Raw genomic sequence first — 107,892 nt, 5'->3', positions numbered from 1 at the left:
CACACACACAACATGCACACAAGCACAAAAACACACACACATCATGTACACACTACACACACAGATATACACACCACATACACAAACACAACAGACCCCACATATACTCCACACACATGCACACACACAATAGATACAACACACATAACACACACAGACACAAGACATACACACCATACACACACCACACACACATACCACATACAACAGACTCCACACACACCCCCAACCCACAAACACATACACACAGGTATACACACCATGTACACACCACACACACAGATACACCACATACACATACAGCAGACCCCACACACCCCACACAAACACGCAGACACACAACACACACACACACCATATACACACCATATACACATATACAAACATACACACACAGCACATACCACATACACACAGCAGACCCCATACACACACCCCACACATGCACACATGCCACACAGACATACACACCATATACACACTACACAGACTCACACACATGCATATACACCACATACACAACAAATCCCACACACACCCCACATACACACAGGCACACAGACAAAACACACAGGCATATATGCCAATAACACACCATATACACAGACAGACACACACACACCACAGACACACAATAGGACACACACCACACAGACACACCACACACACAAACACACACTGACATACATGCCATATACACACCACACACACACATACACCACATACACATAACAGACCCCACACACAGCCACAGACACACAACACACAGACATATACACCATATACATACCACACACATACACAAACGCATACATACACACAACAGACCCCACACACACTCCACACACACACAGACACACAACACACAGACACACAGAGACATACCATATACCACACACTCATACACACATACACAAACACACAACAGACCCACACACCCTTCACACACACATACACATAGACACACAACACACACATACACACCATATACACACCACATACAAACACAGACACACACATAAACACACACCACATACATCAGACCCCACAGAAACACACACACACGCACAGACATACATACCATATACACACGACACATACCACACACATACACATCACACACGTACCACAGACACACAACAGATCCTACACATACACACCCCACACACACATAACACACAGATGAAAACACCATATACACACACCACATACACACATAGATGCCACATAAACACACACCATGTACATCAAACAGCTCCCACAGACCCACACACATACACAACACACACAGACATACACACCATATACACTATATACACACCAGACACACACACCACATGCATATACACACCACACATACACACCATATACACTCCACACACAAATACACACACACCTCATAAACACACCACACACATACATACACACCATATACACATCACACACATAAACACAGACACACATACATACTACATAAACACACACTGCACATACACACATGCAGAATGTGTGCAGTGGATGTGCAGAGACCTGCCAGGATGACCCCTCCTCTGCCAGCCCCCACAGGCCATCAGTTCCTTCTTACACAAGGTCCCAAGCCCCGAAGAGCCCCTGTTAGGACCAGAAACTAAGGCTCAGACGGTCACTAAACTGAGCAAAGCTCCAGGGAAAGCTAATGGCAGAGCCAGGACGCCCAGGAGGCCCCAAACACCACAGCCCACCTCCTACAGCAAACACAGGAGCAAGGTGTGAGCCCCGAGGAGGTGGACGGGGAGCGAAGCCACGTTCTGAGTGGCCACTGTCCACCACCTGTGCCAGGAGCCACTGGCGCCCCGAGGTATGGGCTTGCCAGCCCCGGCAAACACTTCAGCTGGATGGGCACCTGTATGCAAATCCCACCAAGGGCGCGGGGGAGGGGGCGAGGGTCTGCCAGGCCAGAGCACGCAGGGTGCTGGAGACAGCTGTGTGCTTGGTGGGGGACAACAGCCCTCCCACCCCAAGGGATAAGCAAGATCATGAGAGGAGGGGTGTGAGCCCCACCCCAAGCCTGGGAGCCCGAGGCGCCCGCTCTAAAGAAGGGGCTGTCCAAGCTGAGGAACAGGGTGCTTGGAGCACGGCCTGCCTAGGCCCGGGCACCTATGAAGCAGGTGTGCTGACCCCGCCTCTCATCCAGCTGCAAAGTCTCCTTGGAAACCCTACCCTGGTCCCTCTGAGTCTACAGGAAGCCATCCCACCCAGCAAGCACCCCTCACGCACGTTCCAGTGAATCACCACGCTTAGGAAGACTGAATTCACCTGTTTTATGGACTCCAAGAAGTGACAGAGCTTTTCTGAGGTCCATGGCAGCATGGCTGCATCAGGAACAGGGCCTCGGCGGAGGTACAGAGTCCCAGGCCCCAACCCGCATCAGCCAACACAGACTTTAAGACAGACCACTAGATGTCTCACAGCCCCACATGAAGTACTGAAGGGCGAGAGCTTCCAGCAGACCCACGGGACAGGTAGTGTATGCACACCAGGTACATGGGGCACCAGACACACACGCACAGGCCCTGAGACCATGCAAAGCCCATGGGTCAGATTCGAGGCAGCTGAGACCCGGTGGATGCTGAGATGCACACCTACTCTGCACCCTCACTGCAGCCACAAGCCTGTCTTGGGTTCCCCTCAACCTCCCTGACTGGTGAGGACCAGAAACATGGGGACGCTCCGCCACTGGTTTCCAAATCACAGAAGATCCCAGACATCCCACTGGCTCCAAGTTAATGAAGCAGCTTGCAAACTCCTGCTTCTCCACCATCTCCCTTTGTGCAAATGTGTTAATCAGCCCATGCTCGCAGAAAGCTGGCCTCTTCCAGTGCCACACAGAAGGCAGATGCAAATGGAACCCTGCAGGAGGGAGACGTGTCTGCAGTGTGTGCTTTTAGGTTGCAATTGCCAGCTCTGTTTCTGACTTCAGTGCCTCCAATCTGGGCCTGGAAGATGAGGAGTGGGAACTTCCTGGCAGCCAAGACCATCCTGAGGACAAAGGAGCCGGGCAGGGGAACGCAGGAGCAGAACGCCGGAGCAGAACGCCGGAGCAGAAAGCCAGAGCCAAACGCATACCCACACTTTGTCCTGGGCTTGGAGGGTGGCTGGGCTGGGCTGCGTGCCTCTGGAAGGTACAAAGGATACACGGCTGATGTTCTCTTCTGAACCCATCCTCTGCCCAGGACAACTTCACCTGGGCACGGCTGATGCAACCACGAGAACCTCAAGGACCTCGTGCTCCTCTGAGCCCCACTCCCCGACGGGAGCCACCCAGGCCTCCCCCACACAGGTACTCCTGTGTTTCGACACCCACAACAAGGCTGGTCCTGACTGACCTCCTCCCAGTCCCACTCACCTCGGGACCTTCGGACGGCCCTGACACAGTATGTAGCTCCTTTGACCATGCAAGAAAGCTCAATGGGTGAGGTCTCTTCCCCTGGGATGTGAGCTCCACAAGAACTCCTGGCACACTGACACTGCTTCTTATATACCTGAATGGCCCAACCAGTCTCCCGAGTTCTCCATGGGGCAGACCAAGTCACATCCTGCTCAGAGCCCTCCACCACCCCCATGAAGGCCTGATCCCCACTCCTCTTGGGGCCTAGGCCCAGACGTCCACACTGAGCTTTGCTCATCAAGCACCAGCCTCACAACCCTGTCCTTGCCTCTGTGCAACCAGCCTGGCCTAGTCCCTGTGGCTCCTGCCTGATACTCTTCCCTTCCCATAGCCAGACCCGTAGGTGGGCACCTCTTCTGAGAGGTCACACTGATAATCCAGGCACTCCAGCCCTAGGACTTCAGGACAAGTCTGACCATCAGCTCCTTCCCCTGGGTGCCCATGGGGTGGAGAGGAAACCAAACCATTCTCCATAGCAGTAGCCCCTCACCTAGGGAAGCCCTGTTCATTCTCCAGAGTCCTCCAATCCCACAACTTGCCATGCACCAGTTCCCAGCTTTAGAGCCCTCATCCCTCCAGTAACTTGTGAGTAAACCTCCAATATCCCTGTCTACAGACCAAAAAGATGGCACCCAGTCAAGAGCCGAGATTTGAACCCAGATCTTCTGCCACCAGAGAGCCGCTTGTGTCCTCTGGGCTTCACAGGCTAAAGGCAGGAACTCGCAGACAGGGAGAAATGGCAGTTTCGCTCAGCCTGGCCCCAGGCTGAGGCAGACAGAAGAGCTGCACAGAGGGGCTGTGTCTGCGTGCACGTGTCTGCGCATGAACATCCACGTGTGCACATCTGTGTCTGCATGCACGTGTCTGTGCATGAACATCCATGTGTACACGTCTCTGCTTGCACGTGTCTGTGCGTGGACATCCACGTGTGCAAGTCTGCATGCCCATCTGCATGTGAACGTCCACGTGTGCACGTGTCTGTGTGCATGTGTCTGCGTGTGAACATCCACATGTGCACGTGTCTGCGTGCACGTGTCTGTGCGTGGACATCCACATGTGCACATCTGTGCCTGCATGTACGTGTCTGCACATGAACGTCCACGTGTGCATGTCCATGTCTGCATGCACGTGTCTGCGTGTGAATGTCCATGTGTGCACATCTGTGTCTGCGTGCACATGTCCGTGAGTGAATGTCCATGTGTGCAAGTCTGTCTGCGTGCACGTGTCTGTGAGTGTCCACATGTGCATGTCTGTTTGCATGTGAATGCCCATTTCTGTCCATGTGTGCATGCACATCTGTGCGTACCTGTGTGCGTGCATCTCTGCGCACACACCTATGTACACGTGTGCATATGCCTGTCTGTTGTGCTTGTCTGTGTACAAATGTAAATGCCTGTGTGTGCATGCACATCTGTGAATGCACCATCACACGCCATTCCTGCCCCCACAAAGGGAACTCAGGCTGAGGAAGGTCTAGGCCGTCACCCATGAGAGAGTCCTGTAGACAAGCCCCCATCAGCTGCCATCTAGAGAGCTGAGCCAAGGTAGGGCCCCACACCCCGCTATCCTCCACCTCCTTCTCAACCTAGGGTCCATCATGCTGCCCTACAACCCCCTCCTTAAGCCAAGAAGTCTTCCTCAAAGCAGGCTGTCTGCATCCCCTAGACTCCAAGGTCCCAGCTCCTTTGGGCTTTTGAAGGTGCTGGCCCCAGCAGGGAAAACCTCACTTTGACCGTGACTAAGCAGAAAGTCTCAGGTCAAGCGTCCTTCCTCAGAGGCCTGCCTGGGCCCCCTGGCTGGCTGGAGCTCTGCCTGCCCCCCTGGGGTGTGGTCTCCACGCTGCACCCGTGAGCCGTGTCTGTGGATGCTTTCTGTGCCTCTCCCAGCATGGCTTGGCCAGTCCCATCACCATCTCAACCACAAGCTGCCTGCAGCTATTTTGTCTTCTGCAAATGATTATCCAAAGTGTCTTTACATCTCTGCCTCTATGTGGTGGTTTTTCATTTAGCCTGCCACATGGGACCATTATACAGAAAACTGCTTCATCAGGAAGTGAGTACCTGCAATAGGAACAGCACACATCAGGGAGAGAATGTCCCGGCCATTAGGCACGGTTTCAGCTGCCACCTTCCCCTCATCTCATCCTGTTTGTCTAGAAGCCCTCAGCGGAGCTGGGGTGATTGGGGGCAAAAGGTAGCCCCTTCTTTGGGGAGCCCCACCCCCCACTGAGGAAGCCTGGCAGGAAGGGTCAGAGGAGAGGGTTGGATGAAGTGGAGTGTCTTCAAGGTGAAGAGTTACCCAAGATCTGAAGCACAGGGTCCCCAGTTGGGGTGTGCCTGACATTTTCTACTTTGAGGCAGGAGCTTGTAGTCCACAGCAACTGTGTAGGTGGTCCCATGGTTTCTCATGGAATGTTACTTGGGTTTTTGAGATCTCCAAGCCTGAAACCTGCTACTTCAGAAAGTACTTGTGAGCCGGGCACGGTGGCTCAAGCCTGTAATCCCAGCACTTTGGGAGGCCGAGGCGGGTGGATCACGAGGTCAAGAGATCGAGACCATCCTGGTCAACATGGTGAAACCCCGTCTCTACTAAAAACACAAAAAATTAGCTGGGCATAGTGGCCTGTGCCTGTAATCCCAGCTACTCAGGAGGCTGAGGCAGGAGAATTGCCTGAACCCGGGAGGTCGGAGGTTGCGGTGAGCCGAGATCGCACCATTGCACTCCAGCCTGGGTAACAAGAGCGAAACGCCGTCTCAAAAAAAAAAAAAAAAAAAAAAAAAAAAAAAAAAAAAAAAAACTAAAAAAAAAAAAAGTACTTGTGAACGGAAAATAATCTTGGGACCCCACAATCACGAAGCCAAAGCATGTCAGGCCAACCTGTCTCCCATTTTATTCATACATAAGATAGCTACAAAGATGTTTTAAAAGGCTACATAACTCCTCACAATTTTCCCACAGAGAAATGCTTTATGGGCATCAAGATCTCTGTCCTAAAACAGTTCTGTTGAACTTCACTCTGGCAACATAAATTGATAGTTTATCTTCACAGGTGCAGGACAAAGGACAGGTAATGTTCATCAAAGTCATCCCTCTGCTCTCCTGAGAGTGCGTATCTATTGCTTCCTCCGCCCTATTGGTTATGTAAAAATACAGACTCACTGAGCCAGACGAAGGCATAAGTGACTATTTCCCTGCCCCCCTCACATGTAAATTGTGTGTACAGTGAAAGGCTGATCAAAGACCCAAAAGAATGCAACTGTTGTCTCTTATCCACCTCTGACTCGGAAGAGCACACTTGGAGCTGTCCTGCCTCTCCAGACCACAGTGTACACGTTGTACATATTGACTGACGTCTAATGTCTCCCTTCAATGTGTAAGACCAGGCTGTGTCTCAACAACCTGCGCACATCTTCTCAGGGTCTCCTGAGAGCTGTGTCACAGCCCACTGGTCACTCATATTTGACTCAGAATAAATCTCTTCAAATACTTGACAGAGTTTGACTCTTTCAATGGACACCTTGGCATCCGCTCCTTGGGGGAGCCCCTGGGCACAGACATGCACTGCTCAGTGAGGGCACAGGGTGCAGATGCCTTCATGTGCTTGGGCCACCATGATGGGCCCACTGAAGGCTACCTATGCAGGTGAGGGTTGGGGTCACAGATGGAGCTGCCACTCCGTGCCCACACTGACAGTAGCCATCCCTCCCCTGCCCCAAGAGCCCCATCACTTCTGTATTAAGGCTCAGCCTCTAACCAGCCTCTCTGCTCCACCCGCTATCTCCTTCCCCAGGGTCATCTACTAAGCCACTCTCTGGGAAGCCTCCAGATGAGGCCACAGCCCTTCTTGGAGCTATTCAGGTGACCCTTGTTGAAGCTTGAATTGCACACGTGCATGCCATCATCTGTTTGGTGCTAGGCCAAGGTGAGGGATGCATGGGTCTGCCCTACCCTGGGCTGAACCCAGGGCCTGCTTGGAGAAAGATACATGTGGACACATGCAGAAAAGACACTGGTTAGGACTGCAGACACCCCCCACACATCTGAGGGAGGCTGCGGCAGGTGGGGGCGTCAGAGAGGAGGCTCATAAAACAGGCCTCCTTTGAGAAGCTGGGGGAGTAGGGAGGGGCAAGGCCGGAAGGCGGAGTCCCTGCACAAAGGGCTCCATCTGCAAAGTCAGCCCTGCACCTGCCCTGGTGCCCCATCCATGCAAGCAAGCGCCTGGGGCTCTCCCCACAGAGCAGCCCAGGAGCACTCAGGGAGGGCTCAGGGTCTGCAGCACCTGCAGGGCCACCTCCTTCACGGCCAGGCAGAGACGGTGGTGTGGTTCCAGCCTGGCCCAGAAGCAGGGCCTCACTGCCACCCCACACCTACCGGGAGAGGCCCAGCCTCTCAGAGGCCTCCCCCTGAAGAACAGCTCCCAGATCCACTTAAGGGTGCCAGGCCCTCACTGGAGCTGGGGGCTCCTGCGGGCCACAGGGCCAGAGGCTGGGCCACTACACTGGTCAGTCCTCTACTTCCGCGCTTGGTACCCTCACCCTCACTCAGGGCTGAGTCTCCAACCAGCACCCATCCCTTCTCTCCTTGGAGCAGGCCCAGGCTGGGGTCTTGCGGGGAGGTTTGCCCATTTTCCTGGGCCTGCCCCGCCCTCCCAGTCCCAGGGCCCCTGTCTCTGGGTCTCTCCCCTGAACAGCCCACCCTTCCCTCTTCTGACCTTTGAGGGAAGGAGAGGTGTGGGCTGGATCTATGGGAGAAAGGACAGAGCCAGCAGAGAAAGGCAGGGCCTAGGCACTCCCCACAGCAGCTGTCAGGTTCAGGGAGGGAGCTGGGGGAGGGGGCAGGAGTATTTAGCATCTGCCTGCAGCAGCCTGGCCACTAATTCTCCCTAATTGCTTTAAAGTTGTACTAATTGAACTGACTGAAAACAGAGTCTTGAGGGGCTGGGAAGGGTGTTATTCAAGAAAACAACATCCCATCTCCCAACCCAAGCAGATACCCAAAGCGAGCTGACGTTCCTCAGCTGCCCAGGGCCTCAGCCAGGGTGGGTGTTTGTCTCCTGACCCCAGGCCCAGCCAAGCCCCCTCCCAGACTGAGTCAGGACTGGTGACCCAGCAAGAAGGGACCAGGCTGAAACAAGGGCAGCCGGGGCACAGGAGGGGCTGCTACGGGACAGGAAGGGCTGTCAGTCTCCCTTACGCATATGGGGTCCACGGGCCTGCTGGTCCACGGACACACTCCACAAACACCAGCCCCGCCAGGCCCGGCCAGTGCTGACACTGGGGGTCCTGGGGGTAACGGCAGCTCCCAGAGTGCTTGGTGCACCTGCTGCACCTCAAAGAGATTACATCTCAGGAGACCCAAAGCGCAGGTCTGGGCAGGACGTGGAAGGAAACATTTGGGAAGGAGGAACGGGAATGAATGACCCCTTCCTCAGTTCCAGCTAGAAACATGGTCATGAGGTTTCTGTGGCCCCAGTTAGTGTGCAAGCCTCCAGACCCTCTATTAGCACCAAATCTATAATTTCCTTCTCAAGTACTCTCCTCCAACATGCATGCCAATTGTCCAAAAATGCTGGAGGCTTAGTCCAAAGGAGGGCCAGGCCTGCTCCCAAAGTCTGGCAGGGAGGAGCCGCAGGACAGCCTCTCCACTCCACAGGCCGTGCTGCTGCCAGCGCAACCACAAGGTGTTGCTGAGGAACACGGGTCGTGTACAGCCCTGCTGGTCTCGCGGGTGCCACAGCACCTTTGCTGCCCTGACCTCTGCATGCTGTAGGGCCTTGGGGACCATGACTGACCAGCTTGAGCATGGCAGAGGTCAAGCCCTGAGAGCTTCTAGCATTCGTTCCACAGTGGGCAGAACGCAGTCTCCCTACCCACAGGCCCACGTCGCACCTCAGTCTTCCCTTTCTCTAGAAATAAGTCCCCTGTACAGGAGGTGCCCAGATATCATCCCAGCTGACGTCCGTCACGACAGTCGCCATCCACTGGCAGAGATCCAGTAATGCCTGACCCCGAAGTGAAGGGGCTGGTGGGACAGGCATGGTCTCTCTCCCACTGCAAGTATGTCCAAGCTTATCACTGTACATTGCTGGATTCCCAACATGGAGGGAGGCTTCAAAGGAACGTTAGGAGAGGCTCTGCCCAGAGGACTTGCTCAGCTAATTTCTCTGTACTGAAGAAGCCAAGACAGGACCCCAGAAGATCACTCAGTCCCTCTCAAGTAGATTAAAATCCAAGGGCTGGGCCCTCTAACCCTGAGCTCCTAGGGACCTAAGGAACAGAGAAGGGCCCCCAAATATTCCTCTCCCTCTCACCTCACTTCCATATAGAAAATCTAGGCTGACCCAGGCAGAAAGTGGAGTCTGAGCTCAGATTCCTGGACACCTGCTTTGTCACTGCACTTTCAATGCACCCAGTGAGTACCCTGACACCCAAAAATACCCCAAAATGGCTGCCTATGATCACATCCAGACATAGTGCATACCACACAGGCGCAACACATGTGCAAATGTATTCACACACAAAAGCACATGCAGCCACTGCAACTCAATACCTCCACAAGCCAGATGTCCAGGTCTCTGACTGACCTCAGAAGAGAAGCAGCAGAGCAGGAGAGCACCGAGTGCACCCCAGGTAGACTCATTCAGCTGAAGACAAGGGCCTCACCTCGGCCCTGCTACCACATTCTCTCCAGAGCCAGCAGGAACGCCCAGCAGACTAGTCTGAGGCCTCTGTGCACATACACTCACACCTCTCACACACGTGTTCATGAAAGCACACATTTGCAGCATATGCACACACAGACCTATCACTTGAACACATTCATGCACACATATGCATTACTTACATGTACACAATACTCACATTCACCTTTACACACATGCACATGTGCAATGTGCATGTACACGGATGAACACAGCTATATGCACACATGCATGGGCACATATATACACGTACCGCTCACCTGTGCACACATATGCATATGCATGCACATGTGCATGTGTGAGCACACCAACACGCATATACACATGATACATATATACCACTCACACACATCACACACCATTTATGTGCAGATACACTTGCATATGCACAAAAACCTACATGTACATGCATGCATATACCACCTACACATACACATGTGCACACATTTACACATACATTAGTGTGCACGCATGAGCATATACATGTCACTCACCTGTGCACACGTTTATACATACAGACCTTGGTGCACATGTGTACACACATATGCCATTCACACATAGATGTACATGTACACTCACCTAAACATGCATGCACTCACATGCACATCTCACTCACATATGCCTACTGATGCTGATGTCCCCAAACTGGGTGTTGCAGAGCACACAGAGCCTAAGACTCTGGTCCCCACCCCCGGGCACCTGTTAGCTCATAGGGGGCAGGATTCACGGTACTGGATACAGGGTGGAACTTCCTTCCAACCAGAAGATCTCCCAGCTCAGGGTCACCCCAGAGCAGGCCCTGCAGAGGGAACGTAGGGAGAGCAGACTCACATCATGGCCCCCACACGGGAGGCGGCCATGGCTATGTGAACCAATGAACCAAGGTATGAATCAGGGCAAGCCCTGTCTCAGTGCTCTTCGAGGTAGGTGAGCGAGGCGCTGACACAAACCAGCAAACACACAGCAGGAGTTGAGTATTCCGACATGCTCCCTCTTAAGGAAAGGAAGGGCCCTCAGGAGCACTGGCTTCAGTTTCATGTAATCCATGGCCTACTAGAGAGATGGGTGGGGAGACCTCTGGGCAAGCTGAGGGGGGCTGGGATAAAGGCAGGGAAAGAGGGAGGTGTGAGGTTTCGTAGCCAGAGAAGAGAGTGGTCAGGAGGGCCCAGCAGGACCCTGTTCAGGGCCTCAGCCACCAGGACGCTGGACAGTCAGGGCTGGCGATGGGCTGCTGCAGAACAGAGCTTCGCCTGGGCAGGCACATCTGCCAAAGCCCAGGTGGGCTGGAGAGGGGGCCAGTCTCCCAGGAGGCAGGCCAGGCAGCCGGGTGGGAGGACCGTTGCAGGGGGATGCCCTAGAAACAGCAGGATTTGGGAAGCTGTAGTGCAGGAGCAAGGAGAGGTAGCTGGATAATGAGCTGATTGGCAAATGAGTAAACAGCACTTGCTTGATGAAAAGTGTTTATGGTGCAATTAGCAGCTGTGCCATAAATAAAAGTTTAACTGTGTTATTATAAACTTGTTGAGCCACGGGAAACTGCTCTCCGCAAGTGAGCCAGCCTTTAGTGCTCTGTTTGCTCCATCTTTGGTGACTCATGACTGACAGTGCTCTCAGCATCCATTCACTTCAGATGTCCGTCCCTCTCTGACGCTGGAGGGTCACTCGTGTATGTGTAAATGTGTCCTGACCCTGTGAGCCCCTCCCAGCTGGCGTGGAGACACGAATTGTAGAAACAAAAGGCACAAGACATGGAGATCGAGAAAAGAGAGTTTGGGCCCAGGGGTCCACCGCCAACCAAATCACGGAGACCAGCAGTGGCCCAGAGTGCCAGAACGCTCTCACTTTATCAAGCTGCAAATCTGGGGCAGGGCAAGTAGGGTGTGGCAGTGACAGGGTCAAGTACATCACGCATCATTCAGGTGGCGGCTCAGGAATTTCTGGCACCCGAAGTGAGGTAAGGAGCATAACACATCAGCACTTTTTCCATACTTATCAAGAAAGAACTAAAACATGAAGATTTATGTTACTGATTATCTTTTCTAAGACAAAAGGAATCAGGTGCAGATGCAGAACCCGAGAGTGGTCCTGGAACGTGACCGCTGAACCACAACATCACACAGAGACAGTTAAGCCCCCGGGTGTCTGCGGGCTTCCTGACAGCCACCAGGCCTTACCAAAAGAGCTTGGAGCAGCGGAGTTTTCTCCAAACTTCCCCAGTAAGGAGACGTCTCGGCCATCTTGGACATCTCCTCCCCTAGCTGGCTAAACAGCAGGGCTTTCCCAGCACGGGCACTGCCGCACAGCCCAGGCGCCCTCCAGCAGCCCTTACGCAGGTGTGACAGAGGGCTTAGAGCATCTTGCCTTACTGACATTCATTTCACAATGTCACCCCAGGTTCACACTTCCGAACTGAGAGGCCTTAGTAAAAGATTTAAGATTGCCCGGTGCAGTGGCTCAGGCCTGTAATCCCAGCACTTTGGGAAGCCGAGGCAGGCAGATCACGAGGTCAAGAGATCAAGACCATCCTGGCCAACATAGTGAAACCCCATCCCATCTCTACTAAAATATAAAAATTAGCTGGGTGTGGTGGATGTCTGTAGTCCCAGCTACTCAGGAGGCTGAGACAGGAGAATTCCTTGAACCCAGGAGGCGGAGGTTGCAGTGAGCCGAGATCACGAGACAGAGCAAGAGTCTGTCTCAAAAGAAAAAGAACTAAGATCACCTATGAATAACTAATAACTACTAGGGTCATATTTCTAATTACTTCCTTCATTATTTATATAGAAATAGGCTGAGGCCTTTGGCTGCTGCCTCGGCACTTACGGGGTCTTCCGCCTACATGACCCCTCCGTTGGCACACAGCCTCTCCCGCCCAGACCCTCATCCCCACTGAGGTGTGGTGCAGGCACCTGTCGTCACCTGGGTTTCGGGTTCCCGGAAGTACCACGGAACCTGGAGCCACGAGCCCGATTCCCGCCCCTGCAGCCCTCCCACCCTCCTCCCTAGCTTCTTCCTACAGAACTCTTCCTGGAGTCCTCGAAGCCCTCCCTCTGCCCAGCCCGCTGCCCCAGCTCACTCTCTTCACCACCTGGAAATGGACTCCCTTCTCAGCATGCCGCCCCCACCCCTCCGACCTCCCATCATCTTTGTGGTTTAATCTTTAAGCATGAAAATGTTCAAACACACATTCTAAACACACCGTGGGACAGACAGTGATGAACACTTTTCCTGTGCCATCCTCCCCAGAGGGGGCATTCCCCGAAATTGGTTTGTATCATCGCTCTGCATATTTTCATAGTTTTTGTATCTACATATACATCTGAGAACAATACATACCTTTTTTTTAAGTTTACATTGATGCCATCATACAGAACAAAACCCTTTACAACTTGCTTTTATAGCTCAACTTTTTTTAAAAGAGTTGGCATCTCGCTCTGTCACCCAGGCTGGAGTGCACTGACACAGTCATAGCTCACTGCAGCCTCGACCTCCTAGATTCAAGCAGTCCTCCCGCCTCAGCCTCCCAAATGGCTGGGACTAAATACAGGCACACGTCCTGTGCCCTGTGCTAAAAGGCACACACCCTCTGTCCTGCCAGCTTCAGCCTTATTCTCAAGGTTTATTCCAGTTGACCTGACTGGTTTTAATCCCTGTGTAGCATTAACATCAAGGAATAATCAGCTCTGGCTCCTCTCCTTCCTTCAGCTACAACCCTTCGCACCTGCTCCCAGAGCCCCGAGTCCTGGTCTCTCCACCTGCAAACCCTTTCCCGCCCTCCCCGAGGGCTGCTGGCCTCCTCCCGGGACTCTGCAGCGGCTTCCAGCACTTGAAGAGGAGCTCCAGCTGATTATTCACTGGAGGTAATCTATGCTGGGACGAAAACACTTCTTACACACATGCACGCATTTAAAGTGTTTTGAATGCTTTTAGAGTTCCTTCCATCACGGAAGAAACAGGGTAGCGCTGCCGACTTGGAAAACAGAGGGGAAGAAAGCATCTCAGGCCTGGGGCCGGCCCCACGCAGCTGTGTCTCGCCCCCACTGAAGGCAGCTACGTGGCCTGCAAGCCGCTCATGTTTGTGCTGCTCTCCCACCAGCCAGGGGTGCCTGGGGGTCTCTGTCTCTCTGGGACACGCAGAGGTGGAGGAAGAGGAGATGGAGCAGAGAGCTCTCTCCAGAACTTGGCTGTGACGGGGCGGAGGCTGAGAAAGCCTTTGGTTTGTTTTTTAACAACAGACTCCTGAGTGTGTCTTGAGTCCAAACAGCAGGGCTCCGTGAGGGAAAGAAGGAAGAGCTGCCGTGGGCGGGGGAGGGGGAGGGCCTCCCCAGGCAGGAGCGGGCTGGCACTGCCCCAGCCAGGCCGCAGGCCTCCAGCCTCATGCCTCTCGCCTGGGCCTTCCACCTGCTTCTCCGTTCATCTGGGAAGATGTTCCCTGCCTCCTTTCCACCTGGCAGCAACCTAGTCACACCCCCCAGAGCCCGTTAATCACTCTCACCTTCCTCCTTCCTCGTCCAGGGCCCAGGGTGCTGTCTGCCCGAACCCCTCCTGTGAGCCTGCGAGCTCAGAGACTACCTCCGCTCCTGAGTACACACAGCCTCCAGTCCCAAGCAGCTACCTGGTCCACAGGCGCCGCCTTCCCCAGGTGTGGATTTTCTGTGAGGCCTGCAGTGGGGACAGTCTCAGGTGTGGGGACAGCCGCTGCCTTGAAATCCAGCCGGCACCTTGGCCCAGCACCTGAGTCACAGGTGGGCCCCCGCCCTGGGTCAGGGGGTGGTGAGTCATGGCGCCCACCCGGCCTGAGAATGGGCGCAGAAAGGTGAGCTGCCCCTTTAATTTCTTCCCATGCAAAGCCTTCAGACAACAAAAGCAACCTTTTAATTTAAATTCTGATTCCACATTCATTCACAGAGCAGCTCTGGGCAGGGGTTTCATAAAGGCTCTAACAGATTTTATAAGACTTGTCACATCAGGAAGGTGACGGAGCAAATGCATTTTCTCTGCTTCCAGAATTTCAACAACGGCTGAAAAAACAGACTTTCCATGAAAATGCAGGGCAGTCCAGCCTTGTGCAGACAAAGGAGAAATAAGCCTCACTCAGGCAAACAGTGCCGGTGGCCCTCACTCCCTCCCTCCACCACGGGAAACAAAGGAAGGGCAGGACCCAGAGTGGACAGAGGCTTCTTCCCTGGGTCAGGAAAACCTGAGGTCTCAGGGCCCAAATCCCAGAGCTGCCTGGAGGAAGGGGCCCAGCACTTCACAGTGGGTGGGCTCTGTCCACAGCTCCCTCAGTCTAGGGCAGGGCAAGCTGTCTGCACCCTGATTTGGCTTTTTTTCCCCGGCCCTAGGACACAGGGTGCAACTGCCTATCTGCTTTCCCCTCTCAGAAACACGGACACATCAGCAGGGTGACCTGTGCGTCCCAGTTGGCCCAGATTGTGCCGATTTTAAAACTGAGAGTCCTGGAAACCCCTTCGTCTGGGCAATCCAGGATGGTGGACCACACCTGCTGGGGATTTCCTGGTCACTGTCTGTTCCCAAGTGCCTCAACTGAACCCTAATCCTACCCCTAGCCCAAATTCAACTCACCACTGGCAGAACCGTTCTCTGTCCGGGACTACCTCTGCCTGGCCAGGGTGTTCCAGGCCTTGGTGGTTGAGGGTTCCTGTGGATCCCCAGCCCTGACCCGCCTGAAGGGCGAACAGTGCTTGCTCTCGTCAGTGCCCACCTGGCCTCTGTCCACCGTCTCTCTCTGCTCTGCTGTCAAGGACTCCCCCCACCCCCACTTCTGCAAGGTGCCTCAAGAGAAACATCCATGGCTCCCCTGGGCTCCCTACCCCAGTCACAGGACTGTGAAGGCCACTCCCTCTGAAAGCCACACCCCACACTGCCCATGCCCTGCCTGTTCCCCCAACACCAGAGATTCCGCAGGACGATGGCCAAGCCGCTCTCACCAGGTGAGCTGCATTGGCTCAAACACCTGTTCCCTCTCCACGGGGGCCCTGCCCACCCGGGTACAGACTTTTCTAACAGAGCAAGTGTTCAGGGAACCATCAAAGCAGGACACCAAAAATGACAGTTTGAAGAACTTAGCATATTTCTAAGTGTCTAAGTAGTCAACCTCAGGAAAACCTGCAATGATTTAGACCTTCTTACACTGATTTTATGATTTAATGTTGTTAACAATGCTTAAAAAAATTTTATTGAGAGCCTCACTCTGTCGCCCAGGCTGGAGTCCAGTGGCATGATCTCAGCTCACTGCAACCTCCACCTCCCAGGTTCAAGCAATATTCTCACCTGAGCCTCCCAGCTCGGTGGGACTACAGGCACCCGCCACCAAGTGCGGCTAATTTTTGTGTTTTTAGTAGAGACGGGGTTTCACCATTCTGGCCAGGCTGGTCTTGAACTCCTGGCCTCAGGTGATCTGTCCACCTCAGCCTCCCAAAGTGCTGGGATTACAGGCATGAGCCACTGCACCCGGCCAATGCTTAAAAATTTTATGTCAGGGGCTGGGTGCGGTGGCTCACGCCTGTAATCCCAGCACTTTCGGAGGCCGAGGCAGGTGGATCACAAGGTCAAGAGATCGAGACCATCCTGGTCAACATGGTGAAACCCCGTCTCTACTAAAAATACAAAAATCAGCTGGGCATGATGGCACGTGCCTGTAATCCCAGCTGCTCAGGAGGCTGAGGCAGGAGAATTGCCTGAACCCAGGAGGCGGAGGTTGCGGTGAGCCGAGATCGCGCCATTGCACCCCAGCCTGGGTAACAAGAGCGAAACGCCACCTCAAAAAAAAAAAAAAAAAATTTATGTCAGGCTGGGCTCAGTGGCTCACACCTGAAATCCCAGCACCTTGGGAGGCCGAGGCATATGGATTGCCTGAGGTCAGGAGTTGGAGACCAGCCTGGCTAACATAGTGAAACCCTGTCTCTACTAAAAATACAAAAACTAGCCAGGTATGGTGGTGGGCACCTGTAATCCCAGCTACTCAGGAGGCTGAGGCACGAGAAGCGTTTGAACCCACGAAGCGGAGGTTGCAGTGAGCCAAGATCGCACCACTACTCTCCAGCCTGGGTGACAGAGTAAGACTCTCTCAAAAAAAAAAAAATTTATGTCAAGAAGCATCATCACTTTTTGGCAGGGGCTGAACATATGTGCTCAGTTCCTGCACCGCGTGGATAGCTGAATGCAGGGCAGCCCATCTGGCTCAGCACAAATCTCTCTGCTGTCCTTATGAGATGATGAGGCTCTGCCTACCCAGTGGAGGGTGAATTCCCCAAAACTGGAGACAGGCTCATCTTCATCTCCATGAGACTTCCCAGAGGGAGCAGCACCACTTAGCAGAAAGGATCCTGAGGCCTAGAGACAGCCAGCCCCATGTTCGAACCCCAGCTCAGTGCAGCTGTGGGCAGATGACCTAACCTTTCTGAAACCCAGTCTCCTAATCTAGAGGGCAGGGTTGTTGTGAGCATTAAATGAGCTCTTGAAGGTAAACACAGGGACCTGCACACAGTAGGTGCTTGTTAAGAATAACCACTTGTGTCTGAATCCTCGTGGCCTTGTTCCAGGATGTGGCAAGAGCAGGGTTTCACCCGAGTGCACCAAATGAATGAATGAATGAATGAATGGCAGCACAGTGCCCATGCACACCAACAGCCTCCCCGGCCCTCCCCACCCTGCAGACCATGCCCCATCTATCTCAGTATCCCAGCATCACCTGACCCCCGACCCTCACCCCCAAACACTGACATCGAGAGGTCTGTAGGGCTTCTCATGGACAGCCCTAGGTCACAAAGGCAGATCACAGCCTGTCCAGACCAGCTTGTTGTCGGCTCACTCCACACTGGCCCTGCTCTGAGGCCTCCAACACCCCCCACACACACACTGCACCCCGGGGGTGCCCAGGTGCCCTGGGGAGCTCTGCAAGTGCCCGTTCCCCAGGTCGGCGGTTGTTGGTTCCGTAGCAGAGTCACATCTTCCCACCGTCATGTGCTGCCCTGGCCAGCATCTAGCCCACCCACTTTCCACTTCTGTGACCTGTAGGGCCACCTGTGGGCTGTCTGAGTCCGGCTGCTAGGGGGGTTTGGCCTGCAGGGAGCCAGCTGGGAGTGGGTGTTTGTTCCCACAGCCCTCCCTGCAGGCCCCGCACTCAGGTCTCCCCACACACAGGTCTCAGCTCCTGCAGGAGCACCTCCCTCACAGCCTCCCTGTGTCCTCTGAGGCCTGAGGGGTCACACCCGGCATTCACCTGAGTGGTTTCTCTGTGCTCCGACCGCAGCTGAGTCCCTCTATTCATCTCCCCTCAGATCTCCCGTCTGAGGGTGACATCTCTCTCCTACCTGGATGCTACAGACACCAATCCCGACCTTGGCTCTTGCACCACAATAAAGCCTAGGTAGGTCAAAGATTTAACAGTGTTTTCTGTAATTAACCATGGAAGTCCTAGAAGAAAGCATGGGGGAGAGGAACGTTATGAGCTCTCAAAGCCCAAATTATAAAAGATTAATTACATCATGTAATAAAAAGAAAATTCGATATGACAAAACTACCTTAAGCAAAGACAAAAGTCAAAGTGACAAACCAGGGGAGGTGATGCCACACACCTGAGGTCCCAGCTGCTCAAGGGGCTGAGATGGGAGGATCCCGTGAGCTCAGGAGTTTGAGACCAGCCTGGGCAGCATAGTGAGACTCCCGTCTCCCAAAAGAAATTTTTTTAAGGAAAAAATATTTGCAAGTATGTGGGTATAAAGCCCTTAATATGTAAATACCCTGTACAGATCAATAAGACAAACTCCAACAACCAAATAAGAAACTGGGTAAAGGGCTTGTAGTCCCAGCCCTATGAGAGGCTGGCCAAGGCGGGCAGATCACTTGAGTTCAGGAGTTCAAGACCACCCTGGCCAATATGTCGAAACCCCATCTCTAATAAAAATATAAAAATTATCCGGGAGGGGTGGCGGGCACCTGTAATCCCAGCTACTCAGGAGGCTGAGGCAAGAGAATGACTTGAACCCAGGAGGCGGAGGTTGCAGTGAGCCGAGATGGCACCACTGCACTCCAGCCTGGGCAACAGAATGTAAGACTCCATCTCAAAAACAAAAAGAAAGAAAAGAAAGAAAAGTGGGTCAAGAACGTAAGCAGTTTACAGGGAAAGTGACCTTAAACAAATAAAAGTTTGTTCAACCTGACTCATGGTAGGACAAATGCAAATTTAAACTGCAGAGATTTTCTCTTTTTAACTCTTAGATTGGAAAGTCCAGAACAGCGGCTCCCACCTATAATCCCAGCATTTTGGGAGACTGAGGCCGGAGGATCACTTGAGCCCAAGAGTTTGAGACCAGCCTTGACAACATAGTGAGGTCCTGTGTCTATATTTTTAAAAATTAAAAATAAATTTTTAAAAAGAAAGAACCAGAGACTTTGCAATGCACACATTAGGAAGGCATGGGCAGCAAGATGCTGCCTCCACCTCTGTGGTACCAGGTCTGTGGAGGGCAATGTGACAATAGCTCCTCAAATTAAAACTGCAGACACCCTCCCGCCTGGCACATCTACTTTCAGAAATCTTCCTAAGCTGTACCCACCCACCAGCAAATGACTCCTGTCCATGGAAGCCTTCAGCACCACTGTCTGCAAGAAAACATTGAAAACAGCCCAGAAGTCCCTCAGCAATGGCTACATCAGTCAGGGACAGCCCCATCACGGACGAGGGGCCCTAACAAGGTGAGACCTCCCCAGGCCTTGGCGTTTCACGGAAGGGCACAGCACACAGTCCCCAGACAACTGAGGGGCCGTGTGTGCTTGTGACGCAGAAATCACTTTAAGGGCCTGAAAGAGATGGCAGAGAAGCAGCAGAAACACTTCCTTTTCACTGTATGCAGTTTTTTCATTTTGTGCATTTTGAAAACTAGTATTTATTGTTAAACCTTTGCTTTTTGAATCATTTGGATATATAACCAATTCCCCTCCCCCAAAAAAAGGAAAATAAATTGTTTTAAATATTTCTAAATTCCTAATCCTAAGATGGCTCCAGAGTGACCCTGAAGTACTGTGGGGTGGGGGACCCTTTAAGACTCAGTGGGCTATAACTTCCCATTCCAGGCCAACCCCTTCAGGTGCTCTCCCTACTCCCCAGAAAAGGTGGGGTCCCCTGGCAAAAACATCTGAATGGGGTCCAGTTGGGCAAACATGAGCAGAAGCTGCCACCCTCTGGCACACGAGGCGGGTGGGAGGAGGAAGATGCAGTCTGAAGACCCCGGGGGCTGATCTTGAAACTTCAGGAAGCACCAGGGTCCCCCAAGACCCTGTTAAAACCTCATGGGGTGCACCACGGCCGAGTTCTGCATGGCCCAGGGCTCACTGTGAGGGTCCACGGGGCCATAACCACACGGTTAGTGTGTTTGCTGCGCTTTGATTTAAAAATAAGCAGATATAAACACATAAATAACCAAGTATCCAGCCCCTCCCTGAGCTGCCTGGGGGTCAGGTCGGGTCTGCTGAAGCACACAGCCAAGGGCCCGTCCCAAAGTGGCTGTGGACCGAGACCCAAGCTCAAGTCCCAGGAACCCAAGAAGCAAACACAGCCCAGAGGGCCATGAGGGTGGACAGTGATGGGGGGGTTCTCTACAGGATATGAGAGGGGCCAGGACAAGCCTGGGACAGGGCAGATGTGACCTCCACCAGGACCCCTAAACCTGGGCTCAGCATGCAGTTTCAGCCCCCCATCAAGGGCTGCCCAGCCCCTCCTGGCCCACCTGCAAGAAGCTGCAGCCTTGTAAACAACTGTCCACAGCCGGGCAGCTGTCCTCATCTTACCTCCTGCCAAGCCCAGAGCACATGCCCAGCTAAACAGAGCAGCACAGTGCCAGTGTGGCCACCATGGCCCGTATCTGCTTCCCAGGGCAATACTGCAGGGCAGCCACACTGGGCGCGCCCACCCCTAGAGGGAACCCACACTGGGCGCGCCCACCCCTAGAGGGAACCCACATTGGGCGCGCCCACCCCTAGAGGGCACCCACAGTGGGCGTGTACACCCCTACAGGGCACCCACAGTGGGCGTGTACACCCCTACAGGGCACCCAAACTGGCGCGTCCACCCCTACAGGGCACCCACACTGGGCACATCCACCCCTAGAGGGCACCCACACACTGGGCACGCCCACCCCTAGAGGGCACCCACACTGGGCACAACCACCCCTAGAAGGCACCCACACTGGGCACATCCACCCCTAGAGGGCACCCACACACTGGGCACGCCCACCCCTAGAGGGCACCCACACTGGGCACGCCCACCCCTAGAGGGCACCCACACTGGGCGTGAACACCCCTACAGGGCACCCACACACTGGGCGCGTCCACCCCTAGAGGGCACCCACACTGCGCACGTCCACCCCCGAGCGGCCAGTGCTCCAGGTCCCCCCGCTACACAGGCACATGCCTGGAGCCAGGACTGACAGTGACCTTTTCCATCGCCCTTGTGGCCGAACAATGGTCAGGACAAAACCACCAAATTCCACTTCAACATCCGGCACAGCCTTTGACACAACCTCTTGTTCTTCCCACGTGACCCCAGCCAGGAGGCCCAGAGGCCCCACTGGTATCACCAGAAGAGGGCATGCCTCTGTCATGCTCACGCTGTTCTCTGTTCTCAGACCCAGGGCTTAAAACCAACATAAGTTAAATAAAACCTCTGGCATGAGGGTCACAATTCTGTCTTCAAAAAAGTGTGCTTTAACCTTTTCCAGGATTAGGGCTTTTAAAAAAAAAAAAAAAAAGCCTCCCCCTTCCTTTAGGAAAACCATTCAAAGGCTCTCGGCGCCCCAGCGCCTCCTCCCCACTCCCGGGACGTGCACGCCTGTGGTCTCCTGTGGTTTCCTCTGTTTGGAGCCGCTCCTTCCATGCACACTGCATGGGTCTCCTGGAGCTGCCACACTAAAGGACGACAGACTGGCTGGTCTGAACAACAGAAATTCACTCTCTCTAGTTCTGGAGGCCGGAAGTCTGGAGGCAGATGTTGACAGGACTGCTCTCTGTCCGAAGACTCCAGGGATGACCCTCCCTCGCCTCCTTCAGCTCTGGCAGCTGCTGGCAACCCTGATGCTCCCTGGCTCACAGACGCATCCCTCCAGCCTCCACCACTCTGTCTTCACACAGCACTCTCCCTGCTTCTTCTGTGTCTCTGTTCAAATGTCTCTTTTCTTATAAGGCCACGCTGGTCCACCATGCCCCCAAATTGACTAATTAAATCTGCAAAGACCCTATTTTCAAACACAGTCACACTCACAGGTGCTGGAGGTTGAGACTCCGACATCTCTTTTAGGTGACACAACTCAATCCCCAACACTAATGAGTGACGCAGCTTGTTGAGAGTCAGAGCCCAGTTCCAAGGAGGATCTAAACCACCACCGACAGTCCAGGGTGCTGAGATCACACAGAATAGGCCCACATCCACAGAACAGTCACCTACTTCACTCCTCTGGACAAAACTCCTTTGCAGTTCGACGAGCAAGCACGGTTTGCATTACTCTCCGTTTTCTGCAATGGTCCCACCCAAGGGGCTGCTCTGGCTCTGGCCTCTCAGCTCTGGCTGAGCAGCCTCCACCCTCTCCAACCTTTGGCCTCCAAGTGTCCCCAACTCCCTGGGATGCTCCCTATCCCCAGCTTGGCTGGGCCCCACTGGCCTGGATCTTCCCACATGTGTGGTGATGGAGGAGGTTCAGAGGGGTCTGTGGGATGGAACTTAACAGGCCTCAAGTGTCTCAAACTAATCTGGGCCCCAAGGAGGCCACCTGAGGCCTCAGCTGCTTCCCAGTGGAGCAGAGCATGGAGCTCTGATCGCAGCACCCATGGTCATGTCGTGTGTCTCAAACGGGAGAGAAGCCGGTGAAGAGGTGTCTGGGCAGGTGCCTGGAGCCAGAAGGGACAGTAGATGAGGGAGGTGTGACACACCAGGCAGAAGCCCAGGGGTGGCCAGACGGGCCAGGACCATGCAGGGGCCAACAGAGCACAAAGGGCTCCAGGAGTGGATTTTGGGGACAGCCAGAGGGGCTTGAGAGACCTGACATTTCCATGTGATCTGAGTGGGGGTGTCATCCCTGGAGTGTGGGGACTTCAAGACCAGCCTGGGCAACATGGTCAGACCTCGTCTCTACTAAAAATTAAAAATTAGCCAGGTATGGTGGCACACAGTTCTGGTCCCGGCTACTTAGAAGGCTGAGATGGGAAGATCACTTTGCTGGGAGGTTGAGGCTGCAGTGAGCCCTGATGTGACCCAAGCCACTCCTGCCTGGGCAACAGAGCAAGACTCAGTGTCCAAAAAGAAAAAAATGCCCATTTTACAGAACTCTTCGAGAAATCTGAAGAAGAGGAACTGTCTCCCAACTCATTTGCTGAGGCCAGCTCTCCTCTGATACCAAAAGCACTACAAGAAAGTTACAGACCAATATCCCTCATGAACATAGATGCAAAAATTAACAAAATTTTAGTAAATCAAAATCCAACAATATATAAAAAGAATACTATAATATCGCCAAGCAGGGTTTATTCCAGAATGCAAGGGTAGTTTAACAAAATCAATGTGATTCATTATATTAACAGACGAAAAAAGGAAAACTCATGATTATCATAATCAATGCAGTAAAAGGCATTTGACAAAATCTAACATTCACTCCTCATAAAGACTCTCAGCAAACTAGGACTAGGAAGAATGCCTCAGCCGGATATTAAAAACCCAAGTCAGATCATAATCCATACATCATGGCAACAGGTGGACGTTGCCCCTCAGAGCCAGACTGAGACGAGGACCCATGCTTTTCTACTCCACATTGTACTGGACACTCTAACCAAACCAATAAGGCAAGAAAAAAATAAAAGGTGTCGGGATTAGAAAGGAAAATTGCCTAATTCACAACGTGGTCCTCTGTGTAGAATGGTGGGTACAAGCTACAAAAACGCTACTAGAACTAATAAGCAATTTCAGCAAAGTTTCAGGATACAAAATTAATACACAAAAATCTATGGGATTTCTATATCCAAGAAACAAACAATCAAATGAAAGTTTTTAAAAATAACGCTATTAGGCTGGGCGCCGTGGCTCACGCCTGTAATCCCAACACTTTGGGAGGCTGAGGCGGGTGGATCACTAGGTCAGGAGTTCAAGACCAGTCTGGTCAAGATGGTGAAACCCTGTCTCTACTAAAAATACAAAAATTAGCCAGGCATGGGGCTGAGTGCCTGTAATCCCAGCTACTTGGAAGGCTGAGGCAGGGAATTGCTTGAACCTGGGAGGCGAAGGTTGTAGTGAGCCAAGATTGTGCCACTGCACTCCAGCCTTGGCAATAGAGCGAGACTCCATCTCACAAAATAATGATAATAATGCTATTTGTAATAGCATCAAAAAACATGAAATACCTAGAAACAAAACTGACAGAAGCTGTGCAAGATCTGTACATTAAAAACTGTAAAACTGCTGAGAAAAATTAACAAAGATATAAATAAGAATTAGGCTGTGTTCATGGATGAGAAGACTCAATATGTCAATTCTACCCAAACTGATCCATAGATTTAATGCAATTAAAATTGCAAGAGGCTTTTTTGTGGAAATTAACAATCTGATCCTAAAATTTGCATAAAATTTTCCAAAGAAACTAGAATCACCTAAACAACTTTGAAAAACAAAGGTGGAGGACTCAGGTGTGACCTCAAAACATAGTATAAAGCTATAGTAATCAATACAGTGTAGTATTTGACACAGGCACGGTGGCTCACACCTGTCATCCCAACACTTTGGGAGGCTGAGACGGGTGGATCAGTTGATGTCAGGAGTTCAAGACGAGCCTGACCAACATGGTAAAACATCGTCTCTACCAAAAATACAAAAAAAGTTAGCCGGGCATGGTGGCACACACCTATAATCCCAGCTACTCCGGAGGCTGAGGCATGAGAATCACTTGAACCTGGGGGGCAGAGGTTGCAGTGAGATGAGATTGCACTACTACACTCCAGCCTGGGTGATGACGTGAGACGCTGTCAAAAAAAAAAAAAAAGGGGAAAAAGGAAAGAAGGCTGGGCGGGGTGACTCATGGCTGTAATCCCAACACTTTGGGAGGCTGAGGCAGGCAGATCTTGAGGTCAGGAGTTTGAGACCAGCCTGGCCAACATGGTGAAACCCCATCTCTACTAAAAATACAAAAAGTAGCCAGGCACAGTGGCAGGCGCCTATAATCCCAGTTACTTGGGAGGCTGAGGAAGGAGAATTGCTTGAACCCAGGAGGCGGAGGTTGCAGTGAGCCGAGATCACACCACTGAACTCCAGCCTGGGTGACAAAGCAAGACTGTGTCTCAAAAAAAAAAAAAAGAAAGAAAGAAAGAAAAGAAATATTGGCCTGGCACAGTGGCTCATGCCTGTAACCCCAGTACTTTGGGAGGTTGAGGCAGTGGATCACCTGAGGTCAGGAGTTCAAGACCAGCCTGACCAACATGGAGAAACTGTGTCTCTACTAAAAGTACAGAATTAACTGGGTGTAGTGGTGCAGGCCTGTAGTCCCAGCTACTTGGGAGCTGAGCCAGGAGAATCGCTTGAACCCAGGAGGCAGAGATTTCAGTGAGCTGAGATCACGCCACTGCACTCCAGCCTGGTGACAGAGCAAGACTCCATCCCCCCCCAAAAAAAAAGAAATATCATTTTTTTAAAAAAAGACAGTGTGGTATTTGCATCAAGACAGACAGATCAATAGAACAAATTAGAGAGACCAGAAATAGACCTACAGATATAAGCAAATGATTTTCAACAAAGGTGCAAAGGCAATTCAATAGACAAAGGCTAGTATCATTTTCAATAAATGATGGTAAAACAGTTGGGTATCCATATGCAAAAATATAAACTTTGATCCATGCCTTGTACTATATAAAAATATTAAGTCAATATGGATCATAAATTTAAACGTAAAACGTAAAATTCTAAAACTTTCATAAGAGGACATAGGAGAAAACCTTTGCAAACTTAGAGCAGGCAAAGCATTATTAGATAGGTTATCAAAAACCTAATCCATCAAATAAATAAGTGGTTTCATCAAAATTAAGAACTTCTGCTCTTCAAAAGACACTGCTAAGAAAATGAAAAGATAAGCACGAGGCTGTAAGAAAACTTCTGCAAATCACATATTTAATAAAGGACTTGTATCCAGAATGTATCAGGAACTCTCAAAACTCAGCAATATTAATGGAAAAAACCAAACTCTGTAAAATCCTTTAAAGAGGTTTATTCTGAGTCACTATGAGTGACCATGGCCTGGAGAGGTCATGAGGAGAGTTTCCAGAGGTCCTGAGCAATAAGTGCCTTGCTCCTAGTCAGGAGCGCGGGCAGTCGGAGCACGCTTTGTTTTCATACACTTCAGAGAGGCAGGAGTCACAGGCAAAGACACAAATCAATACATGGAAGGCAGACACTGGTTTGGCCCAGAAAGGCAGGATATCTTCAACCAGGGGCATACAGGTTATAGATGGATTCAGAGATTCTTTGATTTGCAATTGGTTAAAGGAGCAAAGTTTTATCTAAAAATTTGGAGTCGGCAGAAAGGAACACTTTGAGTTAAGACATAAGCCTACGAATCCACAGGGGTGTGTCACTTACCCTCGTCTGGCACTCCTAGGTCCTGTTTATAATTTGATGTCTAATTGTCACAAAGAGCTGGTTTTGTTAGTGTTATGAACTCTACTTTAATATCAACACTTGGGGTGTATGATGAGATGTGTCCCTTCCCGTCACGGCCCACAACTCGGTTTCTAACGTTTTCTGAGGTCCCCTTGGCCAAGAAGGATTTGTTCAGTTGGTAACGGGCTTAGGATTTTTAGTTTAATAATGGACAGGCCGGGCGCGGCGGCTCACACCTGTAATCCCAGCACTTTGGGAGGCCAAAGCAAGCGGATCGCCTGAGGTCAGGAGTTCGATACCAGCCTGGCCAACATGTGACTCCCCACCGCTACTAAACACGCGCAGCTCAGCTGGGTGTGGCGGCGGCGCCTGTGGCTCCAGCTCCTCAGGACCCGAGGCAGGAGACTCGCGGGAACCCGGGAGGCCAGGGTCGCAGTGAGCCGAGGTCGCGCCGCACTCCAGCCTGGGCGCCAGAGTGAGACTCTGCCTCATGAAACAGAAAAGAAAAAGGAAACGAAAGCCAAGCGGCCACCTGCGGACTTGGGGTTACGCCCGTTCCCGCTTCCCGGAGCGCCCTGCGCCCTGTCAATCTGCGGGACTTTGGGAGGTCACCGGAACCAGCCAATCAGGGCCCAACCGCATCAACCAATCAATCAGAGCTCAACAGCACCCACCAATCACAGCTCAACAGCACCCACCCACCAATCAGAGCTCAACAGCACCCACCAATCAGAGCTCAACAGCACCCACCAATCGGAACTAAGGTTCCGTTTCTCCTCGGCCCGCCTGGGAGCGCGGGAAAGGGTTCGCCTCTGCTGTAGAACCCGAGCCTCCCTGCCGCTCCCCGGAAAGGACAGGCTGGAGTGCAATGGCGCGATCTCGGCTCACCGCAACCTCCGCCTCCTGGGCTCGGGCAATTCTCCTGCCGCAGCCTCCTGAGTAGCTGGGATCACAGGCACGCGCCACCATGCCCAGCTGATTTTCTGTATTTTTAGTAGAGACGGGGTTTCACCATGTTGACCAGGATGGTCTCGATCTCTCGACCTCGTGATCCACCCGCCTCGGCCTCGCGCGTGAGCCACCGCGCCCGGCCCAGGACCTTCGCTTCACACCGGAGGCCGCACTTCCAGGTCTGCAAACTCTTCGCTGGAATAAAGTCTCTTTCCTCCAAGGCGTGGGCTGTTGCTGTGTGAATTATCAGCACGCCCGTCCTGCCGAGTGAAAAGAGCCAGAGAAAGGACCTGCGGTCCCACTTCATTCACAGAAAGGCGGCCTTTGGAGCTCGGGAGACGCTGGGTGTCGGCGCCTGGGCTGTGGCGGTGGCGGTTTCGCGGACGGACATGCAGGCGTCCGCCTTAAGTACGCGCAGCTTATTATAAGCCGATTAGAGCTCCAGACAGTTGCTGGAAAAACGAAGATTGACGTCGTGGAAAGTGGGCGGTCCCAAGGGGCTCCCCGTTACCTTCCTGCTCAGAGTTCCACCTCAGAACCTGTTTCCCAGGAACGCGACCACAGCAAGGATCGAGCCCACGTGAGGCCGAATGCCACCACAGTCAGGACTCCAGTGAGGGGAAGTGGAGGCTCGCAGAGGAGGCCAGACATGGGCGGAGTCAAACACAAACCCAGGCCAGGAGCTGTCTGAGCCGCAGTCCCGTGGCTGCCCCTGCCCGCCTCTGCTGTGTAAGGACACTGTTGGTCATTTCACCCCAAAATGCGCCCTGTGGGGTGAGAGGGGATCTGCCCTGAAGCCAGGTATGGGGTCCTTGAAGGCAGCCCAATTCTGCCCTGTGGCCGCGTTGACAGGACCCTCAAGGCCCACCGTGGAACCACCGAAGCCTGTCCAGGGGCTGCCAGGACAAGCCACAGCCAACGCTGTCCAGCAGCAGGAAAGGGGCCTGCCACAGACCAGCCACCAAGGCCATGTGGTGGGAGCCACAAGAAGTGGCCAGAGTTTGGCTGGGAAGGGCCTCTTCCCAGATGAGGTAAGGGTGTGGCTCTGGGCGGGTAAATCATAGGTGGCTGCCAGCCCCTTTCCTTGTGCCCCTGCCCTCTCCAGCCACCTTCCCTGGGCTCAAGGCTCTGGCCGTGCTCACAGTGAATGGTAGAAGTGAACACAGCATTCATTCAGCTCATCCCACAGAGAGCTTGTCAATTCTCACTATGCCCTGAGGAGCTGGGACTGTCATCACCCCACCCCACAGATAAGGAGAGTGAGGCGCCAAGAGGGAAGCTGATTTGCCAGAGCATACGGGGAGCCAGGATGCGTCCAGCAGCCTGGCCCCAGAACACGTGGTCTTGACTGCAAGGAGGCTTGTGATTTCGGGACTTCATAAATTCTCACAAATCCCCAAATACGGATGATCATTAACTAAAACATATGTGAACATTTGAAGGCAGGGGATCAAATAGAGCAGTCACAACTGTCATATGTTAACAAGGTGATCTAATATGACATTGCAGAAATCTGTGGGGAAGGGGAAGTAGAGGTGCTTCAGGTATTCGTGAATCCCCCAAAACTGAATGAGGCTTTTTGTGCTCTTGCCTGAGGAGAGGGCCCCAGGCCTTCATCAGATTCTTAAAGGAGTTGCTAACCCCAAGAGTTGAAAACTCTTGACAGGGAGGCTCCGTGATGTAGAAAGTTCAGGTCTCCAGACATGTCTGAAAAACAGCGTCAATCCGTGGCTTCAGCCCAGATTTGAAACACCTGAGAGTTCTTCAGAAATACCTGCTATAGTTTGGATGTGTGTCCAAACCTCATGTTGAAATCTGATCCCCGATGCTGGAGGTAGGCCCTGGTGGGAGGTGTCTGGGTCACTAGGAAGGACCCCGAATGAATGGGTTCTGACTTCCTCTTGGTGATGAGTGAGTTCTTGCTGTATTAGTTCCCACAAGAGCTGGTTGTTTTTTTAAAAAGCCTGTTATCTCCCCTCTCTGTCACCTCTGCTCTCACCATGAAACACCTTCTGCCATGAGCGAAAGCTCCCTGAGGCTTTCTCAGAAGCAGATGCTGGCACCATGCTACCTGTACAGCCTGCAGCACCATGAATCAAACAAACCTCTTTCCTTTACAGTGACCCAGCCTCTATCCCAGCTCCCCACCCAGGAAAAAGAAAAGCAAAATTACCCAGCCTCAGGTATTTCTTCATAGCAACACAAAACTAAGACAGTGTTGGTGCCCAAGCCCCAACCCAGACTAAGCATGTCAGAGCCTGGGCATGGGGGCGGAGCCAGCCCCAGTGAGCTCCTGAAGCACCCTGGGGATTCGACCGCACATCCAGGGTAGTTCAGACAAAAACACTCTTTATACCATTAGCACACAGAGTTGTTTTTCTTGTTGTTGTTTAAACTCAGTGGCAAGAACAGCATACAAGAGTTTTAACAGAAGTTTTACTTTTCACCATTAAGAATATATACCTACTATTGAAATCCATGTACACACATTTACCCTGAGTTTAATTTGCTGTTTAAAATTGACTTGGTTCTTTTACAAATTGCTGGCAAGCTGAGGTTGGGGCCGCCACAAAACAAGTCTCTGGCATGGCAAAGACCACAGGTGTGCGTTTGGGTCTCAGCACCAGAATGGAGCTCCGCGTGGGCGTGGGCAGGGGCTAGCTCTGCTCTTGTCTTAGTGTTTCCTGTTGCTTATAACAGACACTGGGTGATTTAAAAGAAACAAAATATATCTACGTGTCTGAAACAGACACTGGGTAATTTAAAGCAACGAAATGTATTTCTTACAGTTCTGGAGGCTGGGAAGTCCAAGGTCACTGGGCCACATCTGGTGAGGCTTTCTGGCTGGTGGGAATCCCCTTCGAGTTCCCAGGGCAGTGCAGGGCCGCGTGTGGTGAGAGGCTGAGCGTGCTGTCTCAGGTCTCTCTCTTCCTAGAAAGCCGCCAACCCCATTCCTACAATAACCCATTAATCCATAAATAAATTAATCCATTCATAAGGGCAGAGCTCTCGTGACCCAATCACCTCTCAAAGCCCCCCCCCCAATACTGCCACATTGGGGATTAATTTCAACTTGAGTTTTGGAGGGGACGGGTATTCAAACCACACAGAGACAGTGCTTCCTGTTCCCATGCCCACTCGAAAATGAATGCCGAGCGAGCCCGACGCTCCAGCGCTGGGCCCCCCACCCCAGGTGCACCCAGCCTATTCAGGAAGGGGCAGAGGGTCGTGGGCAGGGTTACAGGAAACCACGCCGGCCCCCACCCCTACCCTGCAGAGCGGGTCCCTTTTCCTCTGCAGCAGTTCTGGGAACTGGCCACTGGGGGGCAGGGCTGGCCTGCATCACGCAGAACTTGGCTCCGCCGGGAAGGAGGAAGGGCCCTGCCCCTCTGCCGGGCCTCAGTGTGGCTCAGCAGAGCAGTCCAGGGGGCCTCCCAGAGCAGCAGGGCTTCAGCGTGCTTCCCCTCCACGGCAGAGTCAGCGCGGGCCTGCTGCCCTGCCAGTGTTCTGCCCAAGCTAAGAATCCATCTCTCCTCTCCGGGCCCCCGCGGTTCCCCGGCCTGTGACCTGCAGCCTGCTGCCAGCTCTCGCCAGCCTCTGCCCTATGCACGCCCGACTTGAGGTCGGCATTCCCTCCGAGCACCCACCTGAGCTGCCCTGGCCCAAGGCTGAAACCCCGGGCCAGGTCCAGAGCAGCATGGGCGGGGGTACCTCAGACGGGGCCCCTTCGCGCTGCACGCTGGCCTGCAGCCAGGCCCTCAGCCTGCGTTGTTTCATACCAAACCTCTTCAAACGCCAAGGCAGAAAAATTATGATCCCCATTTGACCAGTGAGGAAATAGGGGCTCAGAGAGGTTGAGTAACTCACCCTGGGCCACACAGCAAGAAAAAAGCCAATCCCAGACCTCCTGGCCTCCACCTGGTCTGCTCCCTCAGGAGAGCGTCCAGGCCACCGTGGCCTCCTTGAGCAGCCCAGATCTGGAGCACAGGTCCACAGGCTCTTTACCTAGGTTCACTGCAACAGGCCCCTGGCCACATGCCATGAGCACAGCTTGTGCAGTGGTGCCGTCTCTGGCCCAGCCACAGGCAGCACCCCAGGGGCCCCATGTGCCTTTGGGGTACACTCAAGTGGGTGGGCAAGAGGGGCCTAGAGCTCCTCCTCAGCCTCCTTTGTCCTGAGTGAGCAGGGCCGCACTCACCTCCCCCTGAGCAGCCAGATATGCGGATGGAGTCTCTGCAAGCAGGAAACATCCCCCAGGTGACAAGCAGCAGGTACGAGGTCTCCCTGGTGAGAGTGTGAGCTCCTCATCTCGACACTACAAGACCCCTGGAGAGGAAGCCACAGGCTCTGGGGAGCTCCATGAGGAAGCGGAATGCCCCGTTGTTCTAGGTTAGCAAGCGCACGCCAGGGAAACTCCAGCAGCCTCCTGTTCTCATCTGCTAAATGGGATGACGGTAGTACTGCCCCTGGGTCATTGTGGGGACAGAAGGAAATGCAGATGTGTTTTTAGCTGTCAGCACCTGGCACAGAGGAGGTACTCAGAACCAGAGACAGGCCAGAAGAAGCCTGCGCTCCCAGGAGTTGGCAAAAGGGAGATGGGAGGAGGTGACGCAGGATGGAGCCCAGCCACGCTGGAGGAATCCGTCCGTCTTCTGGCTGAGCCGAGGCCCAGCCCCTCCCACATCGGGGTGGCCCATGCCCAGCACAGCTTCTCCTGGAGGGGATGCCCTCATGTATTCCCCCAGGTAGACCCTACTGATAGGCAGTGTGTCCAGGACCAAGAGACTTCTGGGATGTGGGACATTCAGCACTGAAACCTGGTCAGTCCCAAGCAAACCCAGACTGTTGGTCACCCTTCCTGCAGAGGGGACATAGGAGGTCACAGGGTCACCAGGCTGAGGCTCCTGAGAGAGCACAGCCAAGATGGACACCAAGTCCTGTGCTCACATGTCCTCGTCCAACTGCCACGTCTTCTGGAGCAAGGCCATGACTTGCCATCCATGTGAGGGTGGGGTCTGCCCTGGGCTGTGACTCCCCCACCCAGACTCGGCAGGGACACTCAGAATCCGCCACCAGAGGCTGGCTCCTCAGGCTTCAGGGAGAGGCCTGGGAAAGACGAACCCAGGGTCCAGTGCAGGGTCCAGCCCTGCAGGGCCTAGTGGGTGTTCTTTTGTGTGCGGAGATGACAGATTGCAGGAAAGAAACAAGACACAGAGATAAAAGAAGGGCTCAGCGGGCTTGGGGGACCACTGCTACCAAAGGGCGGAGTCCTGCAGTCGCCCCGAATGCCTGGATATTTATTGTATTCAAGGTAGGGGGGCAGGACCAGAGAGTGACTCATCTGACATGATTGGTAGGGGTCAAGCAAATCACATTCTTACAATATGGGGGGCCACATGGGCACAGTTCAGGGAGTCACGTGGGTACAGTACAGAGGACCCCTCCCTTTCAGGTAGCCGCTGCAAGGAGGGGAGGCACATACGTCAGTTTCTTTCTATGCACGTATCAGAGAGATCAAAGGCTTTTAGGGTTCCTCTATTCTTCTCACAGCCTCTAAGAATTTACAAGGGGGCATCAGTGGGAAAGTGGAACATGAAGGTGAACAAGGATGGTGACCGTCGGAGGACCACGCCACGGAGAGGGCTTAAGCCCCTGGATGTCTGCGGGCGGCCTGGCTAGTGTCAGACGTGTCAGACCTTCCTCAAGAGCCGGCAGAGCAGAGTTTTCTCTGAACTCCGCAGTGAGAGGGAAACTCCCGTCACGGCCGGCCAAGTAACAGGCGCCTTCCCAGGCACGGGCGCTACTGCGGGGCATTTACCCTCACCTCCCGATCACTTCTCACAGTGTCCCTTCAGTTCTGAATTATATTTCACCGGATTACATCTGTACTATAAGACTAAGATGCTCCTACACTCTCATACTGAAGATGATAGACAATAGTGATGTAATAAGATTGATAATATAATTGATTGTGTGATTGAATCTAATATCTATGTGGTATCATTGCTATAACTAAGCAACCAGTTGTTTGTTATGCTGGGACACATTTTGCCTTCAGTCTCCTGCCGCGGCACCTGGCAACTTTCTTCCCACAATCCAGGGCTGGAGATGAAGCTCAGAAGACGCACACCGCAGACACCGCGCTGCCCAGCTGGCCTGGAGTCCAGGGGAGGCAGAGAGGGGCCGTGATGAAGGTCTTGGAGAGGACTCTGGGCGCGACAAGTGGGACCTGACCCCAGCAGAAGGCAACTGTCAAGCTGAGGCCTGGAGCTGAGCCGGTGTCCCCAAGACTCCTGTGAAGTGGCCGTGGCTGGCCTCCCCCACCTCTGTCCCGTCCCCAGGCTTGTCTGGGCTTTGCCCTCCTCCAAGACTGGAGCCATGAAGATCCTCATGCCATGGCCCCTGCAGACCCTCATCTTCCCTCAGGGGACCCCCAGCCTGAGCCCTGGCTCCCCTTGATCTCCACCCAGCTTTTATATGGTGTCTTTGCCCAGCCTGGAGCCCTGGCTTCCTAGGTCTGGCCCAGACCATACTTTTGGCTTCTGCATCAAAGCCACTAAGCCAAACACTGTCACCACTCTTCCAAGGCTACCATGTTCTTGTAAATCAACCCATAAATACGAGGTGGATGATGATGTGGCCCACGCCATGCCCAGCTTAGAATGGGGTCCCTACTCCCTCAGGCTCGGCCAGATGAGAGGCAGCATCACCCCAGTGAGCCCAAATTGGCTCAAAATTCCAGAAGCCAAAAAGACAACAGCATGGTGTTAGAAATGTTAGCATCACAGCTGCAAGCACCATTAAGGTGCTGGCACAGGCCCCGCGCCCCCCACCTCCATCGCCAGCTCAGGGCGGCAGCCTGAAGACCACAGGACCTGGCCGAGGGCATGGCACGGCATCCTTTACTGACCTGGCTTCATCTGTTGATGACTGAGGCCTGGCTGACTTGGCCTCGTCCGTTGAAGACGGAGGCCACAGTTGTAGGGGTGGAAGGTGAGGGAGCTGCCCAGTCCTAGGTTCAAACCTCTGTCTACCCCCTTGGGTACCAACGCTATGGTGACCACGGAGCCTGCACGACTGGACTCATTACAGACGCATCTGCAGGACCCCAGGCCGGGCAGAGCCTAGGTCAGCACAGGGGAAGGGCAGATCCAGCTCCTGCCCTTCCCCACTGCAGACCACATTTTGGAGCTGGATACAGGCTGAGGTCACAGGCAAGGAAAACTGAGCCCTGACAAGGCCACCTTACACCTCACCTGCACCCCTGCACAGCTGTGCCACACCAACACTGAGGTACACCTGTGCCACAGCCCCGGCTTGGAGCCACCCACGTGGCTTCTGTACATACCCAGCTCCAGCACTCGGACATCTGCACAGCCACCCAACCTCGGCAAGGATGCAGTCACCATAACAATCTCAAGACTTGAACACTTGCTCCGGCCAGTTCTCCCTCTTCTTGTAAAAGCCTCCTCCATCTGCCATCCCTGGGATATCCCTGGGGGTGGAGGAGGGAAGCCATCAAAGACCCCGTGTGATGAGCCCAAGCAGTCTCCTCCCTACTGCCCTGGGCTGAGCACACTGGGAGGGGACAGGGTGGACCCAGAACCTGGCCCAGGGCTCCATGGAGGGCTGTGCAGGAAAGACAGATGTGTGTCCTGCAGGGCATGTGACAAACAGGGCCAGGACAGATGGAGAAACTAAGGCCCCTTCTGACTTACAAAGGTTTATTTGCTTCCCAGAGCTGAACCACCATTCACATCTCCTTCCAGCTCGGTTCCTCTGATTAAAAAACCCCCACCACAGACTTTGCAAGTAGAGCCCCTCTCCCTGCCTGGCCAAACGTTCTGGACCAGGGAGAGCTGCAGTCCTCGGCTGGGCCCCTCCCAGCTGCTCCCAGGGTAGGGGCAAGAGGGTCCCATCCACAAGCCCTGGACAGAGGTGCCACCCCAGCCCCTGCCAGGTCCCAGCACTGAGCCCAGGGCCTGGCATGCGTTGGGGCACATCAGTGTCTGTTACATGGACCAGCAGAGGTGCTGGGAGCAAAGAGGTAGAGATGGGAACCAGGCCAGCCAATCAGCAGGAGGGCCCATGGCAGGGTCCCCAGAGCTGAGGGTGTCTCCACTCCAGTCCTGGCTGCTGCATCAAAATGCCCACCTCTGTGCTGAGGATTCAATATGCAATGGCCAGATGCCACCTCCCAGCACTGCCTCCGATACCCCGAGCTCAGGATTGGTGCCAGGCAGGTTAGAAGGGGAAAGGAATGGGCAAGGCCAGAAGCTCCCTCACCCCCAACGGGGCCCATCTTTCCAACCATACTAGCTGCCAGCCTGGGTCTGTTCCCCCCGTATGGAAGTCCCCAAGGTGAGGGATCCAGAAGGCGGGAGCCTGCCTCACCCAGCCTTTCTCCTCCAACCTTCCCACCCCTCCTCATCTGCCCACAATGGAGAGCCTGGTCCAAGGTCACCAGGTCTGGAGCATCCCAGAGCTGCAGCCCCCACTCCCCAAGCCCCTACCCCCAGCTGCCATGACAGCCTCAAGACCACCTCAAAACCAGCCATGTGGGCATGAGCCCCTGTGGAGGGGCACGGACTGCCAGCCTGCAGGGTCTCCAGGCCAGGAGCCAACAGGGCATCAAAAGCCTCCAGATTTGGGCATGGATCTGCCTTTCTGAGTAAAGGATCCTTCAGCAAGAATTCAAGGCCTGACGAGAAAGCCAGACATACGGTCATTCCCATCAGGTCTCGGACACTCCTGGGCCCTTTGGGAGCTCCGGGGGCTCTGCCGCTGCAGGCACCAGTGAAGGGTGTCACAGGACAGACACTCCCACCCACCCAGATGTGTGTCCCCATGCACTGACATGCCTGAGTAACCCCTTCTCCGGAGACTCAAAGGTGCCTGCACCTGCCTGCCCACCCTGCCCACAAAGGAGGCCGCGGATCCTCCCAGCCCTGAGGACAGGATGAGACCCCCTCCAGCCCTCTCTTACATCTCCAGCCACACTGAGATCACCCAGGAACACGCCCCCGAGGACAGGCACAGTGACACCTCCTCAGTGAAGCCCTCTGGGATTGAGCTTCGAGAGAGCACCTGCAGGCTCCTGAGCACAGGGCGGGGCCCTCTCCGGGCCTATTCCTGGTTATTGGGGTCTTGGACTGGCCAGAAAAAGAACAGGGAGCAGTCCCCACTGGGGAACATTGTCCTGAGGCCATTCTCCTGTGCTTGGATTGGGGCCTTTGTAGGTGAGCAGGAGGCTGCAATCGATTTAAACAACCCTCCCAGCCCCAAGAGGAGACAGGCCTGGGCCCTGGGGAGCAGCCACCCTCCTTCCTGTCTGCGCGTCTCAGTCACGATGGGTGCTTTGTACCAGCCTCGTTGAGCCTGCTGCCTACACGTGCCTGGGGCGGCAGGAGGCTGTGGGTAGGGCAGGCACAGCTTCAGCAGATGAGGCTCAGAGATGAGAGGGAGCCCTGCAAGCCCCTGCCGACACAGGCCGTGGTCAGGGCGGGGCTGCCACAGGCAGCCAGACCCACACGCCATCCTGACCTCCAGCTTCCCGGCTCCCACAGGCCCCTAGGGCAGGACCCCTGCAATGGCGTCTTCCCAACCTGCTCAGGCCTCTGCTCCCCTGGCTGTCACCTCCAGAACCTCTGGCCTTAGGACCTGGCCCCAAGGGCCCTCTGTCCCCCAGGGGCCTTGCCCCCCTACCCGCTCTGGGTTTCAGCACAAGAGTAGCCTTCTTAGCAAGGCCCAGTGGCCTCCTGCCCCCCCCAGAACCCCCCTTCCTCCGGCCCTACAGCGCCCTGCACCATTTCATCCACCAAAGGGCCAGCCCCGTGAGAACAGGAATTGTTCCCTTTGCCCTCCGCAGTCCTCCCATGTAGCTGGGACTATAGGCATGTGCCACCATACCCAGCTAATCTTTTGGTTTTTTTGTGGGTTTGGGGTTTTTTTTTTTGAGACAGTCTTGCTCTGTCACCCAGGCTGGAGTGCAGTGGCGTGATCTCGGCTCACTGCAACCTCTGCCTCAGCCTCCTGAGTAGCTGGGATTACAGGCACCTACCACCACGCCCAGCTAATTTTTGTATGTTTAGTACAGACAGGATTTCACCGTGTTGGCAAGGCTGGTCTTTTTTTTTTTTTTTTTTTTTTTTTGAGACGGAGTTTCGCTCTTGTTACCCAGGCTGGAGTGCAATGGCACGATCTCGGCTCACCGCAACCTCCGCCTCCTGGGCTCAGGCAATTCTCCTGCCTCAGCCTCCTAAGTAGCTGGGATTACAGGCATGCGCCACCACGCCCAGCTAGTTTTTTTGTATTTTTAGTAGAGACGGGGTTTCACCATGTTGACCAGGATGGTCTCGATCTTTCGACCTCGTGATCCACCTGCCTCGGCCTCCCAAAGTGCTGGGATTACAGGCTTGAGCCACCGCGCCCGACCTGCAAGGCTGGTCTTGACTTCCTGACCTCAGGTGCTCCGCCCACCTCAGCTTCCCAAAGTGCTGTGATTACAGGCGTGAGTCAGCGCACCCAGCCTTTTGTATTTTTGGAGAGATGCAGTTTCACCATGTTGCCTAGACTGGTCTCGAACTCCTGGGCTCAAGCCATCTGCCCACCTTGGTCTCCCAAACTGCTGGTACTACAAGTGTGAGCCACTGTGCCCGGCCCTCTCACTGGTCTTGATGGCGTAGGCCTCTTGGGAACACTTACCCTGCAGGGGTACAGTCACTGCTGAGGCTCATCTTGGAGAGCTGATGGGGTAGAGGGAGCAGGACAGAGTCCACCCCTCCAGGGCCTGCCTGGCCGGAGATGAGACAGCCAACATGCACGCTCGTGAGTCTGTGTGACTCCATCTGCTACATATCTGCATGTGTGTGTGGAGACTGAGTCACGGCGCGCAGTGAGGGGCAGGCAGAGGGTAGCTGCCACACATGCATGAAGTGGCAGTGACAGTAATGCCGGCACAGCTCTGCCTGGATGCTGCGTGGGCTGTCTCAGGGTCCTGGCGCTTCTCCCTGGCTCCTGCCCTGGGGTACAATGTTTTTGGGCTCAGCCATGCATAAATGTAGGGCTGCTTCTCCTCTGGGTCCCTGCAAGACCCCCACACGCAGGCCCACAAAATGCTCAGATGCACACAGACTGGCACCATTGCCCCCTCACCCCCGCACCCCAGACAGAGTATGTGCTCCGTCCACAGCCTTGCTCCCAGGCCCCAACAGCCATTCCACCCGACAGAGCTGAGCACAGCTCTCTCCCTCCCTGGCCTCTCCTCTCTACACCCAAAGGGCCTCACCGGTTCATTTGAAAAGGCCAGTTTATTTCTGAAAATGGAAATCATCTCCACAGAACAATGCTCTCAGAATCTCACAGTTGGCTGGAACAATGCCCAGCCCACAGAGAGAGCAAAGGGCCTTTCTGAGCCCTGAGGGCTGGGGGTACAGACCAGGGAGCACCCCTGGCTCCGGCCCTGCTGTTGCAGTGGATGTAGGTGAGGTGGGTCTGGGAGGAAGGAAAGGCACCTGGGGATGCTGCTTTTGTGGCCAGGAGGGCCCGACACCTCCAGCTGGCACCACGGGTCCTGAGCTCAGCACCCGCCGCCTCCCCCACCCCACTGCCCTCAGTGTCCCCATCCTTCCCATCATCCCACCGCACCTCCAATGAGACCGGCTGGCCGTGGTGCCAGCCCAGCCCTCAGGACAAGCTCAGGAGAGCAGAGGTAGAGTCTGGGAGGGGCTCAGAGTCCCAGAGCCATGCTAGTGCCACTGCACCCCAGGCCGGGTGACAGAGCAAGACCCTGTTTCAAAAAGAAAGAAAGAAAACACAGAGATCCTCTGACCCAGCACGTCCCTGCTGAGGAGCAGCCCCGAGACAGGCTAGCTGCCCACGTCAGCTGTGGCGTGGCCGGCAAAGCACGTCCAGGAGCTACCCAGCTGCACACGCAGCAGTGGAACTTGCCAGGGTGCATCCAGCAAGGAAGAAAAGCAGGGAAGGACGCAGAGAGCAGCCCAGAGCAGAGCACGCCGCTCGCCGCCTCTGCAGGACGGCGCCTTGGGGTGCGAACGTCTTCTTTGCAGCCTTTCACAGCTTACTGAGTCCAAGTTCCTCATTTTAGAAGAAGACAGAAAAAGAAGTTGGGTTGCCTATGTCCAAAGAGTGGTGCTTCCACATGAGACCCCCACGCTCAACCCACTCAGATGCAATGCAGAGAAACCCCCGTACAGGCAGACACAGGCCCGCACACATGAACTTGTCCTCACTGGCACACACACAGGCAAGCACCATGTACCCTCACCACACAGGGTGGGCCACAAGACCCACCGAGACCCCCATGTACACAGATAAGGGTGCCCAGGGCCACAGTGACGCCCAGACGAGGCACAGATGCCCTCAGTACCCTCTGCCCAAAGACCTGGGCACACCCGCAGGCCCCTGCATGGAGTGCCTTCCTGACACACAGGCGCACACACGCACAGGCAGACACGTGCCTTGGCCACCCACTGAGGAGTTCGCCTGGGACAGCCGACTGCAGGCGCTACTGCAGCTCAGGGGAAGGGGGGCCCTGCCTTCCGGGTTCCACGTCAGCGTGGGGGATCCGCCTCCCTCCCTCACCAGCATCAGCGCTGCCACCGGGCTGGGAACCTTGCCTCCAGGGCCGAGGCAGCCAGCAGGGCAGGTCCTGAAACTCCTGAAACCTCAGCTGGGGTCTGCTGGTGAGGACCACACCTCCCCCCCGATCCCTGCAACTGCCTGTACTGGCCGCCACCAGGAACACACCAAAGCTACCAAATTCCGGGCTCGACGCCCTGGACAGGTCAGTAGAGAGAAAAGCAGGTGGGCCAGCGGGGTCTGCAGCACCTCTAGGAGGTTGGGAGGGAGGGTGCCAACTCCAAGACCCCTGGAGTGAGGAGCTTCAGATTCAAGGGGACCAGAGATGAGCTGGGAGGTGTTTTCAAAGGGATTGCTTGATTGTACTTAGACTGCGTTTGCAGGTTGCTGGGGCAGGGGCAGAACCACATCTCCTCTTCCCAGGAAGGTGGCCAGCAGCCCCTCTCTGCGGGAGGAGGGAACTGACCTGCCGAAGCATCACCGGGAGGAGGCTGGGGGAGGCCCCCACACACTCCACCTGGCTCCAGCTCCCTCTGGCCCCAGGCACTTGACCTGGCAAAGTGGCCCACCGTCTTCGCCAGAGAACTTGGAGCGGCTGTGCTCTAACAGACGGCCAGATCTCAAAGTTTCTGGTTGATTTTCTTTCCTAGAATCCAGCCCAAGGAGACCTCTTACCAGACACCCAACTCCAAGGCACCCCCCACCTGCCCGGGGCACAAACCGTCAACGGTCCCACCTACGATGCAGGCCGCTGGGTGTCTGGAGCCCCTTCACAGCAGGGGTGCCTCCTCCCTCACCACAGCGGGTGCCAACGTCTCTCAGGACAATGGCACCGGCCACAACGCCACCTTCTCAGAGCCACTACCGATCCTCTACGTGCTCCTGCCCACCGTGTACTCTGGGATCTGCGCCGTGGGGCTGACCGGCAACACAGCCGTCATCCTGGTCATCCTGAGGGCACCCAAGATGAAGACGGTGACCAACGTGTTCATCTTGAACCTGGCCATTGCTGATGGGCTCTTCACATTGGTGCTGCCTGTCAATATCGCAGAACACCTGCTGCAGCACTGGCCCTTCGGGGGGCTGCTCTGCAAGCTGACGCTGGCCATCGACCACTACAACATCTTCTCCAGCATCTACTTCCTGGCCGTGATGAGCGCGGACCGATACCTGGTGGTGCTGGCCACCGTGCGGTCCCGCCACATGCCCTGGCGCACCTACCGGGGGGCGAAGGTCATCAGCCTGTGTGTCTGGCTGGGCGTCACCGTCCTGGTTCTGCCCTTCTTCTCTTTTGCTGGCGTCTACAGCAATGAGCTGCAGGTGCCAAGCTGTGGGCTGAGCTTCCCGCAGCCCGAGCAGGCCTGGTCCAAGGCCAGCCGCGTCTACACGGTGGTCCTGGGCTTCGTGGTGCCCGTGTGCACCATCTGTGTGCTCTACACAGACCTGCTGCGCAGGCTGCGGGCCGTGCGGCTCTGCTCTGGCGCCAAGGCTCTAGGCAAGGCCAGGCGGAAGGTGACCATCCTCGTCCTCGTCGTGCTGACCGTGTGCCTCCTCTGCTGGACGCCCTTCCACCTGGCCTCCGTCGTGGCCCTGGCCACAGACCTGCCCCAGACCCCGCTGGTCATCAGCATGTCCTACGTCATCACCAGCCTTAGCTATGCCAACTCGTGCCTGAACCCCTTCCTCTATGCCTTTCTGGACGACAGCTTCCGCAAGAATTTCCGCACCATGTTCCGGTGCTGAGGGGCCTGAGCACCCATCATCACCCCCGCCATCACCCACACCCCCACCCACCCAGTTCAGGCGGCCTCTTCCAGGGGACGCTCTGCCTGTTCACATCCCCATGCTGTCTTCTCCACACAGCGAGACACAGACCCTCAAAATGCTGGCCACCAGACCTCCAGAGACAGTCATGGGGATAAACCTCCCACGTCTGCTTCCTGAACCGCCCCTGGGTGGACAGCAACAGGGATCCAGGTCAGAGCAGAAGGCCCCAGCACAGCAAGCCTCCTGAGTCCAATTACCCACAAGGGACAGACAGATGGACAAGCCCCGGAAGGTTCTGGGGCTGGGGTTCCCTAATGACAATGGTTGGGAGGGGAAGGAACCCAAACCGTGATCTCGACTTGGGCCAGCACTGCGTGGAACAGTCAGGATCCCTTGGGCTCCTCCCAAGACAGGGCTGGGAGGTGGCACAGTGTGGGCACCTCAGGCAGCAGTGCTGTGCTGCTGCAAAGGCCAGCAACACCTGCAGCAACTGAGACCACGAAATCCACTGTCACGGCCTGAAACCCAAGTGATGTTCCAGCAGTTGGCCGTCCCCGCCACGCCCTTGTGCTCCTTTGTACCCCCTCCCCAGGCCGTGGCCGATGGTCCTCTCATAGTTTGCTACAGGACACAGGGCCCTTCCACCAGGACCTCTGGGCCACCATGGCCTAGGGACCATCTGTCACTTGGACAGGCTGGTGCCTGGAACTCTTCCTCCCACGGTGTGGCTGGGGCTTGTACTCAGCCAGCAGGAGCTGCACACTGAAACTCTGGTGGGGGCGGGTGCTGGTAATGAAGGGCAGGCGGTTCAGACACCACTGACTGTCCGGGGGGAGGGGCCGGGGCTGGTCCCAGAAGACAACCCAGGTGCGCCGTGGCCGGGCCCCCATCCTTGGCCCATGGTTCTCAGCTGGTTCCACACCTGGCATTCCAGCCTGGCAGCCAGGCGTGAGCCCCCAGGGTTGGTTTCAGTCCTCATGACCCAGAACTCTGGGCAGTCTGTCCAGCTCGCAGACAGGACCCCTCATTTACCACCTCACAAGGTATCCCAGGGTGTATGCCCACCTCCGACCACCCACCAAGTACCCCAGCTTTCCAGGCCACGAGGGCCCTGCCTGTCAAGCCCAGACAGCTCAAGGCTGCCTCAGTGCCCCTCCTCAGAGTGAGTCAGCCAAACATGCCAGGGCCAGCTCCATCCAGTCACCTTCCCTGACGACATTAGCTGTCTGCTGCTGTGTAACAAATTTCTCCAGAACCTAGCAGCTTAAAACAACAACTATTTCACAGCTTCTGTGGTTCAAGAATTAAAGTGGCATTTTGGGTGGTTCTGGCTCGGGGTCTCTCATCAGGTTGCAGTCAGGACATTGGCCGAGGCCTTGGCATCTGAATATTGGGCAGGTGCTGGGACATCTCCTGAGAAGTCTCCCTCCCCTGCCCGCCTGGCAGGAGGCCTCTGCTCCTCATTACATAGATGCTTCAGCGGCTGGGTATCCTCGGAACATGGCACTGGGTCCCCCAGAGCCAGTGACCCAGGAGGGAGCCAAGAGGAAGCCTCAACACATTTGAGGCCAAGGACCGTCTGCAGTCCCTTCATTCCGTGCATTGGAAGCAAGTCACATGTCCACCCGGCACTCAGGGGCTGTAGACAGTTCATTTTCCTTTTGCTTCATTTTTTTTTTTTTTAATTGAGAAGGGGTCTCACTGTCACCCAGGCTGGAGTGTGGTCACAGCTCACTGCAGCTTCGAATCCCCGAGCTCAGACTATCCTCCCACATCAGCCTCGGGAGTAGCTGCGACCACACGTGTGCGTCACCACGCCAGGCAATTTTTTTTTTAAAGACAGGGTCTCACTATGTTGCCCAGGCTGCTCTCAAACTCCTGGACTCAAGTGATCCGCCCGCCTCAGCCTCCCAAAGCACTGGGATGACACACACGAGCCCAGCCCGTAGACACTTTTTGAGCCACCACCAACACGCCGCAAGCAGAACGAGCTGTCCCCCAACACCCACGCCGCAAGAAGAACGAGCTGTCCCCCAACACCCACGCCGCAAGGACTCGTTTCCCGGCTGCGCTGCAGTCACACCTCGCAAAGCAGCAGCACAGCAGCCTGACGCCTGGAGCCCTTGAGCAGACAAATGAGGCTGTTTCCCAGACAGACGCTGCTCCAAGCCCGAGCAGAGCCAGCGTGAGGCGCAGAGAGCTCGGAACGAGGGGCGGGAGGGGGGGCCGGAGTGGGAGCGCGTGGAGGGCGGGGCCGGAGGAGGGGGAGCGCGTGGAGGGCGGGGCCGGAGTGGGAGCGCGTGGAGGGCGGGGCCGGAGGAGGGGGAGCGCGTGGAGGGCGGGGCCGGAGAAGTGGGAGCGCGTGGAGGGCGGGGCCGGAGAAGTGGGAGCGCGTGGAGGGCGGGGCCGGAGGAGAGGGAGCGCGTGGAGGGCGGGGCCGGAGTGGGAGCGCGTTGAGGGCGGGGCCGGAGGAGTGGGAGCGCTTGGAGGGCGGGGCCGGAGGAGTGGGAGCGCGTGGAGGGCGGGGCCGGAGGAGAGGGAGCGCGTGGAGGGCGGGGCCGGAGTGGGAGCGCGTTGAGGGCGGGGCCGGAGGAGTGGGAGCGCTTGGAGGGCGGGGCCGGAGGAGGGGGAGCGCGTGGAGGGCGGGGCCGGAGAAGTGGGATCGCGTGGAGGGCGGGGCCGGAGTGGGAGCGCGTGGAGGGCGGGGCCGGAGGAGTGGGAGCGCGTGGAGGGCGGGGCCGGAGGAGGGGGAGCGCGTGGAGGGCGGGGCCGGAGTGGGAGAGCGTTGAGGGCGGGGCCGGAGGAGTGGGAGCGCTTGGAGGGCGGGGCCGGAGGAGGGGGAGCGCGTGGAGGGCGGGGCCGGAGTGGGAGCGCGTGGAGGGCGGGGCCGGAGGAGTGGGAGCGCGTGGAGGGCGGGGCCGGAGGAGGGGGAGCGCGTGGAGGGCGGGGCCGGAGGAGGGGGAGCGCGTGGAGGGCGGGGCTGGAGTGGGAGCGCGTGGAGGGCGGGGCCGGAGGAGAGGGAGCGCGTGGAGGGCGGGGCCGGAGTGGGAGCGCGTGGAGGGCGGGGCCGGAGGCGAGGGAGCGCGTGGAGGGCGGGGCCGGAGTGGGAGCGCGTGGAGGGCGGGGCTGAGAGTACGCACCACGGGGTGGGGGCGGCTAAGGAGCGCCAAGGCAAGTCTCCCTCCTGCCCCCAGTTTGCCCTCTGGCCCCAGCGGGCATCTCTACTGCGGAGAAGCCAACTAGGCTTACTCCCAGAACCCAGACCCCTGATTCCCTCGGGCGGCTCCTACCCCATCCATAGTCCAGCAACGGGATCCTCAGCGTTTTCTCCTCGGGGACCCAGGCAGATCAGGAAAAGGGCCTGCAGACCACCCCCCAGCCAGGGAGCGCCAGGACCCCAGGACTGGGGAGGCCCCACAGCCGGGAGGGATGGCTGGCAAGCTCTCCCGGGAGGCGGCCCCGCGACCACCTCGGACCTCTGGGCGGAGCGGGGGCCGCACTGAGCGGCTCAGCCCGCCGCGTCTCCACGTTCCGGCCCCGGATCCCAGGGAGAGCCCGGCCCCGCCACCCACCTCCAGACCCCGCCGTACACCCGGGAACCAGGGCTGGGCCCGCGCGAGCCCACAGCGTCCCCTGGCGGGGGGGTCCGACGCCGCTGCAGACCCCAGGCCTTCCTGAGGCGGGACAGGACCCGGGACCCTCGCGGGCACCCCAGCCTTCCCCATAACCCGCAAAGAGGGTTCTGCTGTCCCCTTTGCACGGGGAAGGAAACTGAGGCCCAGAAAAGCCTGGCGACTCGACCAAGCCCAACAGCAGAGGTGGGTTGGACGAGCCGGGGGCTGCAGAGGAGAGCCAGGGCGCGCTGGGGTGGAACCCAGTCCTGGAAAGCAAGGGAGCTGGTCAGCCGCCACTGCCCCCAACTCCTCCTTCGGCCCCTGGCCCCTGCCGGGCCGGCTACTTCTGGAAGACACTAGCTGTGGGCGTTAGCCCTGGATGCACACCCACCCACACAGGGGCCCACGCGTGAGCCTCCTCCACCAAGACCACTCCATCTCCTGGGCCCAAGGGCACGGTGCCTGCCCTGGTGCAGCCAGTCCCTCCCAAATCGTCCCTGATGCTAAAGCTTTGCTTTAATGGCAATGTGTTTGTTACAGACTATTTGCGTTCCTCCAAAATTTGTATTTTGAAATCCCAAGCCCCCAAAGGTGATGGTACTAGGAGAGGGGGCCTTTGGGAGGTGACAGGTCATGACCGCAGAGCCCTTCCGAATGGGATGAGTGCCCTTAGGAAAAGGGATGCTCTGGAGCTCGCAAACCCATGGCATGATATACAAGAAGATGGAGCCTGGGGCAGGTCTTCCCCAGAACCCGACATGCCTGCACCTGGTCCCAGACCTCCAGCCTCCATGGCTCTGAGGAATAAACGTGTACTGTTTCTATGTCCCTCGGTCTGTGGTGCCTTGCTACAGCAGTCCAGGAGAAGACAGTGCCTGTAATTCAAACCTGTATAAAACCCTGCAGAATGTGCCCTAGAGACAAGCACTTGGACTGGAGTGTGCCATTACCCTCCACAGCCTCTCTTATGGGGTCATCTGTTTCTCAGGTCAGCCTGGGCTGAACCAGGCCACACAGGAAGCAGCAGGCAAGTGTCCATCACAAGAGTGTGCCCAGCCCCAGAGGAGGCTGTCTGCTCACCTTTCACCAAAACCCCTCAGATCCGCTCAAGGAAGGGGAAATGAACAAGAGTTCTTCTGAGACGAAATGTGAGGAAGAAAACCCTGCAGCTCCCTCCCACTGGACCCTCAGGGAACCTCTCTCTCTTCAGGGGGGCAGGGGAGGGGGAAGCCTTGGGTTGTTTAGGGAGAAACTGTGTGTGCTGAAGAAAAGGCAGGAGCCCGGCATGCACCATTAACCAGCTTCAGCTCTCCCCAGGACCCACCACTGAGGGCAGGGCCCAGCCTGCTGGACAGCTCAGGGCAGGCTCGAGGACTCGGCCCAAACCCCACAGCCCCCTCCCACCCACGTGCCAATCCCAGAAAAGCTGCTTCAGAAGGAAATCCCCAGGTGGCAAGAGCCAGAAGCTCCTGTTATGAAGAGTACCCAGCCAGTGAGTGAGCATTTATTAGGGTCCTTTTTCATGACCTGGAAGACAGACCCAGGGCGGGCTACGTGCATAGGACTTCACACTTGCCACATGCATAAATACGTGAAGACGCAAATTACATCAGCACAGATTCACAAAATGCTTAGCCTTGGCAAGAAAACACTGCAGCTAGGCAGCTCTCGTTCTCAGAGACTCCTGCCACAGACGTCCCGGAGACAGTATGGGCCTCCTCAGGAACAATCCCCACGGCTGAGGCTCCCCAGACCAGGAGGAGCAGGCTCTGTGGGGAGACACCATCACTTCCTGTTCTTTGGAGCTGCCTAAGGTTACCTGGCCAAGGTCTCGGTGGAAAAATTGAGTTTTTTCAATGTTGCAGGAATTTTAATAGTTCATCTGTATGAAGTGCATTTGCAAAGTCACCAACCTGCAGCTTCCATCTGTAGACCAGGAAGGGTGACACTCTGGGTGACTGCAGCAAGGCATCCCCTGAGGTACAGATACTGCAGCCCCCACCCAAGTGTCCCTGCAGCCACCACAGTCCTTGCAGCTGGGCTCAAGCCAGCCCTGCCAAGCCCCGCACCTCCCTCTGGGCAGCAAGCCCGGTCCCTGCGCAGGACCATCTTGAGGTTTGTAAGTGAAGCAGGCGTCACCAGAGCAGAACTATGCTGTGGCCACTGGGTTCTTCTTCCACACAGCTTCCCCCGCAGCACAGCACAGCCACTGACCGCTGACTTCAAGCAAAGGAGAGACTGAGGGGAGCCCTGGGAGGATGTGGGGACCCTCAGAAAGTCTTCCCCCACCCTGCTCCAAACAGAGCAGTTGAGACCAGGAAAATGAGGCCTCTACTTTGTGAACGACAGAGCTGCCCATGGTGGTCATGCGGCGCCTTCCTCCTGAGGCCCTCCCACGCACCGAGCAGCAGGGCTCAGCTGATGGTCCGGTCCACTGCCACAGGGAATGGATCAGGGCCTCCCGCTGCTCTCCTGAGGGGAAACGGGGTTGGGCCCAAAGCCAAGCTGCAGGCAGGGATGAGGCCTGCACAGGGCGGCACACAGAAAACCTTCAGAGGTGTGGCTGGCCCAGGCCCAGCTCCGCGTCTGCAGCCAGGGACTGACAGTCCACCGGGACACTCCCTCCTGGGGTGACCCTGGCTGCACAGCCGCAGTCAGAACAGCAAGTCCTCCAGGTGGCAGCTCCAAGCTCAGGGCAAGTCCCACCCCACGGAAGAGCTGCCTGCTGCACGTATGTGGCGGCGCCAAGCCTGTCCAGCTGCCCTGAGGAGACGCCGCTGGAGTCCTGCCATGCACACAGCACACAGCACGTGGGGTGCACACGATGACACAGCTGCTGTGGCTCCTCCGGTGCGTGCTCACCCAGGGTTCTGCCAACACAGCAGCAGAGCGGCCAAGAGTCACGGGAGGTGGGGGCTTGGGCACCAGTCGGGGCCGTCCACCGGCACAGCAGATGCTTCCAGGCAGGTCCCTGTGTCCCTGCAGCCCTGCACCAGGAGGGCAGCTTCAGTGTGTCCGGGACCTCGGAGGTAGCCCTGATGCTCTGACCTGTCCCACAATGTCACTAGGTCCTCCTCTGGGACCGAGCATCCCTGGCCCACAGGGAAAAGCCCGTCCAAGGCTCTGGGTGCTCAGGGCGTGTCAGCCTAGAGAGCAGTGACCTGTGTGAGCTCCGTGTTGGGCGTAGACGGGCTCTGTGGGCTGACGGGCACCATGGGCAGGTCCACGCCTAGTCATGCGGGCCGCGGCACCGCCTCAGAGGTCTTGCAGGCCAGGGCCACGTCCTTGGCGATGCTGCGCACACGGTCAGACACCTGCATCTCCCGGCGCAGGGCAGACGCGCAGCAGAACTTGCGGAAGCAGGCCTTGAAGTTCTCATCCAGGAAGGCGTAGAGGATGGGGTTGAGGCAGCTGTTGACGTAGCCCAGGGCCGTGCAGAAGCGCAGGATGGCCACGGCAGTCTCGCTGCCCGGCTGCACACCCAGCCCTTGGACCAGCACAAAGACCTGCACGGGCGTCCAGCAGCCCACGAACACAGCCACCACCACCAGCACCAGCCGAGTGATACGCCGCAAGTTCCGGTCCTTCTCTCGCGAGCCCGAGAGCAAGCGGACTCCACGCAGCCGCCGGATCATGAGGCTGTAGCAGACGGAGATGATGAGCACGGGGATGATGAAGGAGAAGAGGAAGATGCAGACAGCAAACACGGGGCCCCAGTAGGCCTGCGGGGCAGGGATCTCCACCAGGCACTCGATCTCTGCAGGGACAGAAACGGGGTCGGCATGGGCCCAGGAGACGTGGAGGGGCCACCCCAGAGCCACGGGGAGCCTGGTGAGGGGAGGAGGGGACCGCCCACTGACCTTGATCCTCGACCTGTGCCGAGCCCATGATGGCCACAGGAACACCAACAACAGAGGCCAGGGCCCAGATGGCCACATTGACAGCCTGGGCCTTGCTGGACGTGCGGACGTCCAGGGCGCGGATGGGGTGGCAGATGGCCACGTAGCGATCCACACTCATGGCGGTCAGCGTGAAGGTGCTGGTGAACATATTGTAGTAGTCGATGGCAATGACCGTCTTGCACAGGGCATTCCCAAACGGCCAGAAGCCCAGGAGGATGTCTGTGCCCTGGAAGGGTAGTGTCAGCAGGACCAGAGTGTCTGCCAGGGCCAGGTTAAAGATGTAAATATTGGTGGCTGTCTTCATTTTGGTGTGCCTGCGGAGTAGAGGCAGAAGAAAGGCTTCACTTGGCTGGCTGACCCGGGCAGCAAAAGGCAAGGGGTTCGTCTTGGCCACCAGAAGCTACGCTGGTCCTGAGTCCCTTAACATCAGAGTCCCCATAGGAGCTTGGTAAGTGACAGCTCGTGGACCCAACTTGAGACTCACTGAGTCAGTCAGAGGGGATGAAGCCTGGGGTCAAACATCTTAACCACACCTCAAGTGATTCTGACACACACACACACAAGTTCCAAGCCCTAAACACAGGTCTACTTTAGAGGAGTTGGGGTGTGTAGGAAACCAGAGCACACCCTGAACTCTGCATGGGAGCAAACGGGAAGAACCCTGAGGGAAAGAGCCTGCTCTCCTTGATTTTGAGTCTCCTCCAAGACCCCTCACAGACTCAAATGCTGTCCCTACAGTTGCCAGAGGTTTCTAAGGGCTCCAGAGTCCATAAGAACATACCAAGAGACTTCCAAGTCCACACTGCTGTCTAGCAACTGTCTAGCAATAAAGACAGAAAATGGTGACAGGCACAGGAGGGATGCTAATGAGGTATGATTGTATCCGAGCACAGGAAAAGGTGCTGGAAAGTGCTGGGAAAATTGTTGGTGATTAATAAATTTTTGTTACTGGGCGCAGTTGCTCACTCCTGTAATCCCAGCACTTTGGGAGGCCAAGGTGGATGGATCACAAGGCCAGGAGATTGAGGCCATCCTGGCTAACACAGTGAAACCCTGTCTCTACTAAAAATACAAAAATTAGCCCCATGTGGTGGTGCGTGCTGTAGTCTCAGCTACTTGGGAGGCTGAGGCAAGAGAATCCCCTGAGCCTGGGAGGCAGAGGTTGCAGTGAGCCAAGATAGCACCACTGCACTCCAGCCTGGGCGACAGAGTGAGACTGTCTCAAAAAAAAAGTGTTAAATAAATGGTTGTAATAGTTGGGGAAGATTATGGTGGTCATGGTGGTCGTGGTGGTGGTGATGGTAATGAATGTGATGTGATGGTGATAGTCATGGTGAATGTGATGATGGTGGTGGAGGTGGTGATGGTGATAGTGATGGTGGTGGTGGTGGTGAATTGATGATGGTAGAGGTGATGGTGATGATGGTGATAATGGTGGTGATGGTGATGATGGTGGCGATGGTGATGATGATGGTGGTAGAGGTAGTGATGGTGATAGTAATGATGGTGGTGGTGGTGAATTGATGATGGTAGAGGTGATGGTGATGATGGTGATAATGGTGATGGTGATGATGCTGGTGGTGATGGTGATGACTGTGATGATGGTGGTGGAGGTGGTGATGGTGATAGTGATGATGGTGGTGGTGGTGGTGAATTGATGATGGTAGAGGTGATGGTGATGATGGTGATAATGGTGGTGATGGTGATGATGATGGTGGTGATGGTGATGATGATGGTGGCGATGGTGATGATGCTGGTGGTGATGGTGATGACTGTGATGATGGTGGTGGAGGTAGTGATGGTGATAGTGATGATGGTGGTGGTGGTGAATTGATGATGGTAGAGGTGATGGTGATGATGGTGATAATGGTGGTGATGGTGACGATGCTGGTGGTGATGGTGATGACTGTGGTGATGGCGGTGGTGGTGGTGAATTGATGATGGTAGAGGTGATGGTGATGATGGTGATAATGGTGATGGTGATGATGATGGTGGCGATGGTGATGATGCTGGTGGTGATGGTGATGACTGATGGTGGTGGTGGTGGTGAATTGATGATGATGGCAGAGGTGATGGTGATGATGGTGACAATGGTGATGATGATGATGATGATTGCGATGGTGATGATGCTGGTGGTGATGGTGATGACTGTGATGATGGTGGCGGCAGTCGTATTGGCAATGGCAGCAGCACCCGAGATGACATTATTCTGTGTGAGTTTAGCTGCTGTGAGGAAGTATGGGGCTCAGTTCTGCCTCTGAGAGAGTGATTATGAATAAGCACAAAGAGGCCGCAATCATGAAGACATGGCCATGCTTACGGCAGATACCTGCACCAAGCTCTTCAGGGGGAATGTATGTCATTGAAGATTTGATCCCCCTCTATAGAGGAAGAAACTGAGGCCCAGAGGATCTATGTTGTTTTTTTAAACATAGAGCTGGTAAAAAGCAGAGCAGGGCTCAGAGTAGGGTGTTTCTGACTCCCGGGATGGTCCCACAGCCCAGCGGCTCAAAGCATGCTGCGTGCTGCCAGCATGGCCAGGGCAGCTCCTCAGCATCAATCTCTCTGGGGACTCTGGTGAGCAAGATGACCTTCCTTGTCTGCTCTAATTCAGGAAGTGGCTGAGAGAGTTGTAATGCCCAGAGCAGAGGAGAGACACAGTAGAGACACCATCATGGCAGGAAAGGGGCTCAAGCCCAGGGACCACCCCAGGCTGCCACACTCCTGAGCCGTGGCACGCCCACCAGCCACGAAGGGACATGCACATCGTGAAGCAGTCTCCCCAGTGCCCTGGCTTAGGAGTCAGCACTGGGGAGGGGCAGCTGTTCTTCCCACACTCGTCTGACCATGTGTCACCTGCACACATATACACGTGTACATGGACGCACACATGTGCGCGTGCACACAGGCACGCACACACACATGCACATATGCACAGGCACACGCACACATGTGCACACATACAGGCGCGCACACAGGCGCGCACACATGCACACGCAAGCAGGCACATGCATGCACATACAGGGGCGCACACATGCACACACATGCACACATGCACACACGCACACAGCACATGCATGCACATACACACACGCACATGTGCGCACACAGGCACATACATGCACACATGCACATGCACATGCACATACGTGCGCACCTACAGACATACATGCGCGTGTACATACATGCACACACAGGTGTACGCACACAGGCACATGCATGCACATGCACACGCGCATGCACACGCACACACATGTGCGCACACGGGTACACACATGCACGCACGCAAACACTCGCATGCACACACGCGCGCGCATACGCGCACACAGGTGTAGCTACATGGTCCACCTTGCTCACTTTCCAGATGGGAAAATCAGGGCCCAGGGGAACAGCTTTTCTCAGGGACACTAAGAGGACAAGGCTGGGATGGTGGCAGCTTGAACACCCCCACTGCCCTGTCCTGCCTCTACCTACATAGCACCTTTGGTTGGGGCCCTTTGAGGTTATAAGGAAAAGACCACTCGCTTTAGAGTCCCAGGTACTTTCTTCACAATCACCTTTTCTCTGGGTCCAGGCAACATCCTGATCAATTAAGAAACCTCATTCCAGCCACGTCATTTTCCTGCTGAAGTATCACCCATAACCCCTCACTACCTGAAGAACAAAGTTCCCCCAACCGGGCCTTCAAGACCCCACCTGCTGTCCCCGCCCCTTCAGTCTCTCTCATCTGGATGGATTTGGGGTTCCTCATTTTCTCTGAGAAAACCCTCCCTTTCTGCTTAAGTCACCCCCATCTTCTACCTGCCCCATACACAACCCATGTGAAGGGTTCCCTGCCCACTCCCACAATGACCCCTACGCTGTGCCCCATGCTGTCCCCAATACTATCCCCTGGCTATCCCCCCAGCTGCCCCCTACACTGTCCCCCTTGGCTGCCCCCAGCTGCCCCCCCACACTGTTCCCTGCACTGCCCCCACACTGTCCCCCACACTATCCCCCTTGGCTGCCCCCAGCTGCCCCCCACGCTGTTCCCTGCACTGTCCCCCACACCGTCCCCCACACTATCCCCCTTGGCTGCCCCCAGCTGCCCCCAACACTGTTCCCTGCACTGTCCCCCACACCGTCCCCCACACTATCCCCCTCGGCTGCCCCCAGCTGCCCCCCACGCTGTTCCCTGCACTGTCCCCCACACCGTCCCCCACACTATCCCCCTTGGCTGCCCCCAGCTGCCCCCAACACTGTTCCCTGCACTGTCCCCCACACCGTCCCCCACACTATCCCCCTCGGCTGCCCCCAGCTGCCCCCCACACTGTTCCCTGCACTGTCCCCCACACCGTCCCCCACACTATCCCCCTTGGCTGCCCCCAGCTGCCCCCCACACTGTTCCCTGCACTGTCCCCCACACTGTCCCCCCACACTATTCCCCTTGGCTGCCCCCAGCTGCCCCCAACACTGTTCCCTGCACTGTCCCCCACACCGTCCCCCACACTATCCCCCTTGGCTGCCCCCAGCTGCCCCCAACACTGTTCCCTGCACTGTCCCCCACACCGTCCCCCACACTATCCCCCTTGGCTGCCCCCAGCTGCCCCCAACACTGTTCCCTGCACTGTCCCCCACACCGTCCCCCACACTATCCCCCTTGGCTGCCCCCAGCTGCCCCCCACACTGTTCCCTGCACTGTCCCCCACACTATCCCCCACACTATCCCCCTTGGCTGCCCCCAGCTGCCCCCCACACTGTTCCCTGCACTGTCCCCCACACTATCCCCCTTGGCTGCCCCCAGCTGCCCCCCACACTATTCCCTGCACTGTGTCCCCCACACTGTCCCCCACACTGCTTTTTCGCACTGCTCCCCACACTGCCCCCACACTGCCCCCACACTGCCCCCAGCACTGCCCCCCACACTGCCCCCCGCACTGCCCCCCCGCACTGCCCCCCGCACTGCCCCCCGCACTGCCACACTGCCCCCCACACTGCCCCCCACACTGCCCCCCGCACTGCCCCCCCGCACTGCCCCCCGCACTGCCCCCCGCACTGCCACACTGCCCCCCACACTGCCCCCGCACTGCCCCCTGCACTGCCCCCTGCACTGCCCCCGCACTGCCCCCCACACTGCCCCCCGCACTGCCCCCCGCACTGCCCCCACACTGCCCCCCGCACTGCCCCCGCACTGCCCCCACACTGCCCCCGCACTGCCCCCACACTGCCCCCTCAGCCATCTGCTGCCCTCTCTTTGGCCCCCACAAGTTTTCCCGTGTGAATCCACAGATCGTGGGCTCAACGCAGACACTTCATGAGCAGGAGCCCTGGAGCCTGAGAAGGGGTTTCAGGACCGTCCCGGCACCAGCCCTGTGCCTCCCTCCACACATCCAGGAAATGGGCCGACAAGAGCGCCTCGAGGGCCGATGTGGGGTCTCATGAGACCACTCAAGCAGACAGCTTGGCACAGAGCCTGGTCCACAGTTCAAACAGGGGTGGGGGTGGCGACATCTCTGCCTGGGACACAGTGGGGGTGGGCCAGGGCCAGCCCTTCCCATCCCCTCCCCGGGAGGCGAGCACCCGGGGCCTCAGGATGGGCCCTGCCTCCTGGACAGGGTCAAAAACATTTAATGGAGGAAGCAGGAAAGCACCACCTGCTCAGGCCAGTCCGGAACAGCCGGCTTCCCCTCTGCGGCTGTGTGGGACTCACCGACGGGAACCCCGGGGCCCCACCTACCTGAGGATGACGTACATGACGAGGCAGTTCCCCAGGAGGCCCCCGACACACACAGCCAGGTAGAGGCCCACGATGGTGACCTTGAGCCCGAGGGGCAGGAAGGCGCCGTGGCTGGCGTTGAGCAGCAGGTGCGGAGGCAGCAGGCTGTGGTTGGGGCTCAGCAGGGACAGGTTGCCCTGAAGATGGCTGCCATAGATGACCTCCCAGAATGGGGCAGGGAAGAGGGGCTCCATGCCAGTGCCCTGCAGATCCACTCAGTGTAGCACCTGGGACAGAGCACAGAGACAAGCAGCTGCAGAGCCAGACACACGCCCAGCCGCGGCCTCCGGCACAGCACGTGTCGCCCAGCAGGCACACGGACCCCCCACCGGGCAGCAGCCACAGTGACTGAGGCACACGGGCACACACACCGGAACACACGGGCACACACCGGAACACACGGGCACACACACCGGAACACACGGGCACACACACCGGAACACACGGGCACACACACCGGAACACATGGGCACACACACCGGAACACACGGGCACACACATGCACAGCCAGGGACTCATGGAGACATGAGGACATGTGTGCACAGACAGGGGCTCACAGAACACAGAGACACACATGCACCCCAAGGGCACCTCTTGTTCACTTTAGAGACTCACATACAGGCTGCCTGGAGGCAGTTATACCATGGGACACGTGTCCACCCACAGGGACTCACGGACAGAGCCAGTCGTGTGCTCACAGGCACAGGGATGCCGGGACACATGTCACACACACACATAAACACACAGATGCCCAAACCTGCCCTCATGCACACGCAGACACAAAAGAGACTGAGACACACCCAGAAACGCCTGGGACCCAGCTTCCTCCTGCCCCCAGCCCTGCTGTGCTGCAGTCTGTCAGCAGGACCCCCACCCGACCTCCAGCAGCTCAGGCCCTTACCTCTGCAACCTTCTTGGGAGCTGGGACCACCGTGGAGAACCCCACCCTCAGCCGGCCAGCAGTCGAGCATAGGTGCAGAGCAGGGTGGAAGAGGCCCAGCCGCCACTGGCTCAGCACAGGGTCTCCGTCTCCTCAGCAGACGCCAGACCGCCAGACCAGACGCAGCAGCCGAGTGAGCCCGGCAGCCCGACACGGGGGGGAGGAGGAGGAGGCTGCAGCTCCAGAGGGGGAGGGGCTGCACAGGCTGGAAGAGGGGCCGAGGGAAGGTGGGTCACTGCGTCCAGGGCTGCGCCGGCCCCACACTGGATGGGGAGACACGGACCAGGACACACATGCAGAGATGAACAAGGAGGCTCAGACCCACAGATCCCAGATGGAGACACAGGCACAGGCCGGGACACACGGACAGAGATGGCCACAGGCTCACAGGCACAGGACACACAGACGCAGACCTGGGGATGCAGCCTCCGGGAGACGCACACAGACATGGGGTCACGACTCGCACACAGAGACACGGCCTCGGACAGCTGGTCCAGACCAGCTGGAGCTGGCGTTCCGTGCCCAGAACAGCACCCCCCAGCTGGGCTCCCGGCACACAAAAATCCCCCACCTGGGCAGCTCTCCGCAGATCAAAGCTTCATGGTAAACAAGCAGGCGAGACCCAGCCCTGGCCCAGCACCTACTGCGTGCTCCCGAAGCTCAGTCACCCCCACCGCACCGGCCACTGCTGACAGCATGAAGCTTCAGCAGCATGAGGCCCTGCAGAGTGACAGAGACGGGTTGAACCCCAGGTCTGCTTGTCACTGGGAGACACGCCTGCCACAGCTGGGTCCCAGAGCTGTGCCAAGCATCACTCCCCACACAGGCCCCGGCACCCCCAAAGCTGAGCGGCTCCTTTGGAGTTGCATCTTTCTCAGCACGGGTGTCCCCTGCCCGATCCACTGAGATGAAAGGTCACAGGTCAAGGCCGTGTGGGTGACCCTTGAGCTGAATCGCCAGCTCCCACCCGGTCACGGGGTCGTTCTTCCTGCACAGGCTTTGAAGGAGAAGCAGACCTCTCCCGACACAGCTCAGACCCTGCTCAGAGCACCTTCTCCAAGAATGGGGACCTGGTTGCTAAGCAACCGGCAGCAGCGTCGCTAGGATACCTGGCAAATCAGGAGAGGATGGAACGGGCAGATGCCCCAGGACCCAGCATCCCTGGCTGTCCCCCAGGACTTATCCCTGCATCTTCACAGCAACCAAGGCTCAGAGACACATGTGAAGGCACGGAGCATGTCCACAGACACTCACGGGACACATGGGACACACATTCCTGCAAACATAGACAGAGATGCCCAGACAGGCATATGGGTGAACAGACAGAGACACAGATACATACTCAGAAACGCAGACGGTCACAGGGATGCACACACACACAGGTCACACACATGGAAGACGGTGCCAAGGCACACAGAGGCTCACAGGCAGACCTACGGCGTGCATGGACACCTCCGGGAACAGACACAGACCAAGGCCGTCAGACACCCAGAGGACCCACACACGCAGAAACACGCTCTTCAGGAAAGGCGCAAGGGCGAGCCCCCTGCCTCAGGAGCTGAGGTGGGAAGGAATCCAGGCAGGCTCGGACCCCTGCAGCCCCCTGCCCCAGTTGGGCTCACCAAGGTCTGAGCGGGAAACCCTAGATCCTCCTACCGCAGCTTCCTGAGCCTGCCTACCCACTCACAGAACCTGATTTCCTGATGGCCTTCAGCTGCCACCCAGACTGGGCACTGCAGGCACTGAGGGTGGGCAGAGAAGAGACTTTGTAAGGGAAAGGGGACAAAGGAGCCCCCCTCAATGTCCCCGGCCCAGGAGCCAGTGGCAGAGGCCAGGGCAGAGTGCGGGACACAGGCACCTCATCTCTTGCTGCAAACCCTCTCCCTTAGCATGTCTGCCTGCCACCCAGTCACCCCCACAACTTCCTCCATGCAGCCAGAGAAGGGGGAATGAGGAGCCGGGACAGGGAGGAGGAGGAAAGGGAAAGGAGTGGGAGGAAGAATGGAGAGAGAACAGGGAGGAGGGGGAGGGCAGGAGGGGAGGAGGGGAGGCAAACACGTTGGGGACAGGAGGACAGGAGGACAGGAAGGGGGTGCGGTTAGACCTCGCTCCCTGACCCCTGCCTCTTTTGACCTCAAGCCTTCTCACCCAGCAACAGCAACCAGCCACCTGCGCCCCCAGCAAGGCAGCTCCCAGCTCTGTCTTGCCTTGTGTTTCAGGAGGCAACAGAGACCTCAACCCACTTTGTGGGAGCCATTCAGAGTCCAGCAGAAGGCCGTGGCCTCCCCAATCGATCCAGAAGGTGTTCATAATCTTATACTGTGTTACCTTGAACTTCCTGTGTTTTCTGTGTCATCTTGCCCTGGTATATTCATAATCACAAAACCCAGGACAGTTCCTCCGTCCCTTGTGCCCGCTGCAAAGCCCCTGCTAAGACCCTGGCAACCTGAACAGCCTAGGCCCCCTGCACAGAACCTGGCCCCACCCACACAGACCCTGCCCCTATGCACTGACTCTGTGCACCTGATGCACACCATCTGTCCCCCCTTGCAATGACCCAGACCACACCTGGAAAGATCCAGTGGCCCCAAACCCCGGCACAGACCGTACCCCCACCCTACAGAGAACCCATGCCCCTGCATAGATCTTGGCCCCTCTGTAGAGATCCTGCTCTCCTAGACAGGTCCTCTCCCCCTGACCTGAACAGACACTCCCTGCAGCACAAATCCTGCCCTCCCCAAACGGGTCCCTTGAACAGACACTGACTCCCAATGTAGACCCCACCCACTGCACAAATCCTGGCCCCACTGCACAGAAGCTGCTCCCCCAAAGAGACTCTGCCCCATGGCAAAGATCCTGCCACCTCCATGAGTCCTGGGGACAGTCAGAACAGACCCCATCTTCCCTATACATTCCCAGCCCCCTGCATAAACCCTGACCGCCTTGCACAGATCCTGGCCTCGTTGTACAGATCTTGTCCCCCTGCAAGAACCTACCTGCCCCTTGGCACAGACCGTGCCACCTGCACAGACCGTGCCCCCGCCCAGATCCTGGCACCCTACACAGATCTTGACTCCCCTCAAAGATCCTGCCCCACTGAACCGATCCTAGCTCCCTGCACAGATCCTGCCACCACCCAGATCCTGGCCCCTGCACATATCCAAGCCCTGCTGCAAGGATCCTGCACCCTACACAGATCCTGTGACCCCCTAGAAGTCCTCCCTGCATATACTCTTGCTCCATGCAGAGATCCTGGCCTCAATGCACAGTCTCTGGCCTCCTGCAGTCTCTGGCCTCAATCCACAGCCTCTGACCTCCTGCACAGTCTCTGGCCTCCTGCACAGCCTCTGGCCTGTGGCACAGTCTCTGGCCTCCTGCACAGTCTCTGGCCTCCTGCACAGTCTCTGGCCTGCTGCACAGTCTCTGACCTCCTGCACAGTCTCTGGCCTCCTGCACAGTCTCTGGCCTCCTGCAGTCTCCGGCCTCCTGCACAGCCTCCGGCCTCCTGCACAGTCTCTGGCCTCCTGCACAGTCTCCGGCCTCCTGCACAGTCTCTGGCCCGAGGCACAGTCTCTGGCCTCCTGCACAGCCTCTGGCCTCCTGTACAGCCTCTGGCCTGCAGCACAGTCTCTGGCCTCCAGCACGGTCTCTGGCCTCCAGCACAGTCTCTGGCCTCCTCCACAGTCTCTGGCCTGAGGCACAGTCTCTGGCCTCCTGCACAGTCTCTGGCCTCCTGTGCAGATCCTGGCCCTTTGCATGAATCCTGCCACACCCCCACCAGCTCCAGTCCTACCTCCTCCAAGAAGCCTATCTCACGACCCCCAGCCCTGGGAGCCTTCCAAACCTGGCCATGACTCAGCAGCACACTGCCAGGCTAGGCCTATGAGCTCCGGTCTCAGTAGTTATCCTCTGAGAGTGTGGTCAACAGACCCAGCAGAGACTGCAGGAGGCAGATGCCTGGCCCCTCACAGGTGCAGTCTTAGAGGGAAGGACAGGCCTGGTCATCTGGCCAGGGGAGTGGCCAGATGTGATGCTGACTACGCTCCCCGAGGTTGGCAGGGGCCCAGCCCTGGACCCAGAAAGGCTCCCACAGATGAGAGCAGGTGGTGCAGATGAAATGGCCCAGGTTTCTCTAGACCCCTAATAGAGCCCTGCCTCCCCCAACCTGCCAAAGGTGGGGTGGCCCCTCCAGAAGGGGAAGGTAGAAGCAGGGTCCTATACAGAACATACATGTCACACAAGAGATAGCAAGAGAGACAAATCATACGAGAGAGCAAGACAACCTCAAACACATGTCCTAGGCAGGCAAAACAGCATGCAAGGATATGAGGGATAGCTCAAGACATGACACAACGGCCCACGAAAGACAGCACAGAGCCTGTGTCCACAAATGACAGTAAAAGCCTGTCACAGGCTGCACGTGGAGCTCGTGGGTATTTGGGCTCTGGGGTGAGAGTATTCACACTCACTCACCAGGCAAACACACACACCTCACTCTTATCCAGTGACTCAGAATCCGCAAATGCTAGAGAGCAGCTGGAGCACTGTCCTCTGTTCCCACCACTCGAACCCGCAGGGCAGGCCCAGTCTACCTCCTCCTTCCACAGGCTTCACCACGCTGGGCTGGCCAAGGACAAGAGTCAAACCAGAGGGTCTGGCAGCCCCACACAGAGCAGCCATCCCCTGGGAAATATAGTCACCAGGCCATACATTAGTGCTATTGAAAAAGTGAAAGAGGCCAGGCATGGTGCCTCACACCTGTAATCCCAGCACTTTGGGAGATTGAGGCAGGTGCATCACGAGGTCAGGAGATCAAGACCATCCTGAAGTTCCAGACCAGCCTAGCCAACATGGCTAAAAATACAAAAATTAGCCGGGCATGGTGGCACAAGCCTGTAATCCCAGCTACTCAGGAGGCTGAGGCAGGAGGATCGCCTGAACCTGGGAGGCAGAGATTGCAGTGAACCAAGATCACACCATTGCACTCCAGCCTAGGTGACAGAGTAAGACACAGTCTCAAAAAAAAAAAAAAAAAAAAGTGAAAGAATTTTAACATTTCTGAGTTTCATCAAAATAAATTACTTTGTCCTAGTAATTTTAACTTTACAAAATTAATATACAATAACAAAAAAATTGAGTAGCAGCTTCTCAATATGATGTTAAATTTTGTAGTCATTTTAAAAGTTTACTAATTTGATTTGAAGTTTCATTGTCAGGCCTTGGCAGCAATAAACATGCTTTTAGATCTCGGCATTTCCATTAGCCCTTGAAAAACACGTGAATCCTGGGGACAGAAACAGATGGGAGGTGCCAGCCTTCTGGGTCCCTCACAGCTGCTGGACCCCAAACACACAGAGAACCCTCTCTACAGAACTACAAGTGTGTGGAGAAACAGCAGGGGCGAGGAGTGTGGGCCAGGTAGGCCCTGGAAGTACCTGCTGGGAATAATGGACAGGGGTTGTCAAGGTGTTCCAGTCCTACAAAAACACAAGGTCACAAGCCCCTTCTCGCAGAACAGAAAAACATTCCCTTACTCAAAGCTCCCCACCCATGTGCCTCACTGGTCGGGACCCAGGGAAGCTGAGGACAGCCCAGGTCCTGTCTCAAAGGACTCACCTCTATGCGAGCACAGAAGGCTGCCTGGAGGAAGTGGCCGCGGGTGAGCGTCCCTACGTACTCACTGCTGCTTCTGGAGCCCAGGGACCTTCCTCAAGCCAGGCTGGTGCTACTGCCTGGGCAGCACCCCAAAGACACCTGCAGGAGGGGAGGGAGCAGCACCAGGAAGAGCCTTTGTGGGGAGCAGCAAAGCCTCGAGGGCTGGAAGCATGGGCCTCGCCAAGGGCTGAATGTCCAAGTTTACCCTCTTACTGAGAGACCAGGGCAGCCTCCGAAAAACAATGGGAACACCCAATAGCCTCCTGCCAAAAGGCCAGAACCTCAGCTAAGACCCTGCCCCTCAGCCAGGACAGCCCTACTCCCAGGCTCACAGGTTCCAACTCCCAGTAAGGTACCCCAGAGGCACGTCTACAAATGTAGAGAGAGCACAGACATCTTGTAGAAGTAATAGATACATAACAGATATGAACTTAATACATTCACTTTTGCCAATTTAAACTGTGGAATAAGCATGTGAATTAAGACATTCCAGAACACACTTATTAATGCCTGAAAAAAATATAGAATTATTAATTGGCCAGGCATGGTGGCTCACGCCTATAATCCCAGCACTTTGGGAGGCCAAGGTGGGTGGATCACCTGAGGTTAAGAGTTCAAGACGAGCCTGGCCAACATGATGAAACCCCGTCTCTACAAAAAATACAAAAATCAGCCAGGTGTGGTGGCAGGTGCCTGTAATCCCAGCTACTCGGGAGGCTGAGACAGGAAAATCGGCTTGAACCCGGGAGGCAGAGATTGCAGTGAGCTAGTAATTTTAAGCACACCACTGCACCCCAGCCTAGGCAACAGAGCAAGACTCTGTCTCAAAAAAACAAAAATAGAATTATTAATTAGTTATAAAATAAAGGAATGCACAAATAGATTTCCAAGATCTAGGACCTAGGACCCAAGATCCCAAGACACAGGGTTCAGCAAAACCCAGCTCTAGTCTTGAGGGACCCCTGGACCCCTGAGGCCCCAGACTTGCCCTAGAAGAGGTGAGGGGTCCCGAGTACCCCTTTCTGTGAACACCAGTGGCCGGTGCCAGGGCCTCCTGGCCATCGGAAGGGAACAGGCCTGAACCACAAGGTCTCCTCATGGCCCATGGCCCCACTCCACAAAACTAGCCCCAAAGATCCCTCAGGCCAGGAACCTGGGCCCACACCCCCTAGGACGGTGCGTTTGCTGCAGTCTGGAAAGGACGTTCGCCCGAGCTGGAGAAGCTGGCTCTAAGCCTCTGTGCCGCGGTGGCCCCCATGAGGGTCGCATCCACGCGCCCAGGGCCCTCCGGAGGGGAACCCCCACCCCCACCACCCGCCCCCGCGGATTCGAGGGAGGGAGGCGCAGGACTCCGGGTTGCTGGGCAACCGCGTCAACAAGCCCCAGGGAGCCTGCGCTGCACAGCGGTTCCGCCGACCCAAGCAGGCAGCAAGTATGGAGTGTGGGGACCAAGACCGGGCAGGACCTCGGCTCCCGGAGCTAAGGAGGGGTGGGGGCGTTCGCAGCCGCCGGGTCGGGCCGGGCCGTGGCTCTGCGTCTGGCCAGCTGGGCTGTTGACTCTTTCCCCCTCTCCCCATCGAGGACCCTCCCTCCTGTCAGCTGCCCCCAAGGCTCTGCTCCCTACGACCATCGAGGCCCCGAAGGGGAAGAGCCAGCTGTCTGGTGGGAGATGCCGACTATCGGGAACCGCAGACATGGGGGCACAATGAAGGTGCCCCGGGGTCACCTAGAGGTCTCTATGTGGCGCCCAGCCTGCCAGGGCCTGAGACCCACTCCGGGGTCTCTGCATTTCCTCGGTTCAAACACAGCAGCCGGTAGGGCAGGAGAGACAGTTCCTGCAACTGAGTTGATGAGAAAGTCCCAGTTGCCTGCAGGACTCCGGCAGGGCCGCTGCTCGGGAAAGGGAGTGCGCCTCGGCCGAGCTAAGAGGCTGGGGGTGCGGGACCAAGTCCGACTGCCGGGAGCCCAGCGGGCCGGAGCTGGGGCGCACGGGGCTCCCCAAGGGGCGGTCAGGGCCCCGGGGCCACCTACAGGACGCCCTCTTCCCTCCGCAGGGGGAGGATGCCGCCGCCGGCGAAGGAGGCCCGGCGCCAGGGCCCGCAGGAGCGAGGCGGGAAGAGCGCACCCGGCGCGGGGCGGGGTTCGGAGGGCACCAAGGCGGAGCCCGCGACGGAGCCCCGAAAGCCGGGCTGGGCCCTGACGCCGCAGGGGCTGGCGGCCTTGCTCCCCGCGCAGCGCCGCCGCCACCTGCTCTTCAGCGACCTCAGGGAGGACGCGGGCGCGGCCGCCTCCACCTTTCAGCGCGCGTCGGTGGAGCCGGGGCACCGCCTGCCCGACCCGCGCCGGTGGACGCAGGCGCTCGAGCTGCCCTCGGAGCGCCAGAACCTGCTCCTGGGCGTCCTCAAGGCGGCAGAGGCCCGCGGGCGAGTCCGCGCCCTGCGGTTGCGCTACACCCGCATGCGGGTGAGGGGACGGGCGCGCGGAACGGGGCGGGGCGCGTGGGGCTGAGGGCGGGGCGCACGGGGCGCGCGGAACGGGGCGGGGCGCGTGGGGCGGGGCGGGGCGCACGGGGCGCGCGGAACGGGGCGGGGTGCGTGGGGCGGGGCGGGGCGCACGGGGCGCGCGGAACGGGGCGGGGCGCGTGGGGCTGAGGGCGGGGCGCACGGGGCGCGCGGAACGGGGCGGGGCGCGTGGGGCGGGGCGCGGCGCACGGGGCGCGGAATGGGGCGGGGCGCGAGGGGCGCGAGCTCAGCCACCGAGCCCCGGCAGGCGGAGGAGATCGAGCTGCTCATCCAGCAGCAGAAGTCCGCGCGCGCCTCCATCCGGCTCGAGCTGTTCCTGCCACCACAGCTGAGGCCCACGCGGATCCCGGACCCCCTGGACCGCCAAGAGGTGCGGGCGAGCCACGGGGGAGCGGGGAGGGGGCCCCCGCCCGCCTCTGCCCACACCCGGCCCCAGCCTGTCCCCCCGCAGCGGAGGCGCGTGGAGGCCATCCTGGAGGAGAACGTGGACAGCAGCATCTTCCCGCGGTGACGGCGACCCAGAGCGTGCGACCCGCCCCAACCTCCCACATAAAGTAATCGTTCTCCGAAGGCTCTCTGGTCTTTCTGCGCCGGCTCCCCAGGACCCCTGAGGGGAGCGAGGAGTATGGGCGCTCCCTCTCCCGTGGACCTCACAGACTTATTTAGTGGGCGATGCAAGTGGCTGGGGTGAAAGTAACAGGTCAGAGACACGCCTGCCCCCAAACCCGACCTGCCCCGTAGGCAACCTGGCGCTCTGCAGGTCCATGGGAGGCCCCCAGTCTTGGGGACGATGGAGAAAGAGCCTGTTTCAGCAGCAGTCACACCCCCAGAAGGGCAGTCTCGGGCTACAGTGGTCCGAGTGCAAGTCACCCCACCAGGGGTAGAGGGCGGTGCTGTGGGCAGCGAAGTGACCTAAGCTGACCTTTGAAGAGGCACCAGCTGTGCCCAGAGGACCCAGAGACTGAGGAAGAGGAACCCCCTCTGGGAGGCCCCTGCTGCCCTAGAGAAAAACCCTCGCCCTCTGGTCTTTTTTCCCATCCTGAATAGCCTCCTGTGACCCCTTAATGCCCTGTGCCTCTGTCTGTCTGCCTGTGTCTCTCTGTCTCTCTGTCTCTGTCTCTCTGTCTCGTCTCTCTCTCTCTCTCTCTCTCTCTCTCTCTCTCTCTCTCTGTCTCTCTCTCTCTCTCTCAAAAGGAAACCACCCATGTCCCATTCTGACAAACAGGCCCATTACCTACAAAATCCCTGGACTCTGAAAAGCCCCCAGATGTCTGGGCAGACCTTACTCTTCTCCCCCACATGGGCTCTTTGCAGAAGCTGGGACTTCCCTAGGCCCCTCCTCCTTTTCCTCCCTCCCAGCACCCTGTCCAGCAGGCTGCACAAAAGCGGGAACTACAGGAACTCAGACAAACCCCTCCCCCTGCCAGGGGGCTCCAGCTGGCTCTGCCTGGAGCCAAGAGCAGACCTGGAAGGAGGGGCAGAGGTCCAATCTGGGGTCCAGAAGGGATCCTGCTCCATGGCAGCCAGTGACCCTCCCCAACCCTGGCCGGGGTGGGAACTACTCACTCTGGCCCCTCAGTCAGCCCTTCTCCCCGCGCACCTGGCCCTTTACTCTTTCTGGGCTGTTGCTGCCCTTGGCCTTGACCCAAGCCCAGACTGTACACAGAGCTCAGAAGTCGGCTGACATGTCAGGAGGGGGTTCAGGAAGGGGAGGGGAAAAAGGAAGGAGGCCAGGGGGAAGGGGCTTGTGCGGGGCAGACAGACAGGGAAGGGGAGGCCATCTCTGTCCAGCAGTGGCAACCACTCACACCCTGATGTGCTTGTGGCATATGGTGACACCAGCCCTGGTGTCCTCTGGCCAAACTCCCTACAGCCTGGACCCCAGGATTCTGTCTCGGGGACTGACTGAGTGTGTAGAATGAGTTCATCTAGGAGAATCACACATTATCACCTCTGAGACTCCATTTCCTCATCTTTAAAATCAGGGTCTTGGTGCAGTGCCCCACACGCAGCAAGTGCTCCAGAGGGGACGGGTCACTCTGCATCAGATAGGCACCAAGGAAAGAGGGGCAGAGGCAGACACAGCAAGCCCAGCACCCTGCAAAGGCCAGCAAGGCAGGGACCTCTGACTGCTCCAGGGTCAGACCAGCACACAGGCCCTCTGATCCCCATGAAAGGAGGGGGCTAGGTGTGCAAAGGAGCTAGGGAATGGGGCCTGGGACATTTCTGCAGGGCCGGGGGAACTCCTGCCTGTAGAAAGCTCTGTGGGAAAGGAAGGCATGTGGACCAAGGCCCAATATATTGGGGACTGTGAGGGAGCAGAGGGTCCTGGGTTCAAATCCCACCTGCATCATCCACTGCCCAGCTCACCTGGCTCCACCCATGGACTTCAGGGATGCTCTGTGCAGAAGCCACGGGAATGGAGAGCAGGCCCAAGGGGCCAGAGGAAATGGGGCGGTGATGAGGGGATTGCAGAGTAACCCAAGGGCACAGGGAGGGCACTGACCTTCATCCGCCGCCAGCTACCCACACCTGCATTTCCCACAGCGGAGACAACAGGCCGACCCGCTGGGCAGGGTCCACCTGGTTGTGTGGCCTGGACCAGGTGCTGGCCCATCTTCATTAAGCCTCCCTGACCTCACCTGTGCCCACCTCTCAGGAGTGTTACCTGGGCTGAATAAGAAGCAGCCCGCCTCTTGTCCCCATGGGCTTCCTGGCCCCTGCCTTGCCTGGCCTGGCCTGACAACATGGCAGCCACAGGGTTCTGAGGTCAAGTCGGCCAGGGCTCTGGGCACAGCTTCAAGAGGCAGCCTGTCCTCCAGGGCCCTCTTGCCTCTGGCCTCCCCCTCCAGGCTCCTGCCCAACCCAGCAGTCCAGTGCCCTCCCCTCCTCAGTGCTCCTGCCTCTCACCCAGGCCTTTCCTGCCTGCCCCCCACAACTCACCTGTGCCCCCAGCAGCAGATCCAGGCTGACCCGTGTTCCTGGCTTCTGGTCCCACAGCCTGGCCCACAGGGACTCGCAGATACTGATCCTTGTCTGCCGAATTAGGGGCACAAGCAAGATCTCCAGCTCCCTTTCCAGGCCTCAGAGTTCTGTGAAGGTGTACACCTGACTTGTGCAATTGGAATGCATTTTATGGGCGGCCCCCGACACTGGAGGTGTCCTGGCCACGTGCTTGGGGAGGACGGGAGCTGCACACGGGGGAGGGGGGCACAGACGTTCTGCAGGCGATTCCAGAGCAGGGTCAGGGCCACCTGACACGTGCTGGGACGAGAAGCCTGACCCGGTCTGTACCGAGTCACGAAGGAGGCGAAGGGTCGGCCAAAGGGACAGGGCATTCGTGGAAAAGGCGGCAGTGTGGCTTTGAGCTTCAGGACGTCCAGGGGTACGCGGGTCAGCAGGGACTCCGCCAGGCCCCACAGAGACATTCAGTGTGACTGCGGATGCAAGAGCCGCACCCCCAGTTCCCCAGCCCCGCAGTTCAGGCATCTCCCCCTTCCGCGAGAAGCCCCCACAGCGCGAAATGCTCTTAACCCGGTTTCACAGACGAGGCTGAGAGAGCCGGTGCGGGGCGGGGGGAGGCGGGGTTGGGGGCCGCGGCCCAGCCCGTCACAGCAGCCGCCCCTTCCCGAGTGGGAGCCCCACGCGAAACGCAAGGCAGGGGCGGTCACGCCGAGCAGCGTCGGGGGCCACGGCTGAAGCCCGTCGGCGACAGAGCAGCTCGGGCTGCCACACCCCGACCCTGCAGGCCACCCCCGAGCGACCGTGTAGGCTGAGCGCGGGGCGGGGCGGGGCCGAGCGCGGGACGGGGGCGGGGCGGGGCCGAGCGCGGGGCGGGGCGGGGCGGGGCCGAGCGCGGGGGGCGGGGCGGGGCGGGGCCGGCTGAGCGCGGGGCGGGGCGGGTCTGAGCGCGGGAGGGGCGGGGCCGAGCGCGGGGGGCGGGGCGGGGGCGGGGCGGGACGGGCTGAGCGCGGGCAGAGCGGGGGCGGGGGCGGGGCCGAGCGCTGGGCGGGGCGGGGCCAAGCGCGGGGCGGAGCAGGGGGCGGGGCTGAGCGCGGGCGGGGCAGGGCGGGGCCGAGCGCGGGAGGGGGCGGGGGCCGAGCGCGGGCGGGGGCGAGGCCGATCTTGGGGCACAGCGGGGAGGGCCGCGGCGGGCCTGGCGCCTCCCCGCGCGAGGAAGTCCCGGCGGGGCTTTGGGGAAGTGCGGCCGAGGCGCCTGCGCACTGCGGCCCCCAACCCCCCCGCGACGGCCTGGCGGGACCTCGGAGCGCGCGGGCCGGCGGCGGCGCGAGCGGCTCGGGAGCGCGGCTGGTGAGTGCGCGCGCGCGGCGCGGGGACGGCGGCCCTGCCCCTCCCTGCCCGGGCCCGGGGACCGAGCGGGGCGGGAGCCTCGGGAGGCGGCGCTCGGGCCTCGAACCCCACGGGCTCCCGCCGCCAGGTCCACGTGGACCCTGGGCCGCAGTGGAGCTGCAGCCCGGCCCCCGCGCGTGGGGGAGGGGGCGCTACGGCCGAGTTCCCCTTTTTCTGGAGCTCAAAGCCTGGGGAAGTGATTGCTCAAAGGTGGGGGCCGGAAGAACCCAGGTTTCCGCGTCTTCCTCCCTCCATCAGCCTGGTGAGGAGGGGCCGGGGCGGGACACTGTCGGCCCCCGCCCCCACCTCGCCAGATCTGGCCGCCACTCAGCCCCGCGAGCTGTAGGGAAGGCGCTGCGCCCCCGGCCCCAGCCGATTGGGGGCTCCTGGCGCTGGCCTCCCTCCAGAGCGAGGCAGGAGTCCCTCCTGCCGTCTGACTTGAGTCCCTGCTGCTGCAGTGCACGCCCCTTCGGCAGCCAGGGTGGGGCCCACACCCAACCTGGCCCGTCCTGCCCCCACCCCGCCTTTGGGTCGCTGGTGAGTAGGGCGCCTTGAGGTAGGGGTGGGGGCGTCAGAGGCTGGAGGAGGACACAGGCTCCCGACCCTAAGAGCAGAGAGAGGAGCGAGGTGGGTGGGTCACCACCACTGTTTCAGAGGTGGGCTGGGGAGGGCTGGCCGCCTTTGGAGGGACCAGGCTGGGGTTCGCCCAAGCCAGATGGGGAGGGTGGCAGATGGGAAAGGCCATGGGCAGGAACAGAACTGAGAATGGAGCCCCTCTCAACCCCCCTCTCAAAGGTTGTGACATTTTTTTCTGGGATTGTCACATTTTCTTATTCTTTTTTTGGACTGGGCAGGCTCTGGGACGTTCTTTTTCCTTCTGTGGAGCAAAGCAACAGCCACTCCCAAGGGAGCCTCTATCCCCAGAGACCAGACGTGCCGCCTGTCCCGCCTCTCCCATCCCAGATTTGGGGGCCAAAGCCTGGGGGACTGGGGAAGGGGGATCCCCAGTACCAGGGTGACGAGCAGGGGAACCCTAGTTGAGACTCTATCCCCTAGGAGAGAAGGGGAGTAGCCTGGAGACATAGGTGGTCCCAGTTGACCAGAGAAGGTACAAGAAGCCAGGCCCAGGGATGGTGACCAGGTCCAGGGCCTGCAACTGGGAAAGAAGGGGCTGGCTCCCTCCTCTGCAGCAAACGAAGCCCCTGGCACCCTGGCCCTGCACCCCTACACACATCCCCTCCTCTAGTTCAGAGCCGGGGTGGAGATGGTAGCCCAGGAGGGACAGTATCCAGGGTGGGGGAGGACCCTGGGTGGGGACAGAGAGGAGGAAGAACTGCCGCCTGGGGAAGTCACAGCCCCGTCTGGTGCAGCTACCAAACCTCAGGGTGCCACACCCCTTCCTTTCCCTAGAAACTTGACCCCTAAAAGGAAGCCCAGCTGCAGGGCTGCTTTCTGTCCCCTCATGTACTTGCTAGGAGCCCATGGGACCCACAGTCTCAGCGGAAGGTGGGCAGGTGGTAAGGGGCTGAGGTCCCCTGCACCTGCTCCAGACTTGGGCCGGGGCAGTGGCCTCTGCATGCCCAGGTCCTGGGGGCAGTGGGTGTCCTAAGAGTGCAGAACTCCAGCATTGTCTTCTCTGAGCTCATTTACACCCCATCCCAGGAGGCCAAGAGAGGCCAACCAGACAGAAACAGGCACTCAAAGGCCACAGGCTAGGGGAGGCACATCAGGGAGGGTGAAGATTGAGACAATAAAGTCCAACCAAGTTGTGAGCCTCCTGGCCAGGGAGGAGGGTGGCAGATGAGGAGGCTGGCGGTGTGCACGGAGACCCAGAGGGCCCTACCCTGGGCAGAGGTGGGCTCGGGTGCTCACAACCGCCTCCAGGGCAGATCGGTACCCTGTGCCATCACCCAAGGAGACTTGGGATTCGAAGTCGTATCTTGGGTAGCACGAGGGCGACCCACAGCCTTGGCGTTCCTGGCACACCTCCCCTGCAGACGGCACAGCCAAACACCAGGAAAGACACACACCACACCACACCACACCGCACCGCACCGCACCGCACCACACCACACCGCACCGCACCACGCCCATCAGCAACTCCGGGGCTTTGACTGGGGAGCAGGGTTCCCTGCCCACTGCTACCCCCACTTCCCTGGCTGGCGTGCCCTACGGTAGGGCCTTGGTCCACAGCGGTTTCACAGCCTAGAGGTAGTGGGCAGGAAGGGAGGGAAGTCGGGTAGGAGGCAGCAGGACCAAAGAACCATGTTTGGGGGGCACGTCCCTCCTCACCAGGGCCCTGCACCCTTTCCCATACCCTCAAGAGGTCCGGCCGTGAGTCCCACTTAAATCCTCAATGCCACAGGGCTAGCCTGCCACCCTGGCTGAGACCTCCGGGCCCTACAGACAGACCTGTACTCTTGGGAGAGAGCTGCTCTGCCTCCTCCCCACCTGACCCCCTAGAAACGAGTCTGGCCACCACCCTCATGCATCAGTTAGTAGCCCCAGACTCTCGGGGCCCCTTTGGGAGGGGCTGGGAGCCGGAAACCAAGAAAGAGGAACCCAGGCTTCCGGCTTCCCAGGGACTGAGCGGATGGGGTGTCCCGGAACCTCCTGTGGGGGCCTCATGTGGGGCGCAGCCTGGGAGGAGGGGCCACAAGCTGCCTCAGTCCCCTCCTCCGTGACCCTGGGCCCCCTCCCAGCCCTGCTGTAAGCTTAGAGTAGGCATAGGAGCCCTCAGCAGAGCCAGGTCCAGAGGCAGGAGCAGGCCCCGCTAGGGAGACACCCTCTCAGGACCCCTCCTAAGGGACAGGCGGGGCCTGGGGTTTCTGGTTCTCAGTCAGAACCTTGGCACCTCTCCCCAGACCCCCAGGCTGTGGTGAGGGTCTGAGAGCTGGCACCACGGAGCCTGGGCAACTTCCTCCGCCCACCCATGCCCACCCCGCATGAGGCTGAGAAGCAGGTAGGCCACCTCCCCTCTGCCTCTGCTCCCCTGGGGGAGATGGGGTGGGGCAAGCTGAGGGGCCACAGGGAGTTGGGAGACCCCTGAACACCTGGGAGGCCAGAAGGGTCATGTCCCTGGGACCAGGGGCCACCCATGGGAGGGCAGGTGAAAGGTGGTGGGTCTGGTGGGTTCTGACCTGGAGACTGACGTAGCCCCATCTCCCTGCAGAACACAGGGCCAGAGGAGGCGGACCGGCCCCCTTCAATGTCCAGTCATGATGCAGCCCCTCCAGCAGCCCCCAGCCGCAACCCTTGCTGCCTGTGCTGGTGCTGCTGCTGTAGCTGCTCCTGGTGAGTGGGGCCTGGGGTGCCCAGCTGAGGAGGGGGCTGGGGTATGGGGCCAAGGAGACCCAGGAGGGATCCCAGTGGTGGCTTCTGAGGGATCCCCTGCAGGCAGGATGCCCCTGCCACCTCGAAGCCAGCCCTGTCCTGTCCAGGGTCTGTGGGGCCCTGGTGATGAGTGGCTGGTGCCTTGGCCCCTGGTGAGGTCAGGGGGCTTGTGTATGGTTCTTGTACCTGTCTTGCCAAGGGCGCATCCAGCTGCTGTGTATACGCGTGCTCCCATTCACATAGCATGTGCTTATCGATGCTGCTATGAGCCAGCCCAGGCTGGGCCCTGGGTGCCTGCAGTGGAGTGAGACGGGCACAGGCCAGGTGTGGTGGCTCACACCTGAAATCCCAGCACTTTGGGAAGCCGAGGCGGGCAGATCACCTGAGGTCAGGAGTTCAAGACCAGTCTGGCCAACATGGCAAAACCCCATCTCTACTAAAAATACGAAATTAGCCAGGCGTGGTGGCGGGCACCTGTAATCCCAGCTACTCGGGAGGCAGGAGAATCGCTTGAACCTGGGAAGCGGATGTTGTAGTGAGCCGAGATTCTGCCATTTCACTCCTGCCTGGGCAAACAAGAGTGAAACTCAGTCTCAAGAAAAGAAAGAAAGACAGGCACAGAACCCCCCAGACTGTGTGGGGTGGAGGGACTTTCGAGCAGAGACCCAAAGAGGGAACCGCTGGCCCCGGGTGATGGCCAAGAGCTCCCCAGACAGCGTGTGCAGGGGGAAAAGAGCACGGGGTTAGAGGGGGGCCTCTGGGCATTCCTGTGGGGGTGGGAGTGGGACTCCCAAGTGATAACACATTTTCTAGGAGAGTAGGGGAGCTGGTGGATGTCTTCCCGCCTTGCAGAAGCCTGGCCCTACTCAGGCTTCAGGCCCTGGCTGATGAGGGGACAGTGCTTCAGGACCCACGTGGGGTCAGCTGACCAGCTGACCCATGAGCAATGTGGGGGTGGGCAGGGGGCAGTGAGGAGAGGGGGTGGGAGGAGTCAGGGGCCTTGTCCAGAGGAGTCAGGACGTCTGGGTACACGACGTCTGCCAGCCATCCAGGTGCCCTGGAGAAAGGTCAGCCGGGTGTGGATTTGGGTCCAGCCCTGACGGTGCTAGTAGCCAAGGCAGGGAAGAAGCTTCCCTTGAGAGAGCCAGGGGTCAGGCTCCAGGACCTGACCAGTGTGGACACGTGGGTTTGGGACCCTCACTCGCGCCAGACCTGCAGCGTGCGGCCCCATCGCAGGGACAGGGACGGGGGTCGAGATCAGGCCTAGAAGCAGGGTCCTGCCCAGTGGGCCAGGGACCAGGAGCCAAAGGGTCCCTCCTGGAAGGCCAGAAAGTCCCGGCCACTGGGGCAGAGTCTGTTGCCTGAGCACTGTGGCAGGAACAGCAACCCGGACAGCATATTCCCTGGGGAACTGGGGAGGGACCGACAGGGAGACCCCAGGTGCCAGGGCGGTGCCGCTTCCTCCCTGCTCTAGGAACGAAGAGCGGCGGCGTGCGTGGCAGGCCTCCCGGGAGAGCAAGCTGCAGCCCCTCCCCAGCTGTGAAGTGTGGTGAGTCCACCCGGCTGGTTTGTGCGTGCTGGGGGCCCAGGCCGGGAGACTCGGGCCTAACGCAGCCCCAATGCTCACAGTGCCACGCCAAGTGCTGAGGAGGTGCAGAGCTGGGCGCAGTCCTTTGACAAGCTGATGCACAGCCCGGCGGGACGCAGTGTGTTCCGGGCCTTCCTGCGGACGGAGTACAGCGAGGAGAACATGCTCTTCTGGCTGGCCTGCGAGGAGCTGAAGGCCGAGGCCAACCAGCACATGGTGGACGAGAAGGCGCGGCTCATCTACGAGGACTATGTGTCCATCCTGTCCCCCAGGGAGGTGCGCCCGCCGCCGGCACGGGCAGGAGGCAGCCTGCTCCAGGCACCGGGTGGGGAAGGTCCCTCCCAAGCCCCCTGACCCCAGTGCCTTGTCCCGCAGGTGAGCCTGGACTCCCGCGTGCGGGAGGGCATCAACAAGAAGATGCAGGAGCCGTCCGCGCACACGTTCGACGATGCGCAGCTGCAGATCTACACGCTCATGCACAGGGACTCCTACCCGCGCTTCCTCAGCTCTCCCACCTACCGGGCCCTGCTGCTGCAGGGACCCTCACGGTCCTCCTCTGAGGCCTAGGCTGCCCGGCAGCACAGACCCCGCCGCCTCCCCTGGCAGACTCTGGGTTGCTGTCAGGGCGCCCACCTGCAGGCCCCAGCCCTGGAGGCCGTCCTAGACCCAGTGGGGAGTGCTGTGTCTTCTGGCTCTGCCCACCATCCCGAGCAGGAACTCCAGGTGCAGGGCGGGTCAGAAGCCCCCTCATCGCCCACAGCTGGCTGGCACGGTGTTCCTGGCTGGGGACTCGGGTGGTGAGAGCAGGGGTCCCCCCAGGAGGCATGCTGGACCCATGAGCCTCGTTGGGGCCCCTCCCCAGGCAGCTGACGGGCCCCAGACTAGCCTTTGGTGGATCTAGAGCCTCCACGTCGTGTAGTTTTGTGACATAAGGAGACCTCCTACTTGAGCTGTCCCCAGAACCAAACCCAGCACCTCAGAACCAGATGCAGAACCTCAGAATCCTGCACTCAAGGTGCCAGGACCCAATTTCTGTTTTATATGTTCATGAACTTGAAACCTGGAAACATGTCCTTGATATGTGTTTTACCAAAAAAAAAAAAGTTTTCATATTTATCTCTATCCCTAACCTCCCCAAAATAGGATGTCTTATTAATTGAAGGTATTTTTAAAGCAAAAGTCTCTCCTCACTTTTTTCCAACTTTGGGGACAGACTGGAGAATGAGGGGTGGCCCCACACTCAGGGCCGGGGAGGAGTGTCCTTGTCCCAGGACAGGGGCTCCAGTGCCCCCCTGAGGGGAGACAGCCTGTGTGCCTGCCCCTCCTCCCACGCCCTGGGCTCCACCAGACCCCTCCTCAGAACAGGGGCCCCAGTGGGTAGCTATGCTTCACCCTGCCCGGGGCATGGGCTCCAGGGCCTTGGCCTCAGCCTCCTCAGCAGTGACGTGGGGCTAGAACAGCGTGACCCACAGCACTGCAGAGGTCAAGAGGCAGCAGGAGGGGCCGCCCAGGCCTGGCTGCACGGGGTCCCCAGAGGCAGGCTGGCTGGGGCAGGAGGGATGGCTTGGTGCCTGGCACTGTGTCATCTTCACCATCTCACAGCCCCACCCCTACATTTCTGGGAAGGTAAGTGATTTGAAGCTGACTGGCTCACGGCCCTGAGACCATAACTCCCACAAGAACAGAGGCAGCAGCATGGGGACAAGCTGTCCTAAAGTGCCAGGAGCAGACCTGGGCCCTGAGCAGCCCACGCCTGAGGCAGCGGGGAAGACACTGCTCCGTACAGGCTGTCAGCGCGCGCACAGGGTCCTCTCCCCGCTGCCCTCACACAGCCACCCCGCACAGGACAGGCACGCGCAGGAGGCCCCCTCCCCGCTGCCCTCACACACACAGCCGCCCCGTGGGATCTCTGAAGCCCCAGCCAAGCTCCTGGGACTGACCCACCAGGACCAAACCCAAGCACTGCCCAACCCCAGGGAGGGGCCTTGTCCACAGCAGTGGGAATGGGTCATGTGGAGCATGGGGGCCCACCAGCAGTACCAGCTGAGGAGAACAAAATGGCAAAAGGAAACATTTAATAACTACGGGGAAAGGGCAGAAAGGTGCAATTCAGGCAGGCAGGTTGAGTGCAGGACATGCCGCCTTCTGGGGTCTCCAGAGAAGCTGTGTCAACGGAGGACATGGGCGATGGGGCAGCAGGCAGCACATCTGCATGAGGGCTCAGCAGAACTGTGAGAAAGGGGTGAGGCCTCCAGTCTTGTGGCCACATGAGAGCCCCCAGAGTGGGAGGCCGCACAGGTGCACCCAAGGCTGGGGTCTCCACCCACCGTGCCAGAGACTCCCAGTAGGCTGGCTGGGCAGGGCCATCCCCAGCTCACACCGCCACAGAGGCTGACACACCCCACCACCAGAGAACGGGGCTGGGAGGGCAGCCCGGGCCGCTCACCCACCTTCCAGCGGTTTCCACACTCGTTGCAGACAACAAAGGTGGTCATGGGCTCATCAGAGCTGCGGGTCTGCACCTGTGGGGAAATCTGGGTGAGCTCAGGGTCGCCTCCGTGCTCTGTTGCAAAGGGTGTCCATCTCCATGGGCAGTGCTGGCAGCTGCTGAGCCCCTACAGGTGACTCCAGCCTTCCAGAGCTGAGCCTCCAGGAGAGGGAGACAGTGTCTACCAGGGCAGAGGCCCTTGTATGGGCCTGAAGCAGCTCAGCCGGCTGGGGACAGCAGGGCCCAGACTTGGCTAAGGTGGGAGCAGCCCTCCGGCGCCTCCCGTGGTGGGGGGAACCAGCAGGTGTCCCCAGTGGCCGTGGCTGCCTTCCAGAAGGCAGAGCCTGTTCTGACCGGCCGCTGGGAACAGGAGAGAGGCAGCCTCTGCAGACCCAGGCCCCAGGCAGTCTTGGAGGGAAAGGAAGGGATGTCCTCCAGACCCCTCACAAGTCTCATCTGCCAGGCGCAGCAGCCGCCTCGATGCATTCCCCTCTGAACAGGGTCCCCGCCATCTCGTGGGGCCCACACAGTCTCCCCAGCGCACCTTGGTGTCCGCCTCCACACCAGGCAGCGGGCAGCACGGCGCTCCCACCAGCATCACCACCTTCAGGCCGGGCCAGGCCAGGCCAGGCCCTCCAACTTGAGTGCCCGGAACAAGTGGGACCCACCACCCAAGACGCTGCCTCCTGGGACCCAGGGGTCCTGGGTAGAGGGGGTGGTCCCTGAGGGTGACCGTCACGCCTTAGCCCAGTCAGGGACTGAAAGGCTCGGGAAGCCAGCAGAAGCAAGCCAGGCACGGGCCCCAGGGAGGGCACTGGATGCCCTTAAGACCCCCGAGGGCCGGGGGAGGCGCCGCGGCTGCTCGCCTGCGTGTAGGTGCAGCTCTTCTTCCTGCACTTGCCGCAGGTGAACAGGTCGGTCTGCGTGCCGCCCGTGCGGGCCATCTGGTGTTCGCGGATGGCCTCCTTGGTCATGGCCTTGCGGATCTCCTTCAGCTCGTCGCTGGCCATCTCCTGCAGCACAGGGCCGGCGGCTTAGCCCACAGCTCCAGGCGAGCAGCCCTCCAGCGCCTCCAACGGGGGCTCACCTCCGAGGTCATCACGGCGATCCGCTGGGGCGTGATGGCCCCACACAGCACGTTCCGCCGCAGGTCGGGATTCTTAGCGTCCTTCAGGTTGGAGATACGGCTCCGCACACGGTTCTTATACTTCATGTCTGTGTTCCCAACGTCCCGGAAGATGCGTGAAAGTGCTTAAGGACCCGTCCGAGGACAACGTCACCGCCCTCCACCTACCACTTGCCCCGTGCCAGGCCTAGAGAGGCTCTGCCCACCACTACCTGGTGCAGAGGTGAAGGGCTGCGGGACCGAGCCTGCCCCAGGCCCACTCCCGACTGAGACCCAGCTTCAGGCTACAGTCCCAGGGGACCGAGGTCCCACGACAGGCAGAATCAGCTCCTCTGAGGTCCAGGGGGCCCTCCCGGGTTGAGACAGCTTGACCACCCAGGCAGGTGACCGACCACCCAGGAGGGCAACCCCCGGACAGCTGGGCAGTGGCACCCAGCAACCACCAGAGGGCGCCAGGCCGCGCAGCCTCGTGACACCGCCAGAAACCGGGGCCCCTGCACAAAGGATATATTCCTCGATCTGAGCCGACAGGCGCTTGCAGTCCGCACCGATGGCCACATGGTCGTCTGCAAGAGGGAGCCCTGACTAGCAGCACCCACTGGTTCCTCCACCTGCCACCCCTTCTGCCGGCACGAAACCCTGGCAGCTCAGAGGGGACACCCGTGTCCCTGGGAGAGGCCAATGATCCAGGCACAGGTCCCAGGCCCCTGCCAGGGACACAGCAATGGCTGCGGGAAGAGGGTGGTCCCTCCAGAAGCAGGCCTCCTCGGGCAGGCAGGGGCCTGGGCCACCCCGTGAATCCAAGCGGGTTCAGGAGCCAGGGCCTGCCGCACTCACGGTCCGTCTGCAGGGCGGCAGTCAGCATCTCACGGCACTTGTCACGCACAGCATCACAAGTGACGGGCACTGGGGGAAACGTGGTGATCCTCGGAGTGGACGGTGCCCTGGGCAACTCCGGCCTCTTGCGGCTGCAGAGATCCAAGCCAGCTGGGCTCAGAGGCAAGGCTGCAGGCACCCAGCAAGACATGGGTCCCAGAAGCAGCAGGTGCCACAGCATAACCCCCTCCAAACCCTGCTTGCTCCAGTCTGCCAGACTCCAACAGTGGCCTACGGCCCTGCCTATCTTGAGTGTACCCCAAATGTCCACGGGGTGTGCCCAGCTGCCAGGAGGGAGTGGGCCTTGAGGTCCCCAGTGGGTTGGGGTGTATTCCTCAGGAGGAAACGGGATCTCAGAGCCAGCAGGCAGTGTCTGGGCAGCATCGCCAGCAGATCAGAATGAACCTGGCAGTTCCTGCCACATCTGGGGTGCCCACCCCCTGGGACACAACACCAACACCTCTGCTAAGGGCAGCTGCGGCTGCTGCCTAGTCAGGGAGAGGCAGAGACCCACAGCTGCCTGGGGGAGAAGACAGGCAGGGCCACCCAAGGCCAGGCTCCACTATCACAGATGACCCCACTGGGCACGTGCAGAATGGAATCAGGGTGCCCACAGGGCTCGTCCACAACATGGGCTGCCCAGTGTCCAGGCTGCATCCACCCAGCCCTCCCCTCATCCCCTCGCAAACGGCAGAAGCAGGCAGCTTCCTGGAGGAAAATCAACTTGCAAAGATGTGTCCATGAGCTCCCAGTGGCAAAGCTAAACCCAGCGCCCAGCCACCGCAACCCGGTATGGTCAAGGGCAAAGCCGTCTCTTGGCCATAGCCTGTCACCATAAGCACCCCCAGCTCCCAGCCACAGGCCACAGAGCCCTGATCACCCCCCACTGGCAGCAGTGGCCACACGTGCACATGCAGGGCAGGAGTGGGGGCTGGGCACCCTGCCTTTGGTAGAATTTTGCAGGAAGGAGGGGCCCTCATTGAGTGAGGCTGAGGGGGAAGCCAGAGTGGGCCAGCGAGAACCAGACCCAGCAGTGGGTCTTGGGGAAAGAGGGCAGGGGGCTCCCACAGGCCCACTCAGGGTATACGGCAGCTCTTGGCGGAGGAAGAGACCGGGGTGGCTGGCTGACAGCCAGGTAGACACAGGCCGTGTCTCAGGGGGTCACTGCAGGCGGGACACACCATGAGGCCCATCGAATCTGTGTGCGGACTCAAAGTGGTGCTGAGGCACACAGAGATCAGCACCCTTTCTCTGGTGAGGAAACAGGCTGGGAAGCAGCAGTGTGTGCACCTGCCTTCCAGGTGTGCTACCTGGGGTCCTGGGCCTCTGAGGCATCCCTCGAAGATGTAGGCAGAGGTGTGCCCCGCCCCCGCTCCCTGGCTTTGGCATCTGAAGCATCTGCAGTTGCAGGAAAGATGGGGGATGGGCTCAAGAGGGGAAGGCAGAAGAAGGGGGGGGCGCAGACCACCGACGCCGCCCCGCCCCAGCTGCCCACCCAGCCAGAGGAGCCAGGGGCCAGGGAGCTGTCCAGCCTCTGTGAGCAGGTCCTCACCCTTCCCTGCAACCCATCCGTCTGCGGTCCCAAGACTGCCTCCCCAGAACGCTTTCCCACACAAGCACGCACAAAGGCCACCTCTGGGCCCTGTCTGGGTGTGGAGCTGGCGGGGGCTGCCTCCATCCCAGACAGGGGCATCTGAGCAACCCCAGTCACCCCGCTGTCTCCAGGAAGAGGCAGCCTTCAGTCCAGCCCAGCCCTTCCCTGGCTGCGGGCTGCCCCTCTGTTCCTTCTGAGTAGCTGAGGTGGCCCCACCTCCCGCTTCCCCTCTCCCCACACTTCCCAGCCTCCTGGCCATGACCTTGACCTCCCCAGCTCACCACAGTCTCTAGGGCTTCTGGCTACTCTCAGTGCTGTCAGTTCAAGTCCTGGCCTCAACTCTCTTCTCTCCTTGTTCTACCTGGAACCCAGCCCCAGCACACATCCTTGCCTCCTAGGCCACTCCGCCCAGCCAATGCTGCCAGGCACTCATTGATCCACTACCAGCCCCAAGCTGGGTGCTTCCTGGTCCAGGTGTGCCACTGCCCCACTCCCAGGTGACCTGGCTCAAGGTGGGCACTGCCAGCACCCTGCACTGTGCTGACCAGCAAGAGGCAGCCCTTCCCGGGGCCCCTGCCCCAGCACTCAGTGGGCGCTCCCTGAGCCGCACCCAGGAGCTTCTTCCAGGACTTGATGAGGGACTTGGCCAGTGCAATGACCTCCTCGTCAGAGCTCTGCTTCCGAAGGGCGTTGACCGACATCCCGACTCGGGTGGACTACAAGGCAAGTGGTCCAGGTCGGATGGCGCCAGGGGCCCCTCTACGGGTCAGCTCCTCCTGGCAGACCCTTGGTGGCTCCCACAGGACAGGAACCCAGGACCCACCAGGGAGGTGGATGCCGCTCCCAATGGCAGCTGTCCCATTTGGAACCCAGGAGCCTCAGCCACGGAGGACAAGATGGGTTATCCTCAGACTCCCCTCCCTATCCCACTGAGCCCAGAGAAAGGCAGAGACCCTCTCCCCAGGAACAGGCATTTGTGCCGACTAAGGCCTGATGGGGAGGGTGGGGAAGTCCTGCCAGGTGTCCTCAGAACTGCTATCCCCTGGGCCATCCCCAGGAGCTGTCCTGGACCTGGGGCAGGCAGGGACCTACCTGGAGCAGGTGCAGTGTGATAGGCATGGCCTTCAGCTCCCGCAGCAGGTCCATGGCTCCCTCCTGGAAGGAGAAGGAGGACCTTCATAAAGGACCTTAGATCTCAATGGACAATATCGCCTCCTTCAGCTACTGGAGGGGACACAAGGCAGTGATAATTGGGAGATTTAACCTGGGGTCAAAAAGAAACCAAAATTCCTCTACCTGGAGACACCCAGGGCTCTTCCCACGTGTCTTGGGTAGCTGAGGTGCCCTTACTGCCCAGTCAAGAAGGGGAGGGTACTGCAGCCCAAGCATTCCAGGTTGTGACCCACATCCGAGGCAATGACCTCACCCACTTCATTGTAGCCACCTCAGGTCACTGGCCCAAACCAGAACAGAAATGCCAGCTCCCCCCGTAAACTGGGAGGCTTCAGGGCCATGGCCCCTCCCCAGCAGCCAGGGCCACACCCAGGTGAAAGTGCATTCATGCCCTGATGCGCAGCACAGCCTCCCCCAAAGCACCCCCCCCCCAAGCTGTGACAGGCCAACCCAGGAACATCAGTGTCCCCAGCTGAGGCCAAATTCTCAGGGTGCCTTCACTTCAGGCACAGCCACAGCCAACAGCTACAGGACCCACAGCCCCCCCCCCATCTGTCCTCCAGGCTCCTGAGTTGCCCCCAAGCTGGCGAGCACCCCTCGCCTGGACAGCTGCAATGCACCATTCTCTCTGCCTATCTCCCTACCCAAGATCTGCGTTTCCTCCAGGCCCTCACACACAGATGAGGCAGGCATAAAACTAGTCACATTTCCACACCAGGCACAGCTCCCCCATGCTCCCCAAAGGCACCGAGCCACCACCAAGGCCTCTGCACCTGCAGGTGCACTGCCTGGGGCAGCCTCCCAGGACAGCTCCCTCCCTCCCTCCTACTGAGGCTTTATTTAAACAACACTTTCTCAGCAAGGCCTCTCCTATTTAAAACTGTGACTGCACCCTGCAATACTCCCATCTTCTCTAAAGCACATGCCAGTGTTTCCACACGTGTATCATTCCCTCTGCTCTAAGATGAGGCCATGGGAGGGGCTTGTCCCCCACCCCACAACCCCAGCAATCTGGGAGGCATCTCTCCTTATACTGCAGCCCCTCATCAACCCTCCCAGGCAATCTCCCTGCCCCTTGGGCTGTAGAGTCCAAGCTTGAGGTGATCGCCAGAGCCAAGGGCACTGTTCACTAAAAGCTCTGTACCAGCTTATGTGGCTGTCAGTGGGCTCAGGACAAGGGGCATAAAAGCCACCAAGCCTGGCCCCCAAGTCCCCCAGGGGACCTCAGGCGCTGGGACCCCCCAGGAGGCTCTGCTGGCCCTCCTCCCCCTCCTCATTCTCTCCTGGGGCTTCTACTCAAGCTGTTCTTCCATCAGAACCCCTACTGTCAGTTGTGCGAGCCCCACCGAACCCTCCCCCCGGCGCTGACCCATCCCTGTTTCTCCCACCTACAGCTTTTCTCTTTTGTGTTGTTTCCTTTAAGAAGGGAAATAACTCCATTCTCAGGTCATCTCTGGAAACAGCTATAGAAGGTTCACAGACCCCTACTTTGTGCTGACCAATTTCCCAGGGGTGTGTGTGAACGCAATGATGGCGGTGCTGCACCCAGCAGAAATGAGTGGGAGCCCACCCCTTCCCAGTGCGGACCCCAGTCCAAAACCCTGGTCAACAGGAACCCACACTCAACCCTGCTCAGCCCGAAAAGCTCCCCGCAAACGCCTACTGCAGTCACACAGCCCTGGGGTGGCCGCACAAATCACCCAAAGCCCATGACTCAGCCACCTTCACCGCCCCGGGCTGGCCTGGCAGACACACAGCTGGCCCTGCTCTAGGAGCTCACAGTCTGGGTGGGAAAGCGAAGGCCACGTTTATTGAGCCGGCCAGGAGCTCCACGTGACCCGCGACCAGACCCGTCCCAGCCCCCGGAAGGCAGGCACCATCCTCTAAAGATGCTTCTGTGGGAAGGCGCACAGGGCGCCACGGTCATGACAGTGGAACTGGACCCCCACGGGCCTGGCCCCTCCGAAGGCCTCACACACAGCCTCCTCCAAAGTCCTGCTGTGGCGGCGAGACAGAGGCCCAGGCCGCAGTGGGCAGAGCTGGTCCCGGGGGAGGCTTGTCCGACCTCCTGGGTCTTACATAAGCACACCGGCCCTTTTCCAGGGGTGTCCACATAACTACCCACAACCCAAGCTGCTGCGGGCTAAATCCTGGCTAAAGAAGGGAATTTATTAGAGAAGCCTGGTTCTTGTGGGGTGGGGACAGACGGGGCCTGTGAAGGATGACAAGGGCCGGGAAGAGGCAGGGGAGGCACCGAAGCTCCAGAGGAAAAGGGGAGCTCAGACTCCAAACTCTCGCCGGTGACAAACGCGACGCGAGAGGGCTCGGCTGGGGGCGGGGCGCAGCCCGCGAGGATGCCCGGCCGGAGGGCGGCAGGGAGGCCCGGGGGGCCCGGACACCCCGGGGGCTCCGAGGGGCGGGGCGGCGCCCGGCCGGGGGTCTGCAGGGCAGGGGCAGGGAAGGGTGCGAGCCTGTTACTGCGGGCGGGGGGTGGGGCTGAGTCCAGAGCGGGGGGCTCCCGGGACAAGGTCCAGGCCCCATCGCGGCCTCTCCCGGGGGCGCGAGAGTGAACGGCAGGGCGGGCCCGGGGCGGGGGTCTCGGCCACGGGTGGGGGTCTCCCCTGCGTCCCGGGAGTCTCTGCCAGGGAGGGGTCGCGTCCTGCCCCTCAGGTCGTCTTCCGGCCCTAACGGGGGTCGGCGGGCTCGACGGGGTCTCGGCGGGGCGGGGGTCCCAGGGTCCTGGCGGCCCGCGCCCCTCACCGCGCTCTTCTTGGTCACCATCTTGTCCAGCCTCCGGGCGATCCGCGCAATCTCCTCCTCCTTGCCCATCATCACCTCAGGAGCAGCGCCCCCCGCGGCCGCCGCGCCCACCTCCGCCGCCCGGCTGGGACCCCGGCCCCGGCCGCCGCCACCTCCCGCACCCGCCGCAGCCGACGCAGGCCCGCCGCGGGCGGCAGATCCCCGGTTCAAACCCTCGCCCCGCGGCCGCGCGCGGCACCCTGGGACGCGTAGTCCACGCGCCCGCCCGTCTCGCTCCCTGCGCCCGCGCTCGCTGCGTTCTGAACCACAACCCCCAGGCACCACGCGGCGCGCACAGTCTCCTGGGAAGTGTAGTCCTGACGCGCTGCCGCCAGAGACTCGTGATCCCACAATGCCCCGCGAGGCAAGCGCCCTCAGCCAGTCCCTCCCGGAGCCCAGGGAGCCCCGAGCGGCTGGGGCCCGTCGGTCTGGGGGTCCGCCCCCTTCTCGCCTCCTGTCTCGGGCCTCGCTCTCCCCCGGTCCTTCGGTGGGTGGCTCAGGACCTACCGCCCTCAGACCTGCTCTTGGGCCCCGCCGAGCCCCGCGCGCCCCGCCCTTGGCCTGGAAGGCCGTCCCCAGCGTCCCAGAGCGGAGGTCACCCCTCCAGGAGGCTTGGGGGGCCTGCAGGTGTGACTGCGCAGTGGCTGGACGTGGCGTCTGGAAGGGGCCGGTGCTGGGGTTCGCGAGGTGCCGGGGGCGTCTGCAGAAGGTGCGTGGGCGAGGCTCCTGCCTCCACGGTCAGCTACCCGGGAGCAGATCCTGGGCTCTGCACGTTGACTGTGCCTCAGTCTCCCCACCTGTGAAACTGGAGTGACGACATTGTCCGCCTCACAGCGCTCCTGTCAAGGTGATGTAAGCCGAGTCACATCACATGCCTGAGAACCGAGCAGGGGACGGGGCGTGACATTTAGTGTTCACTGCTGTTGGAGGTCCCCAGGTGGGGCCAGACTGCAGGCAGCCAGAGAGAGGGGCCAGGCCTGGGGAGGGTTAGGACAAGGAGAAGGCAGGGCCAGCATGCCCACCAGTGCCCGCCAGCTCCTCAGTAACACAGATGCCGGGTGATTTGCTGGAGAGGGCACAGTCTGGGGGAGGGTGTGGGGTGAGGAGCTGCTGTCTGCAGTGCGGTGGAGCCCGCAGTAATTCAAGTTCAGCCACCGAACCGTGAGGCCAGGTGGCCGGTGAAATGGGCTGCGCATGCCTTGGGCTGTCTATGGCACACTAATCAGATATAACTGAGCTTTCCAGCAATCAAAATGAAAAGGGAAATATGGTCAGTTAAGAGACTCACCTTGGCCAGGCATGATGGCTCATGCCTGTAATCCTAGTACTTTGGGAGGCTAAGGCAGGTAGGTCACCTGAGGTCAGCAGTTCAAGACCAGCCTGGCCAACATGGTGAATCCCATCTCTACTAAAAATACCAAAATTAGCCAGATGTGGTACAGGCGCCTGTAATCTCAGCTACTCAGGAGGCTGAGGCAGGAGAATTGCTGGAACCCAGGAGGCAGAGGTTACAGTGAGCCATAATAGCACCATTGAACTCCAACCCAGGCCAACATCAAGACTCTGTCTCAAAAAAAAAAAAAAAAAGACTCATCTTGGTCATGCAAGGTGGCTCACACCTGTAATCCCAGCACTTTGGGAGGCCAAGGTAGGCAGATTACTTGAGGTCAGGAGTTCCAAACTGGTCTGGCGAACGTGGCGAAACCCTGTCTCTACTAAAAATACAAAAATTAGCCAGGCAGCATGGTGGTGCAAGCCTGTAATCCCAGCTACTAGTGAGGCTGAAGCAGGAGGAGAATCGCCTGAACCCAGGAGGTGGAGGTTGCAGTGAGCCCAGATTGCACCACTGCACTCCAGCCTAGGTGACAGAGCGAGACTCTGTCTCAAAAAGAAAAAAAAGGCATCATGGTTTTTTTGTTTTGAGACGGAGTTTCGCTCTTGTTACCCAGGCTGGAGTGCAATGGCGCGATCTCGGCTCACCGCAACCTCTGCCTCCTGGGTTCAGGCAATTCTCCTGCCTCAGCCTCCTGAGTAGTTGGGATTACAGGCACGCGCCACCACGCCCAGCTAATTTTTTGTATTAAAAATGACATCTTAATCATAAAGAAAAAGCAGCCGGGCGCGGTGGCTCAAGCCTGTAATCCCAGCACTTTGGGAGGCCGAGGCGGGTGGATCACGAGGTCAAGAGATCGAGACCATCCTGGTCAACATGGTGAAACCCCGTCTCTACTAAAAATACAAAAAATTAGCTGGGCATAGTGGTGCGTGCCTGTAATCCCAGCTACTCAGGAGGCTGAGACAGGAGAATTGCCTGAACCCAGGAGGCGGAGGTTGCGGTGAGCCGAGATCGCGCCATTGCACTCCAACCTGGGTAACAAGAGCGAAACTCCGTCTCAAAAAAAAAAAAAAAAAAAAAAAAAAAAAAGAAAAAGCATAGAATTCCTTGGAGCAAAGCTTTTCTCAGATAGAGGCCCCATGATATATTATGATAATATGATCATGAACACAGTACCTCCAGTCTTGGCTGGGCACCGTGGCTCACGCCTGTAATCCCAGCACTTTGGGGGGCCAAGGCGGGTGGACCATGAGGTCAGGATATCAAGACCATCTTGGCCATGGTGAAACCCCGTCTCTATTAAAATACAAAAAATTGGCCAGGCGTGATGGCGCACCTGTAGTCCCTGCTACTCAAGAGGCTGAGGCAGGTGAATCGCTTGAATCCGGGAGACAGAGGTTGCCCTGAGCCGAGATCATGCCACTGCACTCCAGCTTGGCAAAAGAGCAAGACTCCGTCTCAAAAAAAAAAAAAAACCTCCAGTTTCCTTGCCCACGGATTCTGCCCCTCACTGTGAGCGGGGCACATCGCTTCCAGCCTAGACCATCCAGGCATGTCCTGGTGGCTAGAATCCCATGGTTTGGGCATATACGAAGGCTCGAAGGGTCCAGCCCCAACTTGGGCACCAGTGGAGGCTGCAGCTACCCTCAGTGGCTGCTGACAAGCCAGACCAGGGAGCTGGCCAGGGTCCTGTAGAAACCTCACTGGAGCCGCCCTTGTTCAGGACCAGCAGGAACCCCAGAAAGCGAGACTTCAGAGGTCCCGGTGGCCAGGGTTTCAAAGCTGGTTCCCATCATTTATGAGGACGCTGGACACGTCCATGGAGCCTGCCTAGCCAGACACACAGGCTTCTGCAGTGGTTGAGGGTGAGTTGATTTGAAGACCACCCACAGGGAGCCAGCCTGAGCTGGAGGCTGGGGAGACCTCCAAGCATCAGGGCTGGAGGTCCTGAGATGCTGGTAAGGGGTGGAGGACGGAGGTGCAGCCCAGACAGCACGGAAGAGAGCTGCCCCAGTTAGCTCCAAGTTCCTAAGAGTGGCATCGGAAGGGAGAGGGGAGCCAACATCCCAGAAGCATCACAGAGCTGTCAGAGGAGTTCTGCAGATGTGCTCCACCCAGTCCTGGTTGAGGTGTTGGTAGGGTGGGGTCTGGGGTATCAGAATAGACCCCTGGAGTAAGCTGCCATCGAGGAGCCAGCAGTGAGGCTGCTCCCCACCTGACTTCTCCTCAGGATGGACAAGCACAAGGTTCTGGGGAGGGAATGCACCCAGACGCCCCCAAAAACCAGACTAGAGCCCCACCCTGACCCTCCCCAGGCTGGCCCACCCAGTGGAGGGACTTTGCATGAGGGACACTTTTATTTTTTTTTTTAAAGACGGGGTTTCACCATGTTGATCACGCTGGTCTTGAACTCCCGACCTCAGGTGATCCGCCCACCTTGGCCTTCAAAGTGCTTGGATTACAGGAGTGAGCCACCACACCCAGCTGAGGGACACTTAAATACCTGGTTCATCTGAACGTTTTAAGCCACAAAGATCTCCCAGCACCGTGACTCTCAAAGCATGACCTAGGTTGCTGGTTGGGAACAAAGCCCCTTGTACTCTCCACCCCCACCAAGGGCTGGGGCCCTGGGGTCTTTGTCCTCTGTGATACCTGTGTGCAGATCAGTACAGGCCACAGGCCAGCCAGGGTGGATGAGAAACAAGGAGTGCCCAGAGGAAGAGAGAGGCTCACAGGGGCTGGGATTTGCTTCTCAGGGGTGCAGAGAGTGTCCCAGAATTGGGAGGGAGAGGGATATAGTCTGGGGTGTGTATCGAAGCCCCAACAACCTTACCAAACTTCAGGGATGGACAGAGGCCACTGCAGGACAGGATGTGTAAAGACGATGGCGCGGAACAGACATGGTGGGTCTGGGAGCTGGTGGGGGGCAGCCAGGGAGGAAACGGTGGGAGGCGTCTCAACAGTCCAGGGCATAGAGACCAAACCCATGACAGAAAATAAACTGGTGGGAAGAAGCCATCATCCTCTTACACCGACCTCTAGCAGAAAGGCATCATTCAGTATGAACCAAGCCATGAACCAAATCTGATGAGCGGGGCCCACAGCTGACCCGGACAGATGGGAATGCATCGCACCCACGCCTGCTGCTGCTGGGACTGCAGAGGCTGCCCGGTGTATCACGTCTTGTTTGGCGAATTGGGGAAGAAATATTTGGGTTTTGATACCACACTTACAGAAATGTTTCCATACTGCATGTTGTTATAACTGGCCTCCTCTATGATTCCATGAATTTTATCTTGCGTACTGTGGAGAAGGAGTCTCAGCGAGGATTCTGGGAACTGGGCCAGTAGAGGCCCCATGCCGGGCCCTTTCCCTCCTCCATGAGATGCCAGGTGGGGCCCTGGGCATGGCCACACAAGACAGCGCTCGTGAGGAGCCTGACATGTCTCAGTGGGTCCCAGTGGAGTCTCACAGAGTCTGCAGACGGACGCCAAGTTGCTGTGGCGTCTTGAGGACAATGGCTAGCAGGTTGGGGATTCCTCAGGAAGGGGGCCCAGCCTACAGGGCTGCATCAGGGCACATGGGAGCCTTGTCAGACAGGTGTGGATGGGGTCAGTGGTGGCCTGGCTCACGGCGGGGGCAGGTGATGGAGAGAAAGGAGTGGACGGGACAGGCAGGTAAGGAGGTTAGCTGGAGAGGTCAGGAGCGGCCGCAGCCACACCCCCAGACAGGAGCCCTGAACTCTGGCATGGTCCAGCCCTGTGTGCAGGTAGCCACTGCAGGAGGAGAGGTGTTGGCCCGTCTGGGTGAGCAGAGAGCCTGTCATCTGGTGGGGTGGTCCTGCCAGGCGGGCAGAGGCAGGCCACCGGCCCCAGAGCCTGTGAGGAACAGTGGCCTCTAGGTGGCGGGAGCGAGCCATGGACCCATGGCCGTGCAGCACCACCCCACCCTGAAGCCCCGGGGAGGTCCCGTTGGTTCCCAGCAACAGCCATGGCTGCCCCCAGGACTGTGAACCGGCCGAGGTGAGAAGGTGGCCAGTCCCAGAGAGGGGCCTCGCTTGTGAGGGCTGTGGCGGTAACCAACCCTGAAATTCCCCTGATCCCGGGTCCCTCAGGAGCTCTGGACTTCTGGGACCTTCCTCAGAGCATTCTCACCCCCCAGCAGACCCTTCCTGGACCTTCCTGACCTCCAGACTTCCTCTTCCACGGACCTGGGGCCACCAGACCCTCCTGTGCTCTTAGGAATTTGCACCCAGAAGCTGACAACATCAGAACCATCGATTCTCCTGTGGGGCATCCCCACAGGAGCTGCTCCAAACCCTCCTCCCATCCTCCAAACGCTGCAGCTGAGGAACGTTCCTTCCTCTGTGTTCTTCTCAGGCAGGCACGCAGGCGGGAGTCTCGTACACACAGGGAGCCGCCGTGGACTGGCCAGAGCGTCTGTCAAGGCCTCGCTTCCACTCTGCCACGTTAGGGCCACGGCTGATGTTCGGGTTTGGGTTAAACCCTGAGAACAGTCAGAAATGCACATAGCCTGAAGGGTGCTCACAGCGGCGGCAGTGCAGATGGCAGGGGGGACACCCACTCACCCACTCCAGGTGCCAGGCCTGTCTCGTCCTGGGAGCCACAGCCACGTGACGCGCAGGTGGAGGGGAGAGGCCTCCCGACTGGGAGCTGCCACGGGGTGAGGAGTGCCTCACTCCTCTCCACAGACCCAGCGGCCACAGGACACCAGGCTGGATCTCTGTGGTCGCCTGCGGCCAGCCTCACCTGGGGCTGTACCTCAGCAGGCGGAGGGTTCTGTCTCCTCCTCCAGGGTGTCCTCCATACTTGATGTATTTATGGACAGAGATGTACGGATAGTCCTTTAGGAATTCTCTGTGGGGAACAGGGCCCTGTCCTGAGGGCCCTAAGGGGACGATGTGTCCCACCTTGGAGGTCTGAGGGGGCAGCCCAGGCCCCAACAGGCACCTGGGGAGAAACCCCCCGGTCCACCCCACAGAATCAGCCGTACCTTTGGCCCAAAGGTCCGCCCGTCCCCCACCCTGAGGCCAGGAAATGTCGGAAGCTCAGGCCATTTATTTTTCTATTTGCCTCCCCGCCCCCTGCCCGCCCAAAGCCGGCCGTGACCCCGGTGGCCGCCATCCATGCTTCCCCTCTGGCCGAGGCAGCGCGGCGGCGGTGGGAAGGCTCCTGCTGCCAGACTCACACGGAGCCCCCCTTGCTTCCTGTAACCATGGAGTGGGGGCTGGGGGATCCTGCAGCCCCAGGAGCCCCAACCCCCTGCCACCCATGGGCAGCTCTCCGACAGCCCAAGCCCCCAGGCGCCGTCTCTGAGCCCCGTTCCATCAGACCATCAGCCCACCATGGGGGCTACAGAGCTGTGACCCCCAGTAGACCCCACCCAGGCCTCCCTCGGATGCCAGGGCGGCAACGGGCCGTCGGTCCAGCAAGTATTCCCTTGCCCCACGCACCAGCAGAGGAGGGCAGGGTGGGGACTGGGCCCACTGCTCCGACTTGCCATCGCAGCCGCTGGCTCTCTGAACCTCAGTCACCCAGTCCGCAGAATGGGAAGAGCCACCTGCCCAGGGCAGCGTCTCGCGGAAAGTCCCCAGCCCAGCCCATAGCCCTGGCCCAGGCCCAGCTCCCTCCCACAGAAGCAACGCTGGGGGAGGCAAGAGGCATCCCCAGAGGCCAGTGGCGGCCCTGGCAGTCTGCTCCAGGCTTGCTCTAACAATGCACTTCCCCCACACAATTCCCAGAAATGCTGCCCTCCCTGCCCTGCCAGCCCGCCAGCCTGGCGGCCGTTCCACCCTCCCCCTCCCCAGAGGCCCCAGGCAGCCATGGGGTCGGGGCTCTGGGTGAAGCCAGGAGGCCTGACTCACAGGGTAGCAAAACCAGGGTTCCCTGAGGGAGCACCTCCCAGGGGCCCAGGCCTCCTAGAGAGAGACCAGGGAGACTTCTGGGGCAGGCAGAGTCGGGGCTGAGAGCCGACCGTGGCCAGGCCCACCTGCAGAAGCAGAGCCCCGTGCCTTCTCTGCTGGAGGTGAGCCTGTCCCTCCTGCCCCTCACGGCCCCGTCTTTACACAGTAGCTGAGCTGAGGCCGTCCATTCAGAGCTTCCCAAGGCCCCAGGTTACTCAGAGAAAATGCCAGACCCTCCCAGACCCAACGCAGCCCTTGTTCCCTCTGAGCCTCCTCCCCTCCTCTGCACCAGCAGACCTCCCTGCCCCAGGGCCTTGACACATGCCCCTCCCTCTGTTAAAACACTCCTTCCATGAACTCCAAGGGCAAGCCAGGAGCGGTCCTGAGATGGCCCCTCCTCCCTATACCTGACACCCCAGATTCTGGCTTGTTTGTGGATTTGTTTTGAGTTGGGTTTTTTTGAGACAGCCTTTTCTGTCGCCAGGCTGGAGTGCAGCGGCAGGATCTTGGCTCACTGCAGCCGCCACGTCCCAGGCTCAAGCAACTTGTGTGCCTCAGCCTCCTAAGTGGCTGGGATTATAAGCATGCGCCACCACGCCCAGCTAATTTTTGTTTTTCATTTTTGTTTTTTGTTTGCTTTTGGAAACAGAGCCTTACTCTGTCGCCCAGACTGGAGTGCAGTGGTGCGATCTCGGCGCACTGCAACGTCCGATTTCCAGGTTCAAGTGATTCCTCCCGACTAGCTGGGATTACAGACATGCGCCACCACACCTGGCTAATTTTTGTATGTTTGTATTTTTTTTTATAGTAGAGATGGGAGTTTCACCACGTTGGCCAGGCTGGTCTCAAACTTCTGGCCTCAGGTGATCCACCCACCTCAGTCTCCCAAAGCGCTGGGATTACAGGCGTGAGCCACTGGCCTGTTTGTGGATTTGTTGACTGACTGTCTCTTCTCACCAAAATAGAAGCTTCCCATAGGCAGGTATCTGTCTACGTTGTTCTCTGCCAAATTCCCAACCCCCAAAACAGGGTCTGCTACACGGCAGGTGCTCGGTAACAAATGGATGGATAGATGTTGCCTGTCCCTGAGCAAGAAGTGGTAGATGAGCCCCCAGAACACAGGCCTGCCCCTCCAGCCTGTGTGGCAGCCTCAGCTGGCTGTCACCAATGCCAGGACGAGCAACAGAAAGAAACACACAGCTTCAGGCTTCCAGCCCTGAGGTGCCCGCCGAGGTGGGAGACAGGTAACCCCAAGGGTGTTCTCCCTCTCCCCATTTCCCAGCTTGGCAGGGGAGGAGGTGGCTGGGCCAGCCCAGGACGGGGCAGTCAGAGTGGGCACTGCTCTGCAAGGCCCCTGGGGACCGGAGTGTGCTAACACATGCCCAACCATCCAGGCCACCCCATCAGCCACCATGGGGGCTACAGAGCTGTAGAGGGGCATGCAGGCCTCCACAGAGCCACAGAGGAGAGGGCGCACATCAGCACTGGGCCAGGTTCCCCATAGACCCACGCTGAGCCACCCAGGTCTGAAGAAAGGCAGCCCTACAAGGTTAGTGGCGGAGACAAGAGTGGGACGCGTGGACAGGGCAGGAGCGCCCAGCCAGTGGGGACGGGGTGCACGACAGAAAGTCTGGCGCCTGCTCAGCCTAAACGGGCCCCCTGCTCCCTCCTCGCTTCGAAGCCGGCCTTCCTTCCTGAGCTGCAGTTTCCTGGCCCTGCCCTGCTGTTGCCTCAGAAACCTGGGGCAGCCCAGCCCCCAGCCTGCTTCCCATGGATTCCCCCAGCCCTCTGGCAGCACTGGGAAGGCTGCACAGACACCCAGGGACACAGTGACCCTGCAGCCATCCCCAGGCAGATCACCCCCAGAGGGCCACACATGGCCCCTACAGAGCTCCGGCAGCTGCTCTGACACCCGGCTCTTACCCAGTGCCCCTAAAAGCGGGCACAGCCCGTGACAACACCCTAGGCACATGCCCACCACAGCATGACAGCCAGAACAGCTTCCACATCACCAGGGCCCAGGGAGCACTCGCGGAAGCCCCTTCACTGCAGGTGACCTGACCTTGACTGTCCACACCGCCTCTGCAGCCTGAAGCCCAGCATCGCCCTATGCATACAGCACTCCCAGCCCCACAATCCCCCTGTGGCCCTTGGCTCAGAGAAGCCCCCACCCCTCCTGGTCCTGCTGGCCCCTAGCACCCAGCGTAGATGAGACCCCTGACATCACACAGTGACTGGCACATCACCCCTCAGACTACAGCAGCACCCCACTCACACCGTACACCCCAGCCTGCAGGCCCCGGCACAGCCCCCCACACCCACACCCTCAGACCTCCGCCAGCCTGCTCTGAAGACACCAGCTCTGCATGTGACTCGGGTCCACTGGACTGTGGCAAATCGACAGGTGAACCCCGACCCCACGTCTGACAGCTGAGAGGCGCTGCCAGGTGAGCGCGGGCACATGTACCTCTCATGCCACTCATGCCTGGGAAAGCATAGGCACTCACTGCCCCCACCTGCCTTCTCCAGAGTTGAGGCCAGCAGCACACGGGAGAGACGGGCACAGCAGGACCGAGAGCTGGAAGGCGCAGAGCCCGGAGAAGCCCCTGTCCCTGGGCAAAGGCCCCCGTGTCCACCTGAACCGGTCCTGGCACTGGCCAAGAGAGACGTGCACACACTGTCCACCTGGTTCTGAGGCATGAGCCGGCCTTCTCGTAGACCCTGGCCCAGCCTCACATTCCCCTGCCCTGGCCCTCGGGGGCCTGCTGCCTCTGCCACGCCTCACCAGGCCTGGAGCCGCAACCCAAGGACACGGCCTGCTGAAGACAGAGCTCCCGAGGAGCCAGACTTGTCTCATGGGTCTCGAAGGAAGCAGACAGAAAGAGACGGAGATGCTACGGCCTCTTGAGGACAGTGGCTGGGAGGTCGGGGGCTCCCTGCAGGGGCGGCGTTCGGCTGTGCGCAGAAGGTGGGATCTGAACTGGAGGGAGCAGAGGTTCAGGAGGCCAGAGAGCCCCCTCCACCTGAAACTGTATCCAACAGGAACCCCCACCTCCACCCTCGAGGAGCAGGAGGGTCCAGGCCCAGCAGGACTTGGTAATTGGTCCCAGCCCCGCTGCTCTGCAGGGGCTGGGCTGGTGGGAGCCTGGGAGGTCTGTGCCCAGGCAGTGCCTGGGAGGTCCGCCATCCCAGCCCGGAGCCACGCCAAGCCAAGCCCCCACCCAGAGCCACCGAGGGTGACTACCCAGCATCCTTTGCAGGCCTCACTTGGAGGCTGGGAGTCCTGTCCCAGCTGAGGGAGAGGGGCAGGTGGTGGGCAGGAGGACAGTGTCCACTCAGTACCCAGGCCAGCCCCACCCTTGTAGAGGAGGCTTGTCCCCAAACTCTGCCTTTCTGTCTGGGGCTTGGGGGCTACAGACAGGCTCCCTCCTAAGGGTGGGCCGTAGCCACCCCCAGTCCAGGATACACTGAGGTGGGGTTCCAGAGGCAGAGGAATGTCCCTAGATGCATGAACTGCCTGCCCTCCTTTGGAGAAGCCTTGGGGACCCTCCACACTTCACAGAGGAGGAGCCCTGGTCCTAGACGTATGGGTCTTCATCTCCTCCTGGGAGAGTCCAGCTGGCCTGGCTCCCAAGGCCCTGGGCAGCCTCCAGCACGAGAGTCCCCCTCACACCACACCCAGGCAGACAGACACAGGCCACACACAGAAGCACAGACACACATGGGATGCCCCTCCCTCGGCACATCAGGCCACACCCACACCATCCCCTGAACAGCCCTGGCGAGTCCCCCAAGCCCTGCGGCTCCAGGATGACACCACCCTGACTATGGCCCCTGCCCCCACTCTGTCCCGTCTGGACAGGGGGCCAGGGCTGCTGTCCTCCTCCCTGCCACGCAGTGTACAGTGTACAGCCTGGCCTCAAAGAGGGAAAGGAGCACCCCAGGAGGCTCCCCGCCCAGCCCTGGCTCACAGGACATGACAGCCGGACACCTGAGTCCCACAGCCCAGCCAAGAGGGAGGGTCACGGCCGGCGCCAGGCAAGGCGGCTGCTGGTGGGTGTTGAGGGGGGATGAGGAGGCGATGAGGTCATGCTGGACACTGCCTGCCACTATGTTTAGAGCCGCTCCAATAACTCTGGGCTCTCAGGGGCAGAAGAGGGCCAGGCAGAAGCCCCAGGGAACTGCAAATCCCTCCCAACATGTGGAGGCTGCTGCCCTGGTCACCCCAGACTGCATCCCCAAGGCTGTGAGCAGAGGGAGCCTCTGCCATGTGGTAGCCCTTTGGGGGTCTTCACACAGCTCCCCATCCCCCTGCACCCTCCTGCCTGCTGCCCCAGGAGGCCCACCCACACTGAGATGGAAGGGGAACCAGCATCACCTGGCAGAGGACTGAGCCCACCCACCCCTGTGGCCACAACCCTGCCTGCCTCCCCAGGTGCCCCAAAGGGCCCCCAGTTGCCAGCACTGGCTCAGAGTCTGTGAATGAGGTGCTGGGCCGCTGGGGCAAACTGGGGCAAGGGGAGATCTGGAGGCCAGACTGGGGAACCCCGCCCCGCACACTGGGATGATGGGTGTTGCTGATGAGCCCCCCACGCCAGACTGTGATGTAGGGCTATGGGGAGGGCTGGACACCTCAGGTGGGGGTCCCCCCTGGGGGTGCTGGCCTCTCCTCAGAGCAGGAGCACCCTTGGAGACAGTTCAGGAACAGCCCCTGAGAGGCACTGCAAGGCTCACACAGAGCCCACCTTGTTCATGACACAGGCAGGGACAGAGCATCAACAGCTTCTGGCCGCACAGGCCCAGCCAGGGTCACCAAGACCTGTGGCCTCTACCCACGGGGCTCCTGGCACAGTGAGGGGGACTGGGGAGCCTCCAGGCTTCAAGGAGATGGTTGAGGGATTCCGACCCTGCTTGGAGGGCTGCAGGGGACACCGACCCTCCTCCGGTAGAACGATGCTTGGCAGTGGGAGCGGAGGATCTCCAGGGGAGACCCTCAGCTCTGGAGCCCAGATCCCCTCCTGATGGGGTGGGAAGGGGACAGTGAAAATTCAGGAAGCTGGATGCTCCTCTGGACCACCCTCCCCCAGGTCAGAGGTCCAGGGAGGGGCCGGCAGGAAGGACCCAGCTCCTTGCAGCTGCCCAGCCTCACACCCTCTTGCTGCAGCGGTGGCCCGGGCTGGGCAGGGAGGAGGCCAGGACCTCTGCATGCCTGCTCTCCCTCCGCTCTGCCGGCTCCCCCAGGCCAGCTGCTCTCTCCCAGCCTGTGTCAGCTTTGCCTTGTGCCAGAGTTGGTTTCAGAGTGGGGACAGAAACACGAAGACCACCTTGTTCCTTGAGGGCATTCAGAGTCCCTGGGGCTGACAGTGGCACGTGGGTGTGGAGTTAGGAACAGGAACGCCCCTGGGTAGTCAGAGGCTTCCCCAAGACGGAGGCTTCTCCAAAGGTGCTGCACTCCAGGAAGACTTACCGACTGCTGGGAAGCGGTCGCCCAAGAACTTGGAGTGAAAAAGGGCCCTCTCCCCGCAGTGGAACCTCCTACGGGGGTACGGGGGACGGCGCAGATGGGGGTGCGCCGCGGGGAATGCCGCCCGCCCCGTGCCTGCCCCGGGGTCCAGCTCCGTGGGTGGGTGGCAGCTGGGCTCCGGCAGTCTGACAGTACCGGCCCACATGGCAGCCCTTTCCCACCCGGGGGTCTCTCCTTCTGAGACGGGGCGGGGGGCTCAGCGCGGGGGCGGCCTCGGCGGAATCCCTCCCGGCCCGAGAAGAAAGGGGGCCCCCCGGGGAGGGGCCGGCCCCGCCCCGCCCCGGCCCGCCCGCCCCGCCGCCGATTGGCCCCAAGCCGCTATATCTGGGCGCCCGCCCGGCCGAGGCCACCGCCGTCCCCGCCGCCCTCCGCCCTCCGCCCTCGCGCCCGGCCCCGCAGTGCCCGCCGCGCTCCCGCGCTCCGTTCCGCCCAGGCCGCGCCCAGCTGGAATGCAGAGATCGCCGCCCGGCTACGGCGCACAGGACGACCCGCCCGCCCGCCGCGACTGTGCATGGGCCCCGGGACGCGGGGCCGCCGCTGACCCGCGCGGCCTCGCCGCCGCCCCCGCCGCGCCCGCCGCGCCCGCCTCGCCGCCCAGCCCGCCGCGCAGCCCGCCGCGCAGCCCCGAGCCGGGGCGCTATGGCCTCAGCCCGGCCGGACGCGGGGAACGCCAGGCGGCCGACGAGTCGCGCATCCGGCGGCCCATGAACGCTTTCATGGTGTGGGCGAAGGACGAGCGCAAGCGGCTGGCTCAGCAGAACCCCGACCTGCACAACGCGGTGCTCAGCAAGATGCTGGGTGAGCGGCGGGCGCGGGGCGGGCGCGGGGTTCGGGCCGGGCGGGGGGGGGGCGGTCACGGGGTTCGGGCCTGGCGGGGCGGCGATCCGGGGACGCGGGACGCGTCCCAGGCGCTCGGAGGGCTCGTCCACCCGCCGGACGGCCGGGCACTCACCGGCGCCCTCGGCCCGCAGGCAAAGCGTGGAAGGAGCTGAACGCGGCGGAGAAGCGGCCCTTCGTGGAGGAGGCCGAGCGGCTGCGCGTGCAGCACCTGCGCGACCACCCCAACTACAAGTACCGGCCGCGCCGCAAGAAGCAGGCGCGCAAGGCCCGGCGGCTGGAGCCCGGCCTCCTGCTCCCGGGATTGGCGCCGCCGCAGCCGCCCGAGCCTTTCCCCGCGGCGCCCGGCTCGGCCCGCGCCTTCCGCGAGCTGCCCGCGCTGGGCGCCGAGTTCGACGGCCTGGGGCTGCCCACGCCCGAGCGCTCGCCCCTGGACGGCCTGGAGCCCGGCGAGGCCGCCTTCTTCCCGCCGCCCGCGGCGCCCGAGGACTGCGCGCTGCGGCCCTTCCGCGCGCCCTACGCCCCCGCCGAGCTGTCCCGGGACCCCGGCGGCTGCTACGGGGCCCCCCTGGCCGAGGCGCTCAGGACCGCGCCCCCCGCGGCGCCGCTCGCCGGCCTGTACTACGGCGCCCTGGGCGCGCCAGGCCCCTTCCCCGGCCCGCTGTCGCCGCCGCCCGAGGCCCCGCCGCTGGAGAGCGCCGAGCCGCTGGGGCCCGCGGCCGACCTGTGGGCCGACGTGGACCTCACCGAGTTCGACCAGTACCTCAACTGCAGCCGGACTCGGCCCGACGCCCCCGGGCTCCCGTACCACGTGGCGCTGGCCAAGCTGGGCCCGCGCGCCATGTCCTGCCCCGAGGAGAGCAGCCTGATCTCCGCGCTGTCGGACGCCAGCAGCGCCGTCTACTACAGCGCGTGCATCTCGGGCTAGGCCCGGCGCGTCCCCGCAGCGCTTCCTCCCGCGCCCCCCGCGAGTGACCCGGCCGGCCACGTCGCTGCCCGCCCCGCTCTCTCCACGCCTGTATGTTTGGCTCCGTGTCACGGCCCCACTAGGAGCCGAGGGATGCTCGGCCTTGCGCCCGGTCCACCCCCAGGCCACCTTCCTGGGCTTCTGGGCCACCTGCCGTCAGGGGCCCCCCGCGAGGGTGCCTGGAGTTCCCACTATCCCGGAGCTTCTCCTGGAGGCCGAGGACCTGTGGCCAGGGTCTCATTTTTGAAGCACCTATTCTTTTTTCTTGCAGTGTATTTTCTACAACCAGATTATATTAATATTTTTTACTTTGCCCTTTTAAAAAATATACCTAATACAATATATTTAATTTTTAAACTCTTAAACTTTTTTTCCAAGAAGTTTCAGTGATCAGAAGCATCACTGTGGCAAAGGCTCTTGAAAGGTGAGGAATAGGGATGTTTGCTCGCTACACAGGAGGAGCCAGGGGCTGGGACCCTGGTGGAGAGGCCACAGTAAAGCCCCCAGCCTTTTCTCTGCACACCGACATCTGATGTTTGCAGGGAGGGAAGAGCAGTTTCCCAAACAGCCTGCACGCCCCTTCCCTCCTAATCTCCCCCAGGGAGCCTGACTCCCAGCTTGAACCCTATAGCACTCCTCCCTCCTTCCAGGACACATCCCACAGAGCATGGGTGGCAGGCTCGGGTCCACAGTTCCCTCAGCCCTCCACTCCTCTCCGGCTCCACCCCCATTTTAACTCAAGCTTCTGGGAGGTCAGGGTCTCATCACCCTTGCCTCCACCTTACATCTTCCGTGCCCAAGGACTGCCTAGTACGGCCCCTTTCTGAGGGCAACGGGCAGGTTGGCAGCCCACATACAGACAGATTGCAGGGGTCTCCATCAGCTGTTCTCACTCACCCCAGGGAGGGCAACACCATGACACCCACAGTGCTCCCCCGGGGGCGACCTGTCCAGTTCTTCCAGTTCTGCCCAGAGACCAGGTCCACGAACAAAGCAGCAGAGCCCCAACTCTGAAGCCATATCATACGAGCCTCCAGGGCTGGACACCCTCTTTCCATGCTGACCTCTTGGTCCTCCTGACCTCGAGCCCACGTGTTCAGGGAAGGTTGGAGCAATCACCCCCAGAAGTGAACACACACACTCCCTAGGGCCTGGCAGGTATCAGCCAAGAGGAGGAGCATGTGTCTCCCTCCTGGGGGAAGGGCCTATCCTGCCACAGCACCCCATCTGCATAGGTGGGGAGTCAGTGGGGAGCTGAGCCTTGACAGCTCTGGTGTGGAAATTCGCTCACGGCTCAGCCTCCCAGTGCAGAGGGAGCACACAGCTCAGAGTGTGTTGCATGCCTGTGTGATTCTGCATGTGTGTGAGTGGGACTCCGTGTGGCCCTCATGCAGGTAGTGGCATGTATGGCATGTGGATGTGCAGCCAGCCTGGGCGGGGTGGGCATGGGGTTGTGTGCATGCAGGTGGGTCTGCTGCCCGAGTGTGTGTGTGGGGGGGTGGGATGGGGTATTTTACAGGGACCCTCCCCTCGAGCAGGGCATGTCACCTCTGTATTAATCAGCATGAGTGCCATCCCTCAGATGGGCCCCCAGTAGGGGGCTGCACCTGGGACCCCTTCCCCAACCCATTTGCAGCAGAGCACACAGAACTCAAAGACAAAGGGACAGAGGTATGCAGAGGAGACAGAAGCAGACTTGCTGAAGAGGGTAGGACAGGCTCAGAGGTAGAGAGGCAGGCACAGCAGGGAGGGAGAGAAGGTGAGACCCAAAGGGACACACACCAGGGTGGCCCCGTCCAGCCACAGCTGTCTTTCGGGGGCATCTCTGAGGCACCAATGCAGACTCTTCCTGGGCTCTCACCAGGAGATGAATGCTCACCACCGAGAAAGTGTGCAAGCCACACCCAGCTCTCATGGCCCCGACTCTTGCCCTGGCCCATCCCTGGAGCCCTGGGGTCAGCAGGCCCAAGGTGCACCTCCTTCACAGCCTCAGCACAGATGGGGACCTCAGCCAGAGAGTGACCCTGCAGCCAGAGTCTACAAGTGGCTGACCCAGGCATGAGATTACCTGCCTTCCCCTACCCTACACCACGGACCAGGAAAGAGAGCAGACCCAGCCTGTCCTGCTGCCTGAATTCATGTGAACAGCCCCCCGCACCTGCCCCTAGTCCCCGCCAGCCTCCAGTGTTGGGCTGGGCATCTCCCCAGCCACACCCACCCCAGCAACACCCACAGACACAAACACAGAAGAGTGCCCGACAGCCAGCCAACCTGGGGAGATCCCCCTCACGGCCAGCACGCATCCCCTATTCTGGACTCCTCACCCCCACTGCACCCACCTCCAGGCCAATGCGGTGGAGAGCTTGGCGGTTGCCTTGGCTGGCAACACAGCCTCATGGTCCCTGTGACGAGGGGACAGAGTGGGTACTTGTGAGAAGCCTCTGCCCCAAGTGCCAGGGTGGGGGGCCGGTGGGGGGCCCAAGCTGAAGCACGTCCCAGCCCAGAGCTGGAAATGCCCGGAAGGATCAGAAGGGGACATGAAAGGGGCTTCCGCTGAGGGCACCTGGTTCCAATAGCAGCTCCTCGGCAGCGGTGGGCAGGGTCTCCTTACAGGAGCGTCTTCCAGGCCCAGCCCGGAAATCTCCCCTCTACCCACCAAGGGCTGAACAGCCCTCCTAGGCAGAACCACCGCCCCAGGGCCTGGGTACTCCAGCCCTGGCACCAGCTGCACACCCCTCCCCCTCCTGGCCCCATCTGTCTTCTTCCCTGAGGGTCCGAGGGAAGTCTCCACCCCTACTCCTGCTGAGTCAGGCCTTAGCTCCTGGCGGGAAGTGGGAAGTTGTAGCAGCCCTGCCTGGCACTGGCCCCAGCTCCCCTCCCACCTTCCATGCCCAGGACCCAGCTTGTCCCTAGAGTGACCTGAGTGAGGGGTTGCACTCTGCCCAGCAGGCTGCCCAGGTACAGGGTCAGAGAAAATGGGGGCTGAGGACAGGTATGGGGCACCCCTCTCCCCAGCAGATATGGTCATCACTTTGCACACCCTTGGGAACAGCAACAGACACACAGACACCCGGCCACACACCAGACGATAAGCTTACTTGACCCCAGCAAGGTCCTGCTAGGACAGCAAGGAGGGCACGTGTGTGGCGACGTGGGCCGCACCACTCAGCAGGACACACACCCCGGGAAACCCAACCACTCCGCTTACATTCTACAGAGCCTACATGAACTTTTAAGCGTGCAGTGGGGTGATTCTGCTATATACACAAGGGTGAAAACCGTCTCCACTATCTAATTTTAGAGCATTCTGGCTGTTGCAGTCAAATGCTCTACCTCGGAGCTATGTTCCTTGTTGGTTTGCTGTAGACTCCCACGTTTCCCAGGCTAGTCTTGAACACCTGGCCTCCCAAAGCGCTGGACTTAAAGACATGAGTTACCACACCTGGCCTCTAATTTTTTTTTTTTTTTTGAGACGGGGTCTTGCTGCTCTGCCCCGGCTGCTACACTGCAGTGGCTGTTCACAGCAGTGACCCTGCCTCACTGGAACGGCAGGTGTGCACCACCATGCCCAGCTTTAATTTTAGGGCTTTTCACCACCCTCAAGAGAAACCCATTACTCCCTAGTCTTTCCTTCCCCCTGCCCCCAATAAACACTGAACTGCTTTTGGTCTCTAGCTTTGCTGCGCCTGGCCTGGACATTTCTTACACATGGGATAATATACTGTACACTCGTGGCCTTTCGTGTCTGGCGTGGCTCACCCTGCACACTTTTGAGGTTCGCCCATGTTGTGGCCTGTGTCAGTGCTGCATTCCTTTTGTGGCTGAGTAACATTCCCGCCTTGTATATCCACGCGAGGATATCGCACATTCTATTCAGCAACTGATGGACACCGATGGCTTTTACTTTTCGGCCATCGTGAATAATGTTGCTATGAACATTTGTGTACAATGTTTTGTGTAATTGTGTTTTTATTAAAATTACAAAAATGCATATCTCTAATAACAAATTATGAAGAATAGGTTAAGTACCTTGAACTCATATGCTAGAACCAGCTGCCCCAGAAAGGGGGGTCCAGAGCTGCGAACCTCCAATCCCAAACAGACCCCCCAAAAAAACTAAGGCTCTACCGCAGGCATCCCCAAAGTACGGCCCTCGGGCCACATGCGGCCCCCTGAGGCCATTTATCCGGCCCCCCGCCGCACTTCAGGAAGGGGCAGCTCTTTCCTTGGTGGTCAGTGAGAGGAGCACAGTATGTGGCGGCCCTCCGACGGTCTGAGGGACAGTGAACTGGCCCCCTGTGTAAAAAGTTTGGGGACGCCTGCTCTACAGGGACTGGACCAACCTTCCATCCAGCCCACCCACCACTTCCGCCCCAGGCCCGGGAGGGAGCCCTAGGGGCCAGCTCCAGCCATGCAGAAGGGGAGCACGGGGAAACCCGGGTTCATTTTTACTTTTTGAGACAGAGTTTTCTCTGTTGCTGAGGCTGGAGTGCAGTGGCGTCATCTCGGCTCACTGCGACCTCCACCTCCCAGATGCAAGCGATTCCCCTGCCTCAGCCTCCCGAGTAGCTGGGACTACAGGTGCACAGGACCACGCCCGGCTCATTTTTGTATTTTTAGTAGAGACGGGATTTCACCACGTTGGTCAGGCTGGTCCCGAACTCCCAATCTGCCCGCCTCGGCCTCCCGAAGTGCTGGGATTACAGGCGTGAGCCCCCGCCCCCGCTTCCCCGACTTCTGTTCCTCCGGACGCGCCCGCCGCGACCCCGCCCCGTCTCTCAGGACCCCCGCGCCGTCCCCACGACGCCTCTTTCCTCCCCCACGATTCCCCTCCCGCCCCCGCCCCATCCCCCAAGACCCGTCCGGTCTCCCAAGACCCGTCCCACCCCCGCCACCCCACCCCGTCTCCCAGGACCGCGTTCGTCGCCCCCGACCCCGCCCGCCAGCTCCAGAAAACAGGAAGCCGCGCGCGGCGGAGGCGCTGGAAGTGCAGGAAGCGGCGGCGGGCGCGGCGCTTATCTCGGGCCGCAGTCCGGACCCCTGGCCTCACGCCGGGCAGGGGGCGCCAGGGGCGGCCCGAGGTCGGGGCCTGCTCACCTGGCGGGGAGCCCTGACCGCAGCTGTCACAGTCGGGCCGGGCGGGGAGGCCGCGAGGAGGCCCGTGACGGGACCTCCCGACCGGGCGAGGCGGGACCCCGGCACCCGCGTCCAGCCCCAGGGCACCCAGCCCCCCAGCCGCGGCTCTGCCCCGCCCCCACAGGCCTGACCTCCTCATTTCCCCGAAACAAGGACTCACGTCCCCCAGCAGGTGCGACCTCCTGCTGGTTCTTCCGGGATTTTAACGGGGAGCGGGGTGGGGGGGTGGGGGGGTGGGGGGGTGGGGGGGGAGCGATGGTTGTTTCTGTGTTTACAAAGCTGGGTCTTTTCCTGGGGAGGGGGCAGGATGGGGGCTGTCGCTGGGCCCCCCTAAGGCCCTGAAGGCACCGGCATAGACAATGGGCCCAGCACCTGGTATCCCCACCAGTGAGTATGTGTTTCCTGGAGTTGGGGGGACTCGTTTCCGAGTCAGCCACAGCTGGAGCGGGGGGCCTCGCTGCACACCTGCAGGGCTCAGGGCCCGCAAAGGCCAGGCACCTCCCAGGTCTGTGCAGCTGCTTCCGCCTGGGACCACTCACATGGCCACCCAGCCATCTCCAGCCGTGCTGGGGTGGTCTGTCCGGTCCTCTCCCAGGGCCCCGGCATGGCAGGGACACCGGCAGCAGCCATCCTTCCCACCACCTCCCTCTGCTCAGCTCAGCCCAGTTCAGCAAAACTCCCAGGCCGTGGTGGGGGGGAGGGGAGAAGGTGCTTCGGGAGACCGTGAGAGGCTGCAGCCCCCACCCCTGCAGAAGTGGAGGTGGGGTGGGGAGAGAGGAGCTTGGGAGCAGGGGTGGGGAACACACAAGAAGCAGAGTCAGGATTAACTTTTGGTTTTGCAAATCCAGAGACTAGTTAGCCAGCTGCCCGAGTTCCAGATGTTCTTTCAAAGACTCCCAGTGTGGGGAGGCCTGGGGAGCCGGGCCCCCTTCAAAGCCTGCTGGGCCCCCTCCTCCCAGCGCTGCGCACGGAGGGGCCTGGCTCCTGGGCTGTGGGAAGTTGCACAATCAAAGCCATGCCCTGCAGGCCCATCTGTCACCCTGGCACAGGCCCCACCTCCCTGGAGGAGCCAGGAGGAGGCAGGAGGGTGGGTCAGGACGGTACTGTGTGCAGCCTCAACCCAGCAACAGTATTTAACAAAGAACTAGGCCCAGGCCACCTGCCCGGGGCCTCTGCAGGGAAGGCATCACCCTATGGATATACAGGGTCTATGGATATACAGGGCCAGTCCGTGGGATCTGCCCTCAGTGGCCCCGTGGCCGACAGCTCCGTCCCTATCGGCCGTTGGGGCCACTGTGTCTCTTTCCATCTCTGGGTTAGTTCTGGTCAGTTCCAGCCAACAAACATCTCTTGAGCAGCTCATGTGGTACCTGGGCCAGGTGCTGGCTTGCCAAGGTGAAAGAGATGTGCTTCTGTCCTCATGGAGCTACACAGGAGCCATGGGAAGTATCCACAGGGTCCCAGTGCTGAGCCTCTCGGATCTTAGCAGGCACCTGCAGTGTCTCTCCTAGTCTTTATGGCTCTCGGTAGCTCTGAGACACTTCGTGCAGCCCCACAGGCCCCCAGACCTAGTCTAGCTGGGATGTCCCCACCCTGGACCAGTGAACTCTGTCCCATCCTGCATGAGGGGAAGGGGCCAGGGGCCAGGATGCAGGGCTTCTCACACATCCTTGTGGTCGACGTCCAGGACTAGTCATGGACATGCGTCCCCAGAAGCCTGAGGCATCTGTTCCTCCTCCTGCCCCCAGGAGGCTGTGGCTTGTTTGAACCTTTCTCAGTTGGGGTTGAGGGAGCTGTTTCTGTTGCCTCCGATTACTCTGAACAGCCCACTGTGGGTGGGCAGGAGCTGCGGAACGGCCCGGGAGGCCACGCGTGGGTCCTAGGACTGGAGAGGAGTGCTCTCCCCATGGCCCAGGGGTTGGAGTAGGTCCAAGTGCAAGAAGCCAGCTGCCCTTGGGGAAACGAGAGTGGGAGCCTTCACGGAGGGCCGGTCCCCATTCTGTCCCTGAGCCCAGCCCAGACTCCTGAACTCTCTCTCCAGGCCCCAACTCAGCTGCCTCCCAGACACGCTCTTCTGTCTATATCTTATGTTCCAAACCCCAGCACGCCCAGCTGAGCCCAGCTGTGTCCGTGGTGCCCCAGCTCCCTCAGGGACCTCAAACAGACCCACTCCCTCTGCAGTGCTCCCCAGAGCCCCACCCAGGTACTCCAGCCAGGACCCTGGGCAGCCTGGACCTGTCCTCACCCCTTCATCCTCACCAGCCCTCCATACAAGCCACGGGGATCTTTCTAAATCCCCACTCTAACATCCTCCTTCACCAAAGACCTTCCGCTGCCTTGGGATACGTCCAAGTGCCTCCGTGAAGTGCTTTGGCTCCAGCCGGGGCTCCTGCACCCCGCCTCTCCCCGTCATCCCTCCTACACTTGCCCATGCTGGCCGCCACAGAGCAGGCACCGCAGAACTAGGCCTGGCAACACTTGCTGGGTGCTTGGCCAGGGACTCTGTCAAGGCTCTTAAGTCCAGGAAGCTTGGCTCCCCAGCCTCCAGGCCGAGGACCCTGGGCCTGGGTCCAAGGCCAGCTCTAACACTGCCGGCTGTGCGGTCTGGGGCGGGTCGCACAACCTCCCCGCGCTTGTTTCCCAATCTGTGAAACAGAAACAGTAGCTCCGTGGCACAGGCTAAATGCATTGACACGGTGTGTGGGGCTGGGTCAGGGTCAGCTTAGGAGGTTGCTTCTTTCAGACCTGTGGATCAGATGGGGGAACCAGGGCTCAGTCCCCCAGCAAATGGAGGGTTCCAGGGGCCAGAAAGCAGATCCCCGGCCAGCCTGGCCAGTCCTGCAGAGGGGGCTGGGCAGTCTCTGCGCCCAGGCCGTGGCCACCCCTCCTGCGGCAGCAGGAAATAGCCTGGCCAAGCTCACAGCCAGGGCCCGCAGCTCCCGCTTCCCTTCGGGCCCGTTTCCTTTATCCGGTTGTTTTGCTCCGAATTCGCCAAGTTCAGCCTTCCCCTCCCCTCAATTTCCACCCCCTGCCCCGGTCCAAAGCGGAGCAGGACGGATACGTGACGTTTTAGGGGCCCCAGGAGTCCCCCGATCTGCCCTCCGCCCAGCCGTGAGCAGCGCACCGAGCCGAGCGCGCCCAGCGTCCCGCGCCCGCCCTCTGCTGCCCGAGGTTGGGAGCGGCGGCCCCGCCCCGTCCAGGTACGACGGGAAGTGCCGGTCCCGCGTTCCCCTCCACCGCTCCCGCCCTCGAGGCGCAGACCCGGGCGGCCCCGGGCCCACAGAGAGGCGCGCGAAGGGAGTGCGGGAGCCGCGACGCCAGCTCCGTTTATTGAGGCCTCCGGCGCGGGAAGGGCGCGCCTCCTCCGAGACCCAGCGGCGGCCGGGCGCGCTCTCCCCAAGCTCCGGGCCGTCCGGGGCACGCGGGCTGCGTCGAGCGAGGGGCCGAGGTCGCCAGCAGGTCGACGGGATCTGCCGCGCGGGGCGCTCGCCGGAGGCTGGGCCTGGGCGGGCCGCGCTAGGAGCCCCCGGAGGCCGCGGCGCGCAGCGCGAAGAGCTTCTCCCAGCAGGTGGCGACGGCGTCCAGGGCGCGCAGCAGGAGCTGCCTCCGGCCGCCGCGACGCCGGGCACGGGGCCTCTCGGGCCGCCGGCTCCGCTGTCGGGGACAGGGCGGTCAGCGAACGCGCAGCCCCCGCGCCCAGCCCGGCCCGACCCCAGCCTAGGCCGGGGGAGCCCCCGTGGGTTTTGGGGAGGTGTGCGCACACCTGCCGCAGCGTCCTGCAGTGGCGCCGCATCACCGCCTCGGTGCGCACCGCCGCCGTCCAAGCCGCTCTCTCCAGGGCCCCGCGGCGGCCCCCGGCCACCGCCCGGCGCAGAGTCCGACCCAGGGACGAGATGGACAGGAGGATACCGTGCTCCTGGGGAGGGAAGGGAGGAAGGCGGGTCGGGGGAGACTGAGAGGAGCCGGCGGCGAGCACGGGCAGGGGCGCCTCCTCCATACCTTCTGGGCGCCGCAGGAGGCCACAGGCCGTCGCCGTCGTCCGGAGCCCCCGGGGCGAGTCAGGTTTTTCTGCATGAAATGAAAGGGTCTGGAGCCTGGCCTGGTCCTTTCGGCCCCCGCCCCGCCCCACCTCTTGGCGGCCTGCAGATCCTCGAAGATGATGGCGCGATAGTGGCTGAGCACGTCGGGGACGCTGCAGGCGGGGGACTGGGCGCGGCTTGGCGCTGTCCCCAGCAGCGCCAGCAGGAGCGCCCAGAGTGCAGGCTTGGGGGGCACCTGGAGGAGACAGCAGGTTGGGGTTCCCCACACAGGACGCAGCCAGCCCACCTGCACTTTGCTTCCACAGCCATAGAAGGCACACC

At 59.3% G+C, this 107,892-nt stretch overlaps 6 protein-coding genes and 1 pseudogene across 17 annotated transcripts; 4 read left to right on the top strand and 3 right to left on the bottom strand.

Annotated features, from left to right (window-relative positions):
* The first annotated feature begins 40,334 nt into the window (after window positions 1–40,334).
* Window positions 40,335–43,402, top strand: NPBWR2 (neuropeptides B and W receptor 2). Its single transcript, XM_003932684.4, has 2 exons — window positions 40,335–40,531; window positions 40,977–43,402. Exon 2 carries the CDS (start codon window positions 41,068–41,070, stop codon window positions 42,067–42,069), a length of 1,002 nt encoding a protein of 333 aa, XP_003932733.1. The 5' UTR covers window positions 40,335–40,531; window positions 40,977–41,067; the 3' UTR covers window positions 42,070–43,402.
* A 3,782-nt stretch (window positions 43,403–47,184) lies between these two features.
* Window positions 47,185–63,262, bottom strand: OPRL1 (opioid related nociceptin receptor 1). 6 transcript variants are annotated; one of them, XM_010343236.3, is made up of 5 exons: window positions 61,921–63,262; window positions 56,266–56,567; window positions 55,326–55,591; window positions 49,568–49,923; window positions 47,185–49,464 (listed from the first exon to the last, which is right to left on the bottom strand). In XM_010343236.3, the coding sequence occupies exons 3-5, from the start codon at window positions 55,556–55,558 to the stop codon at window positions 48,941–48,943; spliced, it is 1,113 nt and encodes a 370-aa protein (XP_010341538.1). In that variant the 5' UTR covers window positions 55,559–55,591; window positions 56,266–56,567; window positions 61,921–63,262; the 3' UTR covers window positions 47,185–48,940. The 6 variants fall into 6 exon arrangements, with proteins under 6 accessions (XP_010341538.1, XP_010341540.1, XP_010341536.1 ...); XM_010343238.3 differs by having other exon boundaries at window positions 56,266–56,509; XM_010343234.3 differs by lacking the exon at window positions 61,921–63,262 and adding an exon at window positions 56,876–58,739.
* Window positions 63,263–63,309: 47 nt separating this feature from the next.
* Window positions 63,310–65,176, top strand: LKAAEAR1 (LKAAEAR motif containing 1). Of its 5 annotated transcripts, none has more exons than XM_039479357.2 (3): window positions 63,310–63,391; window positions 64,014–64,422; window positions 64,729–65,175. In XM_039479357.2, exons 2-3 carry the CDS (start codon window positions 64,021–64,023, stop codon window positions 64,990–64,992), a joined length of 666 nt encoding a protein of 221 aa, XP_039335291.1. In that variant the 5' UTR covers window positions 63,310–63,391; window positions 64,014–64,020; the 3' UTR covers window positions 64,993–65,175. The 5 variants fall into 5 exon arrangements, with proteins under 5 accessions (XP_039335291.1, XP_039335293.1, XP_039335292.1 ...); XM_039479359.2 differs by having other exon boundaries at window positions 63,318–63,621; window positions 64,729–65,176; XM_039479358.2 differs by having other exon boundaries at window positions 63,318–63,670.
* A 3,434-nt stretch (window positions 65,177–68,610) lies between these two features.
* RGS19 (regulator of G protein signaling 19) lies at window positions 68,611–74,931 on the top strand. Of its 2 annotated transcripts, none has more exons than XM_039479355.2 (6): window positions 68,611–68,792; window positions 71,696–71,793; window positions 72,004–72,125; window positions 73,639–73,713; window positions 73,794–74,028; window positions 74,128–74,931. In XM_039479355.2, exons 2-6 carry the CDS (start codon window positions 71,764–71,766, stop codon window positions 74,317–74,319), a joined length of 654 nt encoding a protein of 217 aa, XP_039335289.1. In that variant the 5' UTR covers window positions 68,611–68,792; window positions 71,696–71,763; the 3' UTR covers window positions 74,320–74,931. The 2 variants fall into 2 exon arrangements, with proteins under 2 accessions (XP_039335289.1, XP_003932734.1); XM_003932685.3 differs by lacking the exon at window positions 68,611–68,792 and adding an exon at window positions 68,804–69,368.
* Window positions 74,932–75,796: 865 nt separating this feature from the next.
* On the bottom strand, window positions 75,797–84,012 carry TCEA2 (transcription elongation factor A2). The gene is made up of 10 exons (XM_039479353.2): window positions 83,770–84,012; window positions 80,929–80,991; window positions 80,447–80,552; window positions 79,553–79,640; window positions 78,204–78,334; window positions 77,876–77,932; window positions 77,328–77,482; window positions 77,107–77,253; window positions 76,203–76,274; window positions 75,797–75,981 (listed from the first exon to the last, which is right to left on the bottom strand). The coding sequence occupies exons 1-10, from the start codon at window positions 83,839–83,841 to the stop codon at window positions 75,973–75,975; spliced, it is 900 nt and encodes a 299-aa protein (XP_039335287.1). The 5' UTR covers window positions 83,842–84,012; the 3' UTR covers window positions 75,797–75,972.
* A 147-nt stretch (window positions 84,013–84,159) lies between these two features.
* Window positions 84,160–98,739, top strand: SOX18 (SRY-box transcription factor 18). 2 transcript variants are annotated; one of them, XM_074406812.1, is made up of 4 exons: window positions 84,160–84,655; window positions 89,524–93,514; window positions 93,597–97,389; window positions 97,563–98,739. In XM_074406812.1, exons 3-4 carry the CDS (start codon window positions 96,735–96,737, stop codon window positions 98,354–98,356), a joined length of 1,449 nt encoding a protein of 482 aa, XP_074262913.1. In that variant the 5' UTR covers window positions 84,160–84,655; window positions 89,524–93,514; window positions 93,597–96,734; the 3' UTR covers window positions 98,357–98,739. The 2 variants fall into 2 exon arrangements, with proteins under 2 accessions (XP_074262913.1, XP_074262912.1); XM_074406811.1 differs by lacking the exon at window positions 84,160–84,655 and having other exon boundaries at window positions 85,835–93,514.
* A 5,039-nt stretch (window positions 98,740–103,778) lies between these two features.
* Window positions 103,779–107,528, bottom strand: LOC120367878 (uncharacterized; annotated as a pseudogene).
* Window positions 107,529–107,892: the final 364 nt, after the last annotated feature.

This window comes from Saimiri boliviensis, chromosome 9 (genome assembly GCF_048565385.1).
Source record: "Saimiri boliviensis isolate mSaiBol1 chromosome 9, mSaiBol1.pri, whole genome shotgun sequence".
NCBI classification, from domain to species: domain Eukaryota; kingdom Metazoa; phylum Chordata; class Mammalia; order Primates; family Cebidae; genus Saimiri; species Saimiri boliviensis.
This window is presented reverse-complemented; position numbering and strand designations above follow the sequence as displayed.

Coding starts and splice junctions, on each gene's coding strand:
- TCEA2 (XM_039479353.2), bottom strand. CDS start 83,841: ATGATGGGCAAGGAGGAGGAGATTGCGCGGATCGCCCGGAGGCTGGAC. Junction 77,933..78,203: donor TGCCGCCCTGCAGACGGACC/GTGAGTGCGGCA, acceptor TCCCTCTTGCAG/ACGACCATGTGGCCATCGGT. Junction 76,275..77,106: donor AGAGCTGCACCTACACGCAG/GCGAGCAGCCGC, acceptor ATTTCCCCACAG/GTGCAGACCCGCAGCTCTGA.
- RGS19 (XM_039479355.2), top strand. CDS start 71,764: ATGCCCACCCCGCATGAGGCTGAGAAGCAG. Junction 71,794..72,003: donor CGCATGAGGCTGAGAAGCAG/GTAGGCCACCTC, acceptor ATCTCCCTGCAG/AACACAGGGCCAGAGGAGGC. Junction 74,029..74,127: donor CCATCCTGTCCCCCAGGGAG/GTGCGCCCGCCG, acceptor CTTGTCCCGCAG/GTGAGCCTGGACTCCCGCGT.
- OPRL1 (XM_010343236.3), bottom strand. CDS start 55,558: ATGGAGCCCCTCTTCCCTGCCCCATTCTGGGAGGTCATCTATGGCAGC. Junction 49,924..55,325: donor GTCATGTACGTCATCCTCAG/GTAGGTGGGGCC, acceptor TCTACTCCGCAG/GCACACCAAAATGAAGACAG. Junction 49,465..49,567: donor GGCACAGGTCGAGGATCAAG/GTCAGTGGGCGG, acceptor CTGTCCCTGCAG/AGATCGAGTGCCTGGTGGAG.
- SOX18 (XM_074406812.1), top strand. CDS start 96,735: ATGGCAGCCCTTTCCCACCCGGGGGTCTCTCCTTCTGAGACGGGGCGG. Junction 97,390..97,562: donor GGTGCTCAGCAAGATGCTGG/GTGAGCGGCGGG, acceptor CTCGGCCCGCAG/GCAAAGCGTGGAAGGAGCTG.
- NPBWR2 (XM_003932684.4), top strand. CDS start 41,068: ATGCAGGCCGCTGGGTGTCTGGAGCCCCTTCACAGCAGGGGTGCCTCC.
- LKAAEAR1 (XM_039479359.2), top strand. CDS start 64,021: ATGCCGCCGCCGGCGAAGGAGGCCCGGCGCCAGGGCCCGCAGGAGCGA. Junction 64,423..64,728: donor TGCGCTACACCCGCATGCGG/GTGAGGGGACGG, acceptor GAGCCCCGGCAG/GCGGAGGAGATCGAGCTGCT.